This window comes from Heptranchias perlo, chromosome 29 (assembly GCF_035084215.1).
Source record: "Heptranchias perlo isolate sHepPer1 chromosome 29, sHepPer1.hap1, whole genome shotgun sequence".
In the NCBI taxonomy this organism is placed as follows: domain Eukaryota; kingdom Metazoa; phylum Chordata; class Chondrichthyes; order Hexanchiformes; family Hexanchidae; genus Heptranchias; species Heptranchias perlo.
Window position 1 is genome coordinate 28,801,875 of NC_090353.1, and position 121,896 is coordinate 28,923,770.

Consider the following 121,896-nt stretch of genomic DNA (forward strand, 5'->3'; position numbering starts at 1 on the left):
CAATCATCAGTAAAGTGATGGAAGATGTCGTCGACAGTGCTATCAAGCTGCACTTACTCACCAATAACTTGCTTAACGATGCTCAGTTTGGGTTCCGCCAGGATCACTCAGCTCCAGACCTCATTACAGCCTTGGTCCAAACATGGACAAAAGAGCTGAATTCCAGAGGTGAGGTGAGAGTGACTGCCCTTGACATCAAGGCAGCATTTGACCAAGTGTGGCACCAAGGAGCCCTAGTAAAATTGAAGTCAATGGGAATTAGGGGGAAAACTCTCCAGTGGCTGGAGTCATACATAGCACAAAGGAAGATGGTAGTGGTTGTTGGAGGCCAATCATCTAAGCCCCAGGACATTGCTGCAGGAGTTCCTCAGGGCAGTGTCCTAGGCTCAACCATCTTCAGCTGCTTCATCAATGACCTTCCCTCCATCATAAGGTCAGAAATGGGGATGCTCGCTGATGATTGCACAGTGTTCAGTTCCATTCGCAACCCCTCAGATAATGAAGCAGTCCTTGCCTGCATGCAGCAAGACCTGGACAACATTCAGACTTGGGCTGATAAATGGCAAGTAACATTAGCGCCAGGCAAGTGCCAGGCAATGACCATTTCCAACAAGAGAGAGTCTAACCACCTCCCCTTGACATTCAACGGCATTACCATCGCCGAATCCCCCACCATCAACGTCCTTGACCAGAAACTTAACTGGACCAGCCATATAAATACTGTGGCTACAAGAGCAGGTCAGAGGCTGGGTATTCTATGGCGAGTGACTCACCTCCTGACTCCCCAAAGCCTTTCCACCATCTACAAGGCACAAGTCAGGAGTGTGATGGAATACTCTCCACTTGCCTGGATGAGTGCAGCTCGAACAACACTCAAGAAGCTTGACACCATCCAGGACAAAGCAGCCCACTTGATTGGCACCCCATCCACCACCCTAAACATTCACTCCATTCACCACCAGCGCACTGTGGCTGCAGTGTGTACCATCCACAGGATGCACTGCAGCAACTCGCCAAGGCTTCTTCGACAGCACCTCTGAAACCCGCGACCTCTACCACCTAGAAGGAAAAGGGCAGCAGGCACATGGGAACAACACCACCTGCACATTCCCCTCCAAGTCACGCACCATCCCGATTTGGAAATATATCGCCGTTCCTTCATCGTCACTGGGTCAAAATCCTGGAACTCCCTTCCTAACAGCACTGTGGGAGAACCTTCACCACACGGACTGCAGCGGTTCAAGAAGGCGGCTCACCACCACCTTCTCAAGGGCAATTAGGGATGGGCAATAAATGCTGGCCTTGCCAGCGACGCCCACATCCCATGAACAAATTTTTAAAAAGCAGCAACTGTATGTAGGGCCAGTAACACAGTGTAATACAACACATTAAATTGGTGTTGGTTCCCAGGAAAAAAATATTTTTCCCTCTAGTCTGGAGTGACTCGGAGTATTAAAAGTTCTCCAGCCGCAGTAGAAAATCAGTTGAAATGGTGCTCAAATCCTACTCTTCCCTCTGTTGCTTGCAGTTTTTTTTTCACCATGCATTATTAATGTTGCCTCCCAGCCTCTACTGATTCAATTGCTAAAAGTCTCAGTGACTTTGTTTCATTCAGTACTTCTGTCCATAGATTCTGACTTTCTCCTTCCCTTCCTAAGATATATTTTCCTCTCATACCAAATGTGAGTGAAAAAGTTGGTGCAAATATAAAACTCTCACTAGAGGAAAATATGTCTGCCTGTGTTCAGCTATCTCTGTTTAGTGTTTAAATCTCTCTCTGTCACTCCACTGCTGCTGGCTGGGCTGAACTTGGCATCAAATCTCTCCTTCCTTGGTAATAAAGAACGGTGAAAAAAGGAGAAAATACAAATGAAAGAAAATTAAAAGCAAAAGAGAATCATCTAAAACAAGGAGGCTAAAGAAAGAAGTGACAGTAAACTTACCAAAGGTGAGAAGTAAAAACTTGAATCAGAATGTAGAAGTAGATGATATGAGAAATGAAAAGAAAAATAAAGATACTATTTAAAATTGAAATGGAAGGAAAATATAAATACTTACATTGTTTATAAAATGATTTGAGCCCTGAACCAGAAATAAGGGCACATTGTAAACTTGTGATAAAGCATGATCTATAACAAGAACAAGCTGTGAAAACTATATATGTAAATAATTGAAATACTCTGGTAACAATTACACACTAATGATTTAATTAGGTCTAAAGAATACCCACTGGGTACCAATGGTATCTGGAAAGTACATTGAGTTAATCTCTTACTGATGCCACAGATCTGAGTGAGCTATAGATCAACCATCTCCATACCTTCAACTTATCAGCATATGTTCTTTATATACTTAATACAAGTGTATCCTTTTAATTAAAAAAATATTAAAAATGTTAAAAGTTTGCACACTGGCTCCATCTACTGGCCAATATAAGCAAAGCGGTTTCATTTACTTGTGTTAAGATGTAATGCTTGGTTTCATAAATTTTTGTTTCAGATGACGGATCATTGTTGTGAATTTTAGTAACATCGTATATTATCACTTGCACATCTGGCGTGGATATGATTATTCAATATGAAAAATGGTTCCTGCTCCACAATGTGACATAATTGCATCTGAAACTTTGAGCTTGAAATGGCACCATGGTATACTTGCATACAAATGTTTAATGTGTTGGTTTGCAATCTCTTTAATGGCAGAGAAAGGAATTTCACAGAACACATGAACAATGCATGGCACAGAAACACACCTTCCCCATGAATAACGTTATTGCATAAATATAAAATAAATGCTTGTAATGTAAATGTTTGTAAAAATCTCCTATTCAGTTCATCAATATGTTGCAGAAACAACAGAATTGTATTTGTAAAAAGAGAAATTTGGGCAAAAAATATATTTTTATGTTTATTATTTCATTACTACAATTCCATAAAGATGTGGAGGCCTCTGGTGGCTATTTTGTGTAACTACAGTCTTTTTTTGCAAAACTTTGTTTCTTGAAGTGCAATAAAGAAGTCCTCTGAGCTAAACCAGCACTCTTACCTGTTGCACATCAAATCTTTAATATATGAAACTAATGAATGTATTCCCTAAGTATTACTGTGGTTATTATTTGGTGTGACTCTACAGTATTTTACAACATGAGCGCAAGTCATTCTACAAAATTGTTCTTCAGCATTAACCCTTTCAGAACAGTACAATTATTTTGCACCAAAATGAAATAATATCTAATAGATAACAAGCCGAAATGGCCAGTGAGTAAATACACTGTCTAGTGTGCTACTGAGCTATTCAGACCAGAAAGATCCCAGATTGAATTCTCAGGTCTTTGTTGAGTTAGCTGCTCTCAGCCAAGACAGCAACTGGGGTGTCTCATTGGCCCTAGCATCCTTGGTCAGGTTTCCTGGTCTTGATCACCGTTCAGAGACCCCTTGATGGAAGTGCAGGATGGTGCTGAGTGAGGATAGGACGTCTCCAGAGTTGTGTTGGGTGTGTACTAGGTATACTGAGAATACTAATTTGTTATGCTTGAAGACTACAGTCTAAATGATGATTAAACGTTATGTGTAGTCCTTATCATCATATCTTTTACATACATTACATGATATATTTAATGCTCATTCATACCATTATCATTACATACTATGTATAAGCCCCTTTCATAGACAATGTCTATTACTATTACCTACAATGACTAATCTTCCTTTGTATTTTCATGATGTAAAATTTTTCTGTTTCCTAAAATTAATTAAATATTATTAATGTAGACTGATGACAAGTTCCAGTCCATTATTAATTGGGTAATTGTGAATGGATGGTGACCCATAAATTAATTTGTCCCCACCTATTGCCGAAACTGTGCATTGGATTAAAGGTTTCGATGCATCTCATTCTTGACTATCAGCCCTCCTTGGCAGCAAAAGCTCTCGTGTAAGAGGTGTTTTCAGATGATAGTATTGCTCAATGAGATCACTGATCCACTTTTAATTTGGAACAAAGCCCATGTTTGAAGAGTTACACGTTACTGAAGAGGCAGAGTAACTGCAACATGTTGAAGAACAAAAAGAGTTGATAGTAGAATGGTGCTTCCCATCTCAAACATGGCAAGTTTCAAGTAGTGAGCCTGAATGGCCACCTTTTTCCTCATGGGATTCATAAAAGTATGTCAGAGCCTGGCTCCAAAAGCATAAGACAGGAAAATTTTTACAGGGCTATGGGGAAAGTGCAGGAGAGTGGTAATTGGATAGTTCTTTCAAAGAGCCAGCACAGGCACGATGGGCGAAATAGCCTCCTGTGCTGTAACATATTATGATACGGCAACTCGCACAAGGTCAAGGCGATATGGAAGGTTTCATCTGATGACGATCATAATGCTTTGTGGAGATGACTGTGATGAAGAAGAGCTGCTGGTCATATTAGCACGCAAATGCTTAATGTGTTCATGTGACATTCCTTTATCTGCCATTTATACAGAGTTGTTAACCTGTTTAACATAAATACATTAATACTTGTGTTAAAATAGCAGACAGGAATGTCAGACTAAGATCGCAAACAGTAATTTCTAGGATCAAAAAGGTATAATGGAATATCAAGAAATATGATTCAAGAATCCAGTACATGATTCTGTTTCTAATCAATTATAATAACGTACACTATTCACTGTTTTAGATTTTGGTTATATTTTCTCATATGATGTAGTGTACACATCAAAACAGATTTCTCTGTATATAAAAAGACTAATCAAAATTCTGGAAAATGCATCAAATCGGCCAAAATCAAAATTTTCAGGGAGAAGAAACAAGCGGCAAGATCCCACTAGTAAATAAATCCCAAGCATTTTGTACAGTATACTCACTCCTACAATTGCTACTAAACTACAGATAACCTGCTAATGCTTATGAGATCATTTTACAAGTTTGGGTTGCCAGCGGGGAGCCTCGTTCACTGGTTACACATATCAGGAAGTGGTGGATGCACATCCATTCACAATGGATAGAAAATTGAGGGCAGCCACCTGTGATTTTCCAATCTGTGGGCAATGATCCTTGCTATCAGCATGGACTCATTAAATCTGCCTCACAGATGGGGCAAGTGTTGCAGGATGCAAGTGTGACACTTGCATGAAGTCCACTCTATAAGCAAGGCTTTTAATATATCATAGATTGCTTTACTTAAGTATGGTATTTACACTGCATTTTCATTGGGGCTAGCACTAACACCACACAAATGAACATTTGTGGTCCAAATATTTTCCATGAAAAGTAAAATTACTTCTAGAACAGACCTGAATGAGAATAAGACCTACTGAGTAGGTCGAAATGGACTGAATTTTCGATAAATGATAAAGCGAAACAGCTTTTTTTTTGATTTTTGCAGTTTTCTTATAAAGTCTGTTAAAATGTTTCATTTTTTGTTTATATTTTTTCACCCTTCATGCCACACACCATTCAGAGAGAGAGAGAGAAAAAACAGGCAGCCATTCTGTTCCTGGGCCTCTAACATCCCTGTTCCGGAGCATCCCAGAGTTGCCATGGTGGACTGGTCTTGTCTAACTAGTTTTGATCATCTTCAAGGGGGTTGGAGAGGAATGTTCCACATTTGTTTCCCTAATTGACCTGGGTTTTTATGGTTCTTTTTCATCTATCCCAGGAGATTACATGGCTTTCGGGTGGGGCGGGGAGTGTATATATTGTGACACGTGAGGCATTGCAGTTGTGTGGGACAAGCTGGATTGAATGGTGGGTCTTTTCCTGTCCGTCATTGTCTTATGTATGTATTGAGAAAATAACTCGCATCAAATTGGTTCCATTGGCCCAGCTGAGATCGGAAATGATCATATGGTGAAATCATGGATATAAACATAAATCGTTCAACTTCAATATGCTTCAGTATATCAACATGCTTAGCTCATTTGGTATCACTTTTGTCTCTGGATTAGAAGGGAATGGGTTCAAGCCCCACTTGAGCATATAATCCAGGCAAGTCTTTTTTATCTGCATATAAATAACATTGAAAATCAGATTCCAGAGTTCTAATGAATTTTTTTCTCAGCGTCATGCTCATGAAGGGGAGGACTGTTAGTGCTGGGAATGGAACATTTTCCATTTTAGGCAACTAGAGTCAGCACCAAACATTTCCAGATAGATGTAGCACTTTGTGCTGACAATTGCGTTGGTCCTAGGATCAGAAGAGTACCTTCCACTACCATAGTATGATATTTTCCATTTCCCGCACAATCCATCCTGGACTGCACCAGTACCATACCCCTAACACACATCTAACATGATGTGGAGATGCCGGTGATGGACTGGGGTGGACAAATGTAAGGAGTCGTACAACACCAGGTTATAGTCCAACAGCTTTATTTGAAATCACAAGCTTTCGGAGGCTTCCTCCTTCGTCAGGTGAGTGAAGGGTTCCATAAAGGCAACGCATATGCTTACACACATCTAACATTAAGACTTTTCAATGTGGGCCGGTCTGTGCCATAGACACCTTCACAGCCATCTCAATTCTGCTTTATATTGGATGACAGAAAGCAGAAGGGAGGAGCAGGTGATCGACAGGAAAGGGCTCCAGGCTGATTATTTAAGTTTACATTTCTCTTGGCTGTTGAAGAGTGCATTCCATCTGAACGAGTTCTGTAATAATTAGAGATTTTTTTTCAAGATCGTATATTAGAATAATATGGGATGCAAGGCTTCTCAGAAATTAATAAAAGCCCTGCAGAGTTGATTCATAACTATGTGTAAATCAATGTTTAACAGAGATTTTAAAAACAAGTTGAAACAGGCTATCTGATATAACATTGGAAGAAGGTTGTAACTAGAGTACACTCTACCCAGCCTGCCAATCATTCCTCCCACAGGGACAGGAGTGAAGTTGCTCCTTTTTTCCATGGCATAGAGGCTAACGTGACTCTGGCTTGGTTCCAATAAATGTGTACAGTGTCACATATACAGTAAATTGATAAAACAGTCCTTATAGTTGTGTATGTCATGGTATAATATTGATATATTTTGTTAGATAAATATATAGTCCAATAGTCAGAGTAATCTAAAATCAGTTTGTTTTGCACTTGAATCAAACTGTCCCGAAAAAGACCTCCGTTCTGTCTAAAACAAATTCGGGCTAACACGAGATGGTAACCGAATTATGTCGCTAATTGGATCATTTTTAAAGATGGAAGAGCAAAACTGCTAAGGCTTTCATATCCCGGCCAGGCAAGACCGTACTGCCAAGATATGCAAGGGAGTTATTGAATTGATGTCCTTCCCACTATACTTCCACGTTTTCATATTGAAATAACTCACATTCATTCAGCCATGGACCACTCCCCACTCCCCACACCACACACACAACTCTGAAGGAATGTCATGTAGTATCGTAGCCACAAAGCTAAGTTGGAGTTTCTGTATCCATCTTACCACCAGTAATGTTTCTAAGTAACTATCTGTTATATTTTGCCATTCTACGGCGGCCTTTTGTATAACATTGCATTTAAGAGCATAAGTGAGGCACTTAAAAAAAACTTTATTGTTAAGTATGTGACTCACTCTGCTGGTTATGATTATTAACCACATGATAGTTTTAAAATATAATTAATATTTGTAGCTTTTTCAACTTTAAAGCCACACTATTTCAGTTTTATTTAAATGTTCATCGTAAAAATCTGTACCTCTTTCAATTTTCTCCCTTCTCTCCTTTAAGCAATGACTTATCCAGGCTGTGGTTCCTCAAGCCATGGCAGCCATCTTGTACCTCACCTAAGTGGTCTTCCAGTGAGAGCTTTTAGGTAGTGAGCATTGGTGGGTTATTAAATTGTGGGAGTGGTGGGGGGGGGCATTATGTTTCTATTGTTGTTAGATTTCCTAATAACCCAGCATCAAATTATAAAGAAAAACAATTTAGTTTATTATGATTGAAAAGAATTTTACATTCACGTAACATTCAGCAGTTGAAGCTCTGCTTACAGCCTCCATCATGCAGATTGAGCTACTTCTGATTCTAATTGCTTGTGCTCAGTTGAAACCATTTATATGTAGGATTGCCAACCCTCCTGGATTGCCCTGGAGTCTCCAGGTATTAACGATTCATCTCCAGGACATTGCTGCGAGCAAATTGGGAGAAAAATCATAGAGGCATTAAAAACAATTGTGTGTATTTTTCATTTTCATTTTTAGTTACAAAAATATTGGAGAAGGATAAAAGAGGCTGTTTAACTGGGCGGGGCGGTTGAAGGCGGGGTCATGTGATGAAACCTCCAGGAATACGTCCAACCAGAGTTGGCAACCCTATTTAAGAACATAAGAACATAAGAAATAGGAGCAGGAGTGGCCAATCGGCCCCTCGAGCCTGCTCCGCCATTCAATAAGATCATGGCTGATCTGATCCTAACCTCAAATCTAAATTCATGTCCAATTTCCTGCCCGCTCCCCGTAACCCCTAATTCCCTTTACTTCTAGGAAACTGGTTAAATGGATATATTATTACATCCTCTTTTCTTCAAAACAAACATTTGCACTTATTTATAATTAAACACTTCCTTTAATATTTTACTTATTATTAGTGATTGTGTAACATAACATAACTATATTGTAATAAACAATCTCTTTACTTTCTAAAGCTAATAATGATCTGTTCGTAGTTGTATCTAGAAACGTTAACACTTTAACGTGTCTCTGTAAACCTTTCTGGGTGTTTAATGTCACAATTCGTCCTTACTCCAGGAAGCTCACCTGGTCTTCCATCCCCTTATCATTGGTTTCTGATCTATCAGATGGTTAAAAAACGATACAGCTGGATCAGACTCTCTAGTTGCTGCATCCTCAACAGGTGATTTATTCCTCAATTGCTAATGTCCCAACGTTTACCTTTCTAAGCAACACAACTGTCTTGTTTGTATCAAGCAGTCCTTTTACATATCCTCATATCTCTTGCTGTTTGTGATTCCAGCTTTAATCTGTTGTCTTTCCTAACAGTTTTTTTAAGAGCTGAGACTTTTCCCATGAGATTTGATATAAATTTCCCTAGTTATTGAGCAGGTTCTGCTCATCTTTCTTGCGCAGCGGAAGCAGTATGTGTTCAATAGCTAAGATTTCCATACTGTCATGGTTCATGGTTCATTAGGGATGATGTCATCAACAAATGTCAGCTCAGAAACTCTAAATATGCTTTTGTCTTTATTAAAATTCAGATTTATTCCTCTAGCAACTTCCAGTATTTTCCAAAATTTGTTGCCATGTTTCCCTTTGGATGAATTCCACACTATTATGTCACCGTTACTACGTCAGTCTGGTTACATGTCATATTCATATATCGTATGTATAGTTCGTTGGCATATCAGCCCCAATTTTAACTCACAGCGTGAGAGCGGTCGGGGCAAGTGGCAAGCTCCGGTGGCTACGCCGAGCGAGGTAACTCCTGGGCCTCATTTCCAAGCTGGAGGCCAATCTTCCCTCCTGTACCCAGCAGAAATCTCTACCTGGCCAGAGGACGGGAGCGGGATTTCAGGAGGCAGGAAGCTGCCACAGTGGACCCAAGGGAACGGTCCTCTGCAAGGTAAGTGGTTAAGGGATGATCAGGAGGTGATGACAATCGGGGGAAATCCGGGGCCGGGCAAGCCCAATGTTTCCTTATGGGGCCAGGAGCAGTGCCCCTGCTCCTCATGGAAACCATTTTTTTTAAAATGTAAACTTGCCTTGCTGGGCCTCTTCTGGCTGTTGATTCATTTGCCGCCAGCTTTCTCTGGCGAGGAAGCCACAATGGCTTCCCCGCGCAAGCTTGGGGTTAAAATAGCAGTCGGGCCCCGATGACATCATGGGGGTCTGATCTGCATATTTAAAGCTTTCCGGCGGGCGTCCCACGTGCCTGCTGAAAACAGCAGGTTAAAATTCTATCCCATGCCGGGAAGGCAGCTGGATCCCAGGGGGTAAGTCGCTGCCCTGATTTTAACTGCTCACCTGGTTTTCGCTGAGCCGAGGTTAAAATCAGAGCTGGCGTGTTAAAATATATGTGTTGTTCTGGAGCTGAAGCAAAGCCAAAGGGAAACAGTAATGCAGAATCTGTACTTCCCATACGAATGTGCAAACCTGGAACATGCTCCATTCAATTTCAGTTGCCAGAAACCTAAAGTATTTTGCATTTTCAAAATGTGCCATAATTTTCTCATAAGTTGAAATATTCCCTTTTAGTAACTCTGTTCAGGGTACTGAGCAAATTCACAATTTACCACTCCTTTTGACAATAGTTACTAATGAGTTCATTCATTCTGTCAATTCATCTATGTTCTTCATGACTTCTAAGTCCTCCATTCTATCAAGCTTTTTTTTTCTTTTTCCAGTAGTGCAAACAATACTTTACTACATGGGCAGATTATTTGGAAACTTACTCATCGATCCTAATTTGACATCTTGGAAACAACCCAACCTTGAAACCAATCTTTTTATCCCTATGTAAGTGTTCCATCTGTACAAGACTTCCATACACCAGGTCACGTTGAGCTTTCACTGTAATTACTGTTTTTACCAGATTGAGTTTTTTTACACATTTATCTCCTGGCATCACTACTAACAATAACAGAGGTGGCTCAGTCGTAGCGCTCTCGCCTCTGAGTCAGAAGGTTGTGGGGACCAGTCCCACTCCAGAGACTTGAGCACAAAATCTAGGCTGACACTTCCAGTTCAGAACTGAGGGAGTGCCGCAGTGTCGGAGAATGCCATCTTTCGGATGAGGCGTCTGCCCTCTCAGATGGATGTAAAAGATCCCAAGGCACTATTTTGAAGAAGAGCAGGGAAGTTCTCTCCAGTATCCTGCCCAATGTTTATCCTGCAACCAACATCACTATTATCTGGTGATTATCTCATTGCTGTTTGTGGGACCTTGCTGTGCATGAATTGGCTGCTGCCTTTCAACATTACAACAGTAACTACACTTCAAAAGTACTTAATTGGCTGTAAAGCACTTTGGGACATCCTGAGGTCATGGGAGGCGCTATATAAATGCAAGTTCCTTCTTTTCTTTACTCAGTGCCATCGTTAACAACAATCAAATCACATAATTTGTAATACAGTGTGTGTTGTTATGCAGGACCATGAAAACTCAAATGAATTTTTATTATTTTAAATAAAAATCTCTGTTCTACCAATGATTTGCTTTCAGATGGTGCAACGGTAGAAATAGAAATAACACCCCCCCTTCCCCTCTTAGTGTAGTCGTCGCCTTGCAATTTGAGTGAGTTTAGTCTAGAAGTTGGGTGAATATAGGATTGGGCTTGGCTGGGACACTCCCTATAATGATATACAGGAAGTTTTGAGAGAGATGGGCATAGAGCATGGAGGCAACAACATAGTCTAAGACCTTAGAGAGGAAAAGGAGGTTAGAGATGGAATCATATATCAGTTTATGATTAAGACTTTATAGCGATTCCTTTAATATCAGTAAACATCTATGTTTCAATTATCATTTTTAAGCACTTTTCTCCCTTCCTCCTCTCCTGAAGGTATGATATCAATCTCCCTATAGTATCTCACCCAAGTTGATAACATGGTGCAGTGCAGATTCACCAGAATGATACCGGGGCTAAAAGGGTTAAATTATGAGGCCAGCTTGCATGGACTAGGTTTGTACTCCCTGGAGTATAGAAGATTAAGGGGTGATCTAATTGAGGTGTTTAAGATGATCAAAGGAGTTGATAGGGTAGATAGAAACTATTTCCTTTGGTGGGGGGGTCCAGAACAAGGGGGCATAACCTTAAAATTAGAGCTAGGCCATCAGCGATGGTGTCCGAAAGCACTTCTTCACACAAAGGGTCGTGGAAATCTGGAACTCTCTCCCCAAAAAATCTGTTGAGGCTGGGGGTCAATTGAAAATTTCAAAACTGAGATTGATAGATTTTTGTTAGGCAAGGGTATTAAGGGTTACGGAACCAAGGCGGGCAGATGGAGTTAATGATCTAATTGAATGGCAGAACTGGCTTGATGGGCTGAGTGGCCTACTCCTGTTCCTATGTTCCTATGTGCGAGTGTGGGCAATAGGTATCAGTTGAGTATTTGTCTGTAGGGGGCATCACAGCCAAGCTTACACATGCACACATTCTAGCAAGAATTACTGGATAGTGATCAGGAACAGGAACCCTGGCACATTTTTCTCCCGCCCAAACCCAGAAGTGCTGAGACCAATTGTAGAAACCCAAATGCTACCTGGACTGAAATCAGTTAACTCAGTACAGTCCAGAAAGCAAACCTGTGATCTTCTGGCCTGAAAAGCATTGGGCCCCTCATTTAAGGGATCTAACGCCTGTTTCAGCCATCCACCCAGGACACCTAGAAAATGGTCCCTGCAAATTTAGCATTGAGACCAATGCCTGCACAGATTTCAGGGGATAAGTGAGTAAATCAGTTCATTTATCCTTCGTGTGGCCATTTGTCTCTTAGGATTTGAATGCCACAAATTCCACCTTTGAGTGTTTTTTTTTGTTAGGTCAAGTTTACTTTCTCTGAGGCACAGGATATGATGTACCTGTAAAGAATGTTTGATGTTTTCCTCCAGGTGCAGGCGTCATTGTATTCTTGACACAGCTAGCCTATAGAGGTTCCCTATCTCCACCAGCATCTTTGTCCCAACCAGTAGAGCTATTTTAGTATGTGACTGTCACTTAATCACAGACCGATGTCAGCTTTAACTTTCCATTATTTCTCCATGGAGCCTAACTGAGCCAGTTAGGCTAGACTTTCTATAGGTTGGGATAAGAAATTTCCGGAATTCAGTTACAATTACAACCTCATGAGTCACATGTGAACAATAACATATAGGAAATTGCTAATTATTCACCTTCCATCACGAACAAATTCTTCAGGAAACTATTCATTGTTTGGCAAGGTTATCAGAATTCATATTACAATTAAGCAGAACATTTTGTAACTGAGCAAGCTATTAATACATCCTGCAACTAAAGTAAACACCCCATAATGCAGTTCCTCACAATGTCATCACCAAGTGGGGTTGTGCTATTTTAGGAAAAATAAATGTAAATATGTGTGCCCGTCCAGATGAGGTGTGTCATTGATGGTGAGGAAAGGAAGACTCTTCCACTATTGGGCACACAGTGTAACTATGAAGTACTCCCAGTTCAAGTACAACATAGACAAATACAGAATAAACCTCCATCTACTCTGATGCAACCACATGCCTGAAACCCAATCTCAGATGAGTACCTATCCCCACCACACACCCTCCAAATGCACCAGAGTTCATTTCTCTATTTCCTACGCCAGCCATTTTTGTGGCCTCTTGGAATGAGATAACCAATTTAGTGCCATTTGTGTCAAATTATGGGCAGTTTTGTGTTATGGGCTTTGCACTCTTTGTAGGAACAGGATTAAGACTGCCCAAATTCCCTTAATGCCAGCAGAGAAGAGGTTTTCATCTCATCAATTTGGGGTGGATTCAATCCCACATCCTAGAGGTGAGATGAGGACAGTGTGTAAACTCACAAAAGCTTTTTTTTATGCTTTTCACTTCATCTGCATAGTGTGCTCCTTAGATTCTTAGTGTTCCACTATGATTCAACAACTCAAGTTCCAGAATAGCCAACGTGGATAGAGGCCAAGCTAGAAGAGTTAACTACTATGGCTAATTTCTCACCCCCTTCCGTATTTAGATTTAATAGCTCTTCTAAAGGGAGTATTTACCTCTCCTCCTTTACAAAAATTATAGCTTTACTAATCACTACCAACATCACTAAAACAAATTATCTGGTCATTATCTCATTGCTGTTTGTGGGACCTTGTTGTGCACAAATTGGCTTCCACATTACAATAGTGACTACGCTTCAAAAGTACTTCATTGGCTGTAAAGCACTTTGGGCCGACCTGAGGTTGTGAAGGGCACTGTATAAATGCAAGTTCTTTCTTTTTTTAATGGTGCCTATGAGGATCCACACAGTCCATGCTAGTGAATGCTATTAGGTTGTTGTAATTATCCAATGCTGTGTTCAGGGTTCTCATTCTTACTCAGGATTAGGTCAGAAGCTGTTTACTTAAGAATTCCTAAATCTGTTCAAACGGGCAATCAACATGGAGGAACAGAAGCTCTGCAAGATAGCAGTGAGTATCTAACACCACTGCATTACTTCGAAGAGTCATTATATCATTAAAGGATCTTTAAAGTGTTGTTATTTCCATTTTTGGGTACACTTTCTGGCATTGATGATGCTCTGGATTCACTAGTCCAAATAAGGCCTTTGTTCTCTAAGTTGATCGCACCACCTTCTACTGAGGGGTTAACCCTCCAACAGAAAGGCAAGCAATGATTGAATCACTGTAGGTAGATACAGAATGAGACAATAGTGTGTTAGCATTAGCGCTGAGAAGACCCAGTGAATACTGTGTTGAGATAGATGGACCATGATGTTGCTCACCCATCACTATTCTAGAGAGGTTACAAACTCTCTTCAGTTACAAACTTTTTGGCTGGTAATTGTCTGATCTATCCTGGCACAAAAAAGTAATGAAGATGGTCGGGATGATTGGTAGAAGAGTGAGAATGCTCAAGAAAACTCAGCCCCACTTGTTCATCATTGGTAACTGCAGTATTGTATGAAGTCTATATTTGCCCAACGTTACATTGTAGCTTTGACAGAGTAAATGCATTGCTCGGTTCTGGCTATTGAAAGTCAAAAGTACTGACCAGAGGACTTGATAGAGATAGCCGGACCATGCCAATATCCACAACACTAGAGAAATGTGGTCTAGCTGTCAGTCCTCTAAAAACATTAATAGCAACGCAGCATCACTAGAGTTATCCAAGTAGTCGTTCTTTAGAGGTGAGCAACTGATCTTAAATGCTCATGGCCTGATGGTCTATGTTAGCCATCAGACTGGCCATGTCCTCACCCACACAGTTCCTTCAGGGGCAGCTGGACACTGAGCAGGAGAGGGATCCCTGACCAATTGTCACCCTCCACTACTATCCTGACTGACATCAGCTACCTGCACAATCCTGAATCAAACCTGCCACCTTCCTCATCTGTATGGCTCAGTGCCACACAATGCAGCCCAATAACAAGCTGAGCACCCGAGAAGGGATCTTTTAGAAAAATATTAATGAAGAAAGAAGGTTGGGGCTCTTTTCTTTAGAAAAGAGAAGACTGAAAGATGACCTGATAGAGGTCTTTAAAATTCTGAAAGGGTTTGATAGGGTAGACGTAGAGAAGATGTTTCCACTTGTGGGGGAGTCCAAATCTAGGGGTCATAAATATAAGATAGTCATTAATAAATCCTATGAGGAATTCAGGAGAAACTTCTTTACTCAAAGAATGTGGAACTTGCTACCACATGAAGTATTTGAGGCGAATAGCATAGATGCATTCAAGGGGAAGCTAGATAACTACATGAGGGAAAAAGGAATAGAAGGATATGGTGATAGGATGAGATGAAGTAAGGTGGGAGGAGACTCATGTGGAGCATAAACACATAGACCTGTTGGGCTGAATGGCCTGTTTCTGTGCTGCAAATTCTATGTAAAGTTGCATTTATATAGCACCATTCACATCCTCAGGATGTCCCAAAGTGCTTCATAGCCAATTAATTACTTTTGTTTTGAAGTGTGGTCACTGTTGGTTTTCTTGGAAAACCCAGTAACCAATTTAGCAAGGTCCCAGAAACAACAATGAGATAAATGACCAGTTAATCTGATTTTGAGGGTGCTGGTTCAAGGATAAATGTTGGCCATAACAGCAGAAGAACTTGCCAGTTCTTATTCGAATATCGTCAGGGGATCGTTTGCATCCAGCTAAGTTCAATGTCTCATCCAAAAGCACAGTACCACGGACAGTGCAGTATTCCCTCAGTACTGCACTGAAGTTCTGAGTGCTACATTATATGCTTAAATGCTGGATGGGGTCGAGAACCTACAACCTTCTAAGACAGAGGGAGAAGTGCTACCACTGAACACAGACTGATGTTAGTCAAGCTCCTGTGGGCATGCAGATAGGGAGGGGAAGATCAAGAAGTATTCAGGTGGATGGGGATTAGAAGGTGGGGGAATAATTGGACAGAAGTGTGCAAACATAATTCAGTCCCCATTTTAAAGTCATACATTATTTCCCTATTTCTATATACCTGTGGCATTTTTGAAAACAATAGTTGATTAGACCATAAAAGTTTCTCTGCAGTACAGGCTGAGGAACTGGGAGATGCAAAACTGAGGTGATACAATCACCACCACTAATGGAAGGGTGCAATTATAGCGTGGCAAATTTACATAGATAACTTCCTTTATAGGAAATTATAATGGGGAAAAGTTGCTGCAGGAAATGCAGGTAGACAGGATTTTTAATATTCTACAGATCTATAAGTGGCAAGTACTGCTTTAAACAAACTCGGCAGTCATCATAAATCAATTTTCTTTAAAAGCCCAAAATTAGACTTTGAACTGTATTTTAGGCGTGCATTCATTCAATGCTGAACATTGTAAACCGCGTCACAGTGCATGGTAAATAGTGCTTATCCTGATAGTCCACAAAGGGTTGGTGAAATGTGTGGTCATTTTCTTAAAAGTTTGTTTTGAGCTTAACGAAAAGCGACAAAAGAAAATAATGATGTTTTTTTGGGGGAGTAGTGCCACCAAACGATTTGACAATTGCCACAAAGTGAACTTCGACTCCTGCCGAGAGGAATTAGTGTTCGACCTGAAACTCTGCCAGGTCTATGGAGTAACTCTCATCCCTGACGTCAGATGCCTTTTCCACACTCAATCGGAACAAGAGCGGTTGGGTTTGAACCGAAGTTCCATTAATTAATTTTTGGTTGGTTGTGAGGTGGGGGGAAGAACAAAGCAAGTACGTTGGTTGCGAGGATAGCAGCGTGAGTCGGTCCTGTTCGGCGTCAATGAGTCGGTCCAGCCCCCTCCCCGTGAAACTGACCAACGGAGCAGAGAGCAGGAAGATTACAGCGACCGGGAAAAGTCCAAACTAGTCTGTGGGATTACAGATCGAGACAGGTACTTAGATTCCGGAAGAACTCGAAATTCAGGTTGCTGGCTTTTTTTTTTGTTGATGTTGTATGGTCTCGAAGTTGTGTTACGACTCCTTTAAGTCTCTTGTGTATTTATATAACAATAGATTCAAGAAAGGCCAACGAAAATTTCAAAAGTTTCCATTGCAATATGTTCGAAAAAAGAAATATTTTCGTGCTGGTGGATGTGCTGTGTGTGATTGTGGGTAAGTGCCCCTTAAAGTTCCTGTGTTCTTTTATTGTTTTGCAACTTTTTCTCCTACAGGTTTACTGGTAACTTCTGAAACCACCTTATCTGTGGAACAAATGTAATCTTTCTCCGCCAAACAACTTTCTTTTTTTTAAAAAAAAGTTTTTTTTTTGCTTTGCAATGCTAAACGTGACTTAAAATTAACGATTGGGCCGGTTGTGGGCGCTCTGTGTAAGAGTTCAGAAAAGATGCTTCAGGCGGCTAAAGTGGTGAATATAAAGTATTTCTGCCCCCCCCCACCTCCCCTTACAACAGAAGGGGAGGTTAGGCTGAGTGCCTCCACATGTGTTATTTAAAGGTACACTCACACTGAAGGAGTGCTGTCGACGGAAGATCCACGGTACTCCTGCCTTTGGCAGTATTTTGTAATATGAAGGACTCACCAGCATGGAAAGACCCATGTGTTTTGCAAGCTGCCATGAGATCCTCAGTTAAAAGTAAATCTGCAGAGCTGAATTCCCTTACTTTTAGCTATGACAAGTTGGGGGAGAGGAGGAGGGAGGGTCTCTGGCCTCTTGCCTTAAGCCACTTTAATACTGGCACGTTTTTGGCTAAATTATACTTTTGACATGTAGTCACTGTTATGTCATTGGCTGTAAAGTGCTTTGGGATGCCCTGAGGATGTGAAAGGTGCTATATAAATGCAATTTCTTTCTTGGATTCCTGGAGGGTAGTGTCCATGAACTGCCTAACAAGGCGTTTGCACTACTAAATCTGGCTTCCTTGTCCAGATGATGATAGAATTATAGACTCACGGAAATCCAGATCTATGACCCTGTCACAAGGGGCTGGCTTGCAGACGCTGGTCTCTGGAATCTGATCTACACAGGTACCTGGATAATTGAGCGGCTGCAGCAATGCCAGCTAAAGCAATGCAAGGAGTTTGTTTGAGTATCATTTCCCCCAATGCCCCTTAGATAACTATAAAATTGCCCTTACTAGGTAGAAATACCTTCTTCACTTTTAAGAGACACTTTCCTTTTTATGTAGTGGGGCAGTGGGATTAGTTTTAGAGTGCTTTAACAAACAGCCTGCACAGATGCAGTGGGATGAATGGCCTCCTTCTTGCTGTTACCTCCTGTGGATTGTTACCTCAAATTGCTTCCATCACTGCAAAGAGCATTGACAGACCTGTACTCACTAGTACCCCACCCTTGTTTTTTAAATAGCTCAAAATGTTATCTTTGCATGCAACTTGGAAGTTTCAAAGGACAAAATCAATAATTGGCCTGCTCAATGTTTCTCACTGTTCAAATGGAGATACAGTAGTACAAAAATTTTACAAACACGCCAGTCATTATATTGTGAAAGGTACATTTTATTGGCCTTTCATCTTTTCAAATGGTGAATCATTAAATTGTGCCATGACAAATCGAGGACTTAAAATAAGCACAAGTAAATTATCATCAATAAGGGCTCGGTACATGAAGCTAGCTCCTTGTGCCCAGCCTGAAGATGGTGGTGCAACCAGAATTTTAGCAAAGCGTAATAGTGCGTGAGTGAAATTAATATGCAGTTGAAATGAAGGAATGTTTTTCACTAGTTTTCTGTAAAGTGTAATGGCGGTGTGTGAATTTTTCATGAAATGTCCATTTGGACTGTGTAAAACACCCAGCAGTACAATTAGAACAGAGAACCCAATCTGCTTGAACTGTGATTTCATAAACCAAATGGGGAAAGTTTCACACTTGCCACAAACAAAATAGTAGCAAGATCTCTTAAGTAGCAAGGTCTGTTATAATGTTACCCTGTTTTGTCCATTAATATAATTTGTCTTGTTTTAGTGTCCAATTAAAAAATCAATTTTTTTTTAAACTTCAGACTTGCATGTGTAGCAGTTTAATAAAAAAAATACAATTTAAAATATTACTACTCCTTCCCCCAAACTTTGAAGTGCTTCAGAGGAGACATACTACTAGTTAGTGTTGGTGAAATTGCTTGTAGAAAGATAAACTTGGGATGGTCAGGGTCAGTGCTAATTTATTTTTGCAGCCGCTTATGGTCTCATTCTCATGAAACCACACCACTTTAAATGTGGAGGTTTTACCAACTAGAAGATAAACCCCAAATTTGTATGGTCCCTTTCTAAAGCACTGTATGGGTATGTCAATTTACCAGTTGCCCATTATACCTCTACCTCAGCTCATCTGTTGCTGAAACCCTCATCTATGCCTTTGTTACCTCTTGACTTGACTATTCCAACACTGTCCTGGCCGGCCTCCCATCTTGCACCCTCTGTAAGCTTCAGCTAATCCAAAACTATGCTGCCCGTATCCTAACTCGTACCCCACATCCTAGCTCGCACTGAGTCCTGTTCACCCATCATCTCTATGCTCGCTGACTTATGTTGGCTCCCGGTCCAGCAATGCCTCAATATTAAAATTCTCATCCTTGTTTTCAAATCCCTCCATGGCCTTTCCCCTCCCTATCTCTGTAACCTCCTCTAGCCCTACAACCTAGCCCTCTGACATCTCTGCGCTCCTCCAATTCTGGCCTTTTGCGCATCCCCAATTTTCATCGTTCCACCATTGGCGGCCGTACGTTCAGCTGCCCAGGCCCTAAGCTCTGGAATTCCCTTCCTAATCCTCTTCACTTCTCTAACTTCTCTCTCCTTCTCTAAGACTCCTTAAAATCTATTTCTTTGCCTGTCCTAATATCTCTTGTGGCTCGGTGTCACATTTTGTTTGATAAGGTTCCTGTGAAGCGCCTTGGGTCATTTTACTACGTTAAAGGCACTATATAAATGCAAGTTGTTGATAAAACTGCTTTTATGTCCTTCTGTGGTTGAGAAGCCATGTATTTCAGGGACAATTTGAAATTGTCCTTGTTGAACGTGTATAATATTCTGACATTTTATCTAAAGTGTGGAGCCTCTCAGCACTTTTTAAACCAGGTTTGACACTGTGGCATTGTACATCATGGGGTATTAAACCCAACCTCCTCTGCTAGTTTCCAACACATCTCAGCAATCTCAAATAGAGGTCCGATTCCTGAGCTATACTGAAAATTTAACATCCCTTCAAAGTTGAAACTGTTTTGCAACAAATGCTAACGTTGCAGAGTAGAAGCACCCTGAAAGACAAGAATAGGTTAACTTTTTACTGCAGCCCTTCACTTTCTCTATCAGATTTTCAACATTCAGCTTTGCATTTTCAGCATTTTATTTCAGATTTCTAATTCAGTTTTTCATTTTATCCTGTCCAAGGATTTGTGATCCTTTTTGGTTATTTTTGGCCCTTCTAAAGACTAGTCATATGAATACACATCTGGCCAGTTGGTTCTCTCAGATTGACTCCCAAAGTTTTGCACCCACTGTACTCTTCTACTGATGGAGAGAATAAGGGGCTACTTTAAACATTCATTTACTTTAAAAGAGTGATCAATGCCATTTTGAGCAAGGAACAGTAATCAATCATCACTGTTTCATGTTTTTAGGCCAAAGTAATTTAACACAAAACACCTGCACAATGATATGTGTAGCGAGACATCGAGAAGCTCTGCCAAGCAACTTTATAATGGTGACAATGCCCCTTTTAAGTAGCTCATGCCACTTTGACAAGATTCTGTTGTTGTCACTATGCACTATGCCACACTGTGGAGCGAATGTATACCGCTTTACCACAGCATCAAGCTTATATTTCTGTTCTCAGTTTTTAGCAATGTGTGGAACTTCATTGAATATGAACTGGTAATTGTGCAGTTTGAACTTCTTGTAGAAAGTTGATTTACTTCCTCTTTTCTTAATAAAGTTAATATTTTCTTTGTGGTTTCTCTAGTGTTTCAGATTGGCAGATTTGCTGCCCTGAATGGAACAGAGCCATATCTAGACCTAGAAGGTCCTAGGCTCGATTTCCAGCTGTGCTGAGCTAACTGATCTTAGCCAGGGCAGCGATTTGGGTGCTAGAATTAGCCACCGCACCCTGGGCTATGGAGAGGAAAAATCGACTCCTTGTTCTTGCCTCGCACACTTCTTTAAGGTGCTGACACTTACTGTCTAGGCCAACGCGAAGAACAGCCAATTAGATGAGGTACAGAGAGATGGCCGGTGCCCATGGAAATGTTCCCCAGAATGAGTCAGCACTTTGGTGAGAAATTTATTCACTGGTTGGCAATCCAGTTCTCCTAACCTTCTGAGTCTCACTCTTGAAGCGAGAATGATTAACTACCAGTTTAATACCACTACTAAAGTTTGTTAAGTGATTTGTTTTGCATCGGCCTTGTGTTGTAGCACATAGAGCATTTGGTGAATAAACAGAAAGGACAGGGCTGCCAGCTCCTGCCCATTAAAATGGACGGGGAGGTGTGGTGGCATGAGATTTTCAAGCGCTAAGCCAAATAAAACTTATAATTGGGAATGGAGCTGAGACAACCTTAACAATAATTTGTGTTTTTCATCAGGGGGAGAGTGGAGGTAGCTTTATAGGGATACTTATGTACTTAGATTTACAGAGAGATCAAGAAGGGCAAGGAGCTTGAGATTGCATTGAGTTGTTAAGAGGTTCCCTTTTGCCTTCAGGGTTCAAGATTGGTAGATTCTCAGTTTGTTTAACCTCTGTGGGGAAGGCCTCTGAGCCACTGCTAATCTATTCGGTTCTGCATGAATTTTTGGTTGAATTTCATCAAGTGGGAGACATCAGTGCTGAAGAAGGGAACATTTTGCTTTCTATTGCCAGTGTCAGCATTGACTGGTGCCCCCAAAGAGCTCTCTGTACCAGGCCAAGATTTCCATTTGCAACACTTGCTCTGAACAAGGTTGCAAATTGAAGGAGATTTAGGGCTATGGATTTCTGCCCATTTGGAAATGGCTTCTGCTTCACCCCTGATGAAACAACCAAGATCAGGAACTGACTACGTGAGGGAATTGCATTTGTAAATCCATATCCTGCCCATCACGCTCCTCCTGCAAAAAAACTGTTGAAGCTGGGAGTCAATTGAAAATTTCAAAACTGAGATTGATCAGATTTTTGTTAGGCAAGGATATTGAGGGTTCTGGAACCAAGGCAGGTAAATAGAGTTAAGATATAGATCAGCCATGATCTAATTGAATGGCGGAACAGGCTTGAGAGGCTCCTATTCCTTTGTTCACGGCTCAGCATGTTGTATACTTGCCCAGGTTGTAAATTTATCACTGACTTGAATTTCTGGCTATAATGTTTCTGTACAATTATATTAAAAATTCAGCCATGTTCTTGATGGGGTTGGGAGCTGAGAACAGAAATAGAATCCCCTGTCAGTAGTAGATTCTAACATTGCCTTTGTCAGTTGCTATATATTCTTGTATGATTTGGGCTACTACACGTTATATTTTCTTGGCATAGCCTCGGCAGCCACTCATGTAAGCGAATCTGGAGTCCAGCTTTTCTGACCAATATCGAGGTAAATGATAGCGAGACCTGGGGATCATGATAGAGACCCATTTCTCCGTACACCGACTACTGGAATATACCACGTGGTGCCACCTGAATTCTCCCTTGTCTCTGAAAACGAACATCCTGAAGTGGACCGACGATTTTCGTTTGGTGAACAGTACACAGTTTAACACGGAAATATATATTTCGAAACATTGCTTGATGTGTAAAACAACAAGCACATAGTTCGCTTTTTCGAAACATAGGGCTCAATTTTAACTCCCGGCCGGGTATGTAGCAAAGCGATTTTAACGGGCGGCGATGGAAGCGGCAGAGAGCGGGTCTGGGCGGAGATTGGGCCCAGGCCGGAAAAATATCTTTGGAATTCTCTACTCCAAAGGGCTGTGGATGCTGAGTCATTGAGACGGGCTGAGATGGATAGATTTTTGGACTCTAGGGGAATCAAGGGATATGGGGATCGGGCGGGAAAGTGCAGTTGAGGTCGAAGATCAGCCATGATCTGATTGAATGGCGGAGCAGGCTCGAGGGGCCATATGGCCTATTCCTGCTCCTATTTCTTACGTTCTTATGGGAAGTGGCTGCCCAGCTGTTTAAAATCGGGTGGCAGGAAGCTGCTGTCGGGGACCCTGGGGTTTCCTTGTGGGGTCCGAAGGAGCATTCCTGCTCTTGGCCCAGTTCCATTTTAACTGCCACTGCCCCCCCCCCCCACCCCACCCCCCAACCAAACGCCTGGCAAAAACCAAGTGAGAGGAGGTAAAATCAATCCCATAGTCTCTAAACAGAGTTAGCTTTCAGTACCCACATTGTAGTCTTTCTAGCATCATCTTTGTAGTTGGCATATATTCCCTTAGTAAGAAAAAAGAGAATTATGTGCATTTTTTTTATGGCTCCCTCTCATGGGAAGCCGATATATAGGCTCTTCTTTTCATTACGTTATTTGCATAACTCTGAAAGGTGTTGCCACTGTATGTTTAACCATCTTAAATTTTCTATTCCAAAAATATGCAGCAACAGAAATTTTTGTTTGTTCGAATGGAAATCCAACTTCATACATTCTCAACTCAGTAAATTGTAAATCAGTACTCTGAATACAGCTGTCCCACTAAGACAAACAGGCAGTCTGACGCACATGGTGTCGATTCTCTGCGTTTGCATTCACTCCCTCTTGGTCATCCTGCTGTTTAGTAATATGGTAGTTCTGCTCGAATAAGCGAAATTACAAGATTCTTACGTCCTGTGAGATGTCTGGGCCTGTAGTGTGGTAACTTGAACTGTGATTCAAATGAGAACAGATCATGTAGTTGCGCAGTTTTAAGCAGGAAAGAATTAGTGGGACATTAGCCCTGATTTGCTTAATGAACCCAAGGATGCATTTGTCACTGTACTGACAGGAGTTGATATAGATTTGTTGCACAATGCATATTTTTGAAAATATAAAAGCTATATTTTACAGATATTGGATGATGGGCCACTGAATCACAAATACAAGTATGTCGCTGTGGGTTTTTTTCTTGAGTTAGCTGCTGTACAAGGTTCTGCAGTTGAAACATTATAGTCCAAACATAGTTGTCTTGAGCAGCTTTTAAGAAAGAAAGATCATGTACTATAGCATCTTCCATGTCCTCAGCATATCTCAAAGTGCTTTGCAGGCAAAGAAGTACTTTTGAAATGTAATCACTGTTGTAATATAAGGAAACATGGCAGCCAATTTGCCCCCAGCAAAGTCCCATAAACAGCAATGAGATAAATGACCAGATAATCTTTTTTTTGGTGATGTTGGTCGAGGGATAAATATCAGCCAGAACACTGGGCGAACTCACCTGCTGTTCTTGGAATAGTCCCATGGGACCTTTTTTGTCCACCTGGGAGGGCAGATGGGGCCTCAGTTTAATATCCGAAAGATGTCACCTCCAATAACGCAGAGCTCCCTCGGTACTGGAGTGGTGTGTCAATGTAGATTATGCGCTAATGTCCCAGGAGTGGGGCTTTAACCCATGACATTCTGACTGAGAGGTGACAGTACGACCATTGAGCCAGATAGCACCTTTTGTCAGGGTCCAGGAAAGTGACCTACGTATGCAGCCCTCTCACATTTACACAGTGAACTAATTCCAGCCTCCATGTAGGCCAGTTTTGAAAAAGAAAAGCTCTTGGGCAGGCTGTTTGGCTATTTTTCCAATGCATGTATGCAAATGAACAATCCACTGAGCCTGTCACCGAGTCGCGACAGTGCAATAATGTGCTTGCATGCTATGCATCATGACGGAAATATGCTGACACACTGAACTGAATTAGGGCATTGACAAGGCCAACAAAGGGAGGTCAGAGTTCTGGTGACAGATCCAGAGACCAGCAAAAAGAGTTTACCATATTAAGGCCATATTGGCTATATAACTTCTATATTGGAAGAATCATGCTGGTTCTTCACATGGTGAAGAGTGTAGTATGAGGAAATCAACTGCTGCATGTAACACTAAACGGATAGTACTGGGAAAATTCATACAAAACATGAAAGGCTTTATTGTAAAGGCTGAGATCAAAACCGTTCCTATCTTCTTGGAAAAGGGCATAGTATACAGCCTTGATGGTGGCTTTCTGTGTGACCTTTCCAACCACTTCAATTACTCCACTCAAGGTTCGTGGTCTTGAACTCACGACTTTCTGACTCAGAGGCGAAAGTGCTACCCACTGAGCCACGGCTAATGACACTGCTGTAATATAGCAGGGTCTTTGACATTTTCTCTTTAAAACACTTGAGTAGATCTTACAAGTATATTTTTTTTATGTTGGCAATCCAATGCACCATACTCTGGCTATTTGGCCAGGCAACGCTCTGTTCTATATCCAGATGCTGGCAGCAATACCAGAGTTGTCAACTGTGGCTGTACAATTTATCCCTCCTCTGCCAGCTTGGTGCCTCCCCTTTAATGACTTGGACAGATTCAGTAACTCATTTTGTTGGAAATTGTGACTCAGATCAAATCTGCCAAAGATCCTTATTGGCAAGGTAACTGAAACAAAGGCAAATTGTGTTTTTTTTTAATAAAGCAACTTAAAATATTTAAAGCGACTTATGAAATGGTGGTAAAATGTGTTCTTAAAAGGAAAGTGGCAGCTGAGTTACTCCAGTTTGCTCTTGCCTCACAATAACCAGCTCAGGATTAACCTTGGAAAGAGTATTTTGGGAAGCAGTAGTCCCTTGGGAGTACTGCATGTTACAAAAAGATCCTAAAGGAACGGAGAAAATTGCTTACAATATAGGGAGAGGACAGGAACAATAATAAAACAAAAATTACGTAAAACATCTTGAGGGATCAGGAAATTTGAAAATAGCTTTGTTAGTTTGAATTCTTCAACTGAACAGCGGAGAAAGTGGGGGAAGATGGGGCAAAATTTGATTTAAAGGGAATCATTGTTGTTCTGGGGTTGGAATGAGCTCATCATCATGTTCATTGTGATGAAGTACACAAGTTACACTGCTGCATTTATTTAAAAAGCAGTGAAGGATTAACCTTGCCTCTTTAACACAAGATTTCCTCCTGAGTACATAAATGATCTTGTATTGTATTGCGGTTCTGATACACCAATGAGGAGGAGCATTCTTAAATATTCTGTAGACATTGCTGGAACTCTGCACTCCTCTTGATCGACTCCACTTAAGTCTCTCCTAAAGCTTTGAAATTTGCAACAGAGCTGTTTGCATTTTGAAGTCAAAACTCCCACTGTTTGACCTCGCAGTTGCCAGGGCTGCAGATTTGCATCAGGTTAATATAAACGGCTGATGGGAATTTCTTGTTACTTTCAACTGGAGATCAAAACTGAGCATGTACATCAGGCAAGAAATATAATCCTTGACCATGCACAAGCTAACTCGGGCAGGGCTTTGTGTAGACAACGGCTATGCTGAATGCAAATTCTGTACAGTTTTAAACAGCACAGTGAACAGATGAGATGAAGTTAATATCATTTTGAGTTCTACATTAACCCCTTCACTGACAGTAAATGACTACGCCAAATTAGGTTGGAACAAAATTCTCTGTAGTTGGTGTTGGCTTATAAATGAATTAATATCATTAGAATCTACCATATCAGTGGTATTTGCAGCCACTTTAAAGTAATATCTTTATTTTGGCTACCAGTCTTGCACGTGTTATTTGAGGACTGATATTCGGAACTAGCAGTGAATTCATACTCTATCATGGAACTCTGAGTCAATCGCTCCTGAATTTGGGAGCTTCCCATTTGAAATGGGAGCCTCCAAAACCTGATTTCATCTGATGGGGTTTCCTATGGTGGTAATTATTTCATATTGCATCTCCAAGAGGAACAACCGAGATGGGAATGACTTTTTGTTTGAAAAGTTCAATATTCTTTTCCTTCTTGGTTCTGTTAAACTTTGCCCGAGCTGTAGTTTACTTTGAGGTCTGTGACCTACAGTTCAGGCCTTCAAACCACCAAGTGTTGGGGTTAGACAGTCAGGTCTGGAGATTAATTCGATCTACCATTGATTCTGTTTGCAGAATCACTTTGCAGCCATGCTAAAGATGTTGCGTGAAAGTACCCAAAGTGAGCTCACAATAAAGTTGAAATCCTTTAAGTTACACAACAAAGCCAGCATCTCTAGTGCTATACCAAATCTTAAACTGAGTGCATGTGGTGTGTGGCTCCAAAAGCTGCTGACCAAATACAATTGACTTTCCCATTTACCAAGCAAATGGAGAAAGTGAAATATCTGAAAGTTGAACTTGCATTGTTCAACAGCAGGACAACTGCAGATGTTGGGCCTTCAGGCTAAAGAAGAACCACATTGTGGCTGTGACAGTTGAGCAATGAAGGCATATTTCTGAATGTAACAAAGTTTGAACTGCTTGTATCGTTTACTTAAAGATCACACTGTTTCTTTTGATCAGAAGATTAAGTAGGTTTGTTTCCTTGATTCAATTAACCTTGTCCCTTGGAAATGTTTTTCCTGTTGCTCAGCTGTATAGATTTATATGTCTGAAATACATACAAAAGGGTCCAGAGCTGCCAGGATATGTATAATTGTACTTTGGACATTTGTTCTCCATTGGGAATTGTATTCATATATGAAGTTTGGTTGCATTCATTTGGAAAACTTTACTTCACAGGGAGTTAACGGAAGTGTCAATTTTAAATGTTGGAATACAAAACAGAGCTAGCAATTCTTCTGAATTCTGATGAATGGCTCTGTCTCGTTCCTGGCATATAAAATATGCTATTTCAAAACATTTCATGCGGAGGCAAAAACATCGCAATACACCGTGCCAGAAATCAATGTCCCTTGAATCATAGACTTACTAGAAATTACAGCACAGCAGGAGGCCATTGAGCCCATTGTGTCCATGCTGTTGCTAGCTCTTCAATTGGAGCCATCTACTCTCATCCATTTTCTTGCTCTTTCCCTGAAATAATCATGGACCTGCTGAATTTTTTATGTTTCATCCTTCAAAGTTCTTTATGATGGGTAATTAACCCACTATAGATTTTGTGTATGTGTACACTTGCACATGCAATGCAATTATGTATTTGTTGCATTTTGTGTTTCTTGTTAATGTTTAATTGTAAATAAGGATATTCAATGCTTCAGTCTATAAACCTCGTGTGTGTGTGTGTGTGTGTGTGTGTGTGTGTGTGTGTGTGACAACATTCACCATTTCCAAGAGAGTTCCATACATTAAATCCAATGATTGTAAGTGGGGTAAATTCTGTGATCCTGCACTCATATTGGGGATTGTAAACAATTTTACAACACCAAGTTATAGTCCAACGATTTTTATGCATCACCGGCATCTCCACATCATATTGGGGAGCCAGGCTTACTTGGAGTGTGGATCGGACAACTGAGGCTACAAGGTTGTCGCACTGTATCTGGCCTGTGCTATTATCTTGTTCAGCTCTCTCACTAGGAGCATGGAATCTGACCTATCATTAATCCCTCGAGTATTCACCTCTGCAAGGGTATATATAATAATATATTTTTAAAAGAAGTAAAGCTCCCAGGATAGTAGGGAACAAAGGCCACTTACAGAAAGTGATTCTATGAAATCCTGAAATTGTAAGATGGGTATAGAGGGATATGGGCCAAGTGCAGGCAATTGGGACTAGCTTAGTGGTATAAACTGGGCGACATGGACATGTTGGGCCGAAGGGCCTGTTTCCATGTTGTAAACTTCTATGATTCTATGTAATGTTGACTATCAAACGAGGATTCAAGAGCATATAAAGGTTGTTTACATTCAACTTTTAGCTGGAAACCAATGCTGGCCGTTGTAATGATCATTTCTTTAAAAAATATTATATGTGTTTATATTTTCCTGACTCCCCTCTCCAAAACTTCTGGTATCCTAGGCTATGGGGAAAGAGCAGTGGACTAATTTTTTAGCCCTTTCACAGAATCAGCACAGGCATGATGGGCAGAATGGCCTCCTATGCTAATAAGATTCTATGATTTTAAAAAGAGATTGAGAATCTTTCAGCTACTGTTGACGAGCAAGGATAACTGCTTCGTAGTGTTCATGAACAGCATTCCCCAGCTATTCAGTGTGTTCCTTTTTCCTGTTTATGCTGCAAATTAGCAAATTCTTTCACCCTGTTTATTCTTGGAACTTCATACCAATGAAAATGGTGGTGAGTCTAAAGCTCAAAGCTGCCAATGTAAGCCACCTATATGCTTTTTTAAAAAAAGAAAAGTAAAATTAACTCATCGCCTGACCTCGAAACATCTTCATATAGCTCTGTACAACTGTAACTGGTAAGAAACTATTATGAGTATCACAGTATCATCAGAATAGAATATTTGTTCCAGTCCAAGGAAATATGTGGCAAAGTGTTCATTAACTTTTTAAAACTGCACCTGAACAGTTATAAAACCATGATGTGCTTACAAATGATCAGGCTTGTACCCGTTCCCCAAATCTTCATGCTGCCCATCTTGCATTTCTTATCCAGAGCAAAGCTGGCCCAGACCAAAATTTACGCCATGGAGTCCCGTGTGGAAATAGCCAGACTTCCATTGTAAAGACCAAAAACCTCCCATTATTAATATTTAGAGGCTTCACCTTTTAAACAAGTATAAATTTATATATAGGTTGAAACAAAATTCTCCCAAACAGCATCATTCAGAATGCCCTGAATTTGATTTAAAGATGGGCGCAATGCATATCAATTTCTACCCCCATCTTCTTGTACTGCCCTTTGTTTAAAGGGACAGTTTTCCACATGTTTTTTTTTTGTCTGATGGGGGATAATTACTAGTAATTTAGTGAAAAATACTAACACTGTAAAATTGTGTTTTGCAAAGGTAAATTGCATTGATTTTCATGATTTTATTCTTTTCCCTTTGTCTTTCAATCGGGGGTGTATTTAGATTGGCACTTTGGAGGGGGGCCAGGGGCAGAAGGCTGGGCACCAGGACTATGCAGCATAGCTGAAATTTATTTTCCCATAGAAATGATAGCGGACAGGGTGTACAAGTTGGTAATTCAGTCAAGGGGTCCTAGTGGCATAATAGACTGAAAGCAGTAAGGCTAAGCAATTTATGCACTCTTGTAGAACCACAGGATTGAATTGCAGTCCTGAACTCCCTGCCAACTGCTGTTTGCCATGTATAGTAAAAACCATTTGTGCACTTATCCCAGCTTTCCTGAATTCCCAAACCTGTAGCATGACCTGCAATAGTTCTGCTTCTTTGTAAGAAAGCCATTCATATGCAAGTAAAAGATTTATCACTTGTGTCATTGCTGTGCTCACACACCAACAATCCTGTTCTCTGCAAGTGTTTTTCCATTGGCACTTGTTTTTGGTTCAAATCGCAGGAGACTGGTATCCATTCGCCAGCTCCCTATGTCAACACTGCAAAATCCTTATTCCACTAGTAGAATTGTAGACCTACCGACTGAACTAAAAGAAACAACTTGGGCATGATTTTGACCCCGAACCGGGAAGGAGGCGGCGGGGGTTGAGGGTCAAATTGCAGACGGGAAACCCGGAAGTACGGGTTTCCCGGACGTCCTTATGATTTTGATGTAAGGACGTCTTTTTTTTTGTCAGTTTGCCGTCCAACAGGCAGGCCTGATTGACAGGCTGGCCTCAGTCAGACGGGAGAGCAGCCAGGGAGAGGACATGTTCAGGTAAGTCTTTGTTTGTATGGATGGGGGAGAAGGCATGGGGTTTGGGGGGGGGAGGGATCAGGGGTCACACAGGGGGGTCACTGCGGGGGTCCGCGATCGTTAGCGGGGGGTCGGAGATTGGGGGGTCCGTGATCATTGTGGGGGGGGGGGTCGCTGCAGGAAGGCTTGTTGGGGGAAGCACACCTGCTTCTCCAGGCCCACAAACAATGCCAGTAAAGCACTTACCTGTTAGTTTTGGGTCTTCTCGTCCTCTTTCAGGTGGCATGAAATAGAAGGCCCGGGATTCCCGGTCCCCAGGGGTTGAAATTGGAAACTGTGGGAAAAATGTAGGCCCACAGCCTTCTTGAATGGTTTTAATCACCAGCCCGCCTCCTGCGATCGGGTTGGTTGCCCGCCTCTCGTCCCGCCCCGGTGAAAACCGGAAGTGGGCGGGTTGGAGGCGGATTGGGGGCGATTCCGAAATGGTTGCGATTTTGAATGCCTCCTCGCGCCCAACCCACCCGTTTTTCCCTTTTAAAATCGTGCCCCTTGTGTTGCTGCTGATGTCAGTTGCCAGTGAGAGGATTCAACTTTGCTCCTTTCTGTCAATCTCCAGCAGGAGGAAGAAGGACAATGCTATATCAAGGTGCAAAATCTGTATTACTCATAATAGGACTATGGTTTTAATGAGGCCTTTTCCTTCCCTCAATTGCTGTTGGCACTAGGATTTCAAAAACCATAACCATAAAGTGCAGTGGTTGTGTGTAGAATTGGCATGTTACATTTACAATACTTGAACCATGAAAGACACTCAGCAATATAACTTACAACCCAAGTTTGGAAGGCCAGATGTTTATATCAGGGGAAAACATTTTGAGATAAATAGCACTAAGGTGAAGCAATTTGAGGTGTAGAATTCAGAGTATTGTGCCATAACACTTAAGTACATCAGCTTAAGTGCAGTTTTTTTTAATAGTTGCTTGGTATTTAATATGTTGAACTAGCCTCCAGTCAACTGTCAGTAAGATAACTAATTAGACATCCTGACTGAATAGATTATTTTTAAATTAGAATTTCTATAATATTGTTGGTGTGTAAGATGGTGGCACTAAGCACAGTATACAAATAGAAGCTCTGTGAGGTAGATAAGTGGTCTGGAAGATTCATGACCTCACATAATAAGAATCTTCTTAATAGGAGGTTATTACTGGGAAGAAAACCATTGCTTGTGGGCTATAGAGACACAATCTGACACATGCCAAACACTCGGGTTTCACACGGACAGTCAGCATTTTGGACTCATTGGCCTCTAGTCTGAAGTTAGGGTGAAATCAGTGCCACCTCCTGGCTTATACCAGATGCTGTTGCTGTTCTGGGAGATTGAACTGTGCTGCACACTGTTGACAAGAATTCCTAATTTTCCAAAATCAAAAATTTTGGCTCAGTATTACAGCACTGTCTGTTCACCAGGAACGGCAACCATATCTACTAGGAGGCGGTGAAGAGAGATCAGAGTGTCAGCATTAACTTGGAGGAGGGGAAAAGAGAAGTGTCAATACCAACTCACTCTAGCCCTACAATCCTCCGAGAACTCTGCGTTCCTCCAGCTCTGGCCTTTTGTACAACCTCCACTTTCTTCGCACCACCATTGGCAGCTGTGCCTTCTGCCGTCTAGGCCCTAAGCTCTGGAATTCCCTCCCCAAACCTCTCCACCTCGTCTCCTTTAACGCTGCTTAAAACCTAACGTCTCCTTCTTTGGCTCAATTTGTCTAATTATGGCCCGGTATACTACATTAAAGGTGCTATATAAATGCAAGTTGTCGTTGAGGGAGGAAATAGCAAGTGTGAATTGAGCAAAGAAAAAGTGTCTGCACAATCTAAGGGGCAGTGGGGCAAAAAGTGCCAGCATGAATTGGGTGAAATAGGGTGAAGGTGGCAGCACGAGCTGTAGGTGAGGGGGAGGAAGAAGAAGAATGCCTGTGTGACACTGTGATAAACAAGAAATTGTGTCACGGCCTTCCATTATACAAATGTGGGAATGTTGGAGCTTAAGTTATGACAAGCCCATGCCCACTAAACTTGGTATAACTACATGTCGTAGGCTTGTATTCAGAGCTGTTTATGAACTGCCAGCTACATTGGCATGTGTGCATACTGCTCAGTTCGTGTGTTCAATCCAAAATATTCTGCAGCAGATCTTCAGTTTTTACAAAATGATCGCTTTTTTTTTTGAGCGTTCCTCTTGTACCACTTATCATGTGTTACACATGGTCCTCCACCAGTGTGTTCACAAACCATCTTCCAGGGTTTTCAAATTGGACATACTCCGTTCTCAACATAAATGGTGCAGAAACCCTCCAGATCTGTGACTGAGCTCTCTGATTGTCCTCCTCCCTCCCCCTCATTTAGAACCATTGTTCTTGTGGCGTTGTGTTTAATAATATGTCTACAAATGAAGCTTGATGCTACTGACAAACTGTAAATGCCACTGTGAGTGGAGTCTGTATGAGCGCGTAACATGTACGCAGGCTGTGCCAGTGTGCTTAAGGTCCGCGCATGCTCAGCGAGGCTGTGACATCTTCACTGATGTTTGAGGATAAATTTTATGAATGTGTACTCCCAGTGCAGAATCTCGCCCACCAGGAGTGCATATCAGGAAATATGCACTGTGCCTCCCACAAAAAATAATAAATGGGAAATCATGGGGTGGGGAGCGAATTCCTAATGTGCACACCCATTGGATCAGACTTCACATCAGGAGTGAATATTTGTACAAGGTGCCCTCTGGTGTCAGCCCGCCTCATTAAATATATTTACAGGGTTTTATGGTTGAGCTGTACAGCAACTGCTGTATTTTTCTCATTTTGCATTATTCAAATAATAGAGGGCTGTTATAAAAGAAGGATTTGAGAGAACATTGATTTGGGTCTCAATGTGTCCAATCATTATGGAGCAGCCATCAACAAAGCAAGTAGAATACCAGACTGTGTAGCCTGAACTGTACAGTACAAGTTGGAAGATGTCCTGCTTAAATTAAACTGTATCACCCACACCAACTGAGTCCATGGCATCTCCACTGCTGTAAGATTTCACAGAGCGCTGTGTCCACTTTTGGTTTCTGAGACACAAAGGAAATATTCAATAACAAAAAGTTACTCGTCTGATCCCTAGCATCTAAGGACTGAGTTGTCATGAAAGATGAAGAAAACTTGGGCTTTTTTTCCTTGAAAGGAAGGGACTGAGAGGGGATCTCAAAGATATTTAGCATAGGTAAATCCATAACAATACTTCAAAATTAAATCATGACAATAGTTCAGAAGCACAAATTCAAACCAGAAAAAGCTAAACTTAAGTCTGTTAAGAATTCACACAAAAGCTGTGTTTATATTGATGTCAGGAGCTGGTACTCAATCTTTAAGACATGTGGATGCTGTGCAACCAGCAGCAACACCAAACTTGCCCGATTTGCTACGGCCAGCAACCAAGAAGGTCTGTTTTTGATTGAGTCTTCCTAGTCGTGTCCTTGATGCATTCAACAACTTTACTTCAGTATTGCCGCTAGCTGTGCATATAGTAAAACCTGGAAAATTAGCACAAGTTGACCACTAAAAAAATATAATCTTTATGACACGTGTGAAGACGAGGGGTTAGACTGAGGGTGCAGTGCTGCACAGGCTTGAATGCTGATGGGAACATGCCTGCCAAGAAACTGCACTAATGTCCGAGTGTGTCCCTGCTGAGTGGGAAGACCTTCAAAAGGATACAATGGAACCTCCATTATTTGCCTTCTGTTCCCCAATGGATAATGGAAATTGGCGTATAATTGAGGAGCGCCAAACTTTTTGGTCTTGTATACATGATGCAACAATACCACTGGACACCAGAGTGAAGAGCAATACAATACAAATAACAAATTAAGATTAAACTCTCCTGGAATGGGAACAGTACTGAGAGAGCACTATATTGTCGGAAGTGCCATCTTTTAGATGAGACGGAGGCCCCAGCCGCCTGCCCAGATAGATGTGAAAGATCCTATGGGATCCATTGACCATGGAATTCTGTTGTTGTCTGGGGCAAACATTCCTCCCTCAACCAACATTACCAAAAACAGACAACATCTTTTTTTGTTGTATTTTGGAATTTTGCTGTTTGCAAATTGGCTGCAGTGTTTACCTGCATAACAACAGTAACTACCCTTCAAAAATAATCCATTGGATGTAAAGCATTGGGACACCTGGAGGCTGCACTTTATAAATGCAAGTTTGTTCTCCGAGTCAGGCTGCTCTGGGAGGGAGCAACCTGAAGGAGAACCCAACATATCAGTACTATTGCCACTCTCTTGAATGTCCACAGAATGGTATAACCATGTGTTCTTTTCTTCAATCCAACCACAAATGTTAAGCTGTGCAGCCCAAAGCTGTGTCAAAGACACAGAAAATCAGAATTTAGAGGGAACCTAATCCTTCAGGAATTCCATCTGTTGTTGTTACCTGATTTTCTAAAGTGCAATTAACCACACAACATATAGTTACAACAGCACTGTTGGTGAAAATGATCTGCACTGTATTGCAATTTGTTGGCTTGTAATGTGCTGGAGTTGATGGTTGCAATTACGGATTACAGTTTAAGAGGAAGTTAATCACACATACTGCCATTCCCAGATTTCAAAATCTTCTTTAAGGTAGAGCAGTGAACCAGTGTATTTCAATAAACCAAATATTGTCCAGGTCAACTCCCCTAGTGACTCATTATGTAAATGTACAACAACATCTGATCGTCCCCTAGGTCACCGGGGCGACGTGTTCAATCCCCAACCAGAGCCAATGAATGTCAGTCAAGATGGCATTTTGGGGGTGTTATACTTGGCCTCAGTGCCCCTTATTCATAGAGTGGAAAATCTTTCATGTTTGTCACTCCTGGCTGACATTCAGTGATCTCTGCTACAAAGTGCATGTGTGAATATGTAGTGAAGCCGTGTGCAGGCTCAACCATGATGCTGAATAGCCTCTCAATCTGTCAGCTCACACATAAATATTGCCAACCAGTTGTGTGTGGTTTGATGGCTAGCTATTTATTATATATCTTTCCTCCTTAACTGCTGGATAGTCCAATAAAGATATGTAAAATTTAGACAAATATATTTTTTAAAAAAACATTTTTTGTAATTTTGTGCTTCTAGTTAATCTGTAGAACATGGGAGCCCTATTTAGGAAGAAGGTAATTCACAGCAATGACAAACTTGTATTTATGTTGCACCTTTTAACATAGAAAAAAGTTCCTAAGATCCTACTCAGAGGAGTATATTTACTTCCTTGTGATAGTCATTTACATCATGGCACTGGTCCAGAGACAGGGTCACGTGAACTAGAGTTGGACTTGCTAACGGATTATTTGCCTCGTTCACCCGACTGTATGCATCATCCATTTTGGGAATGAGTGTCTTGGATGTCACATGGTTCATCTGTTTTGATGATGTAAAGAGGCTTCATGGGATGCTAAGCAAAAGGGTTTAATTAAAGGCATCTGATTGAGTGCATTTCACTTGATGTAAGAAAATGTCCAAGATTGTACATACAGCAGTATCTGACATCTGCTTGCTTATGTGCAAATAAGTTTGAAGCTTGTTCAAACTGTTCATACTGGAATTCATCTGGGTTTATATTCCAGAATTGACTTGGCAACGTAAATGCTGCAATCTCCACTGCTAAACCGCAATCTGTAGGTGTACCAACATGACATATCTCCCCTTGAGGCTGAGTTCCAAGCCTGTATGTGTCATGGACATTCTGGAAATGATTTAAGTGTCTAAGGTAGATAAATAACCACAAGTAAAACTTCCAAGAGAGTTTTTTTTCCCCCTGATGATCTCGCCTTCTTTCCCAAAGGCACTGGCTCCTGTAGGGGTCTAGTTTCATGGGTACTTCCAACCTCCAGTACCTCTCTCAACTGACCATTTTTATTTGTGGGCCAAGGGTCAATTTTAACCTAACTGGTTGGATTGGGTGCAATGCTGGTTTTACATGCCTCTTGATTTTACTCTCCATTGAAGTCAATGGAGAGTAATATCGGGCGGGGTGTAAAACCAGTGTTCCACCCAATCCCGTAGGTTTCCTGCTCGGAGGGTTAGGTTAAAATTACCCCCCAAGTGTCAACAGGAAAGTTTATTATGTGTGTGTAGGGGAGGACCCTGACTGAATATAATTATTTTCTTGACTTAGCCCAGAGACTGTGAGAACAAGTGCATTGTTCCAACATGCAGTTCCAGCTGAGATCAGAAAGTGAAAATTTTATCAGGCTTTCGCCTGACCTGACCTCTCATCCTTTCTGAATGTTTCACTTTATTGTCAATCTGATGTTGCAATCTACATTATTCAACCATTGAGTGGTTGTATTGCACTTTCCCATGAACAGACCTGGAGTCACAGCATCACATTGTCTATTTAGTCATCTATATTGACTGGAAATCATGCATATATTCAAGAAAGGAGGGAGAGAGAAAACAGGGAACTTCAGTCTGACTTCAGTCGTCGGGAAAATGCTGGAATCCATTATTAAAGAAGTGGTAACAGGGCACTTAGAAAATCATAATATAATTAGGCAGAGTCAGCACGATTTTATGAAAGGGAAATTGTATTTGACAAATTTTATTAGTTTTTTGAGGATGTAACTAACAGGGCAGATAAAGGGGAACCAGTGGATGTTTAGTATATTTGGATTTTCAAAAGGCATTTGATAAGATGCCACATAAAAGGTTGTTAAGCAAGACAAGGGCTCATGGGGTTGGGGGTAATATATTAGCATGACTAGAGGACTGGTTAATGGACAAAAAACAGTAGGGATAAATGGGACATTTTCAGGCTGGCCGGCTGTAAGTGGTGGAGTGCTGCAAGGATCAGTGTTTGGGCCTCAGCTATTTACAATCTATATTAATGCCTTAGATGAAGGGACCGAGTGTAATATACTGAAGTTTGCTGATTATTTAAAGCTAGGTGGGAAAGTAAGTTGTGAGGACGACACAGAGTCTGCAAAGGGATATAGACAGGATAGGTGAGTGCGCAAGAAGGTAGAAGATGGAGTATAATGTGGGGAAATGTGAGGTTATTCAGTTCGGTAGGAAGAATAGAAAAACAGAATATTTTTTAAATGGTGAGAAACTATCGAATGTTGGTGTTCAGAGAGATTTGGGTGTCCTTGTGCAAGAAACACAAAAAGTTAGCATGTAGGTACAGCAAGCAATTAGGAAGGCAAATGGCATGTTGGCCTTTGTTGCAAGGGGGTTGGAGTACAAGAGTAAGGAAGTCTTACTACAATTGTACAGGGCTTTGGTGAGACTACACCTGGAGTACTGTGTACAGTTTTGGTCTCCTTATCTAAGGAAGGATATACTTGCCTTAGAGGCGGTGCAATGAAGGTTCACTAGATTGATTCCTGGGATGAGAGGGTTGTCCTATGAGGAGAGATTGAGTAGAATAGGCCTATACACTCTGGAGTTTAGAAGAATGAGAATTGATCTCATTGAAAGATATAAGATTCCAAGGGGGCTTGACAGGGTAGATGCTGGAGAGTCTAGAACTAGGGGGCATAGTAGCAGGATAAGGGGTCGGCGATTTAAGACTGAGATGAGGAGAAATTTTTTCACATAGAAGGTTGTGAATCTTTGGACTTCTCTACCCCAGAAGGCAGTGGATGCTCATCGTTGAATATGTTCAAGGCTGATATAGATAGATTTTTGGACTCTGGGGGATTGAAGGGATATGGGGATCGGGCAAGAAAGTGTAGTTGAGCTCGAAGGTCAGCCATGATCTTATTGAATGGCGGAGCAGGCTCGAGGGGCCATATGGCCTACTCCTGCTTCTATTTCTTGTATGGTTGCCAACTCTCCAGGATTGTCCTGGAGTCTCCAGGAATTCAAGATTAATCTCCAGGAAACTACTGGGAACAACGAGGACAAAAATCATAGGGGCACTGAAAGAAAATTATTTCTTTAACACTTTTGCTTACTGGTTATAATAACGTTGGCTTTGGGAAAGAAAAGGCTGTTTGACAGTCAAAGATCATCCAATCGGGAAACAAAAACTCTTGTTCGCTGTCCAATTGGCTGTGGGTAGGTGTGGCGCCGTGAGAATGGATATGTTGGATGACCAATTGGGGGAGATTGGGGGTGGGGTAGTTGGAGGGAGGAGATCATGTGATGAAACCTGCAGAATTATTTCCAGTCAGAGTTGGCAACTCTGCATTTACCGTGTATTTCTCTCTTTTAGGAACAACAACAACTTTCATTTATATAGCGCCTTTAATGTCGTAAAGCGGCCCAAGGCGCTTCAAGAGCCTTATCAAACAAAATTTGACACCGAGGCGCATAAGGATAGTAGGACAGGTGACCAAAAGCTTGGTCAAAGAGATAGGTTTTAAGGAGTGACTTTAAGGAGGAGAGAGAGGTGGAAAGACTGAAAGGTTTAGGGAGGGAATTCCAGAGCTTAGGGCCTAAGTAGCTGAACACAAAATACAGCATTGTAAATTTTTTTTAAAATTTCAAACAGAATTTACACTGGACTGCCTACAAATAATAATAGCTATTATTACAATCTTAACTATATATCACAGTGGTGAAGCAAAAAACAAAGCCCAGAGCTGCCATTCATCTGAGCCAAAACCAAAGAAATCATCACCATCATCACCACCATCTGGGGTATAACTTGAGCCAGCAGAAACGTCTACCAGTTCTTCCAGAGTGCTAGATAGTCATCCAGCTCTAAACGTGTTTATCGGCATTAAGGGAGGGAGATTAAGCCTCCCATCAGGATGCATGAAATGCTCCTCGGGTACATTGTTGGTCCACCATTTCAATTGCCCAACAGCCAGGAGATACTGTGTAGGAAAATATTGCTCAGTCCCTAAAGCTTCCACTTTTCTCTCAGCATCTTCAGACCTGGTACTCATTTTATCCATCTCAGGAAATGCAAGGTTGAGGGAACCCTATTCTGATTCAAACCCATTACTTTCCAGCCCCGAGTCTGGTCCTGAACCAATTGAATTACCCGACTTTATGATCCACAGAAATTGCTGCTTCTAATGATCTGATATTAAACAAGTATACTATTCTGAGATCCTAGTTTTTTTTCTCTCAACACATCCTGTATGGAAGAGGTAGACTAGAAATCTCTAATTCATTCCTATGGTGCCTGCTGGACTGATACCAGCATCCGAGGAAGGCTTTCTTTCCCTATTTTTCTTGTTTAGTTTCCAGTTCCAACAATTCCACAAATTTGGCTCAGTTTGTAACACTCCCACCTCCTTGAGTCAGAAGGTTGTGGGTTCAAGGCCTACGCAGAATTTGAGCACATATCTTAGCTGACACTTCAGTGCTGTAAAGTACATGTGCATTCCTAAGGAAGTGGCACTTTGGTGGAGGTTAAACGGGGCACTATTCGAAGAGCAAAGGAGCTCTCCCAGTATCCTGACCAGCATTTATCCCTCAACCAACACCAACAAAACAGAATAACTGTTCATTCATCTCATTGCTGTTTGTGTGACCTTACTGTGCGCATATTGGCTGCCACATTTGCCTGTAAAACAACAGTAACTATACTTCAAAAGTAATTGTTTGGCTGTGAAGTGTTTTTGGACGTCCTGAGGATGTGAAAGGCACAGTACCAGTGCAAGTCCATTTGTTCCTCAGTCTCTCTTTTGAGCATAATTCCCAGATGCTATGCATTTATTTATTTTTTTAAAACCTTACCTTGAAAAACAGGACACAAACTTCTCTGGAACACAATGTACTTGGGGTAGGGTCGCCAACCCCACGTCCCCCAGATTGCCTGGGAGTCTCCAGGAATGGAGGAGGAATCTTCCAGGCATTGCTACTTACAACCCAGGTGAAAAGTAAACTTTCCTGATACTGTGACCTATGCACCCAGTGACAATCGGGGCCGTTTAAACCTCCTTCTGCACCAGCGAGCTCCACTCTCCCCCGGTATCATAAGCAAGTTAATTTCTCTTTTTTTTTAAACTGGCATTTATCCAGTTTATATTTTAAAAATATTTGGAAAACCTGCTTAAAAACTAGCCTGTCCGACTCAAAGCCAGACAGGCAGCGACCCCAAACATTTTACGAAAATATCGACTGTTGTGTGGTGTTTTTCAAAAGATTTTAAGGCTGTACCGAGAATTACATAGAATTTACAGCACAGTGACAGGCCATTCGGCCCAACTGGTCAATGCCAGTGTATATACTCCACCTGAGCCTCCTCCCGCTCTACTTCATCTAACCCTATCGGCATAACCTTCTATTCCTTTCTCCCTCGTTAACTTATCCAGCTATACTATTCTTTAGGCGTTTTATTATTAAAGCTAATTTTAAAATGACGAAGACTTTCTTACACTTTCAGTATGGGTAAAAATGTCTTGCCACTTAGATCTTGCCATTGACGTAGTTCTTGCAATCTCAAAGAAAGTTGACTATTGGCAATGTATCTGTCACATTTCTTTATGCAATCCCATTTAGTGTGTGTGTGTGTGTGTGTCTTGTAAGTGAAGAACCTGTTCTATTAATAGATTTACAAGCAATGGCTTGAGACTGACACAACTTTTTTTCCCGCTTCCTATGTAAGAGTTTCCCCCATCACAACTGAAGTGTTTAGAAATTCTGTTAATGTATTGTTTGAGAGAAATAACAATTTGTGCTGTTAAGTTGGAATCAACACTGTGTAACAACTTGGATGTTTCCTGAAGGCCTGCATGTGTATTAACGCATATGTGACCAACTAGAAGTTTCTATAGAATTCAGTACAGTCAGCAGGTTTACACAAAGAAGGAATTAAGAGAGAAATGTATCTGTGCTACTATGTAGTGCTTTCTTTGTTTTGAAGAACCAGCAGTGGGCTTATACGCTTTATACTTTATTCAAAGTAGTTTTCAGTGGAATTATTTGTGAATCCCAACACATGGCAGATTTTTTTAAAGGTGCAGTCAGTTTCCCAAAATAATTGTGTCCTCTTGGCAAAAACAAAAGTTCTCGCAAAACATTGAGAGTTATGGAACCCAGGTGGGTAGATGGAGTTAAGATACAGATCAGCCATGATCTAATTGAATGGCAGAACTGGGGCCCTGGCCTTCTCCTGTTCCAATGTTCCTATATTCCTATGGCACAAACTTCACAGACCATTTGTATTCAACATGGCAGCGACCGTGAAGTTTACTGTTCTGTCATTGATGTGCTCTTGCTGCTTTAACATCAGGCTTATGATGCCACTCTTTGTCATTTGTTTCTTCATAAATATTAATGTCATCATTACTTAGATAAAGGGGAAGGTCAAGGGAATTGATCTGGGATGTACTTCACATTGAGATTCCTGCTTAATTTTGCCCCTCTGAAAAGGAGCTCAAGCCAATCATGTCATTTCCACGAGAAAGGGCCAACAGAAGTGGTCTATGTGCAGAGTCTGTAGTAGCCAGCAGTCATTCACCTGAGTGTGGATAGGTGCCACTTCTGTTTCTGGATGTTACTAATATGTAAATCAGATTCTGTACCAGCTGAATCTTGAACTGGGCCAGTATTGAGCCTTGCATTGTCTGAGCAGGTCTTTTCCAGTCAGGAGGCCTGGGATTGAGTGTCTCCTGAGGTTGCTTTGTTAACCTACACAATCCGTTTCACATCGCACAGTTCATTCTTACTGTCTCAATATCCTGCAGTGCTGTGTGCATGCACACGTAGGAGAATTGAGTTTCTTTGGAGGAGGACTACACTGTGCAGAAGCAGGATATTTATTTTAGCCTCCTTTTGCTAGATTAGTTTGCTTTTTAAAGGGTGTGGTCACACCAGCCTGGCATGTTTCAGCACGATTATAGTTGAAACTGGGCGGTGCTGGAGTTGAAGCAGGAGATCTTGTTTGTGTTTGCTGATTAGGGTCAGGATGTGATATCAATTTTAACTCCATCATTGCTAACTTTTCAATCATTAAGGAACAGGCAAGCCAGGAGGCTGTCTATATATTGACCTTGTAGTCACTGATTGTAAAATAACCACATTCCTAGATTTGCCTGAAAGCTCCCTGCAATTAATTCTGCCTTTAGTCTGCTGCTGCAACTATGTGACCATTTTACATCCAGGTTGGCATGTTCAAAATCCTATTGTAACTGCCTGAAAGGTACCATTGTGAATTATTTGGTGCTAGTGAGCCCATATTTGTGCTAGAAAATGTGTGGCCTTTTTTTAAAAAAAGCTGAGAAGCATAGATGGTAGGCCAAGGCCCAGGGTGCAAGCCCCAGCACATGGGCCTTGAAAGAAAATGGAAGATGGGGTAAACTAAGAGATGCCAAATTTGGCTTTTAAAAGCCTGTAGATTGTGGGAAGAAGGGAAGCTTAAAGGAAGTAAGCAGTTCCACAATTTTGAGTCCCAAGAAAATGAGTTAGAGAAGACCACCATGTAACCAGTCTTGATTTTGACAGAATATTGTGGTAGAAGCAGAGTTTCCATCCTGTGCCAAATAAAGGAAAGTTTCTGTAGCTTATTTTATATATGACATTAGATACAGACGGTACTGTAGATGAGACAGAATGCAAAGATTTTTGCTCTAGGTGCTAATCTAGTTATACTTGATCAAAGCATTAATAGATATGCAAGGTTTGGACAAGGTACGAACCATAATGCATTAAATGATTCTATGCACATATATCATTGTGCCAGCTTTGGCTCAGTGGTTACACTCTCAACTTCTGAGTCAGAAGGCTATGAGCGCTAAATTGGGCCGTGTAGCGCCCGTTGTTTTGGCGGTACACGGCCCCTCTAACATCCAAGATGGCGTCTTGGATGCGCACGCACATTTCCTGCGTGACGTGCGCCGGACGCCATCTTGATATAGGAGTTAATCCCGAATGCTGGAAGCATGTAAAGTAGGGAGAAAATGGCTGCAATCAGTGTGCAACACTGATTTAAAGTAATACACAGAATTTTGGACCTTTAACGCTCAACTCAACGCACAGTCTTATCCCCAACCATCTAAACGTTTCTTACAGTGCCTGAAGGGCCCCCCCCCACTGGCGCTATTTAAAGGGCCAAGCAGGTGTTGCAGGTTAGTGGCTGGATTATTGCTTCTGGCTGCTGGAGGAGTAGGAAGTGTTTTTTCAAGCTCCCCATTCTTATTCAGCGTTCCTACACTACTTTTGAGAGTGCTTTGGCAGGTTTTGCCTTACGGGTCGGAAAGTTACAACCCTGGTAGAACAACATTCCTGCCAACCAGGGGCGGCCTGCTAGGGCTCCCGTTGGGCATTGAGCATGACTGGGAGCATGCAGAGAGGCCAGGCCCAGCAGGTCAAGCTGCAAGGAGGCACTGAGCAGGAGGCTCTACCCAATGAGGGCCTTCAGGGACCACCTTCTCAAGGGCAATTAGGAATGGGCAATAAATGCTGGCCTTGCCAGCGATGCCCACATCCCATGAACAAATATAAAAAAAATTCTCTCACCTCGACATGACCGAGGAGGATTGCATCCGACGCCTGAGGTTCACCAAGGAAGCCGTCACCGAGATCTGTCAACTGGTGCGGCCACAACTGCAGCCTCAGAGCAGGGCGAGGACAGCATTGCCTGTGGCTGTGAAGGTCACCGTGGCGCTGAATTTCTACGGCTTAGGAGCATTTCGGGCCTCTGCTGGCGACATGTGCAACATCTCGCAGTATGCAGTGCACTGCTGCATAAGGGAGGTCACAGATGCACAGTACCACACGAGGAACAGGTTCATCACCTTCCCTCTCGACAGAGACAATCAGAACGAGCGAGCAGGGGGGGTTTGCTCGCATTGCTGGCTTCCCCAAGGTGCAGGGTGCCATGGACTGCACATCAACTCGGCTGTCTTCGTCAACCGAAAGGGCTTCCACTCCCTCAACGTGCAGCTGGTGTGCGACCACACGCATCGCATCTTGGAGGTCGATGCCCGCTACCCTGGGAGCAGTAACGATGCATTCGTCATACGGCAGTCCAACGTGCCAGCTATCTTTCACCCGACTCGGCAAGTCAAAGGCTGGCTACTGGGCGACGAGGGCTATCCCCTCACGACGTGGCTCATGACTCTGGTCAGGAATCCACGCACACGTGCACAGCAGGCCTATAATGAGAGCCATGCTGCTACACGCAACATCGTGGAGCACACCATTGGCCTCTTCAAACAACGCTTCCGCTGCCTTGACCGGCCTGGAGGAGCCCTGCAGTACTCCCCTGTGTGGGTGGGCAGATTCGTGGTGGTCTGCTGCATGCTGCACAACCTCGCCATCATGAGGGACCAGCCTTTGCCACCAATGACTGCAAAAGATCCTGAGCCAGAGATGGAGGTGGAGGCTGAGGAGGAAGAGGAGGAGGAGGAGGAAGAGGCTGAGCAGGAGCAGGAGGAGGGGCTGGAGCCGGAAGAGGAGGTAGATGAAGACACAAGGGTGCAGCAGGAACCTCACGCCTTGTCTGCAAGGGCTCTGCGTGCTCGCCTGATCCGTGCTCGGTATCAATAATTGGAACTACATCCCCCAACTCACCAACAGTCCTACATTCCCCACCCTTCGGCAAGTTCGTTCCTATGGTATCCGTTCCCCCCCCCCCCCCCCCACCCCCGCCCTGACTCCTGCGCACTTGTGCTCAGTGTCTCACCATGTGCAGATCCCTCCTCTAATCTAACCGTTAAAGGACGCGCAGTGTCAGTCTCTGAGCTGGTGGAAGCAAGTGTCAGATCGAGTGACGGTGTGGCTTCAGTGTCCTCCTCCTCCTCCTCCTCGGGTGCTGCCACGTGTTCTTGGGTATCTGCAATGACAAAGGGAAACAGGTTGATTTGTGGAGTGGGGAGAGGAGCAAGTAAGAGGTGCGTGCTGACAGCGTGGGCAGCACATGAGTCAGAAAAGATTATGGGAGGAGGGAGATGTGGAAAAGGAGAAGGATCATTAGATATGCAGAGACTCCCTTTGACTGGGACCTCCAGCGCGGCACGTTGTAACGGCTGCAGCGACGGTCTGCCCAATAATCTGCGGCATCATCTCCTCTAGGTGGGTGAGGACGTGTAGACGTGTCCGTCCAGCCTCCGGTCCCTCCTGCTGGCGGGTGTTATACGCCACCTTCTCCTGCAAGACAGAGGACAGTGTGTCATTGAGTGTCCTGCAAGGTGTGTGGGTGATGTGCCTGTCATGGTCGAAAAGCTGCCAGTTTGTGTGACTTGAGTGGTGGTTGTTTGGCCTGCAATTATGTGCGGGTGAGATGCAGCATTGCGTATGGATGGCAGCGTTTGTTGGTAGGTGATGGGAGGTGTCGTGCATGAAGTATTGGTACAGTTGATAGGATGTGCCACTTGACACTTGCATTCACTCATCTTGACCCCACGTGTCAAATCATTAAATTTCTTGCAGCACTGCACCCACGTGCATGCTGCAATGCTCCTCGCATTCACCTCCTGTGTCACAGCCTGCCAGTGCCTACACAGCTGTAGTCTAAACAGTCTCTGGCCACCCTGCGGGTACATGGCTGCCCTCCTCTGGCCCACATCTTCCACCAGGACCTCCAGAGCATTGTCGGAGAATCTTGATGCCCGCTTTCTTGCTGGTGCAGCTACTCGTGATGCCATTCTCCCTTTTCCTCCTTGGCTGTGTATCTGCCATTGGAAATGTGCCTGCAGGCTGCTGATGACGTGCGCTGTCCACGCCCCCTTTCCAACTTCCTCATTCTCCGTGCAGCCTCTCAGCAGCGAGGGCTGCGCTTGCTGCACAGAGATTTCAGTGTAAGTCGCAGGCAGCACGGATTTCACGTGCTGCCTGCATAGGGTCTGTTGGCTGCTCGCCCAAAACGGACCTTTATCCAACTTTTCCCCCTGTATAATCAAGCCCCACTCCAGAGGCTTGAGCACATAATTCAGGCGGACACTTCAGTACTGAGGAGCTGCTGTACTATCGAAGGTGTTGTCTTTCGGATGAGACAATAAACTGAGGCCCTATCTGCCCCCTCGGGTGGATGTAAATGATCCCATGTCACTAATATACTGACCAATACCCACCCCTGTTCATCAACGTTCATTGCTGTTTGTTTGCAGCCATGTTTCCCTACATTACAACAGTGACTGCACTTAAAAGGTATTTCATTGGCTGTGAAGCATTTTGGAACTTCCTGAGGTAATGAAAGGCGATTATATAAATGCTGCTTCTTTGCACTTGATTGGCAGCTGTTTAATCTGAGGGTTTTTGGGTGGGATATATACTCGCATCATATCTTTTAGTTGTGATTCTGGAATTGATACTTGAACTCCTTGGTCAGACCTAGAAATTGCATCACCCACCTACATGGAAATATCACATCATGAACTCTGCAGAAGGCTGGTTCTCAAAGCCTTGCAAATTATTGGACTGTGTTGAAAAGATATTCTGAAGACGTTACTTTAGCACCTTCCGGACTGATTCTGTCTTTGTTTTCTCAGTTTTTGTGCCATCAATAACTTGTGTCTTTCTCCTGTGTAATATCTTACTTTGTAAATAAATCTGACAATTAAGACATCAAAACCATAGACAGTATACTGTGTAGATTCATCAGGATGATGCCAGGGATGGGAAATTATATTTATGATGAGAGACTTGAGATACTGGGACTATTTCCACTGGAGCAGAGAAGGCTAAGAGGAAATTTAAAAGAGGTTTTTAAAATTGTGAAGAGTTGTTAGAATGAATAGGGGCAGACTGTTTCCTCTGGTTGGGGAGTCACTTTTTTTTATTCGTTTATGGGATGTGGGCGTCGCTGGCAAGGCCAGCTTTTATTGCCCATCCCTAATTGCCCTCGAGAAGGTGGTGGTGAGCCACCTTGAACCGCTGCAGTCCGTGTGGTGACGGTTCTCCCACAGTGCTGTTAGGAAGGGAGTTCCAGGATTTTGACCCAGCGACAATGAAGGAACGGCAATATATTTCCAAGTCGGGATGGTGTGTGACTTGGAGGGGAACGTGCAGGTGGTGTTGTTCCCATGCGCCTGCTGCTCTTGTCCTTCTAGGTGGTAGAGGTCGCGGGTTTCAGAGGTGCTGTCGAAGAAGCCTTGGCGAGTTGCTGCAGTGCATCCTGTGGATGGTGCACACTGCAGCCACAGTGCGCCAGTGGTGAAGGGAGTGAATGTTCAGGGTGGTGGATGGGGTGCCAATCAAGTGGGCTGCTTTATCTTGGATGGTGTCGAGCTTCTTGAGTGTTGTTGGAGCTGCACTCATCCAGGCAAGTGGAGAGTATTCCATCACACTCCTGACTTGTGCCTTGTAGATGGTGGAAAGGCTTCGGGGAGTCAGGAGGTGAGTCACTCGCCGCAGAATACCCAGCCTCTGACCTGCTCTCGTAGCCACAGTATTTATATGGCTGGTCCAGTTAAGTTTCTGGTCAATGGTGACCCCCAGGATGTTGATGGTGGGGGATTCAGCGATGGTAATGCCGTTGAATGTCAAGGGGAGGTGGTTAGACTCTCTCTTGTTGGAGATGGTCATTGCCTGGCACTTGTCTGGCGCGAATGTTACTTGCCACTTATGAGCCCAAGCCTGGATGTTGTCCAGGTCTTGCTGCATGCAGGCTCGGACTGCTTCATTATCTGAGGGGTTGCGAATGGAACTGAACACTGTGCAGTCATCAGCGAACATCCCCATTTCTGACCTTATGATGGAGGGAAGGTCATTGATGAAGCAGCTGAAGATGGTTGGGCCTAGGACACTGCCCTGAGGAACTCTTGCAGCAATGCCCTGGGGCTGAGATGATTGGCCTCCAACAACCACTACCATCTTCCTTTGTGCTAGGTATGACTCCAGCCACTGGAGAGTTTTCCCCCTGATTCCCATTGACTTCAATTTTACTAGGGCTCCTTGGTGCCACACTCGGTCAAATGCTGCCTTGATGTCAACGGCAGTCACTCTCACCTCACCTCTGGAATTCAGCTCTTTTGTCCATGTTTGGACCAAGGCTGTAATGAGGTGTGGAGCCGAGTGGTCCTGGCGGAACCCAAACTGAGCATGCAGAGGGTTGTTGTAGCATGGAATGATACCGCAGCTAAAAGGGTTAAATTATGAGGACATCTGTCCTCATATGAGACTAGGCTTGTATTCCCTTGAATATAGAAGATTAAGAGGTGATCTAATTGAGGTGTTCAAAATGATTAAAGAATTTGATAAGGTAGACAGAGAGAAACTATTTCCTCTGGTGGGGGAGTCCAGAACAAAGGGACATAACCTTTAAAATTAGAAAGATAAGAAATAGGAGCAGGAGTAGGCCATACGGCCCCTTAAGCCTGCTGCACCATTAATTAAGATCTTGACTGATCTGCGACCTCAAATCCACTTTCCCACCTGATCCCCATATCCCGTGATTTCCTTAGAGTCCAAAAATCTATCAATCTCAGTCTTGAAAATGTTCAGCGACTAAGCATCCACAGCCCTATGGGGTAGAGAATTCCAAATATTCACGACCCTCTAAGTGAAGAAATTCCTCCTCATTTCAGTCCTAAATGTCCGATCCTTTATCCTTACACTATATCCCCCAGTTCTGGACTCTCCAGCCATGGGAAATATCCTCTCAGCATCTACCTTGTCAAGCCCTCTTAGAATCTTATATGTTTCAAGAGCTAGACTATTCATGGGTAATGTCAGGAAGCACTTCTTCACACAAAGGGTAGTGGAAATCTGGAAAACTCGTCCCTCAAAAAACTGTTGAGGCTAAGTCAATCGAAAATTTCAACACTCAGATTGTTAAATTTTTGTTCAGCTAGGGTATTAAGGGTTACGGAACCAAAGCAGGTAGATGGAGTTAAGATACAGATCAGTCATGATCTAAGTGAATGGCGGAACAGGCTCGAGGGGGGCTGAATGGCCAATGGCTGTTCCTATGAATGTTTTGCTACAGGGAATGGTTGAGGTAGAGACATCTTTTAAGGGAAAGTTGGATAAATATTTGAAGCAAAGGAAGATGCAGGGTTATAGAGAGAGCAGGGCAACAGGATTAGTTTTGAATTGCTCTAGCAAATAATCAGCACAGACACGATGGGCTGAATAGCCTCCTTCTCTGCTCTAAACTTCTGTAGTTTTGTGGTATTGGTTTTGGCCTGATCATAACGGTGTGGCATCTACCATCTTTTGGAGTACACAGGAGGCACCATGGACATTTGACAGTGTTTGTTGTGTTATACCATAATTAAAGGGTGATTGTTAGTCCTATGGCATGCTGTCCCATTCACGGCATGCATGAGCACAGGTTTCAATTCATGGGATGCTCTGTCTGCTTATGGAAACAGCCTTTTTGCTGCAAACTCAAGTTAGCAAGAATGTAAGGAGGAGGAAGTGTGGTCGGACAGTAATATTTATTTGCAGATGATGAGCAAGAAATAAGAGTTCAGAGGAGCAGCGACTATAGCATTAGTTTAAAATGGAGATAAAGGATGTTATGATGGGGATATGATGTGAAATTAGATACTAGAGATGAGAGGACTGCCTGGTAGAAGGGCAAAGGATGTGGGACCACCAGTCCTATGAATCTCTACGCTTCCTGCATGGAATGTAAGTTGCTACCAAGTACCACAATTTTGCATCAAAAGCCTGGGAGGCAGCAAAACTGCCGGCATTTGAGCAAAAACAAATTACTTACCACAGCAAATCACTTTCCTTAATTATCAGAAGACAAGCTTTTTCTTGTATCCTGGCCAGGAGCGCACAAGAAAGAACTTGTATTTGTATAGCGCCTTTCACGACCTCATGACATCCCAAAGCATTTTACAGCCAACGAAGTACTTCCGCAGTGTAGTCACTGTTGCAATGTAGGAAACACAGCAGCCAATTTATGCTCAGCAAGGTCCCACAAACAGCAATGTGATAATGACCAGATAATCCTTTTTTTTTAGTAGTGATGGTTGAGGGTTAATTATTGGTCAGGACACCGGGGAAGACTGCCCTGCTCTTCTTTGCAATAGTGCCATGGGATCTTTTACATCCCCCGGAGAGGGCAGATGGGGCCTCTGTTTAACGTCTCATCCAAAAGCCTCCCCAGATATGGGGTTAGTCGTCAAGTCTCGGGCAAAATTGCTCTTTATCTAGAGTTAAGAGTTTTTGAGAGGAAATAATGGTGTTTGACACAAAGAGGAATCTGAACCTTTTGCAGTCTACTCTAACGATTGAGAGATCAGTGGAGTGCGTGAAGCAACAATGTGAGACAAAGTAGGATAGAACTATCAAAGATGGCAGGTATTGGTTGGACTGGTAGCCTCAGCAAACTGACCCAAGTGGATACCCTAGTCCTGACTGCAATTTTGTATTTACCCATCCTCACAGAGGAAGCCATTTCTCCAGTCACAGAAAGCACATTCATATTTTTGTGTCATGTGCTGCCAAGGCATCATAATTGACCATTTGTTGTGCGGAAACCCAAATCCTTAAAGAATTAATTCATTCCTTATTTCTAGAAAATTCTCAATCGGTCTAGCTTAATATCTTTTTAACTTGCAATGCCCTAGGATTTTTAGAAAGATGATTTGGTTCTCAATGGATGCAGGCATCTTAGGAAAAAATGTGACCATTACCCAATTCTGGTCACGTTGATTTCCATAAAGTCCACATAGTGCGTACTTTTATGCATGTACATCAGCCATCATTGTATATTTTCATGCATCCAGTTCAATCTGGACATTTAACTACGTAAGAGATGATTGTTGCTCTTTCTGTCTAGAGCTGAAGTAGATTGTGCAACTTACTACTGTTCTCCTTTCCTTCCTCTTCATTTTAACATCCCTCATGGCCATCATTGAAAAGCCCAATCAATTTTGTTGGATGATCAGAATTTTCCACTTCAAATCTCACAAAGGCTCAGCTACTCACTGCCTTAGGGAGGTCCCAGGTTCCATCTCTAGCCTGAGTTAGCTACGGTGGCAGTAGGGCACTTCAGTTGGCCACAATACCCCAAAATCAATCAGAATTTCCACTCCTGATCATTATCCAGCAACCCCTGTTGTGTGTGTGCATGTTGGGCGAGGATAGGGTTGGATGCCAATGTCCCCTTATAGTTGACCAGTTTTCTAAGTTCAGACATGACAAACAGCCATTTGAACAAGGTATACGAGAACAATTGGTGCCCATCGAACCATACTCCAGCAAGGGTCAATGACTTCTATGAGAATTTTTTTAAAATGTTCTGCACATTACAAGATGCATTTATTTGAATAATTGATTTTTGATATATTCTACTTTGAAGACATTAATAAACTTGCAGAATGGGTGTGTAATTTGCAAATGATTTTCAATATAGATAAGTGTGAGGTGGTCCATTTTGGTAGGAAGGATAAGGAGGCCATATTGCTTTGATAATAAGAGTCTAAACAATAGAGGAGCAGAGGGATCTTGGGGTACAGATACACAAATTACTAAATGTAGCGACACAGGTTAAAAAGGCCATAAAAAAGGAAAACCAAGCACTGGGGTTCATTTCTAGAGAGATAGAATTGAAAAGCAGAGAAGTTATGTTAAACTTGTATAGAACCATGGTTAGACCACACTTGGAGTATTGTGCACAGTTCTGGTCTCCATATTATAAAAAGGCTAAAGAGGCATTGGAGAAGGTGCAAAAAAGATTTACAAGGATGATACCAGAACTGAGAGGATATACTTATTAGGAAAGGCTGGGGCTCTTTTCTCTAGAAAAGAGAAGATTGAGGAGTGACCTGATAGAGGTCTTTAAGATAATGATAGGATAGGCGTAGAGAAAATGTTTCCACTTGTGGGGGAGTCCAAAACTAGATGTCATAAATATAAGATAGTCACTAATAAATCTAATAGGGAATTCAGGAGAAACATCTTTACTCAGAGTGGTAAGAATGTGGAACGCACTACCACAGGGAGTTGTTGAGGCAAATAGCATAGATGCATTTAAGGGGAAGCTAGATACTCACACAAAGGGAGAAAGGAATAGAAGGGTATGCTGATAGGGTTAGATGAAGTAGGGAGGGAGAAGGCTTGTGTGGAGCATAAACGCTGGCATCAGCCAGTTGGGCCAACTGGCCTGTTCCTGTGCTGTAACTCAATTTACTTTGTAATGGTTCCAAGATTTCATCAGGTCAGTGATGTGAAAGTACATTGTTAAGTAAACTAAAATGGAGCCTGGAAGATGCTGTGAGTTGAGCATCAATTTTTCACCGCTGATTGCTGGGCCCAAAACTTGCCCAGACTGATGGATGAAAGTTTTTTTACTACGCACCGGCTGCAAGGCTCCTATGTAAAATGAGGTTGGGAAATTCTCAATCCAACTCCTAGAGGACTCGAAACTGCCCCTAATTGGGCACTAAATTGGCAATCTCGCTCAGACAAACCAAAAGATGGCTGGTCTGGGAAATGGAGAAATATCACACACAACAATGGGGGCTGAGGTATGTTGTTAGGACAGAGTGGAGAGCGTTTTACTCTGCACTAACCATGCTCTACTTGACCTAGGAGAGTTTCCTGACAGAAACCTTAAGTATCCTGCAGCTTCTAACTTTTCTCCCTTCTGTCTTTCTCTGAAGCCATCAACTCATCATTGGGGTACAGTTTCGGAGAGACAGATACCCTCTACTACCTTATTCAGATGATCGTTCCTCATGTGTGAGCCTTAATAGTGAGTGTTGGCAGGACATTCAACTACTGAGACAACACAATCAAGCCCAATTCTGTCTGCACATGTGGAGTCCAAGTAGGAGTCACTGGATAGCGATCATTGATTTTCTCCTCCCTAGCCTACAGCTATCTTGTCTTTCTCAAGACCGAGATATTAGCTATTTAATTAACTATTGTCCAGCCATTAGGACCACAATAGAAGCTCAGAGTGATTAATGGATGTTGGCTAGCAGCAGGGTTGACTTGATGACATTTGGGATAAATGCTAAAGCCCTGTTTGTTTTTTTTAATGCAGCTTTCATCTTGGGGTTTCAACCCATTTGCAACTATCTTCAAACAAAAGCTACAGTTTAAATTTCATGGAATAGACAAAACCTATAGTGAATGCAGAGCAAAAATAAGTTCCTTGTTCGTCCCAGATTTACCAGGGAATTTGTGTAGAGGTAATCGTTGCCACCAGAATTTCAAAGGGGTTTAATGGTGGGCTTCTGAAAATATCCAGTTGAACTATGAAAAACTCCCAGCCGTACAATTGCAGACTGTCCTTTTAAATTTAAGATGTATCTGGAAAGAGCACTTTGAGCTACACAGAGTAAAGTGTTGGTAGGTACAGGTCTATCACTGGTGATGGTTGAAACATGATGTGGAGATGCCGGTGATGGACTGGGGTTGACAATTGTAAACAATTTTACAACACCAAGTTATAGTCCAACAACTATAACTTGGTGTTGTAAAATTGTTTACAATGGTTGAAACAGTTTACGGTGCTGAATTAAGAACATCAATTAAGGTGTAAAGTGATTTTTTTCCCTAAAGTGTATTGATATCAATACACTAAATAAGCCTGATAACAATGCTGACTAAATATTTAATTTTGCAAAGCAGTTTTCCCCCCTTTTGAGCCAATATTTATCCCTAAAACAACATCACTTAATAAAACAGATGATCTGGTCATTGCTGTTTGTGGGATCTTGCTGTGTGCAAATTGGCTGCCACTTTTCCTGCATTACAACAGTGACTACACTTAAAAAAAAATACTTTGTTGGCTGTAAAATGCTTTGGGATGTCCTGAGGTTGTGATAGGCACTATATAAATGCAAGTCTTTCTTCTTTCTATAAGCAAGTGCAGCAAAATTATCACTCAGTACTTAATATTTGACAACAAATCTGGAGAAAGATCATAATCTGTCAGGTTCTGCTCCATGGGGACTCGAACAATACCTCTGTTTTTTAGCCAGGGTGGGAAACAGAAGGATTGATTGGAGCAAGACGGGAAAGGAATAGATAAGAAGCCACTGCACAGTTGTGGTAGCCACTGTGTACAATTCCTATTGTAGCTGTTGATGCAGCAGCATTTTTTTCTCCAAAGCAATCAACAGCAATTGCTGGAAACACAGCAGGTTGGTCAGCATGTATGGAGAGAACAGGTGAGTTAATGTTTCATCAGTAGATCCTTTATCAGAAAGAACTCAAAACTACTGACTGACCTGAACGTTTCAAGCAATTTCTGTTTTTGATTCAGATTTCCTGCATCTGCAGTTCTTGTTCTTTGCTTCTTATAATGGTTTCAATGTTTTTATCTTTGATTTTAAAATATCTGTGCTGCTGACGCGAGGATGAAAGTGCACTTCCCTTCTGAATAAGTAACTGAATACAAAGAAAAGTAATTTGCCTGTGATCATAAACCAACCTAGGCTAACGAGGCCATAAAAAATGCAAACAAGCACTGGGGTTCATTTTTAGAGAAATAGAATTGAAAAACAGAGACATTGTTTTAAACTTGTATAGAATCTTGGTTAGACCACACTTGGAGTACTGTGCACAGTTCTGGTCTCCATCTTATGAAAAGGATGTGGAGATGCCGGTGATGGATTGGGGTGGACAAATGTAAGGAATCTTACAACACCAGGTTATAGTCCAACAGTTTTATTTGAAAATCACAAGCTTTCGGAGGCTTCCTCCTTCGTCAGGTGACGAAGGAGGAAGCCTCCGAAAGCTTGTGATTTTCAAATAAAACTATTGGACTATAACCTGGTGTTGTAAGATTCATTTTGAAAAGGATATAGAGGCACTGGAGAATGTTCAAAAAAAAAACTTACAAGGATGATACCAGAACTGTGGGGTTATAACTATCGGAAAAGACTGAAGGCTGGGGCTCTTTTCTCTTTTTTTAAAAAAAAGAGAAGGCTGAGGGGTGACCTAATAGAGGTCTTTAAAATTATGAAGGAGTATCATAGGGTAGACATAGAGAAGATGTTTTCACTTGTGGGGGAGTCCAAAACTAGGGGTCATAAATATAAGATAGTCACTAATAAATCCAATAAGGATTTCAGGAGAAATTTCTTTCCCAGAGAGTGGCTAGAATGTGGAACTTGCTACCACATGGAGTAGTTGAGATGAATAGCATAGATGCATTTAAGGGGACGCTAGATAAACACATGAGGGAGAAAGCAATAGAAGGATATGCTGATGGGGTTAGATGAAGTAGGGTGGGAGGAGGCTCGTGTGGAGCTTAAACACTGGCAGAGACCAGTTAATTAAACGGCTGTGGGCCTTAAATGGATATTGTCACCTCTGAATAGTACTTAGTACAGGTTTCTTTGTGTTGTGTAAAGATCCAGTTTGGTGTCTCAAAACCTCATTGCTTGATTTGTACATGACAATTTTGTGAGCCATATTCATTGTGGCTACCAATTTAACCCAAAAGGATTTAAGAAATAGTGTATGTGTTGAGAGAAGCAACACAAGATTTCTGATCCAATAGTGACTGTCATTATCAGGCCACCTGCATTGTAAAGGGTGAGTCACTGAACTATTAAACAAACTGTAGTATAAATGCAGCTTTTGTTCTGTTCAGTTCATTGTCCTTTGACTGCGAAGCACTAAAACCTGCTGCTGATCATGTGCTCTCTTCTTAACCTATCTTGTTACTGAGATTCTGGTCCAAATGAGTGATGTATAATTGTAAATTAGATATAATGAAACTGCTGCCTGATCAGGGTTAATCACGATGCCCACCTTTTTGAAATTATGCTCTTGCACCCTTTAAACTAGTTGAATTTAAATTCCCCTCACCCACAAAATTTGTTTGCTTTCTCAAAAGGGAGCAACCCAGCCATTCAAAACACACCGATCACAAAGCACAGCTATAATTAAGTAATAGAGAAGAGAAACTGTCACTTCTATAAATTGTGCTGCACCCAAGTGATAAGAAGATGACTGAAACATTTTTTCGAAGTCACTTTTTTTTAAAAAAAAGTTCAGTATTGCTGTCACTGCCATCACTCTAATATGAAGGAGCTGACCTCCGCATCCAGTGAGCTGACATCGGATTCCATATTTCCTCTATGTATCTTGTGAATACATGGGGCTAGTTCCCTTGCATTGCATGTCCGTGTAGCGGCACATGTAATGATGTGGCTTCGTCACATCCCCCAGTTCATGCATGCACAGATGCAAAAATTGCTGGCTTGCACAAGGTGTTCTGAGGCCTTCTTTTCCATGAGGCACACCAGACAAAGGCAAGATTTGTTGTTGTCCTCCTCTCCCTTGAGAAACTGGCCTTCAGCAGGTCTACAATTAAAGCACCAACAGATAGGAGGGTAAATATAAAGAGGACTGGCAATGAGGAGTGTTGCAGGTCTCTTTTTCAGCACTGTTTATTGCAGGATACTAACTGTAACATAACAGTGCCTAAACTCTCTCTTCCTCTTTCTGGGTGATCTCTAAACAGAGGGCCAGAGAGACACAAAGCAGCAGGTCTTCTGAAGGCCATAGTTGTCCTCAGCGCCACACTATGGCTACTGCTGAATTACTAGATATATCTTTGCATGACACTTCCGCCCTCTTAATGGTAAATAACCTCAATTACAATTGCATGTTGAGTTATTATTTATTCATTAACAAATAAGACATGGTGAAAGGAAGGGTCTAATAGCTCCTCTGCTTCTGATTGACCAAATGCAACTTTTCACCCCCCTCAAAAAAAAAACCCTCAGCCCCTGTCCTTGCTAACTATCACCCCATTCCCAACCTCAATTTCCTCTCTAAAGTCCTTGAGTGTGTTGCCTCCCAAATCTGTGCCCATCTCTTATTCAACTCCTTGTTTGAACCTCTCCAAATGGTTTTCTGCTTCTCCACAGCACTGAAACAGCCTTAACCAAAGTAACAAGCAACACTACCTATGACTGTGACCATGGTGCATTATCCCTCTTCACCCTCCCTGCAGCCTTTAACATGGTCGACCACGCCACTCTCCTCAGTTATTCAACTTGGTGGGTCTGCCCACAGTTGATGCCACTCTTACCTAATTGAGTGTAGTCAGAGTAGCAATAGCTTCTCTTCCCACCTCCGCACCATTGCCTTGGGAGCCTACCAAGGATCTAATCTTGTCCCCCACTTCTTCCTCATCTACATGCTGCCCCTTTGCAAACCTGATCAGCTTCCACATGTATACTGAGGATAGCCAACTCTATCCACAACATCCCTCGATTCTTCCACTGCCTCTGTGCTGTCAGACTGTTTATCCGACATCCAGTTTTCATGAGCCACAATTTCCTCAGTCTAAACTATGCAAAGACCAAAGCCGCCATCTTTAGCTCTCTCCACCAACTCCATTTCCCTCGCCGACCACTGTCTCCAGTTGAACCTGATTGTTTTCAGCCTTGGCATCCTATTCGACCCGGAGCTGGGCTTCTGATCCCATATCCTCTCCATCACAAAGACTGCCTACTTCAATCTCTATAACATCGCCCACCTCTATGCCTGCCTCAGCCCAATCTGCCACTGAAACCCTCATCTATCCCTTTGTCATTTCCAGACTTGACTATTCCAATGCTTTCCTGGCTGGCCTCACATTCTCCACCCTCCATAAATTTCAGTTCCTCCAAACCTCTGCTACCCATATCCTGTTCTGCTTGCACATCGTACCCATTCTCACTGACCTACATTGGATCCCAGCCCCCCCAGTGCCTCAAATTTAAAAATCTCATCCTCCTGTTTCAATCAGTGCATGGCCTCACTCCTCCTTATCTCTGTAACCTCCTTCATGAATGTCACTTACAAAAACTAGAACACTTAGAATCCTGAAGTGGTAGAGAGCAAGATGAGCGATATTATGATTAGGATAAAGGAAAAATTTTAGATAAGTTGGTTAGGCTAAAGGAAGACCAAGCACCAGGTTTGGCAGGACACATCCTATGGTCCTCAGGGAGGAAATTTCAGAGGCCCTAGAAATTATATTATAGGACTATATTGAGTGTGAATGTGTGTCAGAGGACTGGTGAGTGGCCAATATACTACAATTTATCCATTTTTTAAAAGTGAGACAGAGCTAATCTGAGTAATCACTGTCCAATTAGCTTTAGGAAAGCTAAGGTACTACACAAGAGATTATTAGAGAAGATTAAAGAGTATGGAAATAGAGGGAGAACAACAAACTGGATTGAAAATTGGTTAGAAGGGAGAAAACAAAGAGTAGGAATTAATGGCAGTTTTTCAGAGTGGTTTGAAGTGGGTAGTGGTGTCCCTCAGGGTTCAGTTCTGGTATCACTTCTGTTCACTGTGTATATCATTGGACTTAAATCACTATTCAAGGACCCCTGATGTTAAGTGCAGGAGCTTTGGCTGGTTTTCTCCCCTCCACCAGTCAAGAGACACTGAGACCAATTGTCGCAGCCCTGCTATCACTCTGGCTAAATCAGCCTAGATTGACAATCAAACTGGAGCCTTTGGTCTATGGGACAGAAAATTGTGGAGGGTGTGTCTGCAATTTCCCAATATGCCCACAGAGTCTCACAGCCTCACATAGCTCTTTGCCCTCTGGGTTTAGTACGACTCCATTAATCTTGTATAGACCAAGATAATATCAATTTAAAGGTCTATTGCAAATGAATCCATAGGGATGGAAAAATTCAGTAACCTGTTTTTCTGTGCAGGAAATATTTGACAATGACCTTAACAGTCTTCTCACTTACAATGCCGTCAATCGTGATTAACTATCCAAAGGATACATTGTTATTTGCCCTTTCTTTTCTGGTGATCTTTTATCAGTCAGCCAACAGGATAAGCTACTTGGAGGCAGTCTGCCAATTTTTGACATTGTTTTCATTTTCAGTTTCCATTTCCGGAACATTGTGGCAGCTTTTCTGTCTCAAAAGATGACCTTGTCCAAAATGTGAAGCAAAAAAAAATAATGTTGACAAAGTATATTTTGACACTTCTAGGATATTTCCATCGAATCCTGATGCAGTTCCTCTCTTGCCCCTCTCCCGACCTGTGATTATCAAATCACATTATTCCTGCAAACCTTTGGAACCGCATTAAAATATTAAAAACAAAGTGGAAACATCCCATATTTGTGGTCATGATGTTCCCCCTCATTGTGTTGTTATTTGCAGTGAAATCCATTAAAGGAGTTTTTTTTAAAAATTATTTTGTGAAGTGAATTTGAAAACTTGCTTTAAAATGCAAGTAAAAAAACAAAATACTGCAGGTGCTGGAAATGTGAAGCACAAACAACAAATGCTGCAAACAATGGGGGTAATTTTAACCTAACTTACTGGGTGGGAAACCCACGAGATTGGATGGAACGTCAGTTTTTCAGCCCACCCAATATTATTCTCCAGTAACTTCAATGGGGAGTAAAACCAGCGTTACACCCGATCCCATCAATTTCCCCACTGACAGGTTAGGTTAAAATTGCCCCAATAGGTCAGTCAGCAACTGTGGAGAGAACAGACAAGTTTACATTTCGAATGCAAACCCTTCTTCAGAACTGAGAAATAAGAAGCAAGCAGGCGCATTCAGATGCTCTGAAAAAGAGAGGGGGAAATTTATTTTATATTTAAGTTTAAAATATAAACACAGAAAGGAATCGTGTGGAATGGTGCAACAGATCAACTCAGTCAAGCAATGAAAAGAAGCATAAAGGCATTGAAGAAATAAAGGATTGGTGTATCAATAAGAAAGGGAAATGGGGGAGATGGAAAATCTTGGTCAGATATGAAATTACGACAGATTTGAAAATGAGGATATGGCTAAAGTCACCATTCAGGGTGCCGGGAGAAATATAAGAAATGAAGCTTGATTTGAGCTATGTTGGAACAGTGTGAGGCTAATGGCTGAGGTCAGTGTGGGAATGGGAGGAGGCGAGTTAAAGTGGCAAGCCACAAGAAGCTCGGAGACACACTAACCAAATGTAGGCGAAGTATTCACCTGATCTGCGCTTAGCTTCCCCAACGTAGAAAAGACCATACCAGATACAGCAATTGCAGAATAGTAGATTCTTTTTTAAAAAATAATTTAGATTGCTGTCTCACGTGGAAGGAGTTTTGGGAACCTGGACAACTGTGTGTGAGGAACTCCTCAACCCTTCTGAAGCCTTTGACATTCTCCACCACTTCTTCTCTGTGGTCTATCCCTACATCTTCAGAAATGGTTTCTGCACCTGTGCTATCACAGTCACTTGTGGTGTGCCCCTTGACTCCTATCCTTGACCCCCTTCTATATGTCATTTACCTGCTACTCCTTGGTAGTGCCCAACTCTACCTCTCCACTATTATCATTGATGTCTGTACCGTTGATGACCTTTCATTCAGCTCAACATGAATAAAATTGATGCCACCCATTTCGGCTCCCCACACCATACATGCCTCTAGCTCTGAATTTATCAACCTTCAAGACCAAAATGATGCACAGCCTCGGCATTCTGTTCAACCCTGCATTAAGTTTTTTTTAAAAACCTTTATCACCAGGACTGCATTTTTCCACCTCTGGAATATTATAATAATCTGCATTAGCTATTCTCTCAAAATCCCATTTTTGCTGCACCTTTGAAATCCTAGCCTTCTTTCTGTTGACTAATGCAAGTACTGAGTAGAAGCTCTGGGCTCACTTGCCATTTATATTCCCCCTCTTCATCTGAGTATTTCTGCACAAGTTTCTCTCTTTTGCTTTTAACAAGGCCCTGAGCAAATATTTAATGAGGGAATTTTTTCTCTTCTTTTCATAAATTAACCTTCAGCCCTTTTACAATGTGAGTAAGACTAGGCTTAGTGCTAGAGACTGAGTTTTTGGCCTATTTCCCGTAACTACCATTCTTATTTACTCAGATCTAATTTTTCATCCCATTCCATTCCACAAACAGGAGATTATGGCCCATAGTGGGCTCTGCCAATGAGTATTTTTGCTCCTGTGCGTTTGATGTATGGTTTACAGAAAATATCCTGTCTGGGCAGTGATTCTTGGTTATCTTACAAGTTTGTTTAAAATCTACTTTTAATGTTATTTGACTGAAGATTTTTTTGAAATAATTAAATATTTTTGGTCACCACATAAGCACATTTTGTCTTTTGCACAAAAATAAAGATTGCATAAATGGAAGACCAACGTCCAGCTCAGTGTTGTCCACCATTTTGTTTGTATAATGGTAGTAGATTCTCTTGCCAACCAAATACATATCTAGGATCTTTGTTATGATTTTAATAAGAAACCATTACTTTTTGAAATATGAAACACTTGCCCTTGGTTATTAAAATGTTTCATCTTTAAGGATTTTAATTATGCTGAAGGGGTGTAATAAGATCACAAGATAATTACAGATAAAGAAGGCCATTTGGCCCATCTGAGTTCATCTATTCAGAATGGATAGTGGTGCTCCATTCTGCACATTCAGAATTGGAGTCTTAGACCACAATCTGGTTCTGAGAGTGTACAATGACTATTTTGGTGGGCTCCCGACCTGCCTAGGAACAAAACAAACTGTACCGACAACAGTGTAGTGATTTGGTTTCTATTCTGACAATAGTTGGCTGTTTCATAAATCCAAGGCAGTTCTTTTCCCAGATTGTTCAGTAATGCACCGTGCAATTACGTGAATCGGTTTGGAATTGAGTAGCAGTTGACACCTCTGGTTGTGTTTCTCAAAGTCTGAGGTCAGGGCTTGGCCCAGGGATTCAACTTAAGTTAAAATTTCAGTTAGAATTTGAATTTCTCGTTTGCAGTTGACTTCAATCGACGTCGTTAAACTTTCACTTGAAGTAATTGCAAGTTATATAACTCTTACTTTTTGGTGTATGATTGTGAAATGTCATTCTTGAATCTGATGGTTTCCTGCTAACTGACCTATAATACCATGTGGTTAACACAGAAAATGAGAGAGCACAATGGGGTGCTGCATTCTTACAGGCACAATAAATCCTTATTGTTGAGATAAATTTGCCAGATGTGCTGTAAACATAGGGTTGGCTTTGGTTCAGGATGTCAGTTTGGCCCAGTTACTAACACTTTTGCCTGAGTCAGAAGATTGTGAGTTTAATGCCATGGTGTCAGCACATAATCTAGGCTGACATTTCAATGCAGTATTGTGGGAATGCTGCATTGTCAGAGGTGCCATCCTTTGGGTAAGACATGAAAATGAGACCCTGTTTGTCTATTTAAGTGGACATAAAAAATACCATATCATTATTTAAAGAAAGAACTTGCAATTTCAAAGCACCTTTCATGGCCCCAGTGTGCCCCAAAGCGCTTTACAGCCAATTAGGTGCTTTGAAGTGTAGTCACTCTTGTAATGTAAGAAGAGAAGGGAATTCTCTCTGTGTCCTGAGCAACATTTCTCCCTTGACCAACACCACCAGAAACATTAACTGGTTATTTAATTCATTTGCTGCTTTGGGACAAATTGCTTGCCTCGGTTATCCCTCTGAGTAACTACACTTCAAAAGTAATTCCTTGGCTGTGAAATGCTCTGCAACATCACGAGGACAGAAAAGGAGTTATATAAATTTAGGTTCTTTCTGGCTCGTTCATTCTTTGTCTCATTTGATCTCATTTTTAAAAAATATTTCCTTCCATGTTTGGTACAGCATTTATAGTTTACTAAAAAGTATATTCAGTAAAGTGTCCCTTTGTCTCTTGCTTGCTTCATGCTGGTAAAATTTGGGCTGTATGTTTGTTCTGATTCTTTGCCATAGACTATATAATCTCCTAAAGCGACAGTGGTCTGGTCCCAGTTCTCTGCAGTCTCTGCTCTGGACCACCGATCAGGAGGCAGGTGAGGGTGGCCTAAGGCCTACACCCCCATATGACTTTTTAAACCCCCTCCATCATGAAGCACCTAACCTCCACTTATTGCTGCACAACACTGCTGAGATGTGAGAAATCCAGCCCACATTCTGCTGGATACCCTGCTCCTAAGTGCTGTGATTAGGATTTTGCTGCATTTTCAAGTTGATACATGCACCAAAGGGAAAAACAACTCTGCTTGTTTTACTACCCAGCAATTATATCGATTTTGATTTACAGTACTGAATTAGCATTTGATAACTTACTGTGTAATTATACAGCAATTGTGAAACTGTTCATTTCTATCATATCTTCAAAATGTGTAATGTGTTGTATCTCACTGAATATTAAGATGTTGCTTGCAACATTCTCAACAAAGTACATCCAATGGGCTGCTTGTGTTTGTGAATTCACAAACCTGTTATTTTACTAGAATTTAGAATGATATATTAATAATTATTTTTATTCATCCCTCCCTTAAATTTTCTTCCCTGCCGATTAAATGTGCTGACTTGTGCTGGGTAAATGCCACAGGCCTCCGGAGATACACACGAAGAGATTCCGGGGTGGGTGGGGGTGGGTGGGTGTGTGTGTGTGTCCCCGAGTCCGACTGTCTCCCCTCCACCTCTTTTCCTCCCCCCCCCCCCTCTCCCCTAAAGAATATTGAACCATGGTGGAAATCACCACCAAATCAGATCCAGACCTTCCCCCAACACCCACATACACACTTTATAATGGCAGTCACTAACAATTGAGGGGGGGGGTGCTCTAACCTCCCCATCCCCCCGTAGCCCAGTGGCACTGAGGCCAATTCTAGCACCTGTATTGTTAACACAACACAGACCAGAGACAAATCTTGATCTAGATACCTCGGTTCCACACTGGACAGTACACTTACCAATTGAGCAGTGGGGGCAGCAAGCAAAGGTACTGTTACAAAAAGGTTAGATAGTTTTCAGTGGAGAATGTGAAGCAAAGTCTAGGTGACATTGCATTGGAGCATATTGCACAAAGAAGGAAAATCTATTGTGATTAAAATATTGAATGACCAAATCTTTCATCATATCAATGGAGGCACTCCTGTCTCCTCACAGGGGTTAACTACCATGAGATAGACTGGAAACAGGAACCCTCTGTCTGATCTGTCTTTCACAAAAGTGAATCTCATTTCCGGAAATGTGGTCCTGTTCTTGATTTGTTAATTATACTGAAATGCGACACCTTTGCTGACAGCCAGGATATGTCACCTCACGTCTCTGCTAGAGCCCTCTCAGTCTTATTGCATTAAAACATCTGAGTTTCAATCCAACCCTGAGTTATGTCTTCTGTTCAGATTTTTGTTTTTAAAAAAAAAAAGAATAAAAACGGCCAGTGTTGGAAATCTGAAACAAAAACAGAAAATGTTGGGATTACACAGCAGGTCTATCGGCGTCAGTAAAGAGAAACGACAGGTTAACACTTCAGGTGCAGATGATTTGCCAGGACAGATCTTTCATTCATGTCTTCTAACATAATAGTGCACACAGTTTTTTAAAAAGTAGCTTTTGGTTGCTTCCCCCAATGGCCTACTGATTACAGGCACTGGCCGGAGTAATGGTAAACCATATAGAGGAGGCCCTAAGGTTAAACTCTTGGTCTGCACAGTGTGTGCTGATCTCAGCTGGGGCGACAGAAGAGGCGTGAAGCTTGGAACTGGGGGAGAAACAATCCTCCAGATTGGCAGCAAAAGAGAAGGACTGTCCTAACAAATGAATGTAAAATACGTAATTCCTTATTTAGCTAACAACAGTTGATTGCATTACTAGATTGCTTGGGATAATTAAACTCAAAACAGTGGGTATTATGGAGAATAATAGATGCCTGAGGCATGGTATGTAAAACTCAAATCCAATTGTGGGATTAACGTTTAGAACAGTAGTGTCCAACCTGGGGGGGTGGTGTTCCTCCCCCCCCCAGCCCTGGCAATTAAATCTTGAAGCACAAACAACTCAGTCCTATTTGCACTTCAGTTTATTTTTTAATATGCTGTTTTGTCCTGTTGATTTCTGTAGACCTGGTGGTTTGGAAAGGGCTGTTTTTTAGTGCTGTTGTCTTATAGGTGGATAACTCCAAAATCAGAACTCCAAGATCGATCCGTGTCAGCAATTGGAGATATATGCATATTAGTGGGAATGTGTATTTAAACTATATCTCCCTCCCCACTCCCACGTTACACACCTATTTAGCTGACAAGGTCAAATGTTTGGTCTCCCTTGGTTTAGAACCATCATCTGAATTGACTTTATCTTGGTAATATATTTGATATTCTCTCCCTATTTTCTCTTCGAGCCTCCTCAAAGCCCAGCTACAGACCTCAGTGCTAGTTTTTATAAAGCATTCTTGCACTCACCCTGTGTTTTGAGAGACCACTGCCAAGCCAACCTCTTGTGTTGATTTCCTGGTCCTTGTTTCCCCTCTAAGCCCACATGCCCAGAAGACCTGCTCTCCCTTTTCCAAATTGGCCTCTTCATAATGGACCTATGGGGTGGCAGAGGCACAGAATATTATAACCTCATTGATATCTTCACCTTGGGTTATTTTTAAAAGCAACTTCAATATTTTTTTTTAAATTCATAGATGCTGAACAAGTTCAGTGCACCTAAGCTTGCGTTGTGCCCATTTTAAGTGGCTGCCTAGGCGCACTGACCGGCGGAACTGGCTTAATGGGCTCAATTTTAAAACCGAGCTGGGAAGGGGGGGTCAAATTGAGGTCAGGAAACCCATTCGTACGGGTTTCCCGGACGTCCTTACGAATTTGACGTGAGGACGTCTTATTTTTTTTTGCTGGTTTCCCGTCCAACTGACCGGCCTGAGTGACAGGCTGGTCTCAGTCGGATGGGAGACAAGCCAGGGAGAGGACGTGTTCAGGTAAGTCTTTGTTTGTATGGGTGGGCATAGGTTGGCATGGTGGTCATGAGTCATGGGGGATTGGATCAGGGGTCAGTCACCGGAGGGGGGGGGGGGGTCTCAGGATCGGGGGCCATCGCGTGGGTCCGTGTTTGTTGAGGGGGAGGATCGTCGGGAGGAGGATCAGAGGGGGTCAGGAGGTCCGTGGACGGGAATCCGCAATCGGCGGGGGGCGTCCGCAATCAAGGGTTGGGTGTCCACTATCGTTGGGGGGTCAGTGCAGGTAGGCTTGTTGGGCCTGGGGGAAGCACTCCTGCTCCTCCCGACCCACAGGCTGTGCCTTTCTAGGCAACTACCTGTTAGTCTCGGGCCTTCTCGCCTTCTTTCACAAGGCGTAAAGCAGAAGGCCCAGGAATCCGAGCCCCCCGGGCTTGAAATCGGGAAGTCCAGAAAAATAGAGGCCTGAAGCCTCCTTGAAAGGTTTTAAGGCCCGACCCGCTTCCTGGGAGTGGGTTGGTCGCCCGCCCCTCTTCCCGCCCAGGTGAAATTCGGAAATGGGCGGGTCTGAAATAGTGGCAATTTTCAATACCCCCCGCTTGCCCCCAACCCACCCGTTTTCGCTTTGAAAATTGAGCCCAATGTGTTTAGCAGGTCACTGTGGAAGCCATTGTACCAGTGGCAGATTTGGAGTCCCAAAAAAAGTGGGTCTCTGCCACCATAATTTATTTTTCTATGCTGTTGACTGCAAGACCCACACGTCAGAAGTCAACAGGATGGTCAGAATGTATAAGCACCTTTAGTCAGCCTAGTCCGACTGCCCTTTTTTCATCTCCCTGAGGGGGAAAAAACGTGTTTCCGGTTTCACTAGAAATAGTGATTAGAGGAACTTGTTGTGAATGCATTTCTGATTTCCTCTTTGTGGATTTAATTTTGATTTTTTTTTAAAAAAAGCTTTATCTCTTTTTTTAAAAAAAATTTCAGAACATGGGTTAGATTAGAGGAAATCTTAGGCCCTGATCTCTTAAGATTTCTATCAGATCTTATTCATAGACTCAATAATCTTGTAACTTGCGAAAATTTTATAACTGCTTATTATTGCAATGCAGGATTTTTGTTATTTTAGGACTTGGGAGAGATAAAAGGAACCTTCCAGAACCATTGTTGTCCATTTGGCTGGTCCATTTGTATGTCCCTCATTCTTATGTCAAAAAACTACCCATCTCCCTCTTGAATTTGATGCTATCGGTCTGGCTGGGCAGCCTGTTCCATGCATTCACCAATCACTGTGTGAAGTAGTTAATCTAAACTGGCCTCCTTCTGAGCTTGACTATTTTCAGTTCCTTGCATATTTTTTTCATCCTTTGCACAGTTTCAAAAAGTTAGTTGCTGCTAAGCTATTAACTGTTTTTGGGAGACGTCCTCAATTAGCTCTGGTCAACAAGTTAAGTTGTCTTTGACAAAAACTTCAGTGCATTTTGTTTCTTGCAGCTAAGATTAGTCCATTACAATAGTCTGCATCAATATCGTGAGCTCATTATCGTAATCATACAGCACAGAAGGAGGTCGTTCGGCCCATTGTACCTGTGCCGGCTCTTTGAAAGAGCTATCCAATTAGTCCCACTCCCCTGCTCTTTCCCCATAGCCCTGCAAATTTTTTACCTTTCTCCTTATCCTGTTGTTATTATCACTTCAGCCTCTATGAGCAAGTGTCTTACAAGTCTTTACCTGTCTGAGTTGGCCCCTTTCGATAAATATGTAGAGCCCAGTTTACTTCACAAAGCACTGCTACCATGGTCCCCATCCTCACCAGACTTTGTATTTTGCCAATCATGTTAACTTTTTTTTTCTAGGGTCAAGTTGGACAATAGAAATGGTAAATCTAAACTATCAGATTAGTTTTTCCATGGGGGCCTGAAACAGTCTGCCAAAAAGTCTGTTTGTTAAGGAACAACTGAAAAGGCTCTGTTTTTAAGGGGCTTTGAAGAACATTCCAGAGATGTAAAAACTTTGAAATGTTGTCAATATAATCATGAAATAGATCCAACAAAAACGATTTCCTAACGTGGCCAGTGTTTCCTGTATCCTGACTGTGTTTTGTTTCTTCTGAATGTTCTTTGAGTTGCAATCTCTGGTGATATTGAACAACCTAATCTCCACTTCCATTGAATGGCTTAATGCCCTCCATTGTCTCAAATAATACTTAAAATGGAATATGTGCCATAATCCAGCCAATTGATTTATACCAATTGCGATACATAAACTAACCATTTGGTTGCTTAATATCCCTTCTCAAAAGCTTGAATTTGTGTTGCTGCATAATTCATTGCAATATTACGCTTACCTCTATATAGCATTTTTGGTCGTGGAAAATTTTGTTTCTGCAAGGTAAAATCGTATGAATAACACTCTCCCAAGGACTAAGTGGCGCTGAGTAATGACTTGGCCCTCTGTTCTGAATCTGCTATATTACAGCTGCTTGCGTTGTCAGACTGACATCGTTGCTTTCTCCTTCCCGACTTCTGTCGAGACTCCTGTTGCTCTCTCCCTCCTGATTCCTGCCAAGGATTCAAATAATTTATTAAAAAGAAAATCTCTCTACTTCTGGGTCAAATCATGCTCATCATGGTAGATGTAAACATCATGGGTACTTTTCATGGAAAGTTGCACTCTCACCTCTGCGTCAGAAGGCCAAGGGTTCAAGACCCACTCCAGAGTCTTGGGCACATTATCTTGGTTAATACCTCAGTGAAGTACTGAGGGAGTGCTGCACTGTTGGAGGCGCCTTGGCCAATATTTATCCCTCAATCAACATCACTTAAAAACAGATTATCTGGTCATTATCTCATTGCTGTTTGTGGGACCTTTGTGTGCAAATTGGCTGCTGCATTTCCTACATTACAACAGTGACTATACTGAATTGTACTGAATTGGCTGTAATGAGCTTTGGGATGTCCTGAGGTTGTGAAAGGTGCTATATAAATTCAATTCTTTCTTTTTCTGACCCATTGCTGGCTATGCATATTGTATAGCATGTCTTTCTGTTGATTGTGAGACAATGAGTATTATCAAGGCTGTCTAATCCACCACTGCTCACTGAGTTGGCAGCAAAGTCACAGCTGGATTGCTGGTGGGAGGGAAGAAGAGGAGGAGAAGACATTCTGCAGCAATTCTGAAAGTCTTGGGGTGAATTCACACTCCATCTGTACTGTCAATGTGAATCGGTTTGGCTTTGCTTGGGCATTACAGTTACAGTGTAAATGTAAGCTAAATTCAGCATCAAGGCCCAACCTGACTCCCAAACTAAGCTGAATGAGAATCCCTGGAGAAATAGTCTCACTTTGCTTTGTTTTGCTGTGCTTAGAAGTTACTTGGGGCCTTGGTGCCCCTTTGCAATTCCCAAGTTGTGTCTGGGCGAAGTGGTTTCGGCACTGTACTGATGCTAAACCTGTGCAGTGTGACAGCACCTTAGAGAATGACCTCACCATAGACTCAGCAGAGGCAGTGATAAGGAAATGCTTCTGCTGTGTTACAGCTGCGCACCTCGTAAGAACGCGCAATGTGCTCCAACAATCTGTCTCTGACACCCCTTTGATTTTTTTTTTTCCCTTCACAGCTTCGTTACCGTTTGTCATATTGACGTTGCAGGCCAAGCCAAACATGCGAGGATTTTACTGCAATGATGACAGTATCAAATATCCATACAAAACGGACACCATTTCTCATTGGATGATGGCAGCAGTTGTTATTCCAGCCTGCATAATAATTGTAAGTGATTGAATTTACTACTTGTTTCTGAATGAATACCACTACAGTGCATACCTTTTTATAAAAAAAAATTGTAGCCAGGCAATATTTGAAAAGAGGCCATTCCACTACTCCCGATAGCTCAATGGTACCAGGCACCATTTGGTATGGAACTCGGTTATATGGGCCAGAAGGTCTCTGATTCAGTCCAGAGTTCTACTGAGTTAGTTGATCTTGGTCAGGATAGTGACTGGGCTACTACAATTAGCCATTGTAACCCCTGGGCTAGGGAAGAAGAAACAAATTGGCCAGGGATTTTCTGCTGGAACATGTGGATATGGCTGAGATAACCCCCAATGGTAAAATAGTCTGTTGACACTCACTGTCCAAACATGTTCAAGCATGGGGGACATCACTGCTCTCATCCGGCATATGCACTTTCCAGCAGGAAAGCACTGGATAGTAATGAGGAGTGGGTACCCTGATTGACTATTTGCCCCCACCCTCCCCACGCACAGTGTTGCTAAGGCCATTTTATTCTCCCACCCCCTTAACCCTGTACTGGCTGAAATTAGCTAACTCAGGACAGATTTGTGATCAAACCGGGGACCTTCCTGCTTGTAAGGATCAGCTGACCTGTCGAGGAATTTAACTGGGTTTCGTCCCTTTATCTGTCTGTTTTCTTTATTTAGATTACTGCCGGAGAAGCATTTATGGTTCGGCTAAAGCACCTGTATTCAAGGTCTGAGTTTAACAACTACGTGGCTGCCTTGTACAAGGTGGTGGGAGTCTTCTTGTTCGGTGCTGCAGTGAGCCAATCGTTGACAGACATTGCAAAGTACACAGTTGGGCGTCTTCGGCCAAGCTTTCTGGCTCTATGTAAACCCGACATGTCACTCGTGAACTGTTCACAATATGTCCAGTCAGACATTTGCACAGGGTCGATTGGTAATGTCACAGAGGCAAGGTATGTAGTTGACCAACGTGGAAGTCTCAACAAACTTAATGCTTTAATATCCAAACAATAAAGCTGAGGCTTTTTTCGCATATGGGTTTCTGCTCATGTTTAGATTATTTTTTTAAAGCAGTTTTTTGGGGGGAAATTGTGTTCCTCAGTGGGAGGGATGTTACTACAGGGGAATGGGACCCCTTGATTCTAAGTTCAGGCCGAGCACAGCAGAGTAAAGGTCTCTCTAATTTGATCCAACATACCTCAAAAGAGCACCCACTACTGCACCCCTGTGGCATTTTTTCATTTAACATATCATTCTGTGGTCTGTTTGTGTGAGATTGACTATTTGGTACCAATTAATACAGCATGAGGAGCAGTTTTGTGCCTCGTGGGAGCTGGATTGTGTTAACTAGAATCATTTCACGTGGAACCCTTGCAGACGGAAGAGACTAGCATCTGGTAATTCTCAATTAACTCCACTCTCTGCTCTTTACTACACCTATTTCCAATGATCAAGTGTCAGATAGTCTATCTAAAGATGTGTTAGCACCAAAGTGGGTTTTTTTGTGCTCCTGGATTCCAATCATAGCACTGAGACATAAAGGTTTAATTTTACCAGCTTTAAATTAACTGGAGTTCCAGAATCAATATTCAGCAGCAGGAAGGCGATCTGCCCTTGCTTGGGACTATGGCAGTCGATCAAAAATGAATCCACATACATCAACTAAAGGGGAAGGGTATCCTTTCCATTCAGAAAGCCCAACTTTGTTCATCTCCACAGGCTGTTTTTCCCTCAGACAATTGGAGACTATCTCTAGTTTTAGAAAGGAAATGCTCAGTTTTTTTGTGTACTTATGGGTGATGGTCATCATCATGGCCATTAGATTAAAAGTATTCATCCAACCATCCCTCCCATTCTGGGTATTGGTTGCTTCCATTAAGCAGCTTTTATGGAACTGCCATCTCGTCAATAAGGACTTTGGTAGATTAAGTAGATTATCACAACGTTTAATGAACTACCAATCTATCTTCTTAGTACTTTTTCACCTGTAACATTAATGAAGTAGGAGTTAGCCAGTACAAAATAGGCCAGATCCAGGAACACAGGTGGTACTTTGAAATTCAAATGAGGTGATGTTGTGTGCTGGACTTGGATTCAAATCTGGGACAACTAATGGGTTGTTTCTGTTTACTGGCTATGAAATGAGTTTGGTCAATCTCCATCCAGTTCTTTCTAGCCACAGGCCAACAGCACAAAAACCGCTCGTTACTGAGCACTAATGCACACTAACTTGCCAATCTCTCCCAGAGAGACCAAAGGATGGCTCATGCAAGAAATATCACTGGCACAAAAGAGGATGGTCTTCTGAGCTTGGCGCTGCTGCACAATACTGGGGTATAAGTACAGGAAGCTTTACTCTGCATCGAGCTTGGCCTAAGAGTGCATAAACCTAACACCAGGTGTCCAAAATTAAAAGTGTTCTATTCACCACATTAATGTCCTTCAGATCATCTCAAGCATTCATACACAAGGTCATTAAAATTAGGTAATATTTGACAGATATGTAAGATAATATATTTTCAACTTGTTTAGTCTAGCTAATCAGACCAGTCTTTACCTGCTCATTTCAGTATATTTTAAATTTGTACCTATAATTGCTGATTCATGTAAACAGTGCAGCTTAATCGCTTTAAATGTGACTTAACGTGCCTTGCCTAGCCATCTGATCAAGTGGTTAAATATTTGCACTGTATGGTCCGAGAAACATTTAATCAGGATTATTATGAAAGAAAGGAAAGCAGGCTTAACATTAAGTTGTTGGCTGTATAAATGTATCAGTAAATCCTTTTATTAATAAAAGACATTAAATTGCCTTTGTAAACAATTACCAACAATAACACACTACCATTGCACTGGCCATTATAAAACATGAAGCTGTCAGTAATCTTTTTGACTTACTAGTTTTCTAAAATTAACTGCCATTGCTCTCCCTTTAAATTCTCAGTATGAGCTGAGTATAATTCCTTAATCACGACTGCTTCAAACGTTGTATTGATATTTCTCACCGTATTCCATAAGAGTGGTCCAGAAAGTGTTTAGGAATGATGGGTAATTTTTAAAAGCTTCCTTTACCGGGACATCTGTTCTGAGCACTGATTAATACCAATTCTGTGTTGTACTTCATTCTGATCAGCTCCATCTCTGCAATTTGTGCGGCAGTCAGTACATTCTTCTGTTGGGAAGTACTGCTCATCAACTTTGACCCTGTATATGTTTGGTAAATCAAAATGTTTGCCTGTCACATGAGCATTGTTGCAGAGAAGCTCATACTGAATAGAATCATAGAAAATTTATGGCACAGAAGGAGGCCATTCGGCCTATCGTCTCCGTGCCGGCCGAAAATGAGCCACTCAGCCTAATCCCGCTTTCTAGCACTTGTTCCATAGCCTTATAGGTTGTGGCACTTCAGGTGCATATCTAGGTACCTTTTTAGATGAGTTGAGGGTTTCTGCCTTTACCACCTATTCAGGCAATGAGTTCCAGACCCCCACCACCGTCTGGGTGAAAAAAGTTTTCCTCCGCTCCCCTCTAATCCTTCTACCAATTACTTTAAATCTATGCCCCATGGTTATTGACCTCTCTGCTAAGGGAAATAGGTCCTTCCTATCCACTCCATCAAGGCCCCTCATCATTTTGTACACCTCAATTAAATCTCCCCTCAGCCTTCTCTGTTCCAAAGAAAACAACCCCAGCCTATCCAATCTTTCCTCATGGCTAAAATTCTCCAGTACTGGCAACATCCTCGTAAATCTCTTCTGTACCCTTTCTAGTGCAATTATATTCTTCCTGTAATGTGACCAGAACTGTACGCAGTACTCAAGCTGTGGCCTAACTAGTGTTTTATACAGTTCTAGAATAACCTCCCTGCTCTTATATTCTACACCTTGGCTAATAAAGGAAAGTATTCCATATGCTGCCTTAACCACCTTATCTACCTGTCCTGTTACCTTCAGGGATCTGTGGACATGCACCCCAAGATCCCTCACTTCCTCAACACCTCTCAGTATCCTTCCATTTATTGTGTATTCCCTTGCCTTGTTTGCTCTCCCCAAATGCATTACCTCACACTTCTCCGGATTGAATTCCATTTGCCACTTTTCTGCCCACCTGACCAGTCCATTGATATCTTCCTGCAGTCTACAACTTACCTCTTCACTATCAACCAATTCTTGTATCATCTGTAAACTTCTTTTATCAAGTCCAAATCATTAATATATACCACAAAATGCAAGGAACCTAGTACTGAGCCTTGCGGAACCCCACTGGAAACAGCTTTCCAGTTGCAAAAACACCCGTCGACCATTACGCTTTGCTTCCTGCCACTGAGCCAATTTTGGATCCAACTTGCCACTTTCCCTCGGATCCCATGGGCTTGTACTTTTTTGACCGGTCTGCCATGTGGGACTTTGTCAAAAGCCTTGCTAAAATCCGTGTAGACTACATCAAATGCATTGCCCTCATCGACCCTCCTTGTTACCCCTTCAAAAAATTCAATCAAGTTAGTCAGACACGACCTTCCCATAACAAATCCATGCTGACTGTCCTTGATTACTCCATGCCTTTCTAAGTGCCAGTTTATCCTGTCCCTCAGAATCGATTCCAATAATTTGCCCACCACCGAGGTTAGACTGACTGGCCTGTAATTACTCGGTCTATCCCTCGTTCCCTTTTTAAGCTTCGGTACAACGTTAGCAGTCCTCCAATCCTCCGGCACCACGCCTGTATCCAGTGAGGATTGGAAAATGATGGTCAAATCCTCCCTTGCTTCTCTTAACAGCCTGGGATACATTTTGTCCGGGCCTGGTGAATTATCTACGTTCAAAGATGCTAAACCCCTTAATACTTCCTCTCTCACCATGTTTATCCCATCCAATATTTCACACTCCTGCTCCTTAACTACAATGTCTGCATCGTCCCTCTCTTTTGTGAAAACAGACGCAAAGTATTCGTTAAGAACCACACCAACATCTTCCGCCTCCACACATAGGTTACCCTTTTGGTCTCTAATAGGCCCTACTCTTTCCTTAGTTATCCTCTTGTTCTTTATGTATTTATAAAACATCTTTGGGTTTTCCTTGATTTTATTTGCCAATATTTTTTCATGCCCTCTCTTTGCAATGCATAACTTGTACTTTCAAGTACAGAACAATGCACAACTTGTACTTTCTTTTAAGTGGATTCATTCAAGTTTTCATATGGATGTCAATTATTTTATATCCCATGACGATATTGGATTAATGGTGTGATTTTCTCCTTTCGTATAGTCTTGTCTGCAAACACTGGATCAGTGGTTCCGTGGCTAAATACACGGTCAGTGAAGTACTGAGTTCTGCAGACTCAGAAGGCTTGGATTCAGCCCACAGTCTGTCTTTTTTTGGGGTCAGCCATGTGCCTGACAAGCACAGAAAACCTGTAGCCAGGTTTCTAAACAAGGCTCCTGAGAAATCAGCACAAGTAGAGGTTCTGTTGTCCACAGGACGCACTGCAGCAACTCGCCAAGGCTTCTTCGACAGCACCTCCCAAACCCGCGACCTCTACCACCTAGAAGGACAAGAGCAGCAGGTACATGGGAACAACACCATCCCGACTTGGAAATATATCGCCGTTCCTTCATCGTCGCTGGGTCAAAATCCTGGAACTCCCTTCCTAACAGCACTGTGGGAGAACCTTCACCAACGGACTGCAGCGGTTCAAGAAGGCAGCTCACCACCACCTTCTCAAGGGCAATTAGGGATGGGCAATAAATGCCGGCCTCGCCAGCGACACCCACATCCCATGAATGAATTTTTTTTAAAAAGGGAGTGAACACCCCAGTTTCCTAAGACCAGAGAGTGAAGTGAAGATCGGCAGAGCCAAAGCTCGGGTGGGGTGGTGGGGCCAAATATACAAGGGGTGTTGCTAGAGTTTACGCAGTTAAGACCACACAGCCTTTCAGCATAGGGAACCGATAAGCTGCTTGTTCAGCCAGGAACATCCTTGTATGCCAGAAGATTGGCTTTCAGGATTCTCTGAAGCCAAGTGGGAAGAAAACCCCTGCCCCCAGAAACAGTGTAACCTACTGGTTCCATTACTGAACCAGGCAGATTGACCTGGAGTGCTGTCTATCTGCCTGGCTCCGATATCAGATTATAGAGTACAGCTCTGAATTTCCATTGGTAAGCATGTCATCTTGCATCCATCACAGAGACCCTGTTTATTCCTCACCCCCACTCTCTCCAGTCAGACGAAGAGTTGGCCAATAGACGACTGATGAGCTGGGGTTTTAACCCAGACTCTGTTGACAGCAGGTACGAGGACTCCTCACGAGTGGCAACATAAGCAGCAAACTAACCATAAAAATTTGTTAGTGCATTGTCTCCATTTTCCTGATTACAGCATGGACACACGCCATACCCTGCTGCCTGCTCCTCTTCCTACTAATCATAGTAGGCACTGAGCCCTTGTATTAGAGCTTGTTCTCATATCTGGCATTCATGTAACACCTTGTGTGACATGCCTGAATTTTTTTATCATGTATACAATGGACATTTGCCTTCAGTGTGATGAAAGGACCAACACAGGGCTGTTTGTGCTGCTTCAACCTGCTTAATATTTTAGATTTCTAAGTCCAGGGCTTACTCATCACCAACTGCTCAATCCAGGCCCTAGTTCAGGACTTTGGCAAAGAACAAGCCTGTCTAGAGTCTGGCTCTTTCCAAGTACTTGCTTCCTGCAACTGTTTCCCCTTAAAGCCACAAATCCACATCTACCCACTCTTGATCAGTGCAAAGGCATGATACCATACTTGAAGAAACCCACAAACATATCCCACTGACTAGCCCATTGTCCAATATGGGGGGTGAACTCCAATCTCTCATTTGCAAAAAGGAAAAAAGCAACACTTTCAGAAATGTCCGGAACAGACACTGTGGGGCTATTCCTTATGCCATTATCGAAGACACTGAATAGGATGGGATATTCTGACCAACCTTGCCTCATTACTCTTTCCTGGAGCAGCTTATAGGAATTTGATATGAACATTATCCAAACCTGTCCACTCTGCCACTAGCTAGGCAGGATGATGTCCACATTCTCCCATTCAACTGGGTCATTTAAGGACTTCAATTACATAAAAATGATCCTAAATCACAGGCATCAATCATGACTGAAAGAATTACTCTGGGCAGCAAAGTCTTCTTTCTTCTCCAGCCTCCATGCAGATAGGTCTTTATTACTGCTTGTTGGGTCAGGCACCAACTTAGTATTGTGCTTTCTCTGGTTCTATGGGATGCCCTCATGGATTGGTTGGAGAGCATCAGACTTGAGTCTTTGGCATTGGCCCAGAGGAACCATCTTGACCATACTTAGAAGTTTACAACATGGAAACAGGCCCTTCGGCCCAACATGTCCATACTTAAAAGACTTTAGCCAAAGGGAAAATGATTTAGGATCATTTTTGTGTGACTGCAAACATTTGCAAATGATCCAGCTTCATCTCGCTAATGAATAAACAGCAACTTAGATTTATATAGCACCTTTAACGTTCCTGGCCTTGTGACGTGCTGCATCATAACCTCCCATTTGTAGCATTTCTTGATTGTTACAAAGAGGCTTCAACAACCACTTTATGGACCATCTGCTTTCGTCTAACTGCTTTGCTTCCTTTGGAAGCTACATTAACAGGATGCTGCTTAGTGGATGAACAGCTGCCAGGCTCGAGCTTGAGTTTATTTATGACTTCAGCTGCAATGGCAAGGGAATCAATAGCCACATTATTTGCTGTTGAGTCCACCCAACAGTCACACAGACCTCGTCCCAGGCTTCTCGTTCTGCAATAGCCTTCTTTTGGCTGAGTACCTTGGCCTGATCATTCATAGCACAGAACCCAAAAGCCACTCCAACTTGGCAATCACCCTTGGTTACAAGGCCAGCATCTTGCATAAGGCAGCCAACAGCTGCCTTATGAAGACTGTAACCAGCCAGAAACCTGACGTTTCCTAGTAGCAAACAGTTTATTTGGAAAGGAATGGCTGTGCTGAGCTATTCACAACAACATGTTCAACTGGTATGCCGCTGTGCACCCCATGCAGATACCATTTAGTTGGTGAACTTCAGAAGGACACCGCTGCTGGAAGGATTTGCACCAATTTTATAGCTCCAAGACTGACCTATTTTAATCACATATAAGGAGCAATGGACAGTCATTTTGTGAAGTCATTAGTGACATGCCGAGAATCTTGTAACTCCTTTATCTCTCCTGAATTGATGCGGCTTTTGAAGAATGTACACAGATCTATCAAATCAAACCAAATTCTGGATCCCTCATAGTATTTTTGCCCAGACAAGGAGCAAACCTCAACTTCCACTGCAAGCAGATCCTAATCAATGATCGGAGGCAGACCTTGAGCCCCTGAGGGCAAGGATACATCCATTCCTGAGAGAGGAAAAATCAAATGCCTGAGTTCTTGCCATCCGAGGAGTTGGTAATCCAGGTAGCATAAGAGAGGTAAAATCCTTGAAAAGAATCCTTACATTCCATCTTCGAGTGATCCCTTAGACAGGTCAAGGATATTGGCCAATACAGCGACCAAATGAACGATGGGCTGAATGACCTCCTCCTGTGCTGTACCACATTATGATACTACTACTATGATATGTACAATCTATGCTTGTGGCTAATAGCCTTAAACACATTGAGCACACGAGTTTCCATCTCCTCTCTAACGTAATGCCTTGAAGTGTACCTTTTGAGGTACCAGTGCTAGACAATGGGATCAAATGATTGGATTTATGCAGAGGTCCTTATCCAGATGGAAGAGTATCATTCCATCTGGGCTGAGTTAGTTGTTCTGAGTAGAGGCAACGGTAGTGATGCTACAACAGCCACAATGTCCTTGGATTAGGGAGAGCAAAATTCAGTTAGGGTTCCTACTCCAGATCACTCTTCCATCTCCCATGGTGGAATGTGCACTGACAGGATTGGGTTCAATTGTGAAACCCCTCACTGTAGAATAGGCTACTAATACTCCTTGTCCAGGCTCACTATTGGATGAAATATGGGAGAAGGGCCAGCTCCCAATGAACAGTGCATGAATCAGCACCTTCAAGAGAAAGATAGAAAATTGGGATCTAATTTTTTTTGTTGGAAAAAGGATCAAAATTACTTCTATGTGCACCTCTCAGAATTTAATACTCCCAAGCGTTAAAGTGAAGGTCTGCAACTGTAATTTTGACATCAATAACCGTGTCGATCCACTTATATAATAATGGGCCCAGGGTTTCATCCTGGCTTAGTCCTGTACCATGGCAGTTGCACGCGGAGCTCTGATGTTGTGTTTTCTTCAGCAGACTAAATATTGAATATTTTGCAGGTTATCGTTTTACTCTGGCCACTCGTCATTTGGAATGTACTGCATGGTGTTTCTTTCAGTAAGTACCCACATAATTTTCTGCTGTGTACTGGCCAGTGACCTTGTGATCAGTTGTTTGCTTCCTACTATGAAGGACCCATCACCAAATGCTGCAGGTGCAAGCAAGTTTTTTTTTTAAATCACCTTTCTATATATAGACTTTTATAATCAGTGAAAGGTCAATAGGAATGTGCAGCCATCTGGTGCAATATTCTAGGTCATTGTTGCAGTGGGAGTTTAAAATACTTCAAGAATGCAGGCTGTAGATTGTTGTAAAAAAATCCCTGTGCCCCTGGACAAGCGGCATAATGCAGAATAATTTCATAAAGCTGCTTTCAGAAGGGTCTACACTTTGATTACAGGCTTAGTTACCAATTGTCTTGTTGAGGGCTTCAGTTACTTGCTTATGGGCTACTCTCGGACCTACAATAAAGTAACTCCAAAGCTTTTACATTTATTTTTATTGTACGTACTCTGTCGGTCTCTTTCATGAACAGCAACTTGCATTTATATTGAGTTTTTAATGTAGAAAACAACTGAGGGTGCTTTACATAAGAAATAAGTAGAAATATATAAAGGAATGGATGGCAAGCCATGGAGAAAGAGATTAGGAAGTGTGGCTGAAAAAATGGGTTTCAAGAACGTTTTTAACGCCGGGGAGAGCAGAGCAGAGGTAGAAGGGTTTAAGGAGGGAATTTCAGAGTAGAGTCAAGGTGGCAGAAGACCCTGTCACCAATGGTGAAGCAATGGAAAGGGGGGCAACCTCATCTGAATCCTAGCTCCAGCACCATCTCTGAGCTGGTTTATGACTGGATGAGTCATACGGGATTTGTCTTTTTTTTTTGTCCCTTCCTTTCACGATAGCACAGAACTTTTATCAAGAGGTGTTCTGTTATAGTGAGTGATTCAAGAATAGTTGAAACTCATCCCAGCTCAGAGAGACGCTGCCAAACTTCCCACCATCTGACTTGACTTGGAAATCTGCCTTGTGACTACTAGGCCACTGGACTGCTAACAATCGCTCCTCTTCAATGGCAGACAGCTACTGAGCTAGCTTTCCTTTATAACTTGGCCGTGACAATTTCTTCAGCTGTTTTCTGCAACTGAACTTCAAAAAAAGGCCTTGTCTTTTCAAGTGTCCCAACTGATTTACGCAAGTTAGTATTACCCTCTGCCAGTTTATGCTGTCATGCCTTTCCATCTGTCTCTGCTTGATTAATCCTGTCTGAGTTGCTTCATGATGTTCTGAATTATTGGAATCCTTCGGTGACGATGCTGTTAAACGTGTTGTGGAGACCGTGGATTTCTCTAAAAATGAGAAACCCAAGGTAAAGGGTCCAGGTCCATACAGCAGGACACCACCAAGGCAGTAAAAAGTAGAAAAGAAGGGGAAGGTAAATTGGGAAGTAGCTCTTAGGTCATTCACTTAAAACCGCAGTGTGGCATCAAGATTGTAGGAGAAAAGGCAAGACTGAAGTTTGTAAAGAGTTCCACAGTTGAGGTCCTAGGAGAGATTGGGCTAGACTAGAAGACTGAGATGAATCTCTGTTTTAATGTGGTAGGGATGTAAGGAGAAAGGGTCTCTATCTCAACATATTAGGGTTGTAGGGAGGAAAGAGCTGGTGTATGATGCTATGTTTTGAAGCTTAAAATGATAATGAGAGAAAAGTTCAGAGGATGGTCCCACAAGATAGTAATGTCCCACATGCACTTTATTTTTCTGAGCACTCCCTCTAGTGACTGACCCATATATAAGCAACTTTGAGCTTTTGAAATATGTGCAGGTAACAGATCAGTACCTCAAACAGTACCCACTGTTTTACAGCACCAAAGGGTAAGATGTGGTAACCCCTTCCCCCATATTCCAATTCAGTGTCATTTCTTTATCCGTAAACAAAAGCAAAATACTGCGGATGCTGGAAATCTGAAATAAAAACAGAAAACGCTGGAAATACTCAGCAGGTCAGGCAGTATCTGTGGAGAGAGAAACAGAGTTAACATTTCATGTTGACGACCTTTCATCTTAACTGGAAGAAGTTTGAGATTTAACAGCTTTTAAGCAAGTACAGAGCCTGGGATTGAGGGGGGGTGTGGGAGGAAGGAAAGAACAAAGGGGAAGGTCTGTCACAGGATGGAGGTCCAAAAGCCCATTTTCTCAGACAGCAAGCACTTGTGATGGTTCAGCTGTAACCATTTACACCTCCTCTAGACCCACCTTTTGTTTCTATATTTGTCCCATTACCACCCCTTTTATCTTGCACCATCATCCCTTTTGTCATTTAATCACTCCTGCCCTCCACCCTATATCAGATCTTTCCGCCTCTCCCTCTTTCCCCCCCCCTCCCCCCATATCCCGACTCTGTACTTACTTTTAAACCGAAACATTTGCCTGAGGAAGGAGAAAATCTCCGAAAGCTTGTGAATTTAAAATAAAATTGCTGGACTATAACTTGGTGTTGTAAAATTGTTTACTTTTAAACTGTAAGATCTCAAATTTCTTCCAGTTCTGATGAAAGGTCATTGACCTGAAACGTTAACTCTGTTTTTCCCTCTCTACGGGTGCTGCCTGACCTGCTGAGAATTTCCAGCATTTTCTGTTTTTATTTCTTTATCCAAATCCATTTGACCCCAATACAGTTAAGATTGCCACAAATCAGCCCCCAGTTAGATGCTATATAACTTTGTAGTTTTGAAATGAAAATGGAGCTTTAGGATTGATTCCCTTTCAAGTAAAATTGAATTCCTATTCCTGGTAATTAATATTTTACTTCTGCCAAAATGACTGTACACTGTAAATATACAATGAATGTGCCAACGACGCCTTCTGCTTTTCCAATTTCGGCCTCCTCTATCTTCTCCATACTACTCTGCCCACTCCCCCCACCCACCCCACTCCACCTTTGAGTCGCAGATTTGCAGCCATCTTTGGCCCTACAGTCTGGAGCTCACAGGAGTCAGTCAGTGGATCGCACCTCTCGCCTCGGAGTCAGAAACGTCGTGGGTTCAAGTTCCACTCCAGAGTCTTGAGCGCATAATCCAGGCTGACACTTCAGTGCAGTACTTCCTCAGTACTGCACTGTTGGAGGTGCCGTCGTTCGGATGAGACTTTCAACCGAGGTCCCATCTTCCTTCTCAGGTGGACAGAAAAGATCCCATGGCACTATTTTGAAGAACAGCAGGGGAGTTCTCCACATTGGTGTCCTGACCAATATTTGTCCCTCAACCAACATCACTTAAAAAAAAAACAGATGATCTGGTCATTCCCTCATTACTGTTTTTTGGAAGCTTGCTATGTAAAAGTAACTGCCATGCTTCCTACATTACAACAGTGACTGCACTTCAAAAGTACTTCATTGGTTGCAAAGCGTTTTGGGACGTCCTGAGGTTGTGAAAGGCGCTATATAAATGCAAGTTCATTCTTTCTTTTAAACCCCACCAGTTTTAATGTGAGCGTGGAAATAATTTTTGTGTTGATAACTTGGAAGGCGTTAACAAGCTGTTGGGAAGAAAGGATAGTTTTATCCCATATGGTTTGGAACCTACTCCCCACTGTCCCAACACACTGCACTTCCCAATCCCTCAAGCTTGTTGGCTTATGATAAATAATCTGTTGTGAATTTAGTTCTATTTACATAGAAATTTAAATCATTGTTCTGCTGGGTTTATCCCAAATCAAATCTGTTGGCAAACTGAATCGCGATTTTCTTCAGTACATTTTAACCAAGGTAAGAACTTGACTGAAGGCCAGCAAATCCTGAATACACACATCCTTCCATGTGAGCAAACAGCACATTTCAATGTGTTGTCATTTTTCTGGATTCCCAAACCCTATCTTCAACATCAGCAATTCTTCTGAGTGGCACTGTGCCTAAGATAATGACCCTATTGTTTCTGTGGTAAATCGTAACTTTTTGTATTTCATGTTACTGTGATGACTTGTATTCCTTGTGAGTAGGTCTTTGAGCCATTTGCTGTCTGCAGCTTTATTTCTGGTTAGACTCTAAGCTAGCATTTGCTACAATTGTTAAGGCTATATTTCCTTGTTACTTCAATAAGCATGATTATCATCGTATTTTAAACTCCATTTGATCTGTATAAGTAAACTCATAGAATCATAAAATCATACAGCATAGAAGGAGGCCATTTGGCCCATCGTGCCTGGGCTGGCTCTTTGAAAGAGCTATCCAATTAGTCCCACTCCCCTGTTCTTTCTCCATAGCCCTGCAAATATTTCCCTTTCAAGTATATATCCAATTCTCTTTTGAAAGTTACTATTGAATCTGCTTCCACCATTCTTTCAGGCAGCGCATTCCAGATCATAAGAACTCGCTGCATAAAAAAAATTTCTCCACATCTCTTTCCTCCCGCCCGAGCTTTTTTGGCAATTATCTTAAAATCTGTGCTCTCTGGTTACTGACCTTCCTGTCAGTGGAAACAGTTTCTCTCTATCTACTCTTATCAAAACTCATACTAAACCTTCCCAGATAGTACGGTGGGTAAACATACTTTCCGTGTGTAACTAAGGCAGCAGTTGGGCTGCTGTAATTTGCCTCAGTACATTTGGGCTAAGAAGAGGGGGGGAAATCAGCCTGAATTCCCATTCCTCCTGTAAATTGTGTGTGTGTTTGGGTGTCAGGTTCAGCTCTGATAACCCAATCCCACAGTTAAATAGCCTTCCATACTGACTCTGTGGGTTCACATATGAAGAATGGCCTTTTGGGTGAAGTAGTGGAGAGTGATTGTCACCCTTAGAACAGAACCCCATTATTGGTCAATACTTTCGGGAAAGCATGGGAGAAAGGGGGAGGGGTCTGTAATTTTATGCTAAATTTCATTGTGTAAATTGGCCATGCTCTCACTGGAAAGGAAAGGTCATGATGTGGAGATGCCGGTGATGGACTGGGGTGGACAAATGTAAGGAATCTTACAACACCAGGTTATAGTCCAACAGCTTTATTTGAAATCACAAGCTTTCGGAGCTTTCCTCCTTCGTCAGGTGAGTGAGGAAAGCTTCGAAAGCTTGTGATTTCAAATAAAGCTGTTGGACTATAACCTGGTATTGGAAAGGAAAAGGTTGAGAAGTGATATGAATGCTGTTTTTAGGATTCTAAAGGGATTAGATAATTTAGACCATGACAGGCTATTTCACCTTGTCCAGAACAGTAGAACCAGAGGACACGGCCTGGGCTTGAAGGGGAGGTAAATTCAAAACTAATCTGCAGAAACATTATTTCAGTGAGCGAGTGGTCAACTACGGAACAGGCTCACTATGGAGATGGTGGAAGCAGATAGTGTTGATTCATTCAAATGCAAATTAGATAGATTTCTTTCAGAAAATAACATTTTGGAATGCACTATACCAGTAATTTGAGACACAACATGTGGTAAGTGTAGCATGCTCGGAAGGAACAGGTGACTTTGAACCTATGATTCCCAAAGCTCTCCACCACTGTAGTTTTCCTTGCAACATGTCTGGGTCTGTTGTAGACTAATTGATAGAGTTTGATTGCTATGATTAGTTAACAAGCTCCATTATCATTGCATTGTGTGACTACCAGGATGGTAGAAGGCAAACTAGATGGACCTTGGTCTTTTTTTGTCCAGCAATTCCTATGTTCCTAACGATTACTTCTAGGAGCAGTGCTTGGCGTCTTAGTGGCCCAATAGTGTGTCGCTGAAAACTCTTGTCACATTATTAAAGAGGAAGTATAATAACCTAATTCTATAGTAATTCCTAAACATCATAAGAGGTGACTGTGTACTTAAAAATGTCTCAGTTGTCCTGTTAGTGCTTTTATACTTCACAACCTCACCTCGGAAAATACCTGAGAGCAAACACACTGCGCAGACTGCCTCTGAATATGATATTGAATTAAAATCGTGTGCTGTGTTCAACACTCACCTTCATTACGGGTATTGTACACAAAGGGGTCAATTTTTGGATGGCCGAGCGGGTGTGTTCGTGGCCGGGGGGGTGGGGGGGCACCTGAAATTGGGGATTCCCGGAGCGGGTCTGGAGCCCAGCTCCAACCTGCCCACTTCCGGGTTCCCCAATGACGCGAATCGGTGCGCCCACAGCCCCCGTAGGCGGGACTCCCACCGGCAATCAAAGCCAGCGGGATCCCACTTGAGATCGTTATCTTTGTACTTGAGGTCATTTACAGACCTCATTAGTTAGAGATTTTTGGAGGATTTGGATTTTGGACTACCCAGAGCGTGTTTCCCATGCTAGGGGAAACACTCCGTTTAAACAGAGGTGTTGCAGCCAGCAGCCAGTGGCAGCTGCAAAGGTCCATTTAACAGGTGCGGGGTAAACCCTCATTCATTGCAGCAGGGCACTGTGTCACCTCAGACACCGTTTTGCCTGCCACACTGTTGTCTCCACACTCCAAATTATTAAATCACACCCTAAACTCTGCTGTCCAAACACATTTACCTACTTTGTGGACCCCCTCACACTCTCACCGTCAGGATGGGGGGGTGGGGAGGTCCATTGCTGCATTCATCACTCCATTGGAGGACGAGCAACATCACCAGCCTCGACAGGCATGCCGTCCACCTCCGCCACATGGAGCTACACAACACAGTGCTGCACAACAGGCACCTGCACAAAGTAGTCATGCAACTACACATACACCCACTGTAGGGTTACCCAATGGGTGGCATCAAGGGTGTTCATGGAGAACCTCGTGAAAGGGCCTTATTGCACAGGCCAGTCAAGAATGGCCAAGACGTGGCAGTAGTGGTGACAATATAATATGTAATGTGAGTTGATCAGAAATCAAATATAAGTAAAAACCATGACAAACCCTCAAACACCCTTGTGCATCCCCTTCATGCTCATGACACGTTTGCCTTACGCTTCCTACTACTCATACGTGATGCATGCCCTGTGGCAGGTGGGTGAGGCTGACCGTGAAAGAGATGCATGAGAGGGTGAGTATGAGACAGAGCCATGAGAATGTATGAGGATTGGGTTGAGTGGTAGTGGTGGGATGAGTACTGGCGAGGTGAGGAAGTGCAGGTAAGATGAGGATGAGCTTTGAGTGGTAGTGATGAGTGATGTGATAGAGTAGTGTTGGCAGTGAAGAAGGAGATGTGGGGTGGGGGTGGTGATATGGCAGACGGAGTGTAGGGGAATGAGTAAGTGAACTCACTTCGGCTGACCTACTTGGGTCATTGAAGCGCCTCCTGCACTGTATGCAGGTTCGTGATATGTTGGTGGTGCTGGTGAACCTCCTCTGCTACCTCGAGCCAGGCCTTCGTGGTGGCAGAGGCAGGCCACTTCCTCCTGTCCGCCGGGGAGAAGATCTCTGTCCTCCCCTCCTCCTCACCCCATCCAGTTGGACCTGGAGTGAGGCATCATTAAATCCGGGAGCAGCCTTCCCCCTGGGCTGCTCCATGCTGTAATCTTGGCTCCTTTCTGCAGCATCAGTCAGTGGAGGGCTACCCCTTTAAATAGGGCTCCTCCAGCTGACAGCCTATGATGCGGGTGGACAGTCCGCCCGCTGCGCAGCTTTCCAGCGCAAAACCCGAAAGCCAAGGTAAGTGGCTTCAATTTACTTACGATCATGTGGGAAACCCACCGATTTCACTGTGCGGGTTACCCACGCACCCAATCGACCCCCCCGCTGGCAACCCACCTCCCTCCTAATATCGGGCCCAAAATGTCTGTTTCCAAGCTGCCCCTAATTGACGGCTCTAAAATATAAAACACAGTAACAACTGATGCCTGAGAGATACCAGTAAACGTATAGATACTTCCTTCATCTACAGAGGCTTGCGAAAATGTCTGAAGGTGGCTAACTCCAATTTCCCCACCCTGTTTGGCCGTCGACTCCCCCGTGCTAGCCTGGCAGAGATCAGTACTTCAGCATGTGTAAGATTATAGCACAGCTCACTGAGTCATTCAACACACTGCACTGAAATAAATGCTTCCCTTCATAACACTGCAGAACTGTGAGGCAGTTCAGTAGAGAATACTGCCACTGATGTGACAAATTATTGTCTGTGTGGACTCTGTGTCTTAGTTATTATCACTTTAGATTCTGCTCTTAACAATTCTGGAGTTAACCTTCCTTATCCCACAGACAGTGGTGTTGAATACATTGAGTCAATACAGTTATATATTCTGCAATGAGAATACAAGATGTTTAAAGTTTCAGGCTTGGCTCAATGGTAGCATTCTTCTGAGTCAGAAGGTTGTGGGTTCAAGCCCCATTCCAGGACTTGAGCAAAAATCTAGGATGACACTACAGTGCAGTACTGGGGGAGTGCAGCCCTGCCTGAGGTACCATCTTTCATGTGAGACATTAAATGGAGGTCATGCCTGTTTCAAGTGGATGTAAAAGATCCCATGGCACTGTTGGAAGATGATCAGGAGAGTTCTTCCAGGGTTCTGACCAACATCCATCCCTGTTCGACATTTGTGGCTTATGGGTCCTTGCTGTACGCAAATTGGCTCCACATTTGCCTCAGTAACAACAGTGACTGCACTTCAAAAATAATTCACTGGCTGTGAAATGCTTTGGAGCGTCCTGAGGATATGAAAGGCACTATATAAATGGCAATTTTTTTGTTCATCATTGCATACCATTTGCAGGTTCTGCATCTCAACCTCCTCTGCCTTGGAGCAGTTTACTTTCCAAAACTACTTTTTCAAATATTCACTCTTTTAAATTCGCCTGTTGAGAAGAAAATGTAACTTCTGTTAATATTTTTTTTCCTTTCCCACCAGCTGTACGTGCAGGCCCGTTTACGTGCAAAATGGGCTAGGCTTTTGCGGCCAACCATCCAGTTCTTCCTGATAGCTTTTGCGATTTACGTGGGCTACACGCGCGTCTCCGATTACAGACACCACTGGAGTGACGTGCTGGTCGGATTCCTCCAAGGGGCTGTTATCGCTATTTTAGTTGTGAGTATTGAGGGCAGAATTGTCCTGGTGTTTGATGGTTTCAAGTTTAATGACGTACTGGAGCAATAGCAATTTCACTGCCCACCGCGTTCTCTTATGGGTGGCTGCGATATCCATCCAGCTGCACAAACAATGCAATTTGCAGGGCTCTCTGCCCTTCAGTGAAGTGTCAGCTGTGGGGCTCAGTTGGTAGCACTCTCACCTCTGAGTTAGAAGGTTATGCATTCAAGTCCCACTCCAGAGCCCTGAGCACAGAATTCAGGCTGACGCTGCAGTGCAGTACTGAGGGAGTGCTGCACTGTCAGAGATGCTGTCTTTGAGATGAGACGTTAAACCAAGGCTCCATCTGCCCTCTCCGGTGAGATCCCATTGCACAATTCGAAGGAGGGCAGGGGAGTTCTCCCCGGTGCCCTGGCCAATATTTATCCCTCAACCAACATCACTTAAAAAACAGATTGCCTGGTCATTATCAATTGTGGAACCGTGAACAAATTGGCTGCTCTGTTTCCTACATTACAACAGTGACTACACTTCAAAAAAAAACTTAATTTGCTGTAAAGCGTCCTGAGGTCGTGAAAGGCGCTATATAAATTCAAGTCTTTTTCTTTTAAAGAGGGATATAAGTGATTGGATTTTTTTTTTAAAAACATAGTAATGGAGCTAAACTGATGGCTTCATTGGAAACTGCAACTGCCCAGTATGAAACTGAGTAGTAATGACCAGGGAGGTCTTGGGATTGATTGCTGGTCTGTGCCGAGTGAGCTGATCTCGGCCAGAATGAAAACATAACCTTGCCACGATTGTCCTCTGTGTCCCTGGGCTCCAGAGGAAAAAAATCTGCCACTGTTCCTACTCCCAATCACCATACAGACATCCCTGTGGGAAAGTGCTTATGTACGGACATCAGGTGAGGGTAAGATTGGATTTGGCTGCAAAGCCCTCCTCAGTCAAATAACCTGCCAGCACCCACTATCTCGGCTTACACATGAAGAATGGCTGTTTGACTGAGATACCACAGGACTTTCAATAGAGAAAGGAAGGGAAGGGAAAGAAGAAAAAAGACTAGTCAAGTAGTTTCACATCCAACTCCTCCCCCCACCCACCCTCTCCAAGTTCATTTCATCCATGAGACCCACTTCCTGCTCCCTGGATTCCCTCCCGCGGAACCATAGATGTTTACAGCACAGAAAGAGACCGTTCAGCCCATCATCTCTGTGCCGGCTTTTGCCGAGAGCAATCCAAACTGCCCTGCTCTCTTCCCCATAGCCTTGTATCTTCCTCTGCTTTGAATATTTATCCAATTTTCCCTTAAAAGATACAGTGGTCTGTGCTTCAGCCACTCCCTGTGTGAATCATTCCATAGTCCAACAACTGTCTGTAAGAAATGTCTCTCTTCTCATGCAATTTGTGACCATTTTAAATTGATGATCTCGTGTCACCAATTCCCCAACCAGAGGAAATTACATTTTCCCATTCATCATCTGACCACTCAACTTGCTGACTTCAGAAGAAAGGAGGGATTAGTTGAGAAAATTTGGGGCAATACATAATTACTTTTTGGCTTGAAAAAGAATTTTCCAACATGCGCAGCGAGGTTCCATACTCTCAAAACAGCCTCAGAAGTACAGATGTGCATCCGTCTATATTTGTATAGATGGTGTATACATGTAGTTTTGTCCTCAAAAAAAAATTGTTCTTAATGATGAATCTCTTTCCATGGCAGGTGCGATATATTTCAGATTTCTACAAACCGAGGCCCCGGTCTTCGGAGGATTCAGAAACTTCAGAACCCGAGAGAAAACCCAACATTCCCTTAACTGAAACGGAGCCTATGAATCACTATGGCACTCGACATATTCCCTGATTCACCAGTGCCTAATCCCGTGCCACAAAATCAGTGCCTTTCTATTCAAGCATTAAAGATCACCTAGGATTTCCTCCGTTCATATCATTTTAAACTTTGTTCTGTTTTCTGAGGGTTAACATTGAAGACGCATTCAGTCTCTGGGGTAAAAGGAGCATTGACTTTCTTTTATATGCTTGAGACAATGAAACCGATAGGCGCATATTGTGCAGATAAAGCACATTGCTACATTTATCACTGCTTGCCAGCAATAAAAGGGAAAGATTTTGGCACAAGCTATTAACTCTGTCTTTATATTAAAAGAATTTTGCACAATTTACATAGATCTCCTTTTTCAAAAAAAAATCAACCCATTCTTTTGGTGCCCTGTGTCATGTCCTGAATGCAAGAAGGGGGTAGGTATAGGCTGCTGACTGTGTTACCAGGCCTTTGCCAATGCTGCTGTACAACCATCTGCTAGATAATGTGTGCAAGTGGTCCAGGACTGTGCTGTCCTTTTTCCCTGATCCTTCCACTCTTATCTACTCTCTTTTCCACACCCCATTCTCCCAGATAGCCAGGCTGAGATAAGGAACTCGCTATGTGGGCAATGGTGGCAGAAACAACAAGTTCCACACACTTAATGAAAAGAACATAGTGGAGCAGCTTAGCCTGATTTGTACTTGATATCTGAGAAAATCCATTGAGGCAAATTTGTTTTGGTGAGATACCTTTTGAGAGTTCAGAAACTTCAGATTGCCTCTGCTCTTGAGCTTTAAATATGTATTGAAAGAGATTTCTCCCCCACCATTCCTCCATGGTTCAATGGAGAAGTGCTCTCTGTGGTACACGACTTGGCTGAATTAGCTAATGTCTGTTGGGGCAATGTTGAAGCACTATGATTTGTCCCATTGCTCCTGGACTAGAGACTTGGTCAAATCATTCCGGAGTTTCTGCTCCTGACCACAACCTAAGGTGTCAGGTGTGGGCAGGATCAGGCTCAACACTGACATCCCTTCGCCCCTCAAGAGCAAATAGTCAGCTGACATTGACTGGGTTCATTTTGGGATGATGCTGTACCTGTGGAACCATGCCTAACATAGCTCACTGGGTTTTGGAGAGGACGGTAGAAAAATTAAAAGGTAAAAACATGACTGGAGTTTAATAGATAAATATGTTGAATATGTACATTAATCTGAGTGCTTTTTGCCAAGTGCCGAAACAAGGATAGATGTGTTTAAAATTTGTAATGCAGTAATAATGGTCTCTTGTTTAATTCCTAAGTGGGAACAGCTTTTGAAATGTACAAAATAAGTTCTTTTTGTGTGTATCTTTTACCCTTCACAGCTTCTTTCCAATGAATGTGTTGAGTCACAGAAAACAAGAACAAAGATTAAATCCTCATTCTAAAGTAGAGACTGAATAATCTGAGCAATAGTGTGACCAGCTGCTCTAACGCAAACAGGAGTATCTGTGAAAAACTGGCAGCTAGTGTTATGAGATTTATTAACGATCTTGATCCTGACAGGCTATTAATGAATTATTGTGTATATATAATGGCCTGTTTATAGTATATGTGTCAAGTGTGATGTTATGGTCAGGACACTTGGAACTGCCTTGTGAGATCAAAGCTTGCGACCATTTGTATTGCATTCAGTTCCTATGAAGCAAGTTGTTTCACTGATAAGACCACACGAAAATTCAGATGAGCGTAATTTGCTGCATTTGTATCACACCATGCATTTGTATCATGACAAGTATTTACAATACAGCATAAATGTACTGTGTAGGTTTCTAAACATTGGGCTTGATGGCATCTAGATACCTGCTGATCTAAACTGAGTTGTTGCCTGCCTTCCCATTTGAAATATTAATGTCACTGGTCTTTCTTCTAAACGACTACAGGAATTAGACTCCTAGAAGCGAGGAAGCCCAGGAGGGATGGCAGGTAAGAGCAGAGAACAGCCATCTCGACCCCTTCCCACCAGGTCCTCCATTCCCCCACCCAAAGGAGAACCACACTTTGGTCCCTCTGTTTCCATCTCAAATGGATCTCCAAGATGGTGGGCTCCAGAGTGCTCTTGTCATGCTGCTTATGCGTTTAGACGTGCAAGAAAGCAGTTTGAAATTGGTACATAGTCCATAAATCAGAGGGTAGATGTTTTTCTTTATATGGGCAGTGTTTACATGGCCAGCTTAATGTTGAAGATGAAATCATACCAGATTTTTTACCACTTTTAAGTGCAGAAGTATAAATAGGTCTTGAAATGCTTGTTTTGGAGCTGAATCTTGGAGCTTTCTTATGCATTTTGTATATAACTGACTATGTATTCTAGACACTGAGGAACCTAATTTGGGAAATGGGAGTTTAGGCTATTGTTACAAATTATTAAATTCAGGATTTACACTCCACCGATAAACAAAAATGATAAGTTAAATCTGTAGAGCGCTTTTTTTACTAAATCAAGTAAGCAAAACAATGACTTGCTATTCTTCTAAATATTCACCAGCACCTGTGTTTTGTTTAAAGCAAAGTATTTTGGAAAATGTTAATACAATTCAAATTTTTATAGAATGGTTCAGCTTTAATGCTCATTGAATTAGTTGTAAAATTGGTTTAAGTTAGTGGGTGAAAAATTGTACTTCTGGTGAAATTTCTAAATGTTCTTGTGTTATAAATGCAGTATAAAGTTGAGATATTTTGTTAATAAAGTGATTTTTTTTTACACCCTGGTGGTAATGTGATCTTGTTCTCAACTGAATTCAACAAGTGTAAACAATTTTACAACACCAAGTTATAGTCCAGCAATTTTATTTTAAATTCACAAGCTTTCGGAGATTTTCTCCTTCCTCAGGCAAACATTTGCCTGAGGAAGGAGAAAATCTCCGAAAGCTTGTGAATTTAAAATAAAATTGCTGGACTATAACTTGGTGTTGTAAAATTGTTTACAATTGTCAACCCCAGTCCATCACCGGCATCTCCACATCATGAATTCAACAAGGTTCATGATGAACCTTTATAAAATACTGGTTCGCCTACAACTGCAGTATTGTGTCCAATTCTGGGCACCGCACTTTAGGAAAGATGTGAAGGCCTTAGAGAGGGTGCAGAAGAGACTTACTAGAATGATTCCAGGGATGAGGGACTTTAGTTACATGGATAGACTGGAGAAGCTGGGATTGTTCTCCTTGGAACAGAGAGGATTGACAGGAGATTTGATAGAGGTATTTAAAACCATGAAGGGTCTAAACCGAATAGATAGAGAGAAACTGTTCCTATTGGCAGAAGGGTCAAGAACCAGTGGACATAGATTTAAGGTGATTAGCAAAAGAACCAAAGGTGACATGAGGAAAAACTTTTTTACACAGCGAGTGGTTGGGATCTGGAATGCACTGCCCGAGGGGGTGGTGGAGGCAGATTCGATCATGGCCTTCAAAAGGGAACTGGATAAGGACTTGAAAGGAAAAAAAATTGCAGGGCTACGGGGTTAGGGCGGGAGAGTGGGACTAGCTGGATTGCTCTTGCATAGAACCGGCACGGACTCGATGAGGCGAATGGCCTCCCTCCGTGCTGTAACCTTTCTATGATTCGATGAATTGGTTCTGACTAATTTTAAGTTCCTAGCAGAAATTTTATAGTGCATTCACACCTCAAGTTTCGTGCCGTGTGAAGCTGAAACAGCTTCGCGACAATGCTAAACTTGGGAGTGTGAATCAACTGTCGAGGCCTGAACTGACTCAAAAGGGAAACCGTGAGACCAGGTCCTCCCTCATCTCTTCGGTCCGTATCAGGTCAGGACAACGTCAGATTCAGGCTGCATTTACGATATAACTGCAGTGTCAGTGAAAAGTGAAAACCCTCTATGCACCAATGTTACTGTTATTTGAATGGACACTTAATTCTCTGATCTCCTTGTACTAAACGATGAGATTTTAAAATGAGACAAAAAAGGTGGCTAAGGACTAGAGGTAAGAGAGGCGTCACCTATCAGATGTTGAGTTTTATGTTGTTCCTCCCAATCTCCAAGTGCTCCCTGCACCTTCATTGTTATGTTAATGTTGAGAATTATCACTGTCTCCTGCTCTAGCTCATAATTTCAAGCACCTCAAATCTATGGAACTTCTTTAGGAACATAGGAACAGGAATAGGCCATTCAGCCACACAAGCCTGTTCTGCTATTCAATTAGATCATGGCTGATCTGTTTCTTAACACCATTTTCTTGCCTTGGTTCCATATCCCTTAATAATCTTAACTAACAAAAATCTATCAATCACAGTTTTGAATTATTCAATTCACCTACCCCAGCAGCTATTTTGGGGAGGTGGTGGGGGGGGTGAGGAGGGAGTGTTCCAGATTTCCACTACCCTTTGTATGAAGTAGTGCTTCCTGACATCACCCCTGAATCGCCTAGCTCTAATTTTAAGATTATGCCCCCTTCCTGCAGTATTTTCCTCCTACTATAGTCTAGACTTTTAAAACCCAAGCTTGGTAACATTTAACCCTTGACTTCTATGCTTTTCAATCTTCATGGTGTCATCCATTACAGACCTTGGTCCTTCAACTAGATTTCTCAATTATAGAACATGGGTGGTAGCTTGTGCACATGTGTTAAGTGTATTGAAGAATGGTAACAAAGTAGGAATAAAAATGCATGGGAAGGGTCTATGCTTCATCATTATTTTTCTCACTAGGAAAACATCAGAGGAGTAAGTGTAAATCTTCCCTGATCCCAAATGACACGTGGAAAAAACGAAATGCAGAAACCAAATCCAACTTTACAATGTACTTTATTCCCATTGATTATATTAATGTGGTTACATTCCACAGATACTCCCATTGTCTCAACATCACTAAAAACCATATTACATACAGCATTTGATTATCTATGGCTTTATATCTTTGAGCTTTCAGACCCTTTCTCAACCAGATATGTCCAGCTATCAAGCTGGAGTTTGTGCTTAACAAAATCCCAACTTCCATTCCGCCTCGTCTCACTTCCTGCCTGACAGGAATATTTTGGATGTTGCCTCATCACTGACTACTGCCCAGCTAATTCTGTTTCTATTGATTGTTCAAGGGCCAAGACCCATAGGCTTTCCCTCAATAATCTGCCATTTCAAAGTTAATTTAACGTATTTAGCATTTCATGATTTACCTCATGATTTCTCTACCGTGTCTCTCAAAAGACCTTTTTAAGAGGCTTTAATACATTCCTCTTGCCTCATATACTTATTTTAGTTATCCTTGTATTTTTGTATGACCCACAGTGGTTGTAACACTTTGATTTCTTTTTAGAACTTTTCCTTCTTGAAAAAAAAACTCCTTGCAGCTTGTAAGTTATTTTCAGCCTCTTTAGTCAGTTGATACTCTAGTCTTGGTTTTGCCGTTCTCTCTCAGCACTCCTTTCTATGTGACTTCAGTCTTTTTTTTTAAAAAGAAGTCCATTTTTCTTCCGTCCTTTTGTGTTTTATTCGCACCTCCCATTCAATTTTCCATCTAGCACACACCCCTCATAGGCACAGAGTTTACTTTTCTGAACTTGCAAAATCAGTTTTTTTTTCATGGCATTTATCTTAAATCTGTACACCCATCGCAAGAGTTTAACTGTTCACCCACTGCCAAGCTACGAATAGTTGACAAGTGGTCTGCTAAACGCTAAATCTGATCCAGCATCTGCCCTCCTAAGTTGCTTCACACAGTGGGTCAAGAGGCAGTCGCTGATCACCTCGATGAAACTGGTTACGTTTTCATCCCTCCCTCGTGGATGTCCCCTGGTTTGTTCAGTTTGCTTTCAGGCTATTTGAAAGTCCCATTATCACCACATTACAATTCCGCGCATTTGCCTGATTAACTCCCCATTGTTCTCTTTACCTTGATTTGACGTGGTGTGACAGTTGCCAATTATTGCTTAATCATTACTGATGGCTACATATATTGCTTCTGCCAGCTCGCGCTCCTACTATTTCCATCCTTTTGATAGCTGCCGTGTCATCCTTTACCAGTAATGCCCACCTTTCCACATAGATTAATAGGTCTATCTTTACAAACCGCTCCTTACCCACTGAGTTCATTTCCAGCTCCCAGTCACGTTTCTGTGCTAATGACAATATTTTTGTCAGTTGCAAATTCCGCCCGTTCTGATTTTTTTTAAATGCGAAAAGCTTCGTCCGTTACTGTAAAAGCGTTTTTAACTTGTGCTTGTAGCTTTTATTATATTTGCATTCCTCTCCACTTGCATATTATTTCCCTCTAGCTCCAGGCCAGAAATAATCGGTTGTTCCTCTGTGTATAGCAAAATCCGAACCCTTTGCCTGCTAAATGTAGTTTAAATCCATTTAATATAAAAGGAGCCTGTAGTCCTTTTTCAAATTGTAAAGAATGGAATTTTCTGACTTTGTTTATTTTTAATACTTTTCTTCAAAGAGGATGCACTCATGGGGGAGGAGAAGGAATATCTTGTCTTTGGGATATTTAACCTGTTGAAGCTGAATGTAATGCAATTGAAATGGTACCATCACTGAAACAATTCAAGGTAATGATTATGGAGCAGACTTTCCACTGCTTTGTGCTCTGGGTGTGCACATTTTTAGAACGCAAAGCACTGGGAGGAAAATAGGTGGAGCCTTGTAACGATAGATCTCCTTCCCCGACTGCGTGCCCACCCCCCCCCCCCATTCTCTTGACACTACATGAGCACTTCAGGTCACGGTTCAGGCAGAGGCTGCACCTTTGTTCATCAAAAGGTGTCATTATTTAAATGAGATTTAAAGTAAGGTCAACTGATGTCATTGTGCCTGCAACCAGAATCCTTGGCCTGACCACTGACCAGCTGTCAATGGTAGTGCCGTGGTTCCTGTTCCTCCTGGGCCACCTCTATCTGCTGCTCATTTGTGCTCTCTGCATCACTCTAAATTCCCACAGGGTGGGTACAGCTATGCTGGTGCTTGCCACAATGAAATGTAGTGGTGGGTCCTGGGTGAATCCTGTTCTGAGGACCCAGGGACAGCTTTGCCTGCCATATCTGCAGAGACAGAAAGGGGGAAAGTGTTAGGAGCATGTTCTCAGAACAACCTATGGAAAAGGACCTTTAAAGTCAGTTTTAATTGTCAATTAAAAAACTTGGGTTTTTTTTCCAGATAGTTTAAAAAGAAAAAAAGACTTGCATTTTAATAGCACCTTTCACAACCTCAGGATGTCCCAAAGCGCTTTACATTTCAAAAGTACTTCATTGACTGTAGTCACTGTTGTAATGTGGGAAATGTTAATGTAGGTTTACTTTTAATTACCCCCTTTATCATTTACATGTTACCCCTTGGTGATGCTACCCAGAAGCTGAGATTTGGCTTTCACACATATACTGATGATGCCCAGATCTACCTTACCAGCTCCTCCGTTGACCCCATGTTGTCACCGTTTCCAACTGCCTATCTGACGTTGATGTGGGTGAGCCAAAACTTCCCCTAGCCTTCTCTTCAACTCCTGCAAACACTGACATGCCGCCAGCTTTGACTCCACCTTCTTCCCTGGCTACCAGCTCAGGCTTAGCTCAAAGAGGCAAAACCTTGGTGTATTGTTCAACCCCAGCTCAGCGTCCTCCTCACGTCTAAATCTGTCATCAGAATCATTTTCCTTCACCTCTGCAGCATCGCCCTGCTCCACCCGACCTCTTCTCCCTCCAGTTCTGAAACTCGAATCCGCACTTTTGTGGCTAGATTCTTAATGCTGTCCTTGCCGGCCGCCCACTTCTACTGGTCATAAACTACAAGTCATCTAGAATGCTGTATCCTCAGACCCACCTCCCATCACCCCTCCATTCCCTGTCAAGCTCCACTGTTTTCCCATGTCCCAGAAAATCAACTTGAAGAATCATGCGCTCACTTTCAAATCTCCATGGCCTCTTTTTTCCTCCCCCACCCCCCCAACCCGAGATCTCCTCCAGCTCGGTGTCCCTGAACACATACTACAGACCTCTAACACTGGCCTTTTTCTCTCTTTCCTCATTCTCCCATCAGCAGCCGTTTCTTCAGCCATCTTGCTTCCGTCCCTTGGATCTCTTTCCATCAGCAGCTCTAATTTTTGGTCTTCCTCTTTGACTGTGCTTTTGCCACTTCCTGCCCATTTCCTATTCTCTCTTTCCACCACCCCGCTCCCCGTCCCTCTATCCACAGCCCTGTAAAGTGCACTAAGACAGACATCTCTCTGTACATAATGAAGGTTATAGAAATGTAAGTTGTTGTAATGAACATAGATTACTCAGAACCAGCTCGTTGAATTTCTCCTGCCTCATATGTTTTTTTAAACAGGAGCTTTTGTTTTAAGAGCAGTTTCATCCATAGACGATTGAGGACTGTGCACAAGGCTACTTGTCACAAGCAGTGGTGTAAGGTGATAAATCCAACCTCCCCATTTTATTTTTCACTTGCCTAAAACAAATTGCATTTGCAAAGTTGAGTAGAAATTTCAACTGTTGTATATATTTTTGTGTAGGTTTACTTACTAAAGGGCATATTTCATCTTTAAAACTTCATAGAATAATTTATGAAGGAAATAATTATCATTGACGAACAAAGTTAAATGATCTTTTTATGTGCGTGGAGAGGTGCAAATATTTGTGATATACCGATTGAAATAGCCATAAAGATTCTGACTGCTTTTAACGGAACAGATTTTCATGAGTGATTTAGATATCACTAATATTGAATTGGAATTGAACACTGTTCACAAATGAAGGTAAACAGAATCACTTGTTACTACTTGTAACATGGATGAGCTGTATTTTAAAGCAGCTTCATTGTAACCATTTGCTCTGAGCATTTTTGGCTGCAACTGCCCTAAAATACAGCTCAGAAATTCAAATACAATTTTGTATAATTAACTTCAGGGTGAGGCTTCTAGGCTGACAAACTACTACAGAAAAGAGTTAGCATTTATAGAGCTTGTACCCTTCATGCTCTCGGGACATCCCAAATCACTTTACAGCCAATGAATTACTTTCGAAGTGTCGTCACATGTTATTTTGTAAAGAAAAGAGGCAGCCAATTTGTGCGCAGCAAAATCCCACATACAGCAGCGAGATGAATGACCAGTTAAACTGTATTTTGGTGGTATGGTCAAGGGATAAATATTGGCTGGGACATCAGGAGAGTTTCATACTTTTCTTCAAATAGTGGTGTCAGATTTTTTGACGTTCACATTGATAGGCAGATGGAGCCTTGGTTTAACATCTCTTCCAAAAGACAGCACCTCTGATAATGCAGCACTCTTTCGATACTGCACTGAAATGCCAGGGATAAACCTTGAGATTATATGCTTTCAGTGCAATGCTTTGGCCACCAGGAGTGTGTATCAGGAAATCGCAGCATATAATCTCTCACCCACCTCCAATTTTCCATCCTTTGTTTTAACGGACGGAAAATTATGTGGACAGAAAATCACACAGAACGCAATCACAATTTCCTGGCATGCACTCCCAGCAGGCAGCACTCCATGCAGGCATTTGTAAAACATACCCTTAACAGTCGAGGCACACGTGAAAAATGGCCACTAGGGTCAGGTACTGAAGGGCCTCCTGTGTCTGCAGAGCGTCACCCCAACATAAATCATCACCTTCAGGAGAGGACGGCAGAGAATGTGGCAAAGGTCCTGAATGAATGAACCCAGGGAGCTTCAGATGATTGAAGCATACCGTTTGAGCTAATGTGTTTGTGCAACCAAACACAAGGCAAGACAATATTTGGCGCTGTGCCTAGGAATTGAGTAGGTAACACATTTGCATTTTCATACATCTTTAAGTCACTTATTCCCCTCTCTTCTGCAGTTTTAAATTGAAAACTTTTATACAGTCATAAATGAGGGAAAAAAAACTAACAGTACTCAACTAATTTTGGTAGACAATCAGTTTAAGTGATAATTTTTTTTTTTTATTCGTTCATGGGATGTGGGCGTCGCTGACGAGGCCAGCATTTTATTGCCCATCCCTAATTGCCCTCGAGAAGGTGGTGGTGAGCCGCCTTCTTGAACCGCTGCAGTCCGTGTGGTGACGGTTCTCCCACAGTGCTGTTAGGAAGGGAGTTCCAGGATTTTGACCCAGCGACAATGAAGGAACGGCGATATATTTCCAAGTCGGGATGGTGTGTGACTTGGAGGGGAACGTGCAGGTGGTGTTGTTCCCATGCGCCTGCTGCTCTTGTCCTAGGTGGTAGAGGTCGCGGGTTTGGGAGGTGCTGTCGAAGAAGCCTTGGCGAGTTGCTGCAGTGCATCCTGTGGATGGTGCACACTGCAGCCACAGTGCGCCGGTGGTGAAGGGAGTGAATGTTTAGGGTGGTGGATGGGGTGCCAATCAAGCGGGCTGCTTTATCTTGGATGGTGTCGAGCTTCTTGAGTGTTGTTGGAGCTGCACTCATCCAAGCAAGTGGAGAGTATTCCATTCACACTCCTGACTTGTGCCTTGTAGATGGTGGAAAGGCTTTGGGGAGTCAGGAGGTGAGTCACTCGCCGCAGAATACCCAGCCTCTGACCTGCTCTCGTAGCCACAGTATTTATATGGCTGGTCCAGTTAAGTTTCTGGTCAATGGTGACCCCCAGGATGTTGATGGTGGGGGATTCGGCGATGGTAATGCCGTTGAATGTCAAGGGGAGGTGGTTAGACTCTCTCTTGTTGGAGATGGTCATTGCCTGGCACTTATCTGGCGCGAATGTTACTTGCCACTTATGAGCCCAAGCCTGGATGTTGTCCAGGTCTTGCTGCATGCGGGCTCGGACTGCTTCATTATCTGAGGGGTTGCGAATGGAACTGAACACTGTGCAGTCATCAGCGAACATCCCCATTTCTGACCTTACGATGGAGGGAAGGTCATTGATGAAGCAGCTGAAGATGGTTGGGCCCAGGACACTGCCCTGAGGAACTCCTGCAGCAATGCCCTGGGGCTGAGATGATTGGCCTCCAACAACCACTACCATCTTCCTTTGTGCAAGGTATGACTCCAGCCACTGGAGAGTTTTCCCCCTGATTCCCATGGACTTCAATTTTACTAGGGCTCCTTGGTGCCACACTCGGTCAAATGCTGCCTTGATGTCAAGGGCAGTCACTCTCACCTCACCTCTGGAATTCAGCTCTTTTGTCCATGTTTGGACCAAGGCTGTAATGAGGTCTGGAGCCGAGTGGTCCTGGCGTGAACCCAAACTGAGCATCGGTGAGCAGGTTATTGGTGAGTAAGTGCCGCTTGATAGCACTGTCGACAACACCTTCCATCACTTTGCTGATGATTGAGAGTAGACTGATGGGGCGGTAATTGGCCGGATTGGATTTGTCCTGCTTTTTGTGGACAGGACATACCTGGGCAATTTTCCACATTGTCGGGTAGATGCCAGTGTTGTAGCTGTTGTGGAACAGCTTGGCTAGAGGCGCAGTAGTTCTGGAGCACAAGTCTTCAGCACTACAGCTGGGATGTTGTCGGGGCCCATAGCCTTTGCTGTATCCAGTGCACTCAGCCGTTTCTTGATATCACGTGGAGTGAATCGAATTGGCCGAAGACTGGCTTCCGTGATGGTGGGGATATCGGGGAGGAGGCTGAGATGGATCATCCACTCGGCACTTCTGGCTGAAGATGGTTGCAAACGCTTCAGCCTTGTCTTTTGCACTCACGTGCTGGACTCCGCCATCATTGAGAATGGGGATGTTTGCAGAGCCTCCTCCTCCCGTTAGTTGTTTAATTGTCCACCACCATTCACGACTGGATGTGGCAGGACTGCAGAGCTTTGATCTGATCCGTTGGTTGTGGAATCGCTTAGCTCTGTCTATAGCATGTTGCTTCCACTGTTTAGCATGCATGTAGTCCTGAGTTGTAGCTTCACCAGGTTGGTACCTCATTTTTAGGTATGCCTGGTGCTGCTCCTGGCATGCTCTTCTACACTCCTCATTGAACCAGGGTTGATCCCCTGGCTTGTTGGTAATGGTAGAGTGAGGAATATGCCGGGCCATGAGGTTACAGATTGTGGTGGAATACAATTCTGCTGCTGCTGATGGCCCACAGCGCCTCATGGATGCCCAGTTTTGTGCTGCTAGATCTGTTCTGAATCTATCCCATTTAGCACGGTGGTAGTGCCACACAACACGTTGGATGGTGTCCTCAGTGCGAAGACGGGACTTCATCTCCACAAGGACTGTGCGGTGGTCACTCCTACCAATACTGTCATGGACAGATGCATCTGCGACAGGTAGATTGGTGAGGACGAGGTCAAGTAAGTTTTTCCCTCGTGTTGGTTCGCTCACCACCTGCCGCAGGCCCAGTCTAGCAGCTATGTCCTTCAGGACTCGGCCAGCTCGGTCAGTAGTGGTGCTACCGAGGCACTCTTGGTGATGAACATTGAAGTCCCTACCCAGAGTACATTTTGTGCCCTTGCTACCCTCAGTGCTTCCTCCAAGTGGTGCTCAACATGGAGGAGGACTGATTCATCAGCTGAGGGAGGACGGTAGGTGGTAATCAGCAGGAGGTTTCCTTGCCCATGTTTGACCTGATGCCATGAGATTTCATGGGGTCCAGAGTCAATGTTGAAGACTCCCAGGGCCACTCCTTCCTGACTGTATATCACTGTACCGCCACCTCTGGTGGGTCTGTCCTGCCGGTGCGACAGGACATACCCAGGGATGGTGATGGAAGAGTCTGGGACGTTGGCTGAAAGGTATGATTCTGTGAGTATGGCTATGTCAGGCTGTTGCTGGACTAGTCTGTGGGACAGCTCTCCCAATTTTGGCACCAGTCCCCAGATGTTAGTAAGGAGGACCTTGCAGGGTCAACTGGGCTTGGTGTTTTTTTGCCGTTGTCGTGTCCGGTGCCGGGTGGTCCGTCCGGTTTTATTCTTATTCTGACTTTTCGTAGCGAGATTTTACAACTGAGTGGCTTGCTAGGCCATTTCAGAGGGCAATTAAGAATCAACCACATTGCTGTGGGTCTGGAGTCACATATAGGCCAGACCGGGTAAGGACAGCAGGTTTCCTTCCCTGAAGGACATTAGTGAACCAGATGGGTTTTTACGACAATCCGGTAGTTTCATGGCCACCATTACTGATACTAGTATTTTAATTCCAGATTTTTATTTAATTAATTGAATTTAAATTCGCTAGCTGCCGTGGCGGGATTTGAACTCATGACTCTGGATTTTAGTCCAGGCCTCTGGATTACTAGTCCAGTAACATAACCACTATGCTACCGTAATGGGCGTGAGGGAGTAAAGTAGTTGAGGCCAACCAACGTGAAGACCCTGAGTGCCTGTACAATTGCCAGTTACATTTTTTTTTATTCAATGTACATTTTTTAAAGAAATATATAAATATTTCGTAACACTTTTTTTTAAAAGAAAAGAATAGCTTTCCTTGATGTCTGGAGCAGCCCAGCGGGTTTGGAGCCAGCAGCCTGAAAGCCAGCTTTATTGCAGCTCATACTATTAGATTTATTTTAAATTTTTTAATTCCCAATGTTCACTCATTTTCCCCTCTCCCCTCCTTTCCTGAAGGCTTTGGTTCATGCTAAGAGCTGGTTCCATAAGTCAAACTCTATATGTGAGCCTAGCTCTACTCGGTGTCTGTTGGCAGGCTATTTCACCACAGACAGCATCACAGTTGAGCCTGATCATGTCCTCCCTTGAGGTCCGCGTGCTTGTAATTTCCAGCAGCAGTCGCATCGAATATGGGAAAGGGACCATGAAAAGGTAGGTAAAAATATTTTTTTTTACTTACCTGGATGTGGAGTGTTCCTCCTGACTCCACATTGCAACTGTGGGCCACTGCCAACTACTGCTGGCCCCCCCTTGGACCCCACCCACTGGCCGACTTTCGTCCTCTTCAAAACAGGCGCATCCAGCAAGCCCGGTTGCGTCCTGATGACCAGTTTTGTGCCGAATTCGGGCATGGACCAATTTTCTGGCCGTTATGTTTGTCAACCCGTCTTGCGGATTCCTTCATTTTAAATCAGAATTAAGGAAGCATGGTGCAGTCAATTTATCTGTGAGATCTGCTTTTCATATTTTTAGTACTGCAAAAAGTAGCTTGTGTCAAACTTAAACTTAATTGGCATTATTCCACAACAACACAAGGTAGATTTGTTTTCCCAGGAATTGTGGCATCTCCAAATAGAATAGTTTATTTTCTTGTGTTGCTGAAGAAAATGTTTTGTTCATTTCTCAGAAACAAAAACACCATGGAACTGAGTATTTGACCAAAATCTGTGGTGAACAGTGGCTCAGTTATACCGCAGTACCACAGGGATGGTAGGAAGTAATTTACTGAACATCATTACAAGTGGAGAGTATATTGAGTCTACCCCCTAGGAGTAATATTTCTCTGGGAGTACAAATGATTTCGTCTGGTTGAAGGGTGTGGTCGGACAAATTGACGATAGACTTCCCTGTGGTTGTAACCGTGGTACCGGGGGAGGCTTGGTTGATGCTGGTGGTGATGCCGAGTTTCTCAAGCTTCCTGCTCTTGGTTTTCATGTCGGCAGTGTAGTTCCGTTGCCTCGTCTGTTTGGCGGTGTCTCGTAGCTGGTCTGCTGTGTCCTGAGTGCAGGTTGAGAGTATGGGCTTTATCTTGGTTTTGAGGTTGAGGCGTCTGCTGTAGAGTTGGTGTACGAGATGGTTGCAGAGTGTGCTAGAAGTACGACGGCAGAGTCTCCCAGCGTAATCTGAGTTGTATGTCGACTTGAGTGGGTTCTTGATCTGTAGTCCTTTCGGGATCTTGTTTGCTTTCTTCCCATGGACCCGCGGCGAAGAATCACTGAAGAGACTACACGATAACATCAACAAGTTCCATCCCACCATCAAACTCACCATGGACTACTCCTCAGAATCGGTTTCTTCCTTGGACACACAAATCTCCATCAAAGACGGGCACCTCAGCACCTCACTCTACCGCAAGCCCACGGACAACCTCACGATGCTCCACTTTTCCAGCTTCCAGCCCAACCACGTCAAAGAGGCCATCCCCTATGGACAAGCCCTACGAATACACAGGATCTGCTCAGACGAGGAGGAACACGACGGACACCTACAGACGCTGAAAGACGCTCTCGTAAGAACGGGATATGACGCTCGACTTGTCGATCGACAGTTCCGACGGGCCACAGCGAAGAATCGCATAGACCTCCTCAGAAGACTAACACGGGACGCAACCAACAGAGTACCCTTCGTCGTCCAGTACTTCCCCGGAGCGGAGAAACTACACCATGTTCTCCGCAGCCTTCAACATGTCATCGATGATGACAAACACCTCGCTAAGGCCATCCCCATGCCTCCACTACTTGCCTTCAAACAGCCACCCAACCTCAAACAGACCATCGTTCGCAGCAAATTACCCAGCTTTCAGGAGAACAGCGTCCACGACACCACACAACCCTGCCACGGCAACCTCTGCAAGACATGCCAGATCATCGACACAGATACCACCATCACACAAGAGGACACCACCCACCAGGTACATGGTTCATACTCCTGTGACTCGGCCAACGTTGTCTATCTCATACGTTGCAGGAAAGGATGCCCCGGAGCATGGTACATTGGCGAGACCATGCAGACACTGCGACAACGGATGAACGGACACCGCGCAACAATCGCCAGACAGGAGGGTTCCCTCCCAGTCGGGGAACACTTTAGCAGTCAAGGACATTCAGCCACCGATCTTCGGGTCAGCGTTCTCCAAGGCGGCCTTCGAGACACACGACAACGCAAAATCGTCGAGCAGAAGTTGATAACCAAGTTCCGCACCCATGAGGACGGCCTCAACCGGGATCTTGGGTTCATGTCACGCTACACGTAACCCCACCAGCAAAAAGGAAAAAAAAAAGTTATGTGTTTTAATATTCTCTCTCTCTCTCTGCCATTTGGGTCTCTCTTTCTGTCTGTGTAATTGACACAATGTATATCCAGTGTACTGGGACGTGCTGTTCTCCTTGACTGGCCTGTTTGAACAACAACAACACCTTTTGATTGGTGTGATGCTGTCCCAGCCTAATATAAGATATGTGATTTGAGAACCTTCCACTCATTCACCTGACGAAGGGGATAATCTCCGAAAGCTTGTGATTTTAAAATAAAATTGTTGGACTATAACCTGGTGTTGTAAGATTCCTTACATTTGTCCACCCCAGTCCATCACCGGCATCTCCACATCATCTCTGGGAGGAGACATCTTCTTTGTTTCGTATAGGTTGGATGTCTTATATTAGCACTGAACAATAGGTCTAGATCAATTCTAACTACCTTCTGCATTTAAAAAAACAATTATGACAAGAAAAAGCCTTCGGTCACCTCTAGCCTCCAACCCCTTTCCCTGTGTTGCAATCTTTCTTGCTTTTATCAAATCATTGGAGAAAATTAACGCTCCTTTGAATATTCCTCTCTTGTTCCTGCTAGACTTCAAATAAATGATCTGTACCCTCAATAAGTTGAAATCAAGGCTCACTGTACTCATTCTTTTTGCAAGGCCTCAAAACTTGGGAACTCCTTGCCTCTCCTCAGTCGTCCCTTCTTCTTGCTATCTTCAAGCTTTGTTTCTAGACCCAAACTTAGCATCTCTCTTCTGTTTTTTTTCAACCTTGGTAGTGTTGTTAAATGGGGGTCTTGGCCTTTCACCTCAGTTTTTTGATAAATAAAAAAGTATTGTCTATAAATCATCAGAAAATAGGTATGCTTAAATGGCAGGTGTTGCCTTGCTAAAGTGCATTACACTTTGCCACATTCACACACCGTGGAGAGATGTTGGCATGGTTTGTGATGTGATGTTTGTCTCATGTTGCTGATTGAATTTGTTGCTGTAGATTTATCTTTATTCTAGTTGAAAATATGAAAGTTCATAAACTATGGGAATATACACTTTCATAAAATATATGCGTGAATGTATATCTTAATGTACAATTATACATACGGGTGTGTGAATGCTCACTTCAATATACAATTGCTTCATAAAACATAAGGAAAGGATTTGCAATTAGTATGTGTGAATATACATTTATATATACAGTAGCTGCATAATATGTGTGTACGTGTGAATGTACTTTCTTGAGACCCCAATTTTTAAAAATAGTTGCTTTTACACTGTACAAAGCCTGCACTAGTGCTACCAATTCTGCGTGTGGAACTCGTGCAACTGACTGCAAGCCAAATATAAAGCTGCTGTGACTTGCTAAGACCAGTGGTTTGGAAGACCTGCTTAAAACGGGGCATCCCAGTAGCTGGTTTTAGCAAGTCCTGGCAATGTTAATATTGGGCTTGCAGCCAGCTGGATGGGACCAGTGCTTCACGGATGGATGGCACTAAGGCGAGTCTTGCACAATGCACAAGCAGCCAAAACAAAACGACACCCTGACATTTAAGGTACATTTTACGTAATTAATTAATGTCAGCACCACATGTCCACATCGTTCCTTTCACCACTAACCCTCCCCACTGGAGAGCCAGCAGCCCTCCCCTCCACCCATAAAATGCCTTGTCTTATAACCATGATGTGGAGATGCCGGTGATGGACTGGGGTTGACAATTGTAAACAATTTTACAACACCAAGTTATAGTCCAACAATTTTATTTTTAATTCCACAAGCTTTCGGAGGCTTCCTCCTTCCTCAGGTGAAACCTGAGGAAGGAGGAAGCCTCCGAAAGCTTGTGGAATTAAAAATAAAATTGTTGGACTATAACTTGGTGTTGTAAAATTATTTACAATTGTCTTATAACAGAAGAAAAGCTGCTCGGTCTCTTTTCTTTCCTTTGTGCTAAAGATCATAGCTAAACGGCAGAAGTGGAGCAGTTTAAGGTCACAATGTGGGGAGAACAACTAATGCGTGGTTCACTTGCATAATCAAAGTGGGCAGTTTAACAATTTTTTCAACCAAATAAACAAATTCCATTCGGATGTAAAATTCACAAGGGCCGTGACAGGAAATGGGCACAGAACATGTGGGCAGATGTTGAAAGCTGTTTATTCATGACACTTATTCTTTCCTCGTTCAGCTATGGTTTGCATCAAACTTTGGTGAAAGAATAGAAAAATAAAGTTCCAGTTCAGGCTGTGGTTTGAATCTCAATTGTAGTGTATGTTCATTGAAATAATATGTCTCTGTTAATAAACAAACAAATATTTATACAGCACTCAAATGTGCATATGGGAGAGGACCTCTTTTATATTTTAATAACAATTTTTCATTCCAACAGTCTCAATAATTTAATGAGTCATGGAAATATTTCACAACACATTTGATTGCCAATATTTCCATGCAAAAAAAACAGGACTAAAATTATATACTGTCACATAATACAGGGCTAATGTATTTGGCAAGGGTGCTGTGTTCTATTCACAGATCTTCATTGTGTGTTGTGCCCATGGACCTTCATTGTGTGTTGTGCCCATGGACCTTTGTTGTGTGTTGTGCCCATGGACCTTCGTTGTGTGTTGTGCCCATGGACCTTCGTTGTGTGTTGTGCCCATGGACCTTCGTTGTGTGTTGTGCCCATGGACCTTCGTTGTGTGTTGTGCCCATGGACCTTCGTTGTGTGTTGTGCCCATGGACCTTCGTTGTGTGTTGTGCCCATGGACCTTCGTTGTGTGTTGTGCCCATGGACCTTCGTTGTGTGTTGTGCCCATGGACCTTCATTGTGTGTTGTGCCCATGGACCTTCATTGTGTGTTGTGCCCATGGACCTTCGTTGTGTGTTGTGCCCTTGGACCTTCATTGTGTGTTGTGCCCATGGACCTTCATTGTGTGTTGTGCCCATGGACCTTCGTTGTGTGTTGTGCCGTTGGACCTTCATTGTGTGTTGTGCCCTTGGACCTTCATTGTGTGTTGTACCCATACAACATCAGTGTGTGCAACATCTATGCTGTTTTTAGTGCATATTGAAATTTTTATACAGCTTTCAATGTATTGTGTTGCGTTTCTGTCGCTTTCAATGAATGCTTGGTGATGTTCTGTGCATCTTTAATGCATCTTAATATGATTCTATAACTTTTAATGTATGTTGATGTGTTTGTTATTATTCCCAAATGAAAATCAGTCCTCAAATAATTTATTCATTTAGTGTCTCGCCTGATCTTAACTTGCAGGTACAGTGAAGTGTTTATTCCATTGATAAGCTTTTATCTCCTAGGAGTCTCCTTGCTTCATTTCAATCTCCATTGTTGCAGTTTCAGTGTAGACAGTTGTTGGCCATGCAGTGCACAGATAATTTAACTGAACTACTCCTTGTGATGTTAGAAATTAAATACCGTGGACACGAAATATATTTTGCCAAATAAAACTCTAATGCTTCCCCCCAATAATAAAGGTCTTTGTTGGTCTCCACAATTATGCCCTGTGGTTTCATTGACATTTTTGATGCCTTTCCTCACATAATTTTCCATCCAGACCCTATCTCCAACTGTGTCCATGGACCTCCAATGTGTGTTGTGTCCATGGACCTCCAATGTGTGATGTGTCCATGGACCTCCAATGTGTGTTGTGTCCATGGACCTCCAATGTGTGATGTGTCCATGGAGATTCAATGTGTGATGTGTCCATGGACCTCCAATGTGTGATGTGTCCATGGACCTCCAATATGTGATGTGTCCATGGACCTCCAATGTGTGTTGTGTCCATCAACCTCCAATGTGTGATGTGTCCATGGAGATTCAATGTGTGTTGTGTCCATGGAGATTCAATATGTATTGTGTCCTTGGACCTTAATTGTGTGTAGTTAGTGGTCTTGATTGACTGACAGCCAGGCCCCTTTGAGGCAGCTGTTGATTAATTTTTTTTCAACTGAGGGGGATTGCCCCTTTAAGGCTGTGGGTCTCCATGTCCCAGCATACCAGCAACTAGGGCAGTATGTTTTTCATGGACTGCACTTTTTGTATAGATGGTTTTGTCCCCCATGTTCTGCTATTCGTCGGGAGACCCGATCAGCTTCATAAAAGTATTTGACGGTGCATTTCCACTGCAATTTATGGTCTGAGACTGGTAGCTGCAATTGAATTTTTCTTTTTCCATTCTCTGGATGTAGGCATCACTGGCATTTATTGCCCATCCTTAGTTGCCCTTTGAGAAGGGGGTAATGGGCCTTTTTCTTGAACTGCTGCAGTCCGTGTGGTGAAGGTGTTCCCACAATCCTGTTGGGTAGAGAGTTTCAGGATTTTGACACAACCAGTTCCAGCCAAGGAGAGTTGATGTCACATTGTCCTGCTTCTGATTGGCTGGAACTGTAACAGTCTTGCCCAGGAGAGTGCAGGATACAGGCATAGGCCAAGCTTTCTCCTAGAAATGTAAACGGAAAGGAGAGAATTCCTCCACCCCCGCTCCCCCAAACATTTACATCGAGGTTAGATGGGTTTACAAAATGCATCAGAAGCCCAACAAGGCTTTGTAAACCAGGTTTGACAATGCACTGGATTTATACTCCATCCAGTGTCAAACCAAAGTGGTGTGAGACTGCTTGACTGCAGAGTCCATTTAGACCCTGACTTTGGATTTACACTGCCAGTGTGAATGGCCCTCCATAGCTTTTAGTAGCCTTCACTGAAAGTCAGTGAGTCCCCCTGACTACACAGAACCTTCAAAAAATGGACCCTGTGAAAAACTCAGCAGTAGCAGTGTCAGCTTAGCTCAGTTGAGATGATGCTTGCCTTTGAGTCAGAATGGCTACTTTGGGTTTAAGCAGGCAGTGGTAAAAGAGTGCTGCATTGTTGCAGGTGTTATCTTTCAGCTGAGAAGTTAAATTGAGGTCCTATATACCTGCTGATGTGTACATAAGTAATCCCCATGGTATTCAAACAGGGGCTGGGACTAATCAACAATACAAGAAACAAATTGCTTGTTCATTTGCAGTTTGTGGAAATTTGCTGTATGCAAATTGGCTGCTGTATTTGCCTACATAACAACAGTGACTATACTTCATAAAAGTAATTCACTTTGGGATGTCCTGAGGATATAGGTTTATACAAGTGCAAAAGAGTGCAGGAAATGTATTAATATCAAAATCTAAAGATTCCTCTCATGGAACGGAATCAATTATGGGCCAGAAATCGCACAGAGTGGTGAGGGAACGCTCACCGCAGCTCCTGTGAATTTAATTCACGAAAATACTTACTGTGGGCTCCGTGGCATCCAATTGCTTGAATGTGAACTTTAATCAAAATGTGCGCTATCAACCCAGCCTCTGCGCAGGGTGAGTTGCCGTGCGGCTGGAAATGTCTGTGGGGAGAAGACACGCCCGCAAAATCTGTCAGGAAGAGAAGTCATGCCCACAGATTCAGGCTGCGTTGCTCATGCAGACTTCATTTACTCTGTATGTCAATGTAAATAAAAATTTTAATTCTTTTTTATAAAAATTTTAATTCTTTTTTATAAAAAGCTATAGAAATAATTGAATTAAATTAAAGAGACAGAAGGGAAAAGCAAAAAAAAGTTTTAATTTTTTAATTTTAAAATATTTTTTTAATGACCAAAAAAATATTAGTAAAAATAAGGCGCAATATGAGACTCCTCATTTTTAAAAGTTAATTTTTAGTTGTTTGGCAGTCATTATGACCAACCGTACTTTTAAAACTTAGCTTAGACCTGGTATTTTTAAGCTTACCTGTTTGGTGGCGTAATTAATTACTTTCCAGCTGGGCAGATAAGCAAGTTGACGCCTTTTCAATGATTTCTCTGATTGCGGTTTGCGAAGTCCCTTTAATTCAAAGCTGTCATACTGTCGGCAAACTACTAGGAGCGAGTTCACGATTTCCACGTTTCACTGCGCATGTGTAAATGCGGGAACTTGCTCCTTCAATTCACCACTAAAAACTGAGAGCGCTGATGAGCTCCGTTATTTCAGGAGCGATTTCTGGCCCATTATGTCACCTTAACCAACAGGCTATATATTTTGCCCCAAGATGCACTGAATCTTACTGAACATTCAGGCCTTCCACATGACTACATTTAAAAATGAGGGCCCCGGGATTCCTGGGGTTGGGAGGGCAGTACCGGAATGTACATCAGGCGGGGAGGAGGCGGGTAAGGGCAGAATTTGGAAGGGACTTGATTCCACCCCTCTCTCCCTACCTGAAAATTTCAATTGCTGGTCCTCCACAGGGTACATTCGGATAGCACTGTAAATGGCACTGGCACCCACCCCTTTAAATGAATGACCCCATCCCTGGAATTAGGGATGGGGTCAATGCCAGGGCAGACCAGCAGTTGGAAATTCTGCTCTGCCGCACTTCCAGTGGAAGAACAGGTCGTGAGGGTTTACAAGGGCATAGGCTTTCTAGATTTCTCTCTCGTCTTTTCCTTTTTAATTTTGTCCCCTAATTTTCTCCCATTTCCTTTCCCCCTCCTCCTGACTTATGCCGGAGTTCAGTTCCACGTGCACTGGCTGCCCTCCGGTACTTCACTCAAGTGCTCTCTCTTCATTTGTGAGCCTTGACGATATCAACAGACTATTCGATCCTGGAGTGCATCACAAATGAGCAAAGCCCCAATCTCGCCTGACATCCACACACATGCAGCTAGTGACACCGGATAGTGATGAGGAGCATGAAACCTGGCTGAATTTCCACATCCCTAGACCAGAGGGACTGAAGTCAACTGTAGCACCTCAATTGGCTCCCTTGCTGAGATGAGCTAAGTACTGACCTGCTGACATTCCCTGACTAGGCCCACCCGTGAAGAATAGCTCATCTGTGTCAGGCACTCCAGTAACCTTGAGTAAGTACATGATGTTCAATAGTATTTCCTTTTGAATGTTATTATATTTTCTCCAGCTTTGCTTTCATAATAGCCTCACTTCAAAGATGACATTTAAGGGGGTTTGTGATTCCTTCCCACGAAAAGACACATCTTTTGACTTTTTATTGATGATTTCCCCACAACAGTTTATAGTGTTTTTCACTAACATTTCAACTTCTTTATCCGAGAATCACTCCATTCTCTTTTGGGCCTCTCCTTCTCTTCCCTTTACTCATCAGTTTTTCTCTTACTTTTCAACCATACAACTAACATTTTCATTGCAATCCTCGTGTAGAGAACAGCTCAGGGTGCTTTATAGGGCGGAGCGAACATAAGGTGCGAACATAAGCAGGCAGACCAGAAATTAATGAATGGGTAAAAACATGGTGAATGACAAGGGTTCTAAGCAGGCTTTTGAAAGCAAATATGGAAGTAACAGGGTGGATGAAGTTTTGGAGGGCGAGCATAGTGACTGAAAAAATAGCTGCCAACAGTGGAGGAGGGGAAGTGGACAACAAGGAGGATGGGATGGTGCCTATGGAGACTTAAAGCTGGAGAAGACCATAGCAGTTGGGCAGGGGAAAGTCCATGAAGGGGTTTGCAAATGGGGATGAGGATGTTATGATAAGTTTGCCACGGTGCAGCAAGCCAGTGAAGCTTGGCAAGAATGGGGTGACGGCATTGCGGGATTTTGTACGAGTCCAAAAGCAGTGCAGTAACTGGAGCAAGTGGGGGTGATGCAAGCCCAACCTTTGATGGTGAGCGAGGGTGGGAGTGAAAGTAAATCTGATGCTTAAAATTCTCGAGAGGGTGAAGCGGCAAAGGCTAGTCCAGTCCCTGTGTAGACAGTGGCATGCATCAATAGCACACACACACATTCCTTTACATCTTGATTCTGGGTGACTGGCTTTATACAAGTCAATCAACCAAGGCTTGATCTAAACTACAGAATATCAGCCTCCTTCCCCATTCTCTCTTACCCTTTCTCTCTTGAGACTATAAGAGTGCAGCCAAAGCTTTCAGTTCAGTTACAGCATTGCACCAACAGCATAGTCTTTAAATTTTTATTCTATAATCTAATAACTTGATCTACAACTAATATTGTCATAATCCTTGATACAGTAATGTGAGATTTTCTACTACATTAAAGGATAATGCAACTGCCAACACTTTCAATTTCTCTAATGATTTTATACGATTCCTATAATTAGGGCTGAAGGAAGAGACAGAAAGATGAATCCCTCTCTATTTGTGCATTTTACCTTAGCAAACAAATGTTTTGTCAATATTGTTACCATTTGCGTAATAAGATTTTAGAATTATGTCTGAGTCTCAGTTCCCTTATCCAATGAATCCTTCTGAGGGGTCATCGTCACACGCTGCATCACTCCCAAGTACTGGAACAGAGATTGACACTGCACTTTGGTTAGACAATGAGGTAGAGGAATCAGTGTGTAAGGATGCACCTAGCACTAGTGCGCAGGAGCAGGTAGTCATGGCAGAGACAGCCCAGGAGACAGTTCGCGGGCGGTGAGGTCCTCTCCCAGCTCTGCTGAGGAGGATAAATATGTGGATTTCAGGGGGCCCAGCAGTGAGAAGAAAACTGTTTGCTTCAAACAAGCAGCTATATCAGGTATTAGAAGGCCCACCAGGGAGTTTCACCAATATGGCTTCCAGCCTGAATGGTGTCATTTCACATGGCACCAGCACTCTGCAGTCTACCTTGGCCACCTCCGGGGACACTGCAGCCCAGCCCACCCAACAGGAGTCCACGTTCGCACACTTTGAAGCTTTGGCGAAAGCTCAAATGGCTGCCATGAAGACTCTGGGCTCAAACCTCTGCTCTGCCTTTGTTAGACAGACGTCCACTGTGAAGAAATTGGTGGATCGAGTCGATAGGGGGTTTCAAGGAGTCACTTGTCTTCTGCCCTCTGCCCTCCCACGGATCAGTGGAAGAAATAAGATCCAGCCCCGTGGGGAGTGGAAATGGCACAGCGGGAGTGGCACGCATTGCCCACTCTCAGGATGTCTACAAATTTGCTCCCTCGCTACCCCCTCAACCAATACTCAGAACAGTGCCAGAAAGCCAGCTGGGCCAGACTGTCCAGGCAGAAGGTATGTGCAGCAGTATCTAGCCAGGCCTACTCAAACCCAAGCACCCATGAGTGGCCAGCTACGGTCATCTCAAGGGACCCCACATAAGCAACAGCAACCTTCCACCAGCTCTGCTGAAGCCACTAGTATGGGTAGTAGAGTGAGGAAACCTCTGAAAAGCACTGTGGGTTGAGCTCTTGGGTGTCAAAAGAATTTTGTTCAATTTCTAAATAAATTCATCACCTTTTTCACACTTGGGGGTTTGGTGTATGATCTCTTTTCATTGCAGCTAGTTAGTCTGCATTGTCAGGATATCACTGACATAGAAGTTGGCTCAATGGTTTCACTATTTGTTAATGCATAATGAAGACTATTAATGAAGAGGGTCTTTTTGTCAATTTTCAGGTGAGTGGATGAGAAGGTTAACGAGAGGCCTTCTGTATCACCTGATCTCTGGCCTCTCACCTGCTGTATCCTAACAGGCACAGCTGCTCCTCCTTCTCTGACCAGAGTACATAAGCAACACTAGCACCCATGATAAGTAAAGAGTGCTTAGTCAAGGTGAGTGAAGCTAAACAGTGAGAAAAACAAATTAAAATAATTTTGTTGTTTCTCAATGCCTTGGGAATTTAATAAGTTATGCAGCACAAGCATCTCTTCAATCTTCTGGCTTCAGGTAAGTTCCCTTTTAAATTCTTTAACAGCTCTGGTCAGTTAGGTTCTGAGGCCAATCCTGTGGGGTTTTACTGTGCGGGTTGGTGACTGAGCAGGACGTCTATCCTGCCAAGTTAAAATAGCACTGGGGTCCCAATGATCTCATGGGACCCTGATTTGCATATATTTATTTGGCCTGCATCCAAGGTGTGCCTTTCTGGCATGTTTCAGTGCTACAGTTAAAATGGTGGTGGTCAGGTACCCAGCGGGAATGGGATGGTAAGTCAATTTTTGTCTTTTTTTTAAACCAGTCACCAGCCCCGTTTGCGCTGGGTGATTAGGGTTAAAATCAGGACCCATGTACTCTCAAAAGTCTGTGGATGGTCCAGAGTATCAGGCAGCAACCTGAGTCTGGCAAGACATCCTATTCTTGAGTTGTACAGACATCCAGCAACAACTGAGAAAGGTTCCATTATTCTGGTTTCAAATGTCTGATTATTGGTATCAGTCCAATGTCCACTGATTCACTGACAAGAAATTTGTTTTAGTAGCTCATAGGCTAACGATGCCCCAGTCTTATTACTGTATCCACTTTGATGCATTAACAAGATACTGACCCTACTGCCACTGGCATTTCCTCTGCTTAGGGTTGCCAACTCTGGTTGGACATATTCCTTGAGGTGTCATCACATGACCTACCTCCAACCACCCCACCCGCACACTCCTGCCATTGGTCACCCAAAACGTCCGTACTTGCGGTGCTCCGCCTTCACACGGCCAATTGGAAACCTCGTTACCCGATTGACTGACAGTCAAGAATCATCCAAACAGCCTTTTTTCTCCACGTCTGATATTTTTATAACTAGCAAACAAAAGTGTTCAAATAATTTTTTTTTTTTAAGAACAGAATTTTTAATGCCCCTATGATTTTTCTCCTGGGTTTGCTCGCAGCAGTGTCCAGGAGATTAACCTTTAATTCCTGGAAACTCCAGGGCAATCCTGGAGGGTTGGCAACCATACCTCTGCTATGTCATCGAAGTGGCCTTTTCTTCATCCATGCACCTGGACAGTGAACGTCAGTGGTGGTATTTGACCATGACAGACATGGCCTGATCCTGTTTTTTTTTGCCCATTGTTCACATGTTTATTTACCAGCAGGGGGTCACTAGCTAGTGATCAGGAGCTTGTCTCATCCCCTCCCCCTCCCATCCACCCCGGTCAACCAGCCCACAAACACTGATGCCAATTGTAGCCCTGTCCCTGCTAAGGTGAGCTGAATCACTACTTACCTGCTGGCCAACAGTCAGCATAGTTCGGGAATTGAAAGTACAGATCCGTGTGACTAAGACGATCACTCTCTCAATCGAGGCAGTTAAAAATGTTAACACAGACTATTGAGTCTATTTAAATCTTGCTCCTGGGGTTTGCCAACCTTATTATCTTCAGCCAGCTGGTGGAAGGTGTGCAAAAGCAGCCTGGTGTGACACATCATTATTGTTTGCTCAGTGTGATATTTCTGATTTTAAGAATAGGAGTTGTAAATTCAAAGAGATTATCCAGTGAATAACTGAGCCGTACAGACTAATCCCTGTCCTGTGAGGTGACTAAGCTGGGCAACTTCCACCCCACCCCTATTCCGTCCCCAAAAGGCCTCCCCAGCAACTTCCTTGTTTTATCTTAACATCAGTCTGGTGCCTGCAGAAAAGTCCAATCACAATTCATAAGCATTAAAGATATAAGGGACAAAAGATATTATACAAGAAGATAAAACTACCCACCTATGCCTCAATGATAAGTATGATAAAGTATAATATGATTATAACGGGAGGGTACTGGAAATAGAAAGACTTGCATTTATACAGTGCCTCTCAGGACATCCCAAAGCACTTTACAGCCAATTAAGTACTTTTGAAGTGTTGTCACTGTTGTAATGTAGGAAATGCAGCAATTAATTTGCGCACAGCAAGGTCCCACAAACAGCAATGAGCTAATGACCAGATGATCTGCTTTAGTGATTTTGGTTAAGAGATAAATGTTAGACGGGATACTGGGGGAAACACCCCTGCTCTTCTTCAAAATAGTGCCATGGGATCTTTTACGTTCACCTGAGAATGCAGATGGGACCTTGGTTTAACGTCTCATCCAAACAACGGCATCTCCGACAATGCAGCCCTCCCTCAGTATTGCACTGGGAGTGTCAGTCTAGATCTCATGCTCATGTCTTTGGCGTGGGACTTGAAACCACAACCTACTGACTCAGAGGCGAGAGTGCTATCACTGAGCCACAGCTGACACGACTATGGGTGATATGTAAAAGTTTGGAAATCAGAGCTATTGAAGGTATCCGGGATAAATTGGGGTTAAAAGTCTGTGACCTTTGGGCCTGGCTCGATTGATGGTCATTTCCAGTCGAGTATAGCGCTATGTTCCTAAGGAAATTGGAACGTATCGGAGAGGGGTGGGTGTTATTTAATTGTGTAGTGATGGACTGTGGTAACCATAGTCTCCTAGAGGTTGCTTCATTGCCTTAGGGAGTCGGAGAGAAATACCCCAGAGTTTTTCCTGAAATTGGCTTCATGTTTTACTGGGTTTTTTTTGCCTGCCCCAGGGAGTAGCATTTACTGGCAGTGAGTGTGAGCTTGAGGTAGGACTCTCTATTGGATAAGATGCGCACAGATCGGCCTAGTGCCCTTTTCTCCCTTTTTAAAAAAAAACCTCATATATAACAGGTTCAAATGCAAAAAAAAAAACCTGTTAATTATTTTATAAGCATACACAATTTTGACAGAATGATTTAAAGATCATCCTGAGTTCCAATAATAATCTCAACATTTTTGAACAAAGAGCCCCATTCATGAGATCCCTGGAGTTGTGGAATAATTACAGAATAACATTATTACTCATTGCTAAAGTATCCTCTCCAGCTTGTGTCCTGCAATTTGTGGTTTGGAATGACTCCAGGGAGTATTTAGAATGCTGGGTGATGATGGAGAAGGTTAAGAAAAAATGTTAAATGTGGTCACGGACAAAATGAAACAAAGAACGAAGAGGTCAGTCGAGAAATCGAAGATGGCATATAGCATGATTTTTCTTTATAATTGAGAAGCCCTGGTGAAGGGCCCAGGCCCTCTAGGCAGGTTACTGCCAAGTCTGAAGAGAAGATGAGATAAATGATGAAGTAGCTAGCAGAATTTAAAAAAAATAATAGATGATGAACAGACCTAAGGCAAATAGAAAGCCAAGGTGAAGACCAACACTGGGGCCATCAAAGCTGTGCCCTCTTGTACCTTAGCTCTGCCAGCTAAACTCCCAACTGCATTTTCAATGGCTCTAATTGTCTTCTCCTCTATGTGCCAGGTTATCACCAAGGGCTCTGATTTGTAGTTTTCATGAAAAAATGGATGGAATTGCAGTAAATGATCTCCAATGCACCAGTAACAATACTGAGAAGTCCCATGCTATGAAAAGGGAATTTGACTTCTTCACAGTCACAATAAATGAGTCGGCCTCAGGCAAGATGATGGAGTATTTGGCTGTGTTGAATACCGTGAAGAGTTCAAGGAGAAGAAGGAACAATAGTGCTGCACGATCACAGTCACGAATGATGTTGCTGGTGACTTCAATCATCTGGAAAAATACAAGGCTTGGCTTCTGAACAAGAATGGCATACATATTAGTGAAGTTTTCCACATTGCTGTCATCAAACTATTTGAAACTATTTCCTTTGGTGGGGGAGTGCAGAACAAGGGGGCATAACCTTAAAATTAAAGCTAGGCCATTCAGGGGTGATGTCAGGAAGCACTTCTTCACACAAAGGCTAGTGGAAATCTGGAACCCTTCCCCTAAAAATATGTTGAGGCTGGGGGTCAATTGAAAATTTCAAAACTGAGATTGATTAAATTTTTGTTAAGGATTAAGGAACCAAGGCGGGTAAATGGAGTTAAGATACAAATCATCCACGATCTAATTAAATGGCAGAACAGGCTCAAGGAGCTGAATGGCCTATTCCTATGTTCCCCTCAAAGTCCATCTTCGTTCCCTCTGCCATCTCTAGTTATTGTCCTATCTCCAACCTCCCTTTCCTCTCAAGTCCTTGAACATGTTGACACCACCCAGCTCCATGTCCACCTCTTCCTGTTTGAATCCCTTCTGTCCAAGGCTTAATGCTGTGGGTTGGCAGAAAATGAACGGAAGGGATTCAAATGGGGGGAGCTGGGTGGGGACATGTTTAAGGTCCTTAGAGAGGAAAGGGAGAACAATAATTGGAGATGACCGAAGGATTGGTGATAGAAATTTTGAGGGAGTCGATGACAGCAATGTGGAAAACTTCAGTACCACGGGTGCCATTCTTGTTCCGGAGCCAAGCTAATCATCCGTGTATTTTTCCAGTCTCAGTATACGTGCTGGTGAAGCAAACAGAAGAAGCCACATAAGGGATGTGCAATGTACCAGATGGCGCACACATCTTCAGCTTTGGTGACTAATCCTCAATGTCTATTAGCTTGATGGTAAAGAATTACTGAACACAATTATTGTTTTACTCCCATTTCTGTATCAAAATTTAAGCCAAACAACGCTTTGCTTTCTCCCCCCCTTTGATTGTCACTTCTCTTTTCCCCCGCTCCCCTCTGAAGTTGTCAACCATTTACTCCGCTACCTCACCCCAGGTGGCCTTTTTCATATTTGACGCTAAAGTGAGGGCTGGCTATTCTACATAGGGGCATCACAAGCCTCATCTGCCGTTCACACACGCAACTCTAGCAGGGAACACTTGAGGGTGACTCAACCCTAGCTGATTTTCCTCATCCTTAGCCCAGCGTGGCTGAAACCAATTGAAGTGTTCTTACCGCTGCCTTGGCTGAAACCAGCAAACTCGGTACAGACTGGGGATTGAACCTAGGACCATTCTGGCCTGTATGATTCAACTACTCGCTGGGCCAATGCAGGAGCTTGCTTTGCTATGTTATAGACACAATTAGAATTGTTTAAAATTATTGTGACATGCTTTGAAACACATCACGGCCTTTATCTTCCAATTGATGACTGCCTGCATTTTCTCACTTCCTGAAAACCATTAAGGCAACATCATCATTCCCACTTTGGATCGAATTTCCATAGCCTTTTATGGACAGTAGCAGCAATAAGCATAGCGTCAATACGCTGGAACAAAATGGTGCAGCCATTATCCAAGGGTATCAAACAGAATGCATACTGCTTGAACTGTTGCTGGGTAGTATCTTGCCATTCAGAAAGGCTATACCGAGCACAAAACCTAGGCTGACACGCCCGTACAGTACTGAAAGAGTTCTGCACTGTCGTGAGGTGCCGAGTTTTAGATGCAATGTTAAACCAAGGCCTTGTCTGCCTCTCGGGTGGATATGAAAGTTCCCATGGTGCTATTTTGAAGAAGTGCAGTGGAGTTCTCCCCAGTGTCCTGGCCAATATTTATCCCTCAATCAACACCTAAAAACAGATTATCCAGACATTATCACATTGCTGTTTGTGGGACCTTGCTGTGCGCAAATTGACTGTCGCGTTTCCTACATTACAACAGTAATTACACTTCAAAAAATGTACTTCAATGGCTGTAAACAATAGAGGTGCCATTTCACTACTGGGTGTATTCTATAGACCACCAACTAGTGGGAAGGATATAGAGGAGCAAATTTGCAGGGAAATTAGAGGGAGGTACAAGAACTATAGAGTAGTGCTAATGGGGGACTTCAACTATCCTAATATAGACGGGATAGTAATAGTGTAAAGGGCAGAGAGGGGGAGGCACTTCTGAAGTGTGTTCAGGAGAAGTTTCTTGATCAATGAGAATAGAGGCATTGCTGGACCTGGTTCTATGGAATGAGATGGGTCAAGTGGAGCAAGTGTCTGGGGAAACATTTAGGGAACAGTGATCATAGTATCATTAGGTATAGATTAGTTATGGAAATGGACAAGAAGCAATCTAGAGTAAAAATATTTAATTGAAGGAGGGCCAATTTCAGTGGGTTGAGAACAGATCTGGACCGGGTTAAATTGGAATCAAAGATTGGCAGGCAATCGAACAATGGGCGGCCTTTAAAGGGGAGATGGTTCGTGTACAGTCTAGATACATTCCCATGAAGGGGAAAGGTAGGGCAACCAAAGCCGGAGCTCGCTGGATGATGATAGAGTAAGATAAAGCAGAAAAAGGGGGCGTATGACAGATGTCAGG

The 121,896-nt window shown here is 42.8% G+C and overlaps 1 protein-coding gene and 1 non-coding gene across 3 annotated transcripts; one reads left to right on the forward strand and one right to left on the reverse strand.

Moving 5' to 3' along the window:
• Positions 1–16,531: 16,531 nt before the first annotated feature.
• Positions 16,532–90,514, forward strand: LOC137299550 (phospholipid phosphatase 2-like). 2 transcript variants are annotated; one of them, XM_067968369.1, is made up of 7 exons: positions 16,532–17,036; positions 17,126–17,224; positions 69,928–70,079; positions 70,751–71,025; positions 79,423–79,480; positions 88,199–88,375; positions 90,099–90,514. In XM_067968369.1, exons 2-7 carry the CDS (start codon positions 17,170–17,172, stop codon positions 90,237–90,239), a joined length of 858 nt encoding a protein of 285 aa, XP_067824470.1. In that variant the 5' UTR covers positions 16,532–17,036; positions 17,126–17,169; the 3' UTR covers positions 90,240–90,514. The 2 variants fall into 2 exon arrangements, with proteins under 2 accessions (XP_067824470.1, XP_067824469.1); XM_067968368.1 differs by having other exon boundaries at positions 16,532–17,004.
• A 29,489-nt stretch (positions 90,515–120,003) lies between these two features.
• Positions 120,004–120,108, reverse strand: LOC137299816 (U6 spliceosomal RNA). Its single transcript, XR_010957992.1, has one exon. It is a non-coding gene; the product is annotated as a U6 spliceosomal RNA (small nuclear RNA).
• Between the last annotated feature and the right edge of the window lie 1,788 nt (positions 120,109–121,896).

Bases quoted from the DNA above. Each gene is read 5' to 3' on its own strand.
- LOC137299550 (XM_067968369.1), top strand. From the start codon at position 17,170: ATGTTCGAAAAAAGAAATATTTTCGTGCTGGTGGATGTGCTGTGTGTG. The intron at 70,080-70,750 runs GTAAGTGATTGA...TTCTTTATTTAG, and splicing joins TTCCAGCCTGCATAATAATT to ATTACTGCCGGAGAAGCATT. The intron at 88,376-90,098 runs GTGAGTATTGAG...TTTCCATGGCAG, and splicing joins CTGTTATCGCTATTTTAGTT to GTGCGATATATTTCAGATTT.